Raw genomic sequence first — 144179 nt, forward strand, 5'->3', positions numbered from 1 at the left:
TTTAAAAATGAAAATATACTTCTAAAGACAATACATGACTTATAGCTCAACTCTCAGAAAGATTTTCTAACAAATTTGTCACTCATAAATTCAATTAATTACATAATTTTGTTTGATCCCAAATAATATGATCATGTATCATATTTTCTCATTTAATTCCTGGTGAATTCTCAATAACTTTACTAGATTTTTAAATTTTAAATTCTGTAGAACATATTCCATGTCTACGTAATTTTTAGGTACTTCAGAATATCTAAGTATCACTATATATTTCTTAGTAGAGTCTATCTAAGCATTTGTTACATGATTGAGTAGAACAATGAGGAGATCATTTAAATGTAGCATGAAATGGGTATCATTATAAAAGGTCACTTTATTTGTATAGAAAAGACAGAGTTTTTGTCTTAGTAAATTATTCATCCTTACTAATTTATTAAAATGTCACATCTAGAGCTTATCTTAATTTCTATTCATTTAAAATATAAAGCACAATAGCTATTATAGCTTTATTTTATTGAATAACCAAACCCATTATCCCCAAGTTTAAGTTCATTTTATTTTGTATGGTAGTATTTTTGCATTCTACAGTCTTCACTAAATTGAAGAGCAAACATATACATATGTTCTGTTGTGCCAGGGGGCACAAATTCTCTTTTGATTTACTCATGTGCAACTCCTATTAACACTAAGAGGAATTCAGGGCAAAGTTTAGTTTATTTTTCAAAAAGGATCATGTTGTTACACAGAGCAGATAACACATGAAGTCTTTTAGACTATAAAACCAATGATGTGCAGCCGCACACATTTAGGATACTCATTTAGCTTTTCATTGAGTAAGTGTCTCAGTAGTCTGACTCATTCTTTATGGCATGTATTTTTAAAAGCAAGATGTGACAGAGACATGACACAAATTTCTGAAATAGTTAAAGGTATAGATGCAGGAATTTCAGGAAAAGTCCAAATTTTAAAGCTTGAATACTGAAAGATGGAAAAATGTTCCATAGATTATTTTTCTTGAAATGTATACAAATTAGATATATCATCTAATGTAATGTTCTTGGATCATTGTCTTTTAGTCAGGAAGAATAAAGGCAGCCTTCTTGCTCTCTGTTTGGAGAAACTGAAAGTCTGGCATCAAAGAGTATGTGCTTAGTAGTATTCTGAGAAGGGATGGGAGGCAGAAAAGAAAGATACATAAGGGCTTCTTTTAGCTAGCCTTTCCCTGAAACCAAACCTTGTATGCTTCTGTGTCTGAATGTTGAACACAGCACCCTTAGATATGTGCACCCTCTTCCTTGTCCTCTGAGCACATAACCTACCCAGACACAGTGAGGACACTGACAGATAACCTACATGAGTAGGCAGGACGTATGACTGCATTAAAGTCTGTCCCACACATAATGAAGTTATTGATAGTTGGACAGAAATCATATGCTGATTATCATGCTCCAATTTGGCCAAAAAAAGAAAAAGAAAGAGATGGAAAAGCGGGGGGGGGGAGGGAAAGGAAAGCAAGGATCAGAAACAGAAGGGGAAGCAATGTGTTCTCATATATATTTGGTCCAACTCCTTATTAACTACGTAATTTGTTCAAACTATTGCATGTCTGTGTGGATTCCTTATGTTTTCTGTATGCTTTTGCCTCCCTCAAGTTTCTATGTTGAAATGTAATTTATACTATAATGATGTTAACAAATGGAAACCTTGGAACATGAATAGGTCATGAAGTTTCATCCCCATGAGTGGATCATTTTTCCTTATAAAAGAAGCCTGAACTTGTTTCTTGCTCGAGTCACATGAGGGGCACAGAACCTGCTTATCACACACAAAGCCTGCGGACATCTTGATGTCCAACCTCATAGCCTCTAGAATTGTGAAGAATAGATTTGCTGTTTCTAATTTACGGTCTGTTTTATTATACCCTCTCTCTCTCTCTTTTTTTTTTATACCAGGGATCAAACTCGCGACCTTACACTTGCCAGGCAGGCAGTTTGCTGCTGAGCTAAATCCCAGGCCCCTATAACCTCTCAATCAATTAAGACACAAGAAAGAAGTGACTGATCTTTAAAATGATGACTTTTGCTGTGCTAAATTTCTACAGCTCCAAATACATTTTAAATGATGCATAAATTGAAGGTATTATTTTTGTTTATGAATAACCATAGTTTGTATAGTACCATTGTTAAAATATAAATCAAATGATGGTATAAGGTAGTTAGGAAAGTAGTAAAAGAGCTTATAGTGTGCCCAAATTTGAACCTAAATGAAATTGGAGAAAGAAAAAAAAATGCACATTAAGTTCTTATCTGTCACTGACAGAACCAGTGACTTAGAAACAGGTTTGCCAGAGTTGCGCTGCTCATGGAGATAATGGTGGCTACCTTTGAGATATACATACGGAGACTTGCAATTAAGTTTATGTGGTCAATATAAGTGTACTAAATTATGTCATTCTATTGTTAAAATACTGAAACATAGGTAATATTAAAATGTTATTACATTGGTTCTACTGTTATGTGTTTATAATCTAACAATAAAACTATTGCATGGACTGATAAAACTTTTTATTTTAACATGCAGAATTTAAGATTTGGAGCTGAGAAAAAAGATTAACATAAACCTGTAGTGGATTCTTCGATTTTAATAAACATCAATGTTAGATACATATTCCTTTAAAAAACTGTGATCATTAATTTTGATTGTTAACTCGTTTCACTTAGGAGATGCCTAGCAGATTAGAAGGCTATGGGGGGAGGGGACAAGTGGTACAGAGGCTGACAAACAGGAGAAGACCTAGCTGGATGGTGGGGGTTGCGAAGTCTAATAGATCTGCAGCCCAGACCGAAAATGGAAGCACCTGCATTTTAAAATCTCTATTCTGTCAGATGGAGGCATCTTTTGCAACTGCCTTTGGCTGTGTACAACAGACTCCAGCTTCACTGCAGTCTTTCAACCCAGACTCACAGCAGCAACTTTGTAAGGAGCTGCAGGCCTTTTGTTTTGAATTGGCACTGTATTCATTATCACTCTGTGCTGTGGCCTCAGGCGTTTTAGATTGAGGATCTTCTGGCTCTAGAGAGTGCAAATAGCCACAGGGGACTATTGTACCTCTGATCCCATAAACCTAAGAAATCTCCTTGCCTAATTTTAATTATTTTATAAAAATATATGTAGTGGTATGTCGGTTCACAAACTTAATTTGTTCCATGATTCTGGAAAAGATGGTCACATTTATGTTGGTGTGAAGATGGCCAGAGTTGTATTTGTCATTCCATGCAGAGTTTGCAAACAAAAACAAATTTTGTCCAACATTTCTGTTTACAAATCAAATTGTTCACACAAAAAAGCATTTGTGAACTGAAATACCATTGTGTATGTTCTTATTGATTCTGTTTCTCTAGAAAAGTTTACGCACACAGATCTCATGAGGAAAATAATAAAAAACCCAATAAAAACAGATTATTTTTTAAGGAGAAAGAAATGAGCTACTTTGGGGAGGTGTAGCTGATATATTTCAGGTAAAAGAAGGATCAAAATCAGAAAGTCTTCAGTTTATATTTTCTCTATTACAGAAGAGTGAATTTCACAGTAAAGAAATAATTTAAGAAAATGTACAGACTAAGAGCTGGAAGAGTTAGTTAGACCTTTCAGTGCTTATTATGCTACAGACTGAATTGAAATGCATATATTGAAATTTGATTACAAATGTCATACTAAGAAGTGAGGCTTTTAGGAGGTGAGTAAACCATGAAAACAGTTTGCATGAATGGGATTACTTGTCTTTCTGAAACAGGTTCCCAAGAACTGCCATCCAATTTTGCCTTTAGTCTTTCTATCACATGGCAGCAGAGCATCATTCCCTCCTGAATGATAGGGCAACAGGGGCCATTTCAGAAGTAGAGAGCAGTCCTCACCAGACAGCAAAAACGTCTGTTTTAGTTACTTTTCTCACTGTTGAGACGAAATATCTGACACCTACAAGTTAAAGGAGGACAGGTTTATTTTGGCTCACAGTTTATAGAGGTTTCAGTCCACAATCAGTTAGTTCCAAGGCAGGATCGCATGCCACAGGGGCACTGCAGAGGTAAAACAGTTCATGGCATGGCAAGAAGGTGGCGGCAGCAGCAGTGAGCCTACCTTCCTCTTCTCTGTTCTATTCAGGCTACAAAAATCATTGTTTGCTGCCACCCACACCCAGGGTGGGGTTTCCATTATCCATACCCAGAACTATGCTAAACCCATTTAGTTGCCACATACCCTTAGTCCCAGTATCACACCCTGAATCCATATGCATGCATCCTAAATCCAAAATGCCCTACATGAGGTTTGGGGGCATAGCCAGTTACAAGGCATATGCCAATGCCTTGATATTTGACTTCCCAGCCTCTGTGAGACATAACTTTGTACTCTTTATAAATTAGCTAGTCTATGGTATTTTTTGGAGAGCACAAATGGACTAAGACATTATAAATTAGATGCTACTTTGAGTTTCTTATATTAGCTCATCTAATCCTTACCACAGCTGTATAAGGGCAGTACTAATCTATCTCAGATGTGATGAAACAAACAGAGTTTCACTGATTTACAGTTTCACTTTAAGATAGGCATGTTGTATCTTACATCAATAGAACACTTTGTGTCTCCTGGGGTCTAATAGCTACACAGTTGCTGAACCTAACATAGACGCAACCTTCAGTCCACAGTCAGCAGGCTTCACCATGAGATGACCTGAGTGCAAGAGCCAGCAGAGCAGAAAACAGAATCTGTTCAAATTCTAAGAAAAGACACCAGAGACTGGGAAATGGCAAACATTCCAGTTTTCAAAGAGAAGACAACTCTACCTTGTATCATATTGCTATTCCAAGAAAGTTTTCTTAGTGTCAGTGGCTGCATGGTATCTTACCAAGAAAAAATAAAGGGAATTCAAATCTGATGATCTCAAATATTTAAAAATTCTTGAGATGATTCATAAATACAAAACTCTCTAGAAAGCAATATTAGATGATTAAAATATATTAATGCTTGAAAAGAAAATCTTGAACATTTAGACTGACTCTTGTTTCTCCAAGAATAAATTATGCCAAAGTTAACCCATGCTTTAATTATCTAATTACTGTAACTGATAATAATATGACATAGGCATGTTGTATCTCACATCAATAGAACACTTTGTGTCTCCCAAAAGATTACAAAAAATAAACAAACAAAAAACAATGAATTTACAAAAAGAAAGTTTAAAAAAACTTCATTTTTAAAATGTGAATAAATTCATAGCTATGATACCTCAAAATGTTTATAAGTAAATCAACACAAAGGTGAATGTCTCTACATGATGTACAAAAAGTTCCATATTTGGATTTAAATTATCCACTAATAAAGAATAAGCCTGGAATTAATTGAATATGAATTTGTGTTTACAAACAGGCTACAACTTTTACTTAACTAAATGGTGCTATACAAAGGACACAATTTTCAAAATTGCTAAAGAAATCACACAGGGCGTTGTCAGAAATACAGTGTACAGAACAAGAATGATTATACATTGCAGAATACTATGAATTTGGGTGGAAATAATGGGAAAAAAGAAGACAGTAACCTAATGCTGAAATTTGGACATTTAATTATTGCATAGCAGAAATGTAATTACGAGGACAAGGTGTGTGTGTGTGTGTGTGTGGTTTCAGACATATTAACTGAGGACATATTGCTACATTTTTGAGGAACCAAATAACATGATTTCTCAATTTAAGAGGATCTGTCTGCTATAGTGAAATGAGAATATGGTAGCTAAGAATGAAAGGAGCAAAGCAAGGGAGGTGGTAAATAGGTGGAAGAGAGAGGAAAGCTATCTGAATCGGGATGATCCCAAATGGTGAAATGCTATGTGATTTTCCACCATATTTTAAAAAGTTTGCCAACAAGATTTGGCCCATTATCTGTAGGGTATGAAGCATCATACACCAAGATATTTTGGCTTAAGCTCTTTTATTCACAATTGCAGACTTTAAAGGAACATGAGATATTTTAACCAAGATTATAATTCTTCAAAGGAATTCTATGAAACTTATTCCTTGAACCCTTCAGACTTGAAGTCACTGTTTTACACAGCACGCATTCCTTTTCAAAATATCTCGCGGTCTGAAAAACTACTTCCTCTTACTGAGTCAAAGCCTGTCTTTGTATGATGGACACTTGAGTGAGAAAACAGAAAAACTTGTAGGAAGGTAAGTAAAAGGGAAAAAGGTCTGCATCTGCCTCTTCACTAATAATTCCCTAACATATAACATGATATGTGTCATCAGCTATGTAATAAAACATTTATCACTGTGCAATATGGAAGAAGATAGTTGGGTCACATGGGATATTAATTTGTTTTTCCTCAATGAGAGTTAAAAAAACAAAATTAATTTTTTCTATCCATGCTTATACATATCTTGATGATTCAGTGAATGTTTGTGTGATAGTGGTGGTTTTGAATAAATATAGCATTGTGTGCTAGTTTACAGCTTCTTAGTGTTCCAAAATCTCAGTTATATTTAAATACAACATGCCTTTTACATAAGAGGTAGTGTACAAAATATGTATTTGTAGTTTGACATCAATTAATCTGAAGCCAGTGAGACCTGTGCCTGTCAGCTGGTAATCAGCTAGCTTCAAAATATGGGAGAATCAAGCTATTTGAGTGCGAACTTTAAGTACTAAATATTTCTATTTTATCTTTATTGTAATGAAGGAGCCCTGTCTGTGGCTCCTGCTGTGCACTTTTGGAGGGTCTTCCATATGGTTGCTGCTAAGTATTTTGGCATTTTCCCAACTGTTACAATTGGGTCAGTGGGGGGCATCATGCAGGAATAATAAAACTAGGGTGACGGCAGCAGGGAGAAACATTCCTACACATACACATACCAGCTTATTGCCTCTCGCGCATTCAAGCACAGCTTTAAACCATTCGTTTGTAAGGCAGCAAGGCCACCCTGCTTTTCTGCCTTAATGCTTACTCCAAAAAAGGCTAGGCCTTGGATATTCTGACTGTTTTAACTATTTCCTTGGTTACATATACCTCTAATGTTTCCTAGCTTTACCTGCAAACAATATCTGAATAACTTGAAGAGAAGACAACTCTATCTTGTATACTATCGCTATTCCAAGAAAGTTTTCTTAGTGTCAGTGGCTGCATGATATTTATCAAGGAAAAATAAAGGAAATTCAAATCTGATGATCTCAAATATTTAAAAATTCTTGAGATGATTCATAAATACAGATATAAATAATAGTAACATTAGTATTGGCATGTCTTGCATATCAGAAATCATAGTAATCCATAAATGCTATCACTGTTGTTACATTCTGACGCTAAGAATTAAACCTAGGGCTTGTGCATGTTAAGCACTAACCCCTAAGGTACATAACCTGGCACAGCTTATTTTTACCCTAAGGAAGGCAGTGTTGCTAAGCAGTACACTGGGAGGAAACACGTTTGTAGAAAAATTAAGCTTTTAATTACCGAATACATCGAAAAAAAGATAGTATGTATAAACATACACACCACAGTATTATTCATACTATATTTAGATATACAAGGATTCTTTAAATGATTTAGTATGCTTTTCTTTTAATACGACTTTTTGCATCTCACATAGCAATTGTGAGTTTTAAGTACTACATATTTCTATGTACCACACTGTGGCATATTCTAATAGGTCCACTGTAGAGCAATGAATTTTTCCTGAAAAGAGCAATAGCGCTGGAGACATTTTGGCGTGCATACAAATAATGTATGAATTTTATTTACAGTTCTAGCCAAGAAAAGCATTGCTTTAGAACCTTGCTCCCTATACCTTTACCCCGGAGTTACGGTGGCCATAGCGGGGGTGGGTGGGGGTGAGTGTGTTCAGGGCTGCAGCAGAATCAGCCCCGCAGCGCAGGCGGGGCAGGGAGATCAAGGGCGCCAACTTCACCTACACCTGGTGCACACACCCTGCCTTCCCACCGCTCCTTACTGATTGGCCTAAAAAAGAAGTCGTACTTATAGCAACGGGATGGTCACAAATCAACTCAGGGTCCAGAGGGTTGCGGAAAGACTCACACCTTTCCGAGGAGCCTGGCAACCCTTAATTTCAGCTAACCCAAGGGCCAGGGGAAAGCGCTAGGCAAAGCTTATGAGTGCTTGCAGTCAGCACGGAACCATGGCACCGAAGCCCTGGCCACCGCCTGCGGCATCCTGCGCTCCGCTAACGCGGAAAGCCAACGTCTTCAGACTGCCACCGAGCGGGCGGGCAGAGCGGGCAGCCGGTGAAGTGAGGGCAGCGCCAACGGCTTCACAGGCGCAGTGCGCACGCGTTGGCGCGGAGTGCGCAGGCGCCGCCTAGAAGTGACTTCTCCAAAAAGTGTCTTAGTTCCCGGTCACCTGAGCTCCCGGCGAGCGCCTGCGGTGGCCTCGCAGCTAGGCGCCCTCTGTGGGTCCTGCCCTGAGATCCTACCCTCTTCTTCCTGCCCATCCTCTCCGCCCCCTTCAGCCCCCTAAAGGCCTGTCATTTCCCTCTTCTCCTTTCCCAGTCTCGGGTCGGACCGGGCCGAGCCGGGCCGCCAGGGCGCGGCCCCTGACCATGGCGTCTCTCTTCAAGAAGAAAACCGTGGACGGTGAGTGTCAGGCCGGCCTGACAGGGCCCCGTTCTGCTGCTTCCCGGAGTGTTTAAGGGGCTTCCGGCAGCGATTTGGGCTGCAGTCTCTGGGGGCGGGGCTGGACAAGTGGCCCCACAGGTGACCGCCGGCCGCGTCACTCCTGCGCTTCCCGGTGTCCCGGCCTGGCACCCTGTCGGGCTCTCTGCCGCGTCCTCCTGCAGTGCCCTCCCGCCCCTCACCTCAGGTTTCTTTAGCGAGATGCCAGCATCTTGAGGAGGCTGGGTACTTAGGACCCTTGAGTGTCATTACACGTGGTGATTTGATGAATTTCTTGTTGATTTCTTCTTGATTTGTTGATCCTTTGGTATGGAGCTGTGTTACTCCCAGGCATTCAAACAAGAAACCTGAGTGTTTGAGTGGGGGAGGGTTAGGAGACTCCAGTCCCAAAAGGAACTTGGGTTTGGGCCGGTTGTGCCTTTAGAACATCCCATCAAAGGAGATATGAAACAAATGTTTCTTGTTTCCCTCCGGGAAAAAAACAAAAGCAATCACAGGGAAGTGACTGGTTTATTTTTCATAATAGATTTTACTCTCTTTATTATCTTTTGCTAAAGTAGATGTGGAATATAATTTTGCATGAAAGTTTAAGTGTTAAAGATACATTGTTTCCAACATTAAAAGAAGTGAAAGCGCTGAAATGTACAAGTTTTGTGGTGTTCCTTTATAATGCTTTAATGAATATTTATATAACACTGATTGGTTTTAATATTTTGCCAGGTATTAAATTCATTCAAGTTATTTAAAAATCCATTCCCATTACATGTTGAGTCTAGGTTGTTCCTGGTTCAACCAAAGAATCACTTCTTTGTGATCTTATAATCCTGCCACAAAAGGAGCAGTGGTAGCTAATAGTGATTGGTACAAACACAGTGCTCAGTCCTGACTTGGGGAAAACTCCTTCATTCCTTTGTATTGACTATTCTATTGCCAGCAAAATTATTTTGGGGAGGATAACAAAGACATCGTCTTTATCCTGTTACTTGTGTCCTTTATTTCAGTGCATAATGCTGTTTTATCCCTAACTTATAACACAGCATAATGCATTTTTCTTATTTGGAGTGATTGGATTTTTTTAATTTATTGACTACTGAGAAGTACCATTGACAATACCTGGATATCCTACTCATTTTCTATTTATAAAGTAACATAGTCATGTCAAAAGAATTTTATGTGTTTTCTCTGAGAATGCTGTTAATCTCTGATATGACATTTTGCTTTTTTTCAGTACCAGTATCATCACTGTTAACTGTATGGTACTCCAGAGGAAAGGCTTCTTTTTTTAGTGCTTAAGTTCTGTATATTGAGATATTTTTTTTCTTAATTAGTTTTGTATAGTGAAAAGTTGTTACGCAGAAAGAAATAGTTTCATCTTACTTTAATGTCGTAAATTGGATTTTTCTTAAACTGTAAAATCCAAACAAGCAAGCTAGTTTTAATTGCTTAGTATCTGTCTGATGTTTTTATTCGTAAATCTCAGGTCTGTGCTTCCTGATGATTTTGGAAATTGGATAACTGTTATACTTAAAGTGTGGAGGACTCAGGGAGAAAGAAATGATAGTGAAGATATGCCTTGAGAATATTTAACTGTATATTCATTTGCAGTTGACTTAATCCTTTCAAGAGAAATATTTTTGCTGAATAGACATATTTGTGAAAAAGCCTTGACTGTTGCTGTCAACCATGCCACAGAATTAAAAATCTATGTGTAAAATTTCTGTGTGTAAATTTAGCCACTGTGCACATTTCTTGTAACTATCAGGAAGCATATTTGATGTTTTCTTAAATTAGCTTCTCACTAATTACATTAGATCTGTGTAGTACTTTCATTATTTTAAAACAGCTTTACTAATGTTTTTGACTCTTTGTTTTATTAAAAGGAAAATTTGTTTTCTTTAGAAGTTGACAGCAGTTATCTTAGCAGTATTGAGGTTATATGTTATGAAATTTAATGTATTGTTATGCATTTCTCACAGATCCTTGGGTATGTTGATTATCAATCATGAGATCTTTACTGAATGCTGACTTTTTATCTGTTCCAGCAGTAATGAAATTCTGATATATAAGGGAAATATGTAACTGCTTATATATCTGGGGAATAATTGAATCTTTTTTCTCTTTGGAATGGCTGGGAGAATTATATACTATATCATTAAAGGTTGCTTCGTGTGTAAATAAAAAGGGACACAACATTACAGCACTTACTACTATTCCATGTTATGTTTAATTTATTTTAGACACAAAGATAAAGTTTCTGCAGTGTGGACTTCGTTACAGAAATTAATGAAAGGTGTATCTCAGTACCATTGAATAGATCAATTTTTTTTCCAATTTGAATTTATAATTAAGTACTTACTTTTCCTTTTACTGGCTTGTGAAGTACACATATCGTAGTGTAATATGTACACCTATAGTTCCTACCCCCATTATGGGATTATTTATTGAAGCTAAAAATGAACCTGTAAATCAAGATATGATAAAAAGACTTGTTGTAAATGCACATCTTTCCATGCCTTTTAGAAAATACAATTGTGGGGCTGAAAATACAGCTCAGAGATAGAGCACTTTGTAGTTGTTGTAGGCCCTGAGTTTGATCTCTGGTATTGCAGAAAAGAAGTTCTTTAAGTATTTATACTTTTTATCTGATATATTCCATGAAAATAAACTTGAGGTTCTATTCTAAGCTAGTACTGTTTTTTTTTTTTTTTTTTTTTTTTTTTTTTTTTGCTGGTATTGTGAAATTTTCACGCATTATCTTAATTCTCATAAGGCCTATGAGACAAGTACTATTATGCCCCATTTTATAGATGAGGAAACAGAAAAAAAGAAGTAACTTGCCCGAAATCATAAAGGTACTAAGTGACAGAGCTAAAACCTTAAAATTTTCATTGTTCTTTATATTCTTATTAGAGATAAATCCCATTTCACAGTTTAATTTGGTATTCTTTTTAAGTTTGTGGGGATTCTGTATTCATTATCTTTTGTTTTTATACTAAACTCTTGTCTTGGAATTAGTGATAGAACTTTACATTCAGTGCTGGAGGACTATAATAAATAGACTCATTTTCCTGACCTTCCCTGGATCCTAGCATTTGTTAGGAATCATAGTGCAGTCTTTTGAAGGAATAGTGATGTGTCCTGTCTTCACTATATTTCTCAGAAGCCCCTCCCATCTTCCATTCTTGAAGTTTGTTTTGCTTGATGTTCAATAAGGTCTTGAGTAATAATCATTGACTTCTAACAACAGATTCTATGGCCAGTTTCAACATTATTTTTTATTTTTGTTGATGTTGATGAGACAAGGTCATTATGTAGTCCAAACTGGCCTTGAATTCATTATTGTTGGCCTTGAATTGACTGTAATCCTCCTGACTCAGCTCCAAGTGTTGGGATTGCAGGACTCTGTAATATGCTCAGCTTAGTGTTCTCTTGGAGCAATACCTTATATTTGGTTATGACAATAATTTCTCCTTTAAAATTCTCTTTTATCTTCATGACTTAATACTCTTAAGTTCTCCTCAGATTTCTTTTGACTACTCTTATGTTATTCATGAAGTTTTTTCTTTCTTTTTTACACCTACCCTTTTTTATCATGTTTCTGTGGGCTACCTGGGCATCCTCTGACCACTCTTAGAGTTTAAGTGCTATGTATCCCAAAATTCTATCTATAGATTTTTGTTTTGTTTATTTGTTTAAGAAAACAATGTGCGTAATATCTGTGTGTAGATGTCTTCAAGCACTTAGCGATCCCAAGCAGAACTCATCATCTTTTTTTTAAGTTTTTTGGTATAGGAAAGTATAGTTTATGCTGCTGAGCTAAATCCCTTGCCCTCATCATCTTTAAATCATTTTCCAAAGGTTTTCTTCTAGTGTTGGCATTACTCAATTTTGGTTCTCTAACTTCAACAAATTATGAAGTGTCACTAATTATCAAATCTCGATTTTTTTTTTTTGGCACCTAAATATGAGGTACGTATGTTTTGCTTTGTCCTGCAATTCATTGCTGTAATTCAGAACCTACTTATTTTACAATGTACTAATGCAGTAGTGGTGAGACTATAATATGCATTCTTTAGCTGGCTGTTTGTTATTAGTGAAAGGTCTAAAAGATTTTCTATCACTTTCTGCTTTTCTCTCCTGAAGCTTCATAATTTTTAGATCCTTTATTCAGAAAATTGGTTGTGGGATTGATGCACCTAAAACCCAAAACAGACTGTACTGCTCCCTAATGTAAACCTCATCATTGAATCTCTGATACTGTTGTGGGAAAATTCCCAAGCCACGTCAAACCAAATCAAAAGGAAGACTTTCCACTGAGGAGAAAAAAACGCAGCAAAGGCAGTGTTTAATCTGTATACCAGCAAACTGTTGAATCATCATGCCAGCAGACTGTTGCAGGATAATTCCACAAAGGCAACAGTATTGACTTTACAGAGAGCTTACTTTATATAGAATTTAGAAATAGGAGGTACAAAGCATTGTTTACATGCATTGAGTCCTATGTTGACAGGCAGGGTAGTTTTGAACAGATTTATTAAAATAAAGGAATTGTTTTCATAATATAAGAACACTTAAGGAACAAGGGGAAGGGACTTACAGACTGAGTATAATTAAAGGCAATTACCATAATATAGAAACATTCCAGGGAGGATGCCTTTCTGGTTGTCCTTGACTAGCCCAGGATGCCTTAAGGTGTAGACAATTACTCTGACTCAGTGTTCATCTGAGATTCACAGCTGGGCTTTGGACACCATCAAGGTCAACTGAATTCAGCAGAAGCAGCAGAACAGAAACTTGGTTGGAGACCTTTAGTTGATCACGAAATACTTTGTTTACAAGTTTATAAATGTGTTCTTACATTATAATTGTGCCCCAACAATATCAGCAGGGTCAAGATTGAGTTTTTAATAATACACGTGTGGTTGACTTTGATCTGCCAGTTGTCCTTGCTAGTCATGTCTTTGGATATTTTACAGTCCAGTAATAATGCTTCTCTATTCATCAGTGTGCTATATACCAAACTCTTTTTCACCCTGACACATTTCTCTTTTGATGCCCATGCATCTAGAATTATATTTTCCTTTCCTTTAGTTAACTTGTACTAGCTCAGATCTTTTGCTTTTCCAGGAAGTCTTCTCTGATGCCACCAAAATGTAACATTTCTTGTGTACCTGTGCATTTACTAGAACCATAGTAAATTCTTCTCATTTCTAAAGTTAGATTATACTTATTTTCTTCCCTACATTACATATTGATTTGAGTCTTAGAATATGTAAAAATGTCCCTGGACTCCTTTATAATTTTGAGACCATACCCCTCAAAAAATAGATCTTGATACTTTGGTTTAGTAGTGGAGGCTATTGTGTGTCCAGAACTTACTGTAGTCCTTATTCTTGCCATTCACTGTGAGACTGAGTGTAAGTTTGTAGATAATTTGACAATTAGGAAAGAAAAGGAACAAAGCTTCTTGATCTTTGCTTTTTAGATGATAATCACATATGCTGGTTGTCCAGAATTCAGAGTCTGTATGGTTTTGACTATGTTTGACTAAATTCCCTCATTGAGAAGTCACTTACGGTATCAGATTTCTAAAACATCAAGGGGAAATAAAATTTACTATCTATATAATCTATATCATGTAAAAAGTTTTCCTCCTTTTTCCAGAATAAACTAAAACATTTTTATGGTGATATATGTGGAATCTGGAATAATGTGTGTTCTGTTGGTGCTTTATTAATTTCAATATTTAAAAAATTCACATATTAATTTGTTTGACTCTCTATTCCTGGCACACTAAAGAAAAATAATTGTGAGATTCAGAAGTGCAGTACACTTTTCAGAGCATTTTTCTTGACAAAAGTTTTCCATATTTTTAGAACAGATATTTCTGTATGAAAATTTCTTGTATTTGTATTTTTTCTGTCACTGTGATGATACTGAAGAACAAAAAAGAATCAAAGATTTAATGATACATAATGATTTCTAAACCATTTCTCAGCTCTGTAACAAACATTTTAATGATAATAACTTCCTTTGGATGAATTCCTTAGGGCTTGAATGGCTTTTGAGACCCACTAGTGGGAAAAAGCAACAACAACCAACATCAAATGCTTTTTCTCTTAGATTGCCATGACTTGACTCTTCCAGTCTCTGTAGTATCCCATCTTTTTCTTTGAACAGATATTGCTCTTTTTTCAACTTTGACCTATTTCTTGATTGTTCTTTGATCATATAGTAGACCATTGGTGTGTTTCCCATAGTTTTTGTTTTTATTTTTCTTTGCTGCCTATTAAAACTTGTTAATTAAGTGGATAATGTTCTCTGTCAAACCATTTTTAAAATCCAAGGAACAAATTTGATTTGCTTACCAAATTCTGATTCCTTCGCACTCCTCACTGTCATTTTACTACTGCCCCTCAACAAATTTGGCTTCAGAGCTAGTATTTTCTAGCTACACACCTTCAATGTAGTTTGGTTCTTCATCAGTGCTAGAAGATACTGCATCCTCACATATAGTCAGGATCCCTTTCCTCTTTATTGTTCACTGATGAGCTCTACTGTGCCTGATTTAGATGAACTCACACTCCTGGTTTTTCTTCTAACCATAGCTTTGATTAGAGTTTGTCTAATGCTAAATGCTGATGCCTTGATAGCCACAGTTTTTACTCTGATGCAGCTGCTGCAGAGAAGGCAGGTGAAGTCTCATGTAGAAACTTCTTATACAGCAGAATATTTTCTATTTCTAACTCAATTTCTGGGATGGTTAGCATCAGGATAACTTTGAGTGGCAGTAAAATTGCAGAAATAAAATCATTTTTTTCCCAAAGAGATGCATTTAAAAAGAGAAAATGTTGTCTGTTAGATTGAGAGTAGATCTTAGAATAAGTCACAGTTTATGATAAAGCACTTTTGTCCAAGGGCAAATTGAATCCCTGTGAGTGGTGTGGTATATCTGATGTGTCTCAGCACTTCTGAGACTAGTCTTGAACTGTGCTTTGAATTGTATTACTTACAAATTAATGAATGTTCATACTTATAGTTGGTGATTACTTCTCATTTTAATACTTAACATGTGCAAGTTTTATGTAAGTAAAGATGGTACAGATAAAGACGCTATAAATCCAATTTGGGGCTTGGCCTCAAATCTCAGCTGAGAATTCTAATAAGCTAGGGCCAGAACACCTATATGACGACTCTTTATGTTTTGTTTTTACATTTTGTATTTTGATTTTTCATTCGGTAAACAAATAAATCTGATTGACTTAGAAACAAAGGAGGCCTAAAGACCTTTCCAGTCTATGTCTTTTAACATGTAAAGCCTAAATCTGTAAACTTGTTATTGCAGTGCAGGCCTGGGTATTTCTAGTATAAGAAGACTCTAAAAAGCCTGCAATAGATGTTTTATGCCCAAGCTGGAGCTGGCCAAGATAGCCTTCTCTAAGCATATTGATACCCAAACATATTTCCTCTGGCATAGGCTAGGAGAGTGTGGTGGGAAGGCAGCCTTCAGGTCCTTTGTGTATCACTAATTGAATAATGACAGAGCATACCATATCAGATCTCTCTACCATTGGCATTTTCAGTTTGGAAGTCTTCTGTTGCTATACTATTACCCATTGTGAAGTGCTTCACAGTAGTCCACATGGTAGATGCATTGTGAAAACATATGTTTAGGTGTTAATGCCTTTTTTTTTTCCCCTTCGTACAGAAAGTAGAATCTAGGCAGATGCCATGTGCTCCATCTCTTCTGGGTGTTAACAATTCTCTGTGTATGTTTCTGTCATTGTCTTGACTGAAATTGTAAATAGGGGAAAGCATGTTTTTGGACCCAGGTTGACGTTCCTTAATGCTCAGAAACTAATACTCAAGAGCCCAGGTTTGGTAGGGAGGAATCAGTTTTATTCAGGAATGGGCCTGAGAAGATAGAGGGGCAATCCTCAAAATTTCATCTTGGGGAACCTCAGGTCTGTCTGAGAGGTTTTACAGGGAGGGAAGAGAGATGAACTGAAATAGTGGGAAGGAAAAGCTACATACTGAGCAGATCATTGTCTGCATGTTCCGCAGGTATTTGGCATACAGGGCCTATATACTGTATCTCCTTTTATTCTTTTGCCAAAGCATCACAGTTGACCTTGACTTTCTGGGACTATTTCCTGTATTTTCTTTCAATAGACAAATTACTTTTGTGAAAGTTAAACCTCATAGTAATTTACATTTTTTAAACTTGTTTTGCCATGTATTACTCATTGCACAGAATTAAAATAGAGAAAGAACAATATACATGTTTTAAAGTCACCACATGTTCTGGATTCTGTAAAGAAAGAAAGCGTATTTATCAGTTAGCATTCTGATTGTATAGTTGTGGTTTCTCTACAGAATTTAGGATGCCAGGCAAAAAGGGAGAAGATTCAGTCCTTGCAAGGGGCATGGGCAGGAGAAGTAACTGCACAAAGGGAGGGATGGAACCTTGCAAAGGACAGTTTGCAAAGCAGTAGTGCCTATTATAAGCAGAAAATTATAAAGGAATTAGAAGATTATATCAATGATCAATATTTCCACTGTGGAAAAATATCTGTCATAGCTTAGATTTTGCTGTCAAGTTATCAGTCATTTTTCTTGATAGTGAATAGATTTTATTATATATTTCAAAGGAACATGTTAAATATGTCTGTTAGTCAAATCTTTTTACATTTCAATATATATGTTTGTGCTCACTTAAATTACTACTGAACAATAGTATTTATTGTGAACTAAAATAGGAATATAGACAAACATTTATTGTTAAATCAGAACTCTTGACATCAAGGAATCTCTGAAATAAAGTGGTTTTTGAGCCTTTATATATACATATGCTTTATATATATGATATATATGCTAGCTAGGGAAAGACCAGGTCATGGGACAGGTTTCTGCATCTTCCAGCAGCTAGGCTAGAGAGCAATTGGGAGTGGTCACTGGCTAGAGGTAGGAGTATCTTTATAATGAAATTATAGGCAACAAAAACATAGTCATTTCACATTGGCTTTAGGTAAGAGGGGTGGGATAATGTGACTCAAGAAAGGCTTTGGGATAGGGAGAGGTTCCATAAGAAGTAATTGTTATTTTAGGTTAGGCTTGTAAGCAGGGTACATTGTTGACTAGGAAGTAGGAATGAGATTTAAGTTAAGGTTTTAACATTCAAGAATATGAAGCAGTCTTTTATTATTTTGTTGTTCATTAAACGCTCTCATTTCTTTTCCCCTTCATCTTCTGGTTCTTGGCATTTCAGAGTTTTTCTTTTCATGTGTGTTTCTTACTGTTGAAGATTCTTGGGATGTATTCTTAGGATTAAGTGAAGTCTAGTGAGAAATAAATCTACTGGAAAATAAACCTGTGCTTAAAAATATTAAAAATGTCTCATCTTTATTGATATTACTCAGTCTGAATTATTAGCAAACAAGTCATTATATGTGAGTTTAACATAACGATTGCTTTAAAAAATTAAAGAATAATTTGTTTTATAGGCTATTGCTGTTGTTTCATATAAAAAGATGTTTTACTGTCTTTTCCTACTTAGCATAATATGTTTTAAAGTGTTGTCATTATGTTTTAGTATGTAACATTAGGTTCTTTGAGTTTATAGCTTGGAACTGTTTAAATATTAATAAGTCTTATTAACAGCTATGAGGCTGGAGAATATACAGTAGTTAATTTTCTTTATTTGCTTTAACAGTGAATATATACATAGTTAAATAAAATTGAAAAGTAGAATGAAACCTATTATGATTAGATTTCCTGTTCAGTTTTGTCATGATACATTTGTTTTGGTAACACTTCTACTCTGTACTCTCTGACTCTTGAACTGCAACTGAGTATCCAGCAATACATTTTAATTCTGACACTGTCCAAGATTCTAAGGTTTGCCCTTTCTCTCATGGGACTGTCCCACTTCAGATGTCACTTAGAAGTCCCATTTTGCCACCTACACTTCAGGTATTGGTAAACGTACATGTCAGGGCTGATGATTTGCCAGAATAACTCTTACAATTTAGGAAAGTGATTCATTTACTGTTTCTGTTGTATTATATCACACAAGAACAGCCAAATGCCCTCTTTGGATATCACCTTCCTAATGCATGTTTTTACCAGTTGTGAAGTTCTGAATCTCTTTGGTTAAGAGATTTATAACTCAGTCTTCAAAATTTTCATTCCCCAGAGGTACACAGACAAGGTGAGACTTTAGTTAAATGTTTGGTCTTTTTGATACTTAACTCTTTCTTTATATTATGGACCCCCTATTCCCATATTAACGTATACTCAGATTGGTGGAAAGGAACTTGTTCTGAATGAATAAAAGTCATTCCTGTCAAAAAAGATTCTTTCTGTCTATAATTCTCTTCCCTGAAAAGAATGATTGTGGTAGGATGGGGTACAGCTTAGTGGTAGCACATTTGCCTACCGTGTACAAGGCCATGGGCTCAATCCACCACCAAAAACAAAACGAAATGAAACAAAACAAAATCAAACCATTACGATAAAGAATAATTTGGAGTAAGTCACAAGGTAGAATTAGTGTCTGATTTTGGAGTGACCTGTAAGCAGCTCTTGCTCCTAAAGTGAGCGCATCACGAGGTAAATGCTGAATGTGCATGCACATGTCAAGCTGTGCCCTGAAGATGAAGCAAGTTCTAATGTATGGGGAAAATATTAAATAATTCCATTTTCTGGAAAGAGTTATTTTGTATTTTGTTTTCCATTAAAATATATTTAGCCCCCCCCCCAAAAAAAAAAAAAACTAATTCCTGTCATTTAGGATATTCCCAAGAACTTTAGATCCTTTGTGACAGAAACTCATGAGAAAAATATTTTTTTTAATCATACTTGCCTTTCATATTAGCTTTTTACTGCAGGGCCACTATAGGAGGCACCCACAACTCCACGGTTTGAAGAAAGAAATGTTTTAATTTTTCTCATGATTATAGGGGAATCAATCTGTCACTTGGCTGTAAGACAGAAACATCATGGAAGGAGAAGGAGAATGTGATGTGATGAAACTGCTTAATTCATAGTTGCCAGGAAGCTGAGCTGACTGAGTAAAGGTGCCAGATAGGAAGGGACTAGGGAACATAGACAGTGTCAAAAGGTCATACCTCTATACATACCCAGAAATGTGCTTTGCTAATCCCTTGGGCAACTTGATACCCAAACGTATTTCCTTAAACTATACTATTCAGATAAACAAATAACAAGTTAATAATTCTACCTAGCATGATGAAACTATCTTGTGAACAATAGAAATGCAATATCCCCTTCCTCAAAGTCTCACAAGTTTTAGAATTTTTGGACAGCCAAACTAAAAGTATCTTCTGAGATTTAAGGTAAAGTCTTATCTGTGAATCTTTGTAAAAATTTTTTTAAAGTAAAATAATCCCAGGATACAATAGCAGAGAGTAAACATTCCTATTCCAAAAGGAGGACTATGAGACAGAAAGAAATGGGATTAAAGTAAGACCAAACCTCAGCAGGGCAAATGTTAAATTCTGTAGCTCCTCCTCTGGTATTTGAGAGGTATGATGGCTTGGATTAGCTGGCTGCAGCTCCCATGCCTTTCTTATGGGGTGGCACCACTCCTGGCCTGCAGCATTTCTTGATAGTCATTCTATATTCCTGGCATCTCCAACTTTTTGAGGTCCTCAGTACACCCGTGGTTTCATTCTCACAGCTTTACATACAACCTTCTCCGGAGATTCTTTCCTTGCCTTGAAGACTTTCCTTTGAAGTAAGCTTCATAGCTTCCTGGACCCCCGACTCTTGCATCATGTGAATGATACTGAGGTCTACTCTCAGTGTCATTATGCCAGGTTACTTGTTCTGCAAAAGTTTTAAAACTGAGAGAATTGGTTTTATAGAAATTGGCTTGTTTACAAAATTTGGTAATTGTCTTCTTGATTTGTTACAATATCAGATGAATATTAGTATAAATGATTGCATTTTTGAATTCTAGTCTGGACTTTTTGGGCCCTCGATCAGACATCTAATCCAAAACAATGACCTCCAATAGTATTTATTTAACACTATCAAACTAATGCATCATTTTGTTTTATGTTAGAATCATAACCAATGCTTCATGAAACATTGGTATCTATGAAGTGTTAATAGATATTTTTAAAGGATTCTCTACATAATAAATGTGACAAACCATCTATAGTACATTTCCCCCTTAAAACTAGTGTTTGCATATTCACATAATAAACTATTTCTAAGTAATTAAGAGCTGGAAGATAATTAAACTTTTATTTTTTCCATATGCTGTGATTTTTACCAAGTTTTGCACAGGAATACTTCTGTATGCCTTTTGTCTTAAATTTCTGTTACTTCGTGTAGTGAACTTTCAGAGAGTGGGGTGGAGATTTGCCTTTGCTTCTGCACCATGGTTTGTTACTTCTATTCTTAAGCAACATATAGAATTCATCCTTAGTAAATCATGAACAGTAAAAGATTATCAATATAAATTAATTGAAAAGGTAAATAAAGGGAACATAGATGTCTTATACAATATGTAAGATACAGAAGCTCTGGCATCTAATTTTAATCAGAAACGCTTATAGTTGATTTAATTATCAAGAATATAACTGTAACACTATTAAATAATTGTAACTATGATACGATATTATAGGTATAATTTATATTTATAATTAGAGATGACGATACTGGCTTCCTCTTTTCTTGGCTTGTTTTTGTTTAGAGAAATTCATATGTCATCAGCCATTTTAAAGTGAACAGTCACTATTAATACATTCACAAAAGAGTGTTAGCTATGACTGCTTTTTGTTTTTATAGATTTACCTATTCTAGATATGGCATTTCATATAAGTATTATATAGTCATAATATTTGTGATTTTTCTGACTCTTTTGGATAATGTAATTCAGATTCATCCGTGTTGTACATTTCATTTATTTGGATAGCTCAGTAATGTTCTATTCTGTTAACATGCCAAAAATCGTTTATCTATTCATCTAGGTTCATGCCTTTTTTTTTTTAATTGTGAATAGTGGTATAATGTTTATATACATGTATTTAAGTTCTTGTTTCAATATTTTTCAAATTTATTTTGACTGATACATAAAAATTATACATAATAATGAAGTACTGTGATAATTTCCAATACATTGCATACTAGATAACATTCAAATAAGATTAAATATATCTGTCTTCTCAAACATTTCTTTAGGTGAAAACCTTTTAATGTTTTTGAAACATGCAGTATAGTATTCTTATCTATCGTCATAGTGTACAGTAGCTTCTTGTGCCTATGTAACTGTCATTTAGTATCCCTCAATCTTTCCTCACCTCTTGTCACCCTTTACATTTACATTTCAATCTCTCTGAGGATTTCTAGGTTCCACGAGAGGGAGCTCAGATGGTAGTTGATTTTCTGTGTCTGGTTTCTTTCACTTTCACTCTTAATTCTTTCCATGTTGTTCCAAATAACAGAGCCCCATTCTTTGATATGGGTAAATAGTATTCCATTGTGTGCTTTATCACATTTAAAAAAATCTATTCATCATTTAATGGACAATTAGATTGTTTCCTTTTCTTGTCTGTTGTATATAGTGCTGCAGTGAACATGAAAATGCAGATGTCTCTTTACTTCCTTTGACTGTGTACCCAGAGTCTTAGATTGTACCTTGGTTCTTTTTTTAATTTTTTTGTACAAGTTCCATACTGGTTTCCATCCCAGCTGTACTAATTTACATCTCTATTAGTAATATGTAACACTTTTGTTTTCTCTGCATACTCACGTTATCTCTATTGATAAAAACCCTTCTTACTGGAATGAAATGACATTTCATTCTGCTTTAAATTTGTATTTCTTTGATAATTACTGATGAAGAGCATTTTTTTTTCTCTTTTTCCTTTTTATCGCTACCAGGGATCGAACTCATGACTGCCTGCTTGCAAGGCAGGCACTTATGCCGCTGAGCTAAAACCCCAGCCCCTGAAGAGCATTTTTTAAAACGTGTTAGCCATTTCTGTGTCTTTTTGAGATGTTTGCTTAGGTTATATTCTCTATTTTTATTATTTATTTATTTACTTTTGCTATTCAGTTTTTGAGATTCCTTATATCTTCTGGGTATCAATTCCTTGTCAGAAATATATGACCCTTCTTCTTTTCCACAGTTCATATATTACTGGAGTAAGAGGAAGTCAGAATTGTATGTGTATGTATGTGTGTGTGTGTGTGTGTGTTGTGTTGTGTGTGTGTGTGTGTGTGTGTGAGAGAGAGAGAGAGAGAGAGAGAGAGAGAGAGAGAGAGAGAGAGAGATTTTGTATGGTAATGAATTCTCCAAGAGAATATTTATTGTGATACATATTGAACTTCAACTGCAGTACATTTGTAGTTTTCTCAGTTCTTTATATGGATTTGTCAATTCAGTTCTCCATATTTATAATCCATGTTATAATATGTAACATATATTAAAGTGGAAGAAAAGTATAACATCTATTAAATCAATGTTTCTTTTTTGTTATGGTCTCTTAGTTCAGTATTTGAAATTTAGGTTTCTTCTTTGGTTCTCTTAGATGTGATAAAGGAACAGAATCGAGAGTTGCGAGGCACACAGAGAGCTATAGTCAGAGATCGAGCAGCTTTAGAGAAACAAGAAAAACAGCTGGTAAGTAGAACATTAATTACAGTTTAACTTTTCAAATTTGGAAATCACAGTTAAAATAATTAGCAGAATAGGAAAATGGTACCTGGCAGGTGGTTAGTGAATTAAATTAAGAAGTAGCATTTAATGCTTTTTAGTTTTCTCCTTACCTTGTGTCATTGTGTTGACTTTTATCAGAATGCTGTGTACATTTGCTGTTTATATAGTCAGATTATTTCTGATTTTAAAAATCATCAGTGTCTAGGAAGAAGTATTTCTTGAGACTACTTTCTCAGTTTATAGCAAACAAATAGTCAAGGTAACCAAGAGAGGGTTACAAAAAATTATGTTAACTCACAAGTGTCTGTCGTACTTCACACTTTAAGTTCATTGTGTCTGTGACAATGAATTGTTTTTAATAGGCTGATCTAGTCCATCTTGCATATTCTTTATGCTATTTTTAATATGTTGCCTCAAATCTTGAAAAGTAGAATTATTAAAGTATAATTGATATTCAATAAATTACAGATATTGAACAAATGCATACTTGAAATCTACTGTAGTAAAGGTAATGAACATAGTTGTCATCCCCAAAAGTTTCCTTATTCCTTTTCAAATCCTTCCTACCATCCTTCCCTATCTCCCCTTTTTTTCAGAAAGTCCAACACTGATTTATTACTGTACAAGAGTACTGCTTTCCTAAAATTTCATAAAAATGGAATTTGCTAGTGATCTTTTCATTGCTGAGACAAAATACCTGGTACATACAACTTAAAGGAGAAAATTTTATTTTGACTCACAATTACAGTTCCTGGTCAGCCAGCAAAGTCAGAAACGTGGTAGAAGTAGTATTGGAGGAAACCTGCTCACCTCTGGGCAGCCCTGAAGCTATTTCTGAGAAAAGGAAAGAAGCAGAGACAGCCCCACTGACCTGCTGTCTCCAGCTGGGTCCATTCGGCTAGGAGCCCACCAGTGGGTTAATCAGTGCAGTCAGTGCCTGCATGCACCAATTCTCTCTCTAAGCCCCGTCTCTGAAAATTAATGTATGGTTGATCAAGCCCACAATAAATTTAGACCCTTGCAGGAATCATATATGAACTCTTCCTTATTTAACTTTAGCATAATTATTTTGAGGTTACTTGTGTCACTATTTATTACTTTTTATTTATGAATGTTACTCTGTTCTGTGCATGTTCACAATGTACCCATTTTCTGACCAGATGACATTTTGATTATTTTGATTATTTTGGAAAGAAAATTACTATATACATTCAGATGAAGTTTTTGTGCAAACTCATTTTTGTTTCTTTTGGATAACTCCTAAGAGTGGGATTACTTGGTCAGATGGTAAGTCTCTATTTAATCATATGCACAGGTGCTGAACAGCTTTTAAAGTGCTTGTAGTGTTTCCTTTTTCCAGTAGCAGTGCATGAGAATTATAGTCATTCTATATACTTGGAGTTTAGTATTTAATTTTAGTCATTTTGTTGGATGGTTAGTAGATTGTCATTTTAAATTATATTTTTCAGAATCACTAATTTCATGTAAGTATTTTCCATTTACATACCTTCTTGGTGAAACTGTGTATTTAAATATTTTACCCATATTTTTCATAAACTCATTTTATTATTTAATTGTAGTAGTTCTGTAGATATTGTGGAAATAAATGCTTTATTAAGTACTGGTATATATTTTGCAAATATTCTTTCCCAGTTACTGGCTTTGTCTTTCATTTTTCTAAGCTTTTTTTGAGGAGGGAGTTTTTTGTTTTGTTAATTTAATTTTAAAGTTTTTATATAAGTTCATTAGTAGGTTTTATATAAGTTCACAAGTTTTTCCTGTGGCTTGTAATTTTAGTACCCTCAGAAATTTTATCCTAACTTAGAGTCTGTAGTACTTTCTCTTTCTTTTTTATGTTGAATTTTTATTGTGCGAAATCAGAAAATAGCTTCAGTTTTCACATATGGAAATTAAGTTGCTACAACATAATTTGTTTTTGACACCTCCTCATTTTTGTGGAAAATCAGTTGTTCAATGTGTATACTTTCTGGGCTGTACACTATTTCATTGATGTATTTGAGTATTCTTAAGCTAATATCAAACTGCTTTTATTACTTGATAGTAAATCTTAATGGTAAAAACATTTAATTATTCAATTTTATACTGTTTTTCATAACTGTTCAGGCCATTTTAGATTCTTCATATTTCTATGTGTGCTTCTTTAGAATAAGCCTGTCAACTTCTACCAAAAAGGTCAGATTTTGATTTAGATTTCATTGAATATGAAGACTATTTGAGAAGAATTTTCATCTTTACAATAAGAAGTCTTCCAATATATGAACATTTTACACGCATATATACATGTACTGAGATCTTATTTGATTTTTCTTAGCCATCCTTTGTACATACTTGTTCCCATAAGTGTGTAAGTCTCATGCTTGCTTTGTCATATTTACCCTAAATACTTAATATTTTTTATTTTAAATGTCATTTTATTTTCTAAAATTAATTAATTAATTAATTAATTTAGTACTGGGGATGGAACTCACAACCTTGCACTTTCCAGGCTGGTGCTTATGCTGCTGAACTAAATTCCTAGCCCCTAAATATCATTTTAAGAAGAAATTCAATTTCCAAGTTTTTTGGCTGGTATATATAGAAATACACTAAATTTTTGTATGTTTATCTTAAATCCTATAACCTTCCTAAGCTTACCACTCTTCTATCCTTCTAGTAGATTTTATTGGTTCCTGTATGGTCATGTCATCATGAATAAGTAAATCTTTGCTTCTTTGTAATTTGCAGCTTATTTTTCCTTAACTTTTTAACTAGCTAATACCTCCCATATAGTGATGGCGAATCTTTCAGATACCGAGTGCTGAAATTGCAACCCAAAACCTGCTTACAACAGTGTGCTGACAGGGCGCTGTAACAGGCTGCTGTGCTGCTGGGATGATGCTGGGGTGACTTGGCTCCCGTGTGACAGAGACAGCTCTGTAGGGCCACCGCAGCACGTGTGCCACAGTTTCACTGGCACTGTCCTTTGCAGTGCTGCATAGAATGCTATGAAGAGACACTCTATCTTTTCACTAAATTGGGAGGAGTCAGTAATTTTTTATTAAGTATGTTAATCGTAGGCTTTTTGTATGTGCTATTTTCCAGATTGTACAACTTATTTATTGCTCGAGTTTTGTTTGTTTTTTAATCAGGATAGAAATTTTTAAAATGTTTGTTTGGTAAAACTTTTTCCATCTTTTGAAATGATTGTGTAGATTATCATCACGAATCTCTTAGTGGAATGAATTGATAATGATCTTTTTATTTTTGTTCTATTATTTTTTTTTAATTTTTATTTTATTTTTTGAGATAAGGTCTCACTATGCAGTTCAGGCTGACTTTAGACACACTGCATAGCCCAGGCTGGCCTCAAACTTGCAGCGATCTTTCTGCCTCAGCACTGGGGTTACCAGCGGCATGCGCCACCACACCTGATAATGACATATTTTTAAATGTATTTTCACTGTGTTGAAATTTTGTTAAAGAATATCGTATCTGTATTTTTGAAAGAAATGGATTTTCCTTTTCTTGTGGGGCATATTGCAAAATTAGAGTAATATTAAATTACAACATAGCTTGGCAAGCATCCTTTACTCTTCTTTCTTGGGAGTGTTTGTGTATGCTTTCTTAAATGGATTCATTCTGTAAGTGAAAATTTTCTTTATAGAAACATTTTAAAACTGTAACCTTTTTAAAAATAGTGATTAGGTTATCTGCCAAACTGAATGAGCTTTGTTATTTTGAGGTTGTTAAGCTAATTGTCAATTGCTACTAAATTTTAAAATGTAATGATGTCTTGTATATAATGTTCCCTTTGTAACCTTTTATCATCTTTAATGCAGGAAGTGATGCCCTTTTCCTTCTCTGTATGTAATGATTTACGGGGTTTTTCTCCACTTTTTGTCCCCCTCTTCATCTGTCTATTGGTATATCAACTTAATTGATGTCTTAAAAAAACCTATTTCACTCATTTTCTGTACTGACTTTTCTTTCCTACTTTATAACTTTCTTTGCTTCTTTATGTAATTTCCTTCTTTTGTTTGCCTTGTATTGAATTTGCTTTTCTACTAAAGCTTCTGAGGTAGTCATTGTTTTTTAATGTAAGTTTTCAATGCTACATTTCCTAAGAACTATTTTAACAGCAGCTCATTTTATATGTTGCATTTTCATTTTATTAAGTTCAAAATACTATCTCATTTTCTTGGCTTTTTAAAACCATATCTTATATGGAAACATTTTTAAGTTTCTGTTTGTAATTTTCCTTTTATATTTTCATTATTAATTTCCAGTTATTTGCATTGAGGTTAGAGAGCATACTTGGTATAATTTGGAAAGTCTTAATTGTATTGAACCCTGATTTTTGAGATAGAATATGGAGATTTTGGTGATTGTCTAGTTTGCTGCCATGATAAATTCCTTTAAATTTAGGTTAAATCGTTGATAGTATTTTTAAATTTTCTATATCATTACAGATTTTTTTTATTTTTTTATTTTTTTATTTTTTTTATTTTGAACCACGGATTGAACTCATGACCTCACACTTGCCAGACAGGTACTTAAGCCACTGAGCTAAATTCCTGGCTGCTCATTACAGGTTTTTTGGCTGCAGTAGTTCCCTCTTCTCCATGGTTTTACTTTCCAAGGTTTCTTTTACCCATGATCAACTGTTCTGAAAATATTAAATGGGAAACTTCAGAAATATACAGTCTGTAAATTTTAAATTGTACATCACTCTAAAGTAGTGTGATGAAATTGCGTGCTGTTCAACTCTGTCCTACCAGGAAGTTGAGTCAACTTGTTTTCTGGCATATCTACATTGTACACACCTGTTGGTCACTTAGTAGCAATTTGGATTAACTCTTCTGTTACCCAGTATTTCATTCCTTATGTTCAAATAATCCTTATTTTGCTTAATAACAGACTCAAAACACAGGAATAAGGAGCTGGCAACTCATATGATGAGAGAAACCTTAAAGTTTATCTTTAAGTAAAAAGGAAACAGTTTGTCATAGATATGAATGTGTATAGTAAAACTAAAATACTGTAAACATATATATAAGCACGTGTATAAACATATGTACATAAATATCTCTGTGTGTGTTGTACGTCTGCAGTTTCAACTGTCACTGAAGATCTTCGGACATCTCCCCTGTGAATACATGAGGACTATTGTAACAGTTATAGCAGTATACTTGAGAGAGAAGTCTGTTGTACTTCTCATGCTAATTGTGCATTTGTCTATTTCTCTTTTCAGTTCTGTGAGTTGTGTAAAGGCTTTTAGTTTTTGTACATAAATGCATTTAGTATTATTTTTATATCTTCCTGTGTTGGTTCCTTTATTATAAAATGCTCTGTGTTATTTCTGGTAATATTCTTTGTTCAAAAATATTTTGATCCGATATTACTATACCCACTCCAGATTTGTGTGTGTGTGTGTATATTTATATACATATATTATTATTATATATACACATATGCATATTTCTACTTTTTTATACAGCTTTGCCTTTATGTTTAACATTGACTTCTTGAGACAGCATAGTTGGTTTGTATTTTTGGCTAATCTTACAGTTTAATTTTAAATTGAGGTATAAGATGGACCATTTCTTGAAATGTACTATAATTATATTAGTAGCTTTAACTCTACTACCTTTCTCCTTATTTGTGCTGTCCCACTGACGGTTGGTTTTTTGTACCTTTTTGGATTTTTTTAAAAAAGTATATTCTGGGATGTACATATGTACTATTACTGTATGTGTACACTTATATATAAAGTAGTGTACTGTACTTTGTGCAGTAAGTTCCTGACTTATGAACATTTTAGTTGTGAATGTTCATAGAGATAGTATAAGAGATTCACAGGTGTACTCTATATAAGACTTACTTTGTCGAATTACAGGTAAATCTTATTTATGAATGTTTTCTCAGAACAGAATTGGTTCATAAATTGGAGACTTTAATCCTGGATGAAAGTACTTGTTATGCATTTTCCATGTGAACATGTGGAATAAGTAGCCTTCTTTAACTAGTCTTTCTCTTTGACTCTTTAGTACTCTCTTTTAGGGCAAAATATTATTTCATTTATATATTAGATCTGTTCTTGAGAAACACATTATTGAAGACTCCCAATAATTTCATTCCTCTTTTTTACTTCCTCTGTTAGGAATTAGAGATTAAGAAAATGGCCAAGATTGGTAATAAAGAAGCTTGTAGAGTTTTAGCTAAACAGCTTGTACATCTGCGGAAACAGAAAACAAGAACTTTTGCAGTAAGTTCAAAAGTGACTTCTATGTCTACACAAACCAAGGTGATGAATTCTCAGATGAAGATGGCTGGAGCAATGTCCACCACAGCAAAGGTAAGCGGGGCACTTTTTCCCGGTTTTATCATATTTTGAAAGATACTTAATTGTCCATGAACTGTTAATGAATTAGATTTAAAGCACTTTCTAGTAAATGTATGTTACAGAATCTTAAGTTTTAGTAAAACAAGTTATAATGCTGGATAGCTTTGGTAATTGTCTAGATTCTTTATTGATACGGTTTAATACAGAATATTTCCACTTTCCCAGGCTCACATGTAGCATCCAAATTTACAAAAGTGACTTAAAACTGTGCTTACTTTTTTATGTAAATTGCCACATTCTCATTTTATTACATTACAATTATCTGATTACTTGAGAGTAATTTCTCTTCATTGATTCACTTGTATGTATGTGTCAGAAGGACATAAATATTTTCAAAAGTGTCATTTAACATTTTAGGAGCCTATGTTTAACTTATTGTCTCTTCTCTCTTTCTCTCTCTAGTGTTTTTAATCATAGACTTTAAAGTAATCTGTGCCTTTCAATCAGTTAATAAACAATGAGTTCCTTGATGTTTATCATATATTTTGGTCAAAAGAGGCTTAAAATCAAGGCCCTACTTCCACCCATTTTTACATGACAGTGTGGGAGGGTAGCTTAGATCTAAATGAGAAACGAACTGCTGTACGTTAGTCTGCGCTAAGCTTGGTTGAACTGCACAGATCTTTGAGTGCTGAACAGAAAGACTTTGTAGCCTTTGCTGTTAACTGAATCAGTAAGGATTTGATGTAGAAAAAAGTGAGTATGAATATGAAAAGCAAAAGAAAAAAAAATCTGTAGAAAAATTGTTTGAGAAGTCAATGTCTTATTAACTTTCTTGTCATGTCTCGACCTGACATCCACAACTTAAAGGAGAGTTTTATTTTTGGTTCATGGTTTCAGGTTGCATTCCATTGTTTGTAGTCTTAAGGGCAAAAATAATATGGAAGGGCGTAAGCTGTTCATGCATACCTCCTAACAGTAAGTTAACTATGAACTTATCATTACATGAAGTTTTGCGGGGGCTCCTCAGATCTAAACATTACACACCTGTTACCCAGAAGACTAATGTTCACCTCATACAGAAGGTGTTCAGTCTGTCTGTAAGAGTCATCAAAGTCTTAAGTGTTAACAGTTTGACAAGTCCAAGTCCAAAGTCCCCTGTTAAACTCAAGGCAAACGTTTGGCTCTGAGCCTATGTAAAATTTAAAAAAATGCTGAGCCTGGTGGCATATGCCTGTAATCCCAGTGTTCAGGAGGCTGAGGCAGGAGAATTGTCATGAGTTTGAGGTCACTGTGGCCTACATAGTGAGTTAAAGGTTAGCTTGCATTACAAATTGAGGTGCTGTTTCAAAAACAATAAAAAGAAAGTTAAATATTGCCCATATAGAATGACACAGGGTAGCATTCTCCTTCTAAAAGGGACAAATAGCATGATAACAATGGAACCAAAGTAAGATTGAAACTTACTGGGGTAAACATATTTTATAGCTCTGTGTCCAGCACTTGGATCAAGCTGTGCTAAGATGTGACTTCCAGAGGCTTAGACAGCCTCACCCCTGTGTCATGACGGCTTGCAGCACTCAGCCTCTTTCTTGGGCCAGCCTCACTCACTTCCTCTTGCCTTCCTCAGTAGATAATCCACCTGTCTGACATCTCTATTGTACTTTTGACTTTCCTCTTACAGCTTCACACACTGCCTTCTCAGGGCCACAATGTTTGACTCCTAAGGCATTATTCTAAATTCTGGTAGAAGCCTTCCTGACTTCCTCACAACTTGTGCATTCTGCATGCCTATAAAATCATCATCACACGGATGACACCAGCGTCTGCCCCCAGGTTAAGCACTAAACAGGCCCTCTTGAATCATTCCTACAACAGCCTCTAAGTGCCTGCATGACACAACTCTTGGAGACTTTCTCCTAATGGGCCCTGAATGAACTGGGTTGTCTTCTGAAAAATAACTTTTCACTTTTGCATCTTTGAACCTGGGAAGGATATTTTGTAGAAAATTTCAGGACTGATTCCTGAAAAGCCCTCAAGGCACCTTTTGTTGTCCTGATATAAAATAATGGCTTCTTTTGATGTTAATCTTTTCAGCAACAATGGGTATTTTCAGCCCTAGTTTAACAGATCCCAAATTTACATGTGTCTCCTTTTTGGGCACTAGCAAAATTTTTCAAATTATTCAGCTCCAGTTTTTAGTTTTGACCCTAATAGTAGGCATGGCCAAAAGTAGTGATCAGTACTCATGCCACACCTATATGTTGGGCTGCCTTAAAATTTCCTCCACTGAAGTAATTAGTTCTCCTTTAGTAACTGCAGTCTCCCGGAAATCTCAGGACATGAACAAAATGTAGACGAATTTTCAGCCAGAGTACAGCATACATGGTGTTTTGTCAGCTGCCAATGGAGTGCTTGTTCCCAACTCACACCTCTGGACCCTGGCCGTTACTGTCAGCATTCTTTTCTTTTGTGATTGAGCCAGAATATCCCATCAAGCTGGGCACCTTAGGGCTTCATAAGGCAGCATCTCCAGACATTTCCAGCTCCTTCCACAAACCAATTTCAAAGGCTTTTGAACTACAGGATCAGGTATATTCCTGGTAGTTAGCCCACTATCAGTACCCAAATTTGAATCACTTTCTATTCACTAAGGCACAATACCTAATGTGGACAACTTAAAGGAAGAGAGGTTTATTTTTGCCTCATGGTTTTAAAAGTTTCAGTCCATAATTGGTAGGTTCCAAAGCAGCAGTGGCATGGTGGAAGAGGCTGGGGGAGGAAAACTGCTCACGTCATCGTGGCTAGAAAGTAAGAGAGAAAGGGGGAGCTTGGGAGGGAGATATATCCTTCTAGGTCCCACCCTGTGTCCTGCCTCTAAAGATACCACCCCTCCTAGTAATATCAAGCACATAAAGCAGTTACAGGGCTCCAGATCTAAATGATAGTGATGTTATAGTAGATTATTGTTATTTATAATAGTTATGTTCTATAAAGTTGTGAAATAGGAAATTTTGTATCATTATTCCTGTGGGTAATATAGGATTAGATTTCCTTGAGGCTTAATTCACAACATTTTCATCAATTGGTTTGCATCTACCCTCGTCTTTATGTGTTTCTGTTTAGAGAAACTAATATAATATAATATATATATATATATATATATATATATATCTCCCAGTAGTACCTCGGTTCATGAACTTAATTCATTCCACAATTCTAGGGAGGATGGCCACGTTCATGTTCATCACCCAGTGTAGAGTTCATATGGCTGATCTGTTTGTAAACCTAATTATTCACAAAGGGAAACATTCACAAACTGAAGTACCATTGTATATACCAAACTGATTCAGTAACATTGGTCTCAAGGCCTGCAATGGTGTACTTCATGCCTGAACAAAGCTTATCTAACTTCAGTTTTCTCCATAAGGCACATTATGTTTGCTTCTGCTTTAAACCTTAGATAGCACATTAATGCTTTGCTTGGTGACCATTTTAAACAGCAAAATCACTGAAAAAAATGAGAAAAATGTACGGTAGGTGTGTGTGACAGTGATACTCATGTACGGAAAGCCAGGATACAAAACCCAGGACCTCATCTTGTTTGAAATGTTCATGTTGAGTAATAGTTTTTGCTTCTTTGCTCACATTATCAATGAGAAGAAATAAAGCAAGTATAGCAAGTGCTGCTTGGAGTTTACAAATAAATTTTATCAAATAGGCAAATTCACAGATGGGAAATTCACAAATAATGATGATTCCCTATAATTTGTTTTATATTATAAAGCACACAAAAGGAGAATGTGTCCATCAAGGTACCAAAGGTACCAAAAATATAGACACATACAAGGTACCAAAAATATAGACACACATTATGTGTGCTGAAGAGTAGAGAAAGTTTTAGAATAATGGACCTTAGTCATTTTACAGTGAAAAAATATATAGTTACTGACAAAACTTTCATCTTTTTTTTTTTTTTTTTTTTTTGTTCTATCAGAACTAAGTGTCTGTTTTGAGGAAAAAAATCCTATCTGAAGATCACGTAGGCTATGAGATTACTCATCTTGAAATTTTCTGCAAGGGATATGTTAAATAAAGATACCTGATGTCGAGCTTTCTGATTGAAATATTAATTAAGTTTCTTAGAAATGTGTTAACTCAACAAAGATTTAGGCTTTCTGTGCCTTCATTCTCCTTTTGTAGTATAAAGAAAGTGGTAGTACCTGGAATGCAAAGATTTATCAGTTTTAAATAGCATTTAACTTTAATATTATCATTATATGTAAAATGTTTACAAAAATATGATTACATAGTATTAGCTATTCTGTCCTTACCCTCATCATTATTGTCATTAGTGTTTCATACTTTTATATGTTATAATTAAAGCAATATAATTTAAAACAAGTGCACATTTTCATTTATAATGATGGGATATATAAAAGGTGATATTAGACTACTTCCTTAAGAAATAATATGTAAACTAAAATCTGAAATACTGATGGTGAAAGCAGGTGGAGAGAAGCTCTCCAGTTAAGAGAGTAAAAAATGTATGGCAGGAGAGGAACTAAAAGATGAGTGTGCCAAGAGGGCAATAGTGTCAAATGACACTGCTTTTAAACATTTTAGTTGATGTTGTAGCTCATGGGCAGATTATGGAATGTGACTTTTAATACTAAGAGTAATGGAAAGGCACTAGACAACTAGGGGATTTAGATGTGCACTAGCTTTCTTATTGACGAAACAATATCTGACACCTGCAGTTTAAAAGAGGAGAGATTTAATTTGGCTCACAGTTTTGGGACAGTCTGTCCATGGTTGGCTTGGCTTCAAGGCAAGAGCTTGGAAGAGAATGATGGAGGAAAGCTGTCACCCACATCGCTGATAGCTAGGAAACAGACAGAAGAGAAGCTGAGAAAAGGATTGGTCACTTGCAGGTCACACTCCCAGTGACCTGCCTGTCCAGCTGCCTCCTAACAGCACATTCTTGTGAATTCATCAGCGGATTAATCTGCTGGTCATGATAGCACTCCCATGATGCTCTCACCTTGCCAAAGAACACATGAGACTTAGGAAAAATTTAGATTTAAACCATGTGTGAAGTTTGCTTCAGCCACACTGTGCACACAGATTTTGTGGAGTATGTTTTCTATTCTATAAAATTAACTGTAAAGACATACATGCGTGTGATTCCTCACATTATATATCATATAAATATAAATTTTGTCCATACTAAAGCATATTCATCGCTTTTACTGAAATAAGTAACATAATGTAAGAGACTTGTTTTCACATATTTTTACAAAATGATTTTAATTCTTTAGTATATAAAGTATACTAATAGAATATGTAAGCTAATATATTCTTTAATGTTTTTGTGTTTATACTGTATAAACGTTTTAATGAAAATTAGTAAATTTTAAAAATTGATTTAAATTTACTCATTACCATGTTTCCACATAATAAGTGAATTTAGTTTTCTCATTTGAATAGCAATGAGTTTTATGTTGGTAATGTTTTTTGCCACATAATTTTTGCACACTATTCAGATGAGTTTTTGAAACTCGTCTTTATGATGTAGATGTTAAACAGATGGTATATAAGAAAGTATTTTTTTCCAGAGTACTTAACACTTTATGTTTTATTATTATAACTGGATATGTAACTTTTAGAATACTATCTCTATTTGATGTGTTCCCTCTGGTATAATTCCATAATAAAAACTTACAATAGCTGACATGAATTTTTTTCATATTATTTGAAGACAATGCAGGCAGTGAACAAGAAGATGGACCCACAAAAGACATTACAAACAATGCAGAATTTTCAGAAGGAAAACATGAAAATGGAAATGACTGAAGAAATGAGTAAGTATAAGAAGATGTAATAAAAAAGTATTGTCATCTTAGGTTAGCTGAATTCATTTTCTGTGACTTTGTCATTCATGAAGAAAGCAAAATAGTAAAACAGGAAATGATAGAGCACGCTTATAGACATTCATTATCATAACTTAGAAACAGTGTATTCTTTTTTTTTTTTTTTTTTGTCTTTTTCATTTTTATCGGTCCCAGGGATACTTCAGTGTATTCTTATATCAGCCATATTTAAGGCTCAAAATTCTGGTATAAACAATTATACAATTGAGAGAAAAACTTTAAATGTTTTGTTATAATTACATGACTTAATTGGCCTCAACTCACTTTATTGCTTAATATATCAAAACCAATTTGTGAATACTTTTTCCTCACATAAATGAGGCAGTTCCAGAATTGTGTTGACTCTTTCATACTATAAAAGATCTAGTCATATTAGAGGTAGAATAAATGGAGCTTTTCCTTTTTCATTTTCTCTCAATACATCATTTAATATTTGATTTTTTCCTTTTCTATATTAACTAATGCATGTTATGGTAGGAAAATGTACACTAAAAATAAGCTAGGTGTTTAAAATTCATCCATTTTAAAACCTCTGATACAACCTTTCTTTCCTATATTTTCCCATAGTTATAAAAGAGATCAAGTTAAATTTACAGTCATGAATCTTAACGTTGCTTTTCAAAAACATAAAAGTGTAATATGAATGTATACTCATAACTTTAAATCTTATCTGAATTCTTTTTCTTAAAAATAATTTTCGGGCTGGGGATTTAGCTCAGTGGCATAAGCACCTGCCTTGCAAGCAGGCAGTCGTGAGTTCGATCCCCAGTACCAATAAAAAAAAAAAAGAAGAACAAAAATAATTTTAGTATTAAAGTTTGTGTCTGATTTATTTCATGTAACACTATGGTCTCAAGGTACATCCATTTTCCTATAAATGATGTAAGTTTAGTAATTTAGCACATTATTGTATACCCTAATTTATCAAATCTTTCTTCCATTTGTAAGATCATTTAAAATCTTTCAACGTATGTGATGATCTTTTAAAATATGTTTATGTATTACCTTGTACTTCTTAAATCTATTTTGAGTATTAGCTAAGCTTTGTAAGCCTTTTGTTCGTTACTACCAAATTTGACGTGGACTTGTCTCACCAGTGATAAAGGAGTGAGTGATCACACCACCCTGGTCCAGATCGAATCTCTACTTACATGCCAAAATTTCACGTCACTGTTTCACAAAGATGTTTCTTATTTTGAAACTATGTAAAGATACACCATTTTAACTGCTTGCTTATCTGCTAACAGTTTAAAAGCATTTACTGTATAAAACAGTCTGTATTTAAGTAGCTAGGATTACAGTGCGGACTATTGCTCTACTATTTTATTTCAGAGTACATTTTTCTTCTAGGATATAATAGTACTATGTATGTATGTGCATCTTTGATAGTTTCAAAACTTCCTTAGTTTTTTACTTTAAGGCTTTATTTTGAAAACTCTGTTTTTTTCTATCCTCTTGAAATACTGTTGATTTTTAATACCTGCCAACCTTATCATGTGTATGAAGATCACAGTATCTAACATGTTTCTGTGATTCCCAGTGATAGCACAAGTGTGAGCAAGTTTTAGAAAAATTAATGTTTCCATTAAGGTATAATGAAAACAATCACTCTGTGCTTACTAGCAGGATGTATTAGCACACAGCCCCATAGTCCCAGTATTCTGGGAGGCTGAGACAGGAGGGTCACAAATTTAAACTCAGCTTGGAGTTTATCTTATTTAGTGACACTCTGTCTCAAAATAAAGCATAAAAAGAGAGCTTCTGTTGTAGCTGAATGTGAAAGCCCTAGATTCAATCCCTAATACTAAAAAAAAAAATGTTTATTTAATCATACATGTATCACGTCTAGCGTAATTGTTCCAATTTGTATTTTAGTACTTTTCAAATCAGTTTTGAATAATAGTAACTACTTATGGTTACCTTTTTTTCTAATAATCTAGTAAAGTATACTAACCAATTTTTATTAAAAATGAAGTACAAATGAACATACCTTTTTCCAGTTAAAATTTGCATTGTGCCATGTTATTCCAAACTTGTTCACATTCAGAACAAGGTGTTTGGGAAATCTTTATTCTGCCAGTGTGTTCAAGTACGTTTATTATGCTTTTTAAAAAAGTATTTTCTGATAATTCCAGTTCCACTTTGTGGTGGTACTCAACTACCCCTTCTTTCATTTTTTCTGTAACACTTCTTCACTCAGACCTTTAGAAACTCTAACATGCACTCTGCCCCCCTTATTCCTTTGCTGTTACCCAGGTAACACACAGATGAATTATTTTTCCAGAAGTTTATCTCTGGAGTGTGCTGATCAGATTCTGTTAATGACTTTCTACTGACTGCAAAATAATCACTCAAAATCATTGATCAAAGACAGTTTTTCTTGTCTAGCACTTTCATTTTGCCCACTGAGCCACAGAGACTTCTCAAAGTTGTGTGAGATTCTCATTCATAGCTCAATAAGCACTTTATTTCTTCAGAGACCATATTCCATGATATTTTATTTTTTAATCCATAAGCTCTTTAGCCTTTTCTAAATTTTATAGTATTTGAGCTCACCAAATATGAGATTTTCCAATCATGATTATGCAAATGTGATGTCATTACCAATTTTTATTAATGTCAGCCAATATTTATACCAATTTTTATTAATGTTTATCAATATTTATTAGTGTCAAGGATAAAAGCAACAGCTGATGCACAAGTAAAGCAAGGGTGCACAGGGATATAACAGGCAGCACAGGGCGTCAGATCTCTGATCCACATTTCTAGATAACGTGTCTAATGAGACTTCTTATAATCTTACCTTAAAGGGTTATTTAGGTTCTGAAATACCTCCAGTGCCTTCATTCCTCAAGCAGTCCCTTACCTATGTGACATTCACCAGGGACTCTTGGCTCATTAAATTCACAGATTATAGGTTTGTTTCTGTTGCGGTCGTAAACTAATATTTCTTACTAAGAGCATTCCACGGATAAAGAGTATTCACATAGCAGACATTTGGTCTTTTACCAGGTTCCCACTTACTAACACGATTACAAGGAGACCACATTTGGGCACTTGTCTTTTTTCTCTGCAGTTACTTCACTGTTATAGGCTCAGTGTTTATGCTGTTTGCCCTCCTAGGCGTTTTCTCCTCATGTATCTTAAATAACAACCAAACAGAGGAATTTAATCTCTTGTAGGCATGCTTCTTGCCTCACCAAGGCCGTATCTCTGCTCAAATTGTATGCACGTGTGCATCCTTCCAGGACTGTGTCGCATGTTATTTCTAGTTGAATGCAGCCTTTTTCCTCCGAGACTTTGTGTAAATATTTATCATTTTATTTACCACAGTGTGTTTTTTTTCCTCCTGAAAATGAACTAAGTTCTTCATTTTTCTCCATCTCTATTTCTATTGTATTTTTACTGCATGCCAGTTATTTAGGGCCCCAGTGTCAAAGATAAATAAGATATGGTGCCAAGCCTTTGAACAAACTTTTAACTCGTATCAATGTGATTCCCAGTATATAGAAGGCATTTAATAAGTACTTCAGGTAGGGAAGAAAAGAAAAAATGCTTATAGCAGTAACAGTCTTGCAAAGTTGATTATTTTTGGTCATATTTAATAAAATAGTGACACTTTGATTTTATTAAAATATTCTACTTGTATCTTAAGTATAAATTTAAGAAGTATGAACTTATGATTATAGATACAAAAGGCGTAATTTGTCTCCCAAATATTAGTAGGATAATTGATTCTTTTTTTCTTCTTTTTTTTTTGGTTAGGTCCATTAGCTACCAGCACAGTGGATAGAATTTTTGAAATCAAATTAAAAAAAACTGATGCTTGCAGTTATGAATAATACATAGGTTTTGTTTACAAAGTAGATTTTTTTTTTCCATGCTAGGGATCAAACCTCAGGCCTCACAGTATACTCAATGAGTGTTCTATCACTGAGTATTACCCTAAAGGTAAAATTAAAAGAAAAAATCAGAATCTACTTATTTTATTAAAGGATACTGTGTTGAAATAAACATTATTCCAAATTTATTAGCTTAGAAATATATTTATCTTCATGCTTCATTGACATTTGAAATGTGTTTTTTCTTTTTTTTCCTTTTTTTTTTCTTTATATCAGTACCAGGGATCGAACTCACGACCATGTGCTTGCAAAGCAGGCGCTTATGCCACTGAGCTAAATCCCCAGCCCCTGAAATGTGTTTTTTAATTTACTGAAATCTGACTTTTATAATATAAAAAACAGTATATTTTATTGTAGTATTTTCTAAAAATACAAATCAAACTGAAATGTCTGACAGTAACTGCTTTGTTCTACTCTTCCTCTACCAAGTCAATGACACACTTGATGACATCTTTGATGGCTCTGATGATGAAGAAGAAAGCCAAGATATTGTAAATCAAGTTCTTGATGAAATTGGAATTGAGATCTCTGGGAAGGTATGAACATCATGTTTTAATTCTTTCAGACTGTCTTTTAGTGTTACTTATATGGTTTTATGCTTGTTTCAGAAGTAAATTACTTTGTAGCATATACTTTGTGTTAGCCAAGATGTCACTAATGCACGTTTTTGTTTTTTCCATTTTTTTTCTCTGTTCCTCTCTTTAATTACATAGATGGCCAAAGCTCCTTCAGCTGCCCGAAGCTTACCATCTGCCTCTGCTTCAAAGGCTGCAATCTCCGATGAAGAGATTGAACAGCAACTCAAAGCCTTAGGAGTAGATTAGTCAAAAAAGTCATTGTGTTTTTGCTTACTTACAATTATTTAGGATGAAGCAAGCACGGTGCAGATTCCTTTTACAAAACACATTTATTTTGAAAAATGAGGACCATAAATAAACAGTTGTTTCCTATCCCACGGCTATTTTGAATTTTTTGCCAAAGAATGACAATGACATAAAAATGGAAATGGTTTGAATTTTAATTAGAACTGCTTAGGAGTGTGATGTGTAAAAAGTTGACTTCTTTCTGCATGGCATAGAGAATTAAATATGTTACTTGGTGTCAGTTCATGTTTTAAATCTTTTCAGACTGAATACACAATTCTTGTTAAATGCCACTAGGCACCAACTTAAAAAGACTTGTAAAAATAATCAAAGTATATCACTAATTCTGTATCTGTTGCTTAGCCTTTGTAAACAATTATGTTTTATGACCATAGGCACTACAGCTGCCAAATTATTTTTAAATGATCTAAAAGAAGAGTAGTAGTTAAACATCTGTCTTAAAAACTATCATTAACTTTTCTTTTCTTTTTTCTTTGGGAGAACATTCTAGTTGTAAGTTATTACCTTTCAAAATGTGCTTGGCACCGGCCTTACATAGCACAATCATATTGTGCACATATTTAAATTACTTTAACTGGCAGTAAAAAAAATAGTTTTAAACAAAAATTGAGATACAACAGTTATTCAGACTGTCTTGTACATCTTATAGAAGTGAATTGAATGTAATTAGCAAAAACTGAATAACATTTATTGTAATAAACAGTAGGTTTTGATCTTACTTCCAAGAACTGAGATTTTTCTCCATATGAACTGTAACTTAACTTCTGTTTAATTTAGAATTGTATTGGTATATTGAACTCTAAATTGAAGCCACTACTACTATGACAATGCATGACATAAATTTTAAAACGAAAGTTTAATAATTTTTGGTAAATAAACTACAGTTTTGTCAGAAATTACTGCCTAAGTGTGTATTACTGTGTTTGCAGTGTATTTTAGCTAACATTGTCATGATATTTATGTATAGAGAGGGCAGAAGGAAAATGGAGTGCTACATTAGATAGAAATAGAATTTAGAATTAGGTTAGCTTTGAAAGATGACACTTGTGACACATAAGTTCTAAAACAGTCTATCATAAAAATCTTGGAGGAGATTAAATATATGTAACCTAGTTAATTTGAAATGGTGGGCATTTTGGACTAATATTGACAAAGTTAAGTATGTTTTAGAACAAGTTTACATGTAACATATAAATTGGGTAAAAAAAACTAAGCTATTTAGTTTGTTTTTGTTTTTGTTTTTGTTTTGTACCAGGAATTGAACTCAGGACCTTGCACTTGCCAAGCAGGTGCTATGCACTGAGCTATATCCCCAGCCTAAGACATTTAGTTAAGAATTCATAGATCACTTTATCTTTAAAAATTAGGATTCATTATTGATAGTCTTAAATAATTCCTAATTGCCCTGAGCAGTGATGAATGAAAATATTGTACTGGATTATAGAATATTAACTTGAACATGTTTCAATTCTTGGATGTACATAATAATGCCATCTAACTGTATTTACTTTCTTGTTTACATGTGGGTTTTTAAAAAATTATTTTGTTAAAAATCTCAATAAAGATTTATTACTGTTTTTTTTTCCCTTGTCTTTTACTCTTTTTGGCTTCTGCTAAATTTAGTGTTTAGATATACTTGCTGATTTCCAAAAGAGCAACCTTTATTGTATTCTTAAAAGTAAAATTGTATCACTCTGCTACTTACATTTAATGACAACAACAAAAATTTCTTTTTTAGGACTTAGCAATGGTACATTGCTGATGTTTGAAAATTAAATAAGCATAAGAAGTGTTGGTTTTCTTAGTTAATTTGATAATTTCTGTAGTGGAGTTTAAGTTTTACTTTTAAATGTGTACGTCTTTGTCATTACTGTTTCAGTCAAAGCTGGATACCACAGAAGACTTCTGGACTGGAGAGAAAGTAGAGTCATGTGATTTGGCTACATTCCTAAAATGCTCTAGATGGCAGATTTATAATTCACTTAAATTTGTGTTGTTACTCTTTAGTAGAAGTAAAAGTTCTTTTTGAACACTTAATAAGAAGTAATAGAAGTAGTAGTTAATAATAGAAAATATAGGCAACCTAAGAGAATTTTTTTTAAAGTTGCTTTCCCTATTGTCTTTTTTTTTTTTTTGGTAGTAGGATTTTCTTAACATTTGCATTCAAATGGCAGGAGGTTGCTAAAAGAAAGAGAGTGAGTGGAAATTTCCCACAACTTTTAGAAATAACGGACAATCCAGTTGTTTTTCATCCTTTGTTGCAACTTCTTTTTTTTTTTTTTCTTTTTCCTTTTTATCGGTACCGGGACTAATAGTTTAGGGCACATGAATTATTAAACTCTATCTATCTATCTATCTATCTATCTATCTATCTATCTATCTATCTATCTTATATTTTAGTAGTGATCTATCCCACAGCCTGGTATCAGCTAGTAAGCAGTCAAAAACTTGAGCTGTACTTCCAACCTATGTATGTTCTATAGCTAAACATCAAAAAGCTAATAATTAAGAATATACAGGTTATACAGAAAAGTTTTTGCAAATCTCGAACTACTATTCCGGGCTCTGTGCCTTAAATAGTACCTTCAAATGTATTAACTCTGATTAAAATGTATTAACTCTGAGAAAATTCTAAAACACCTGTGACCTCCTGGAGTTCAAAACTTTAATCCAAGCGAACTTCTAGGGCTGCTGATGGGCAGAACATAAATGAATTTCTGATCGGCTCTTCCCAGGTTTTATTCTTTAAGTACATTACATCACTGGTTAAAAGATTTAGAAGTCTACCTTAGAAATGGAGTTTCAAACTAAAAGATCCATGTGTATACTCATGTTTGTGTGTCTGAAGACAGAGAAGTAGACGGAGGGGAAGGATGTGCTCTGCTTCTCTCCATTTAATATCTTTGGTTTACAATATGCACCCTGGCTTTTCGGAATAATTACTTATAAAATAATATAATTTGAACTTGGAATTTTTTTAATAAAAATAGTGTTATACTAGAAGTTATTGGTATGAAATATAAATATTTTAATCCAGCCAAGTAATATCTCTGATTTTGCTGTGGGAGAAAAGGAAAACGAGGGGGGAAAGTGGCTATTATGTGATGGAAAATCTTATCTGCACTCAAGATGCTCCTTAGAAATAGAAAACAGACTTTGATTCAAACTTGTTTTCACCCGTTTTTCTCTCTGCCTTCGGTTGCAAAACCAAACTCTTACTACTTCTTTTTCAAGGTTCAGCTCTTCAGCCATCCGCATGATCTCTTGGGAGGATGGTTTATTCTGCTCTCCGAAGTGTCTCTCCAGAGCATCTTTAGCAGAGATACTGTAGGAGGGGCGAGGGGTGAGGTTATGTTGCTTTAGTGAAGCTTTGGGGAGAAAAAAATTAACTTAAATTTTTTAAATACTAACATTAAAAATGGAACTTGAAGATTATGAAAATAGTTGCAAAAGACAAATACTCAATTTGTTAAAACTTCTATTCTGGGTAGCATTGCCAGAGCCGCAGGAAAATTACAGAGGAACGCACACTTCCTATGTTTATCCCATTTTGCGCCACAAGAGGGCAGCAGATTCTTGTAAGAGGAACTAAAACACCTGTAGGTGTAAACGCCATCCCTCATTTTTTTAAAAAACAGTGTATGAAATGTCTAGTGAACAACTGACCAAATAAAAACCTGGGTTGTAGCATTTCCTGTATATGTGTCATAAAAGCAAAAAAAATGAACATCTTTTCTGGGTCGAAATGCACGAGATAATGTTTCATTTTAAGAGACAAAATACTGATGACTAGTTTCATCATTCATAGTAAAATGGACACTGTAACTCTAGACCAAAATTTACAGTGAAAAGGTCAGCAAGATTGACTGCTTTTTAAGCAGCAATTATTTTCATTTTTATTTTATACTTCTGAAGCAAAAATGTTCTTCAAGCAGCGTATTTCTTATCTAATGTTAAAAATCTCTACTTTCACTTTAATTTTAAAATTGTGTTTTAACTTACCTTGTTTCAAATGACTTTGTTCACTTTAAATTGTTGTACCTATATTACTCTCAAATGCTGATTTTATTTGCAAAGCATCTTTCTTTTGTCTCCACTTTTAATATCTGGAAGGAATACCTGATAGTGGTTCTGCGTTTCCTTTTCCTTTCATTGGCTCCCACTTTTTCATTGTACAAAGCTGGAATGTGGAAAAGGGAGTATTTGGATTTTAAGTTTTCTATATATAAACTTCAAAATAAAATTATATATTTTTCTTTTAATTTTGTTCAGTATACTGTATTTTATGTTCCATGGGAAAATGTTAAGGCACAAATAAATATTCGTCTTGCTAGATCTTTCTGCAAATCATGTTCTCGGCTTTGCCCACACCTGGCTCTACGCAGCCTTCATATTAGAGTAAGTATGTAGTTTTACTGTACTAAATAGCTCATCTACCACGTGCTTATGTTAATTGGAAGACTGGTGTGTACAAATGCTCGCTGTAAACCAATACTAGGCTGTGAAACTGATTTATGCACAGTTACTCCAGACTATAACAAGAGGTAAACAATCTAGATAAAAAATCTTGCACCACTTGAATTGTAATTTTAACACTGCATTTGCTTTAATCTTTTGATACACATGCTTTATTTTCTCATTCATAAATGATGTTTCTGAAGTTGATGCAATATTTGGCATTAAGATATACATTTATAGAGGTTTTGAGCATCTGTTTTTGACAATGTTGTGTTCTTTTCACATAACTTGTACATTAATGAAGTTACGTTTTCCATGTTGTGATGAGATACCTGCTGATTTCCTAACGTCACTGGATGTCATACCATGTACATTATGTTACCTGATTACCTTTCTCAGGGGAGCCAGTATTTGTCATTTAAGTGAACCTTTGTTTTTCTAACCATCAGAATTTTACCTGTTATGTTTATATTACATCTTTACTTTGCTATTTTTTCCCCACATGTACCAAAAGTAAACCATGCCAGTGTGAATTTCTGATTGCTCCATACTAAAAAACCATAACTTGTCTCCAAAAGCATATCACAAAATATATTAATATCTCCAGAAATTATAAAATGAGGTATGATTTATGAGTAAGCATACTTTGAAAGGAATTTTTCTTAAATGTGGAATTGTTTTGGGGGAAAAGGTTGCTATTGAATCTATCATGCAAATGCCTTTATTTTATTCCTTGATGCTACAAATGCATTATATATTTTGTAATTATTACTGCTTTTTCCTAAAACACTGAAATAATGGCATGAAGGGAAACCTAAATTTTGAGCTGTCAGCACAGTAAAAAGTAAATTTGCAAAATTTAAAAAAAAAAATCTTGCATCACTTCAAGCTGAAATTCTGCTAAAGCTTTTTTTATATAGCTATTCTCAGCCAAACAGTTTTATACCTGCATTTCATTGGTCTTCCTTTTTTGCTTTTAGTATAATGTAAGGAAACACTTATTTTTCATCTCAAGGAGAAAATGAGTATAAAAGCCTCAGACCTCCTGCTTTATTGTTAACCCTGCCACATGCAGTGGTCACTTAGGGTAAACTGTAGCACAGCCTTCAGCGCGGCCCAGTACCTCCTACTTGCTCGGCTTCCTCCAGCCATTTGGACAGTATTGCTTTCAGCTTGCACGCGTTTTTAAAGCTGAGCTGCAGGTTTTCAAATCGGCAGATCGTTGTTTGACTGAACTCAGAGCCATGAACTGCTGCCAGGGCTTCGCCAACGTTTGTCTGGGTGTATCCTGTAAAAAGAACAAAGATCATTAGCTCTGCCTTTTAAGGGGCATAGGCTTTGTTCCATTATCACACAAATCTGTGTCTCTTTCTCAGTTATTAAATGGTTTTAAAAATTATGTATCTTTGGCAATTTAAAATTCCTTAGTAAGGTTCAGTGTGGCATTGTTCAGTGCATCATAAAAAATTTTTTCAGGCTAATAAATTACATTTTTTAGAAATCAGAAGAGAGACTGGGGATTTAGCTCAGCGGCATAAGCGCCTGCCTTGCAAGCAGGCAGTCGTGAGTTTGATCCCTGGTACCGATAAAAATGAAAAAGACAAAAAAAGAAAAAAAAAAGAAATCAGAAAAACTTAGATGGGAACATAATTAGCCAAATTGTATAGATCTATCATAAACTTTGTAAGATGCCTAAAATTCCTTTTTTATCATTATTAAATATTTGATGATATATGGTCTTATATCTTTAATATGGATAATGCATAAAATATGGTGATATGCCATTTCCTATTTCAAATATAAGTGAAAATTCTGACTTGTTGAGAGGTACTAAATAAATCTATGAGTATCACTGAAAGCATGTTTGGAATGAGGCTATGATCACAAATTTTATCTGTACCTCTGAGCACATTTATAATATTATTTGGTAATGCTTTGGCCTTCAGGCAAAGGAGCTTTATTGATTGCCATAGACATTTCTAGAGTATAAGTTGAAACAAACCATCACCATCATTTCAAAAGTAGCAATATAAATAGAAAACTGCAAATGAATATTCTGCCTACTGCTATGTTTATTGCATACTGTAGTTACATATTATTTCTGAGCCTAAGGCTATATCCCTATAGTTATAAAATTGCTAAATGTGATATCCATCAGTAAATATCAGTATAACATTGCTTGTTCATTTCACAAGTTGAAATACTTAAATAATAATTTTTCAAAAAATATACTACATGAATTTTATCCAAAGTTAATCGTTGGAGTGATTTTACGTTAAAAACACTTCTCAACAGAAAATGAGCAATGGCTCTGAATTGACAGTTCACAGAAGAGGAAACACAAATGCTATTAAATACAAGAAAGAATACGTCCTCATAATCAGAGCATTTTTAAATGAAATGTCAATGAGGCACCACTTTTATTTGTTTACAAAAATCTAAAAGATTAACAGTGCTTTTCAACCACTATTTCATATTCCAAGTACGGCTCATGTTAGAGTCTACGGTCATGTCACCCTGCAGGAGCTCAGCTGATCTTAAGAGATACAACATTAAGGGAAAAAAAGAATAAGCAAAAACAAAACCCCAAAGCATTCCTTATATTTTGAAGGTAACAAATGAAACATTCTTGGTGGAAAGGAAAATTAGTATAAATTCTATGTAAACCAGTTTCACAGCATCTATCAAAATTGTAAACTTTCATAGTCTTTGATCTACAATTTGAATATTTTTCCTATATATATATATATATATATATATTTATATAGGTGCAAAGCGACATTGACAATCATTGTGGCATTGTTTTAGCAGCAAAAGATTAGAAATCACCTAAATTCTGTAAGTAGAGCACTGATTAAAGTACAGTGTGTTCATCAAATAAAGTGTCCACAACTCTTAACAAGGAAAGAAAAATGGGTTGGGGATGGGGCTCAGCAGAAGGACCCTTGCTTAGGATGCTTGAGGACCTGGATTCAGCCACAACTGCTGCCAAACAGATAAATGTTTAGAAACCAGAAAAAGAAAAAAAAAAAAATATATATATATATATATATTTAATGTAAGACAGCTTTGGAAAGAAGAAACTAATGTCAAACAGGAAATACAAGCAGAAGGTATACAACTCACACCCTTTCATATTTTTAATTGTATGAATTTATTACATAAAAGTTCACATAAAATATGGCAACTAGGAAATTGATCTTGCAGTATTAAAAAGCCCCACTGATTTATCAGTAAATGCTCAATTGGGTGAGAAACAACATCTTTTTAAATTTAACAAAGACAGGTAAAAAGATAGTTATGAGATAGTTAAGAGGCATTCCAGAATTAATCCTGAGGTAGGTAAATTTTCAAGTACTATTCATTTCAAAATTCATGGCTTTATTGAAAAATTTTAAGGAGGTAAGTTTTTGTAGATTTTCAACACTTACCCAAATCCATAGTAGGCATATAAAAGAGGAACTTAGATTTAGACAAAGTTTTTAAAAATTTCACAATGATAGCGTAAGAATTTTGCAAACTGAGTTGGTTGCCTCATTGCTCCTAATAAATGCATACCTAACTTGATTCTTCTCATTTTAAATTCATTGGCAAACTTTTCAAGTTCTCGGATTTCCGGAGAATCCATGTCTACTGGCTCTTCAACCAATTTGCTTTTCCGCCTGAGTTCCTGCTTGAATTCAGAGGCCATAGGGTCTTCTGCCAGCAGAGGCTGGTGGAGGGGGGGAAATCCATGGCTCAAGGTGTGCTCAGGAAACTTGTAAAGACACGGGGTTAAACTGCCTGTGAATAAAAGAAGAGAGGGAAATCACCATTTGTAATTGTCCCCTACTAACCAAGGGTTTGCAGTCTCCCCAAAGGTTAACTTTATATTCAGGTTTCCAAAAGAGGAGTCAGTAGCTTAGAATGGGATTATTTATCTTTTACCATCTCCAGAGCAGCAAAAACCAAGATAAAGTCAAAGAACAAGAATTTGCAAAAAATTAAAAATTCTCCAAGTGTTAAGATTTCTATCCTTTTTCTTTCAAAATGCATCTATTATCAGGGATCTGGGGTTCAACTCTAATCAGAATATATGTGTGAATCTTGGTTTCTTTAATTCTTTGAACAAATGATCACTAATATTTGCAAAAGTGAAGGTACTGTTCTCTACTGTGAGCTGCGCTTGTAACTGGAAGGTTTTTTTTTTTTTTCTCATTTTTATTTTTTGAGACAGAATTTCTAAGCTGTTCAGGTTGGCCTTGAACTCACAGTAATCCTCCTGCCTTAGTCTCCCTGCTGGGGTCCCAGTAGTGGCAACCAGAAAATTGATCTTGCAGTATTAAAAAGCCCCACTGATTTATCAGTAAATGCTCAACTGGGTGAGAAATAACATCTTTTTAAATTTTAACAAAGACAGGTAAAAAGATAGTTATGAGATATTAAAATACATTAGTATAATTAAATAGATTTGAATGAATGGAGTAACAAAAGTAACTTCAAAAGTTCTATTATAATGCTAGCAAAAATATTTATTTAAAATATATAGTATTATGGAATTTTACACCTTATGGAAAAGCAAAAATAAATGGCAAGGAAGGATACAATTCCATGTGTAATAGGTAATCACCCATAAATGATGAAGCATTGAGGTAAGTGGGTTAAGTGATAAATTCCAAAGCAGTAAAATACTTTTAATTTTTTAGAAATTGCTTCCAGATTTCAGTCTTCATTAAGAAATAAGTATCTATGTTAGTTTAATAGAAGAGGTGAGAGGATGAGACGTAACACAAATTGCAACACATTTTTTAAATTGTTCATTAATAAATTTTCATTGACAAAGATTTCCTTTTAATTTATATTGAATACCATAAATTACCAAGCATTTTGATATAGAAGTTTTGTGTAATCATCTTTCTTATGAGTATAAATAAGAACTTGAAAACTAGTTATTATAGAATATATGCAGGTATCATTCTTTGAAACTTACTGAAAAATACATCGAGTTCATGCTTCCTGTAGATCCATAAATACATTCACAAATCAAAGACATGAGTAATAATGTAACATAACAAATCTTTCTTTAATATATCAATATGTAATGACCAAAAATAGTGTCAGCAAATTATTGATTTACATTATTTATGTGAGAATATGTGATTATATAATATAGAGTACATATATAGTGTTCAATAGAATACATGATATATTGTTCAGTAGAATACATTATTTTTCTAAAGAAAAGGGAACACAGGAATGAGAGATTAAATTAATACAGCTGTTTTACAAGAAAAATAATACAAGGAAATTGTTTTTGTCTTGCAAAATGCTATTTTTTACAAAATCAAATTATCCGGTTAAACTGTTGTATATCTTTTATATCATGTACTATGAGGTGTGAATCTGTTAGCAGTGTTGATCATTATTTTCAAGTTTTCTTAATGATCACAATCATGTACTGCTACTACAAGTCCGTTATGAGACACTTTGTGATCATTTCACATGCCACGTTCTTTATCCTTATAAACAACTGAGTTAGGAAAGATGATATGTAGTACTGTATTTGCTCCACAATTTACAATTAGAAATTTCCATAGAAATTAAATAACTGTCTTCTGGTTCCATGATGACTTTGTAATACAGCAGTAACTAGAACTAAAGTCCACCAAGCATTAGAATCAACCACATCAAAATATGTACCTAGTTTACATTTTAGAATGTGGTTAGATAAGTTAAATGACTTTTCTATAAAGATTTATTACCTGCAGGATTCCAGTTCTCCTAGAACTAAACTTACACAGAAATTCATCATCGCAGTTGTAAGCAAAGCCAAACAAAACACTGGTTCCATTCTAGGATTCTGTATTTGGGAGAGTCTTGGAAGAGACTGGTGTGAGATACATGAGAAGATGTTGCTCAAACCATTTTAAAGTATGGAATACTGGGTAAGAAAAACAATGGCAGATCATGCATTTTCCAAAATGCTGATAGACAAATGTCTTATTCTAGACAAAGACATGTTTAATTACTAGCTTAGAAGCATTTGCAGGTACTCTGTGGTCACAAATATGTTTTTCCATTGCAGATGAGCCCATTATAGTCTTTCTCAACTGCTCTGTGTGTTTCTGCACAGCAAAGGTGAGAGAACTGGTTAATGTTTCAAAGCAGCCAGTGCAGGACAGAGGACAGCCTTGTCTTGCAGGGTGCTGACTCTGTACCACGGCATGGGGCAAACTGCCTCTTCTCCAGCATGTGGTAGCTGGCAGCATCTCAGTTTATGGGCTTGGTGCCTAAGAAGAACAAATCGGAGGGGCTGGGGGCAGAGGGACACAGTAATTACTCCATGTTTCTGGAAGCATGCAGGAATATGTATTTGAATTCTTCCATTTATGTTCTCCGTTTTCTCATGTGAATTAGAGCAAATTTTAACTGGCTTTTGTGTGTTTATTTTTGTAATGCTAAGGATTATGCCCAGGACCTTCAAACAGATCACATTTCTCTCTGCCTCTGTCTCTCTCTCTCTCTCTGTCTCTCTCTGTCTCTCTCTCTCTCTCTCTCTCCCTCCCTCCCTCCTTCCCTCCCTCCCTCCCTCCTTCCACAGTCTTGCTAAGATGTCCAGGCTAGGATTTGCATTTGCATTTCTCCGGCCCCAACCTTGTGGACTGCTAGAATTACAGGCCGCCCTATCATGTCAGGCCAAATTATTAATGTTTAAGTAGTTATCTTTTCACATTTTGGTGTAGGTTAAATCACATAAATGTGCAACAGGGATCTACTGCCTTTTCTGTCAGGTAATCTAACTGTACCTGTGTGTTTACGGACAGTTTGTGACAGTTCTCCTGCTTAAGCTTAAGGTAGTTACTACCTGGTTCTTTCCACAAAAAAAATTATCAACTCATTAGAAGAAAAAAAATATATCATGTTACTGCTGCTTAAAGACCAAACAGAAGCAAAAGATCTACACAATTGCCCCTTCATATTTAATACAACCAGCACAACTTGGAACAAAGAAAATTGAGAAATGAAGGGAGAGAGGAAAAAGGAAGAAAAGACAGGACAAAAACCATAAAGAGGAAAAAAGGAGTCAGAGAAAGAGAGGCAGAGGGAAAAACAGACACAGATAGGGAGCCAGAGAAAGAAGATAAGCTCAAAGAAACACGGTTTCTCAATGTCAGCTGCCAAAGTGCTTTCTTGGCCTTTCTCATTGGCTCAGGTGGAAAGCCAGTTATTATTTTCAGTAGTAATAGCCTGTGAGTATTCACTTTCTATTCAAAAGGATAGATATTCAGAGGTGCTAATTGGCTAGAACTAGGTTAGCAATTAGTTAACAATGTGGCTAATTCATCGCTACTGTCCAGGTATTCCTTTAGTTTGCTTAGATCTGGACTATGAGGTACAGTGGACTCTCTTGGTAATTAAAATCTTCCATACCTATCTGAAAAAAATACTAGCTGTAACTCTTCCCTTTCTGTGAGTTAACCTAATAAAATGTTCCAACTAAAACAACAGAGTACGGTAATAAAATCAGCATATTACAATAGTAATTTCACGTCCTCTGAAAATGTGGTTCCTTCTGTAGTTTAGCTGTCATGCCCAGCACCTAACATGAATGGTTTGTGTTGTTGATAAGGTGCTGCTGTGGATTGTGTGGAAGTGACTGATTTTATTACTGCCTTGAGACTTCTCAGAATATTCAAATGACATAACCAGGTTTCTACTGTGTATTTTATACCTTTTTGTTTTATTTTTGAGTCCTTGTATTTTATAACTCAATTTCTGCAGCTTCTCTGGGGATGAAGACAGGAAAAGTCAGACTCTCTAAGATTTAATATGCCATGAAGCAAATGCTAATGCTGAATATATATCAAAGTATAGACCTTCTGACATATTATAAAGCACATCACATTTTAATGATACCTCACTCAAAATATTCAAATACAATCTCTATGTTTGCCATGTTTTTTCTTTCAGTGACAAAACATTTAATGTGAAACCTACAGTGATATCTCCAAATCTTGCTATAAAAATTTTGCTATTAATGTCACCACGCCAGACTTTGAATCTTGTTAAGTCTTTCCATGAGCCTTTAGTTTTAAACTGCAGTAAGGAAGATGTTAATGAAAGGCCATTTTGCCGAGTGTCTTCTTGAGGGAACTTATGTCAGCAGGACCTGAGTTGCCTGTTAGCTCTCAGAGTGACCTGCCCTACCACAAGAACAGGTGAATGACAGAATGCTAAGGACAGCTGCAAACTCCCTTTGACTTCCTGGGAAGGGAGGCAGAAGTACAAGCCATCTGAAGGTATGAGGGCAAGACATAAATGCTCACTGGTCTGTGATTAGTTTTATCTTCGTGATTTCCGTGAGCAGTGAGCAAGGACTGGGTTTGTTGAGTTGAAACTAAAGTGTACCTTGGTATACAAACCAAAGCTATACCTTAGTTCCTGGGAATCCCTGTGAATCACTTGCCTGCAGGAGAGGGCAGCGTATGGCCCCATGCTTGCCATTTCCTGTGTACATAATCAAAATGCGACAAAGAATAAAGCTTTCCCCTTATACCTCCAGTAGCTAAGTGCGTGCATTTTACTATTTTCTAATGAAAGTAGTTCATCACTGAGGAAGGCTATTCTCATTAGCTATGAGCACTGATTAATTAATGAGTCATAAGTGATCAGTTTGCAGAGAAGAATAAATTTGTCTTCCCTTGTTTGTTAATTATTGAATAGAGAAATCAAAATTTACAGTCTATTGTTAAGAGTCATTTTGACATACAAAGGATGATACAGTTCTGTCAGAAATACTTCTTGACAGAATGTAAGAGAAATTAAATTTTTCTGAATTATTTTAAAGCTGCAATATTTATTGAGTCTTATGCTGAGAAAATTTGAGAAATTAAAGATTAATGAATTAAATTGTTCTGTTTTACTTCAAAATTATAGGTCTAAATCTATGTGCTTGTTGGTTTCATTGCTTATCTGGAGGGTAACAAAACACAAGTTAGAAAAGATTTCCCTAATGTTATTCCTTTATCCAAAATTTCTATGACAGCATCACTCTCTCACACAAGCACGCACACCACACATGCACACACACACACATGTACACATGCATATTCTGTTAGTTCAGTCCCACTGGTAAATCATTTTCTGCTGTAATAATAAATATAGGAAATCAAAGAATTTCTTTAAAGCAAAGCAAAACAAGAAATCTACTTGCCAGCTGTGCAATTCATTAAACCATTAAAGTCTTATATCTGGCCATTCCCTTGAAAGGGTTTTGGCCCAGGCCGGATACTGTAGCCGTTAAAGCCAAGGAGCTCCTGTCTCCCCCACCTTTAGGAATTACCTCTGGCTCCAAACTAAGACCAATGGGCTACCTGTGCATCCCTAATGCCCCATTAGGTTCCACCCCAGGCCAAGGCTACTTATGTGCCTCACTCCACGTGTTCCACGGAGAGATCACTGGCCCGGGGTGGAGATGCTATGCCCCAGGGGGTTGAGGGTGTCTCTCCCCGCATTCCCAAAATAAAGGTTATTTATATTTCATACTTCTTATCTTTTCAGCCACGGCTGGTCCTCTTCCTCCTCCTTCCTTCCCCCCACAGTTCTATCATCCCTGAAATTAAGCATTAATTTTGTCATGATTCTATCTTATGGCCCAGATTTGCCCATTTTTTAAAAAAGTATATACTGGTGTATTCATGTAGGGCTTGAAATCTCAATAGCTAGTCTGAAAACAGTGATACTTAACTTATCCAGAAGAGAAAAGTATGTAATTTCACTAATTCCAATCTTAGTGCAGACTCGAAAGCAATTCAGAAAGGATTAGCTAAAGCTTAAAGTAGCTATCGATAGACTGTCTGCAAATCGCTCAGCCTCAGTCAATATTTTATTTATTTTTATGGACAAAATGTTCAAAAGAAATACTGTGATGAAAGTGACGTTCCATACCTTCCCTTTGTCTGACGTGAGAGCCACTAATCACAAAGGTGCTGAGCACTTGAAGCGAGTACAACTGTGGAACTGAATTTTAAAATTTATTTTATTTCAGTTAATTTACATTTAAACTTGAATGCTATATGAAGTGGGTCGCTACCATATTATTACTGAAAGCAAACCCACAATAACATCAAGCAGTTTAATAATAGTGACTACAAACAAAAATCACACAAAGCCAACAGGAGTTTTCAGCAGCGCAGCAGTTGTGAGATGTGTAAAATAAGGCAATTAGGTTAATCACTCGGTCTCTGACAGCCTTATGGAGCAGGAAGCACCTCAGGAAGTGATGGTTTTGAATAGTGATTTCCATGGGTAAGATATCACAATTTCACATCATAGTCTGCTGATGACAATCTGAGGTCCAGGAAATCCATCACAGTGTCCCCAAATTCAACATCATATATAAAGTTAAATTTTCTTACCTGCCATCACTCCGTAGGTTGATGGCTGGTTTCCATAATGGCAAGAAGGAACAGAATAATGTAGTCCTGTTGCTGTGTTTCCCAACGTTGTCACCACGAAATATGTGTGAAAACATTTAGGAATGTGGATCAAAGACAAAAATAGATGCGCTGCTAAGAAAATGTCTGAGGATTCATGACACATTCAGTTCATTTCAAAGATACATATTTATGCAAGCCTTAAACTTTCATGCCACTTTTTTTTTAAACTGGGAAAAGTTTTAGTGAGCACATAAACAAGGGGTCAAACTTTGTCTCAAACAGATCTATACTCTTCATTAATTATTCCCCATGTAGGGCTGACTGGCCAGTTTGGATTGTAACTCTTTGGGAGCTACAAAATCTTTATAGGTTCCAACCATTGCAGATATTGTAATACACTAGAGAATAATCTCTTAATATTCTTCAATTGCATATATTATAAAGAGATTTTTCTCTGGGAGCATACTGAAAATGACTCTTGAATTTCTCTACTTTTGCTTATGATTCTAGCATATCTCTAATGCTAGACGGCACTGGAAGCCGTCTCTAATGAGTATAATCACAGCAATCTCATTACCTTCAGGGTGTTATGAAAACTCTGTGACACTGTTACATGTTTATGCTGTTGTTGAATCTATGAGGTTGTATGTATTCTGCATGTGCATGACAACAATTCTGACAGTAAAGTTTGTCATCAAAAATAAATCCATTGATGAATAAGAATGTACTAAAACTGTGTATAAACATAATCTCATTGATACTTTTTGTGCTTCATGGAATCACTGAGTATTTTGAAAGAAAATTTGAATTACTAAACTTTTATTAAGTTTTAAACAGAAATCATCAGGTTGACATAGAGAAGGCATTGTGGACATATCTCATTGTGTATTTTATCATTTTACTTCATGCCCTGAACAGAGCAGTAGATTTTCATAAGTATAACATAAATCTATCTTCTTGAATCAGATATCATATAGTATAGACTTAGGATTCTTTTAGACTTTTATATTACATGCAATATAATGATTAAGAACACAAGATCTATTCATAAAGAAAAATGTTTTATCTCAGTATACAGTTATTTTTTTAAAACTGCATACATTTTCACTTTATAACAGATATTAAAAGAACTGAAGTGATTTTGCAACATAACAGTCACACACAAAAATATTTCTACTCATTTAAAAGTTAAATAAATTAATGTTGAAATATTTAATAACCAAATATTCTAATTAAAAATCAGTATTTCTAATTATTTCCTTGGCAATTAGCTATGTGTGATTATAATTTTATAAGAAATGATAAGTCAATTTAAAATATTTGAAGGCCATTTTCACTGCTGATTTGTTTTTTTACTTCCAAGATTTAAATAATTTTTTTTCTGATTTTACAAAATTGGGTAAAGAATAGAGTAATTAGCAAATATATTGTTATTTATTATAAAATAAAATTTTTGAGTTGCAAACTATACCTACTCCTCAATTCTAAATTTTATTTTATGGATGTTTAGGTTTTCTTTATACATAGATGATTAAAGAAACAATGTATCACTCTTTCTATTCCAAATATATATATTATTTAAATATATGATTATGTAAGAATATTTAACATCCAATTATACTGTGTATTTTTATTGAAATGCTGTTACTATATTTTCAAAAATATGTTGAGATACCTCAAATATGTTTGTTTAATATAATGATAGGATTCTTTACTAGATGAAAAAAGAAACTCTACATTAAATGATTTTCTAAAAGGCCAAATAACTAATATCTAGAATCTTTAAAGTTGGCTTTTAGAGTGACATGAAACTTACATATATATTTGAAAATGTCTATTTTTACATAAAATAGATGTTCAATATTTTCAACCAGAATATAAAAGTATAAACCTAAATTTAGATTTCTGAATGTGTAAATTTTTTCCATTTCTAAATATGAGACACATTGCATTTAAAACAAATGCAAAGTGAATATATGCTGCTGTTTAAAGGAAGATATTTTTCTTTTCTCAAAGGTTTATCCATTTATAAATCAACTAAGATAGTTTCTTTGTTACTGTGTAAAGAACAAATGTATTATAAAATATGCATCTGATTGTGTTCAGACAATACTTTTAAATATGGAAGTCTAATTGTTTTAAGTAAGTTAACTGAAGCAAACATAAACTTTTGCTTGTATGTGGTGATGTTCTCTGAACATAATTTTGAGTTTGCCTCTAAATTTAATATTATGCCAAAATGTTTATTAAAATTTAATGATTATATTCTTTAAAATCCATTTTGATTTGTATTTAGGATTCCTTTGAGGTATTTAACCTAAGTTTTATATGTTCTGTTTCTAGACAATACCAAATCAAATCAATCTTTAATATAAAGTTCCATCTATTAAACTTCAAACTATTTCAAATATTTTTTTGAGTTTGTTACTTACCCATACATATTTCCATTAAGTTCAATGTTTTCTTATATAAAAAGTAGATTTTATTATGGTAAAACAATCTAAATGATTTACAATATTTTAAAAATGCTTAACATTTTAGCTTCTTTAATAGTATTAACATTTCATTTAAAACCAGTTACATTGAAGGGGAAAAATAAAACAAGCAAAGGGATTATTAACTAACAAGATTCAAAACGTCCTTTCTGAGATATTTAGGCTCAGCGCACGGAAAGCGTCACAGGGGTTTGGTACCTGTAGACATCACATTGGTGGCGTGGTTGGAGACAGGTAAGCACTCAGCAGCGCTGTGATGCATTATCAGGGGCAGAGTTGCAGAAGCGTCAGAATTCAGAGGTATAAAGGTCTCAGCCGAAGTAAAAGATTGGCAACTCATTCCCACACACGAGTAGAAAAGTAAGAACTGCTGCGCCCCAAATCAGTTTTACTGTATTACCTGTTGCAGGGCTAATTCAATTCTTTTTACCTGCATATATACATCAGGCTCTGAGGCAGCAGGCAGGGCAGGCTAGTATTTATACTGCAAGGAAATCCCTTTATGCATGTTAATAGACTTTTCCCAGGAGTATTGCTGTATCTGCCTGAACGTCTTCCTTTCTCACCCAAACCTGTCCGTGCCCAAGAAGAAACTGGTTCTGTGGTATAGATTTAAGGGAAGGGAGAAATCTAAAACTTTGACAGCTTTAGTAATTCAAACATTTGGAGTGGAATTAAGAACTTTGAAGAAGTGTCTCTAAGTAAACAAGGCTATGATGAGATATTTTAATTTCTGATAAAGTATCAATAAATGTGCTAAATAACACGAAATAAGAAAATGCATACTACATACTTCTAAGAACTTCAATGTTTAAGAATCAGAAATACATGAGACTATAAAAATGCATGTTATCAATTACTAATTTAAATTCAACAATGCACATTTTGAAAACCACAAAATTCAACTTGTTTTACTATAACAATACTTTTTAAAAATGAATTCAGTATAGTAATGTATTTGGAAAATGACCCTAATTGATTGTCACTCTCTGTCTGGATTTCCATTTGTTCTTCAAGAACCCAACATTCAGGAAGCTTGTATTCCAATAAAGAGCCTATGCTTACCATGTTATTTTAGTGTGCAGACTTTTCACACAGACAGAATACAGAGACATGATAGGAGAATCAAGAATGCATGCCAAAATCAGCTGATTTAAAATGAATACTTTGGAATTTTTAATGATTATGATTTTGATAGTACATGAGTGATGCACTATTATATAGAGCATGTCTACTAGAGTAATACAGCACATTAGTTTGATAGGTTATCCTTCATCAGACTGGAATTTTTATTATGGAATGATTCTAGATAATTTGAAATTACTTGTTATGTGCTAAATTTAATATTGGTGTTAGTATTAACATTAATATTAAATGAAAGTAAAGCTTGAAATCATTTGAATAACTTATTCATATTCCACTGATATTTTTGAGAAAAATTTGCTGAAGTTTGAACATTAAGCATTACATAAAAATACTCATTGTAAAGTGCTATTTTTTCATTCTGAATTTGGAGCCCCATTATTCTTCCCTAACAAGAAAAAATTTTAGGTTATCAAAATCATCTATTATACTTTCAGAATTCTGGTAATTTTTAGTCTTCACATATATAAAAATTGGTTTTTCATTGTACTTATAGAGACTGTCTAAGGAAATTAAATTTAAAAAATTTTACTGGGGTAACTTATTTAAGTGGTTAAACTAAATAATACTGATATGAAAGATTTTAGAAACTGCCCTTAGTATTTCTGTTGCTATATGGAATCACTGGACTATTTTTGTAAAATACACAAACCAAATAATGCGGAGTATCATTAAATATGTGCAGCAAATAATAAAAAAGAAACTTGCTTAGTAATTTTCTATGGTTGTAAAAATCATAAAATTGCACTTTAAAATGTCATTAAATATTTTTTAAAAATTTGTGTATCTGGTCTGTGAAAGGCAAAACAGAATGATACAGTTAAAATACAATAAAACTAGGAAACATTATTTGTATTACAATCTTCTCACTTGATACTATAAGCTATTCTCTTACCAATTTTATTTTTTTGTGAACAACCAATGTTTTCATGATATTAAATTGTGTATAACAATTAAATTAAGGCCATTTTCAAATTCTTTGGTATTTGTGTTACTTTCTGCTTTTTCACTTTTGTAAGCAAAATTCAATTAACGTTTTTGTCTGAAGTATTCTATTGAAGCATTACTGTATCTATAGGATCATTTTGAGTCTTCTTTAAAGATAGTTTATAAAAGGTGCGACCACCTCATTTAAGACTTATAATTTTGAAAAATAATGAAATTTTCAAATAATCTGTCTATTATGTGTTTGACTTCAAGTGTCACAAGCAAGTTGAATAAAATATAATGCTTTATTTTATGGGGACACGCGAGTGCCTTGAAACTTAAAAACCCTGTAGTGAAGGAAATGGAAAGCCATTTGGCATAACTGTCTCTGTTACCTACTTTTTTCTGTGTTTAACATTTCTCGACCTCTGTCTGTAAACAGCACTCAGTGGCAACTGCAGAATCTTCTCAATCCCATCGTGAGCGTCACTGCAGGCAGAGACAAGAGGCTACCTTTGAGCTTCTCAGTATACATTTATAACAATCACCTCCTTATTGACCACAGCTATGGATGTGTCCAGAAGCATAATCACTGCTCCTGGTCACCTAGTTGGCCTGGATGGGAACAGACATTTGTAGGTGATGGGGCTAAATCACTGTCTAGGAAATCACTACCAAAATGTAAACAATGCTGTTGTACCATTTACATGGATACCACTTGTATAAAATAGAGAATATTTTTCTTACATTCTCAACATCAGAAGTCCAAATATTTATATTTTATTAATTTGGTAGAATGATGACATTTTACTGCTTTACTTTGTTTTGATTTAGTAATTAAATATGCTTTTCATATTTATGTTAGTTATTTGCATTCATTATTTTGTTAATTAACTGATTTAACATTTTGCCATTTTACTTAATCCAACTGAGTTTTATTCTTTATTTGTATGTTTTTGAAATGTATTAATTTTCAACATTTGTATTTCTAATTCCTTCTTGTTTCAAGTTATTCTATAAAGTAACATAAGAGCTTACTAATGCAGTTGATCTTTTCTTTTGTGAATTTCTGATCAATTTAAAACATAAAGTGTTCTTTCTTTGATGATTCATTTATTTTTTATTTTTGTATTTGGGAACTTTAAAAATTACTGTAGACATTTAAAGCTAATTATTCATTAAGTTTTAAAGCTAATTTATAACAGCTTATACTATAATGGAAATTTTAGTTTAACTGAAAAAGTATTGAGTAAAAAGAGAAAAATCTGTTCCAAATTAAGGTAATAAAAGTGAATATGTAGAAGACAGATTTGTTAACTTGTTCCTTCTTTTAGTTAAAATTTTTTTCTTAGAAAAAATTTAATATTGAAAGAATGATCACATTTTGAAAAAAATGTGGAAAAAACCCTTTCATGAAATAATATGTAAATCTATTTATCACTAAGTAATATAGTTAAAATATACTTTTATATTTGTTTCCTAACTTTTCTATATTTTATATGAAATCAGAACAATATGATATTCTCAGCATCTAGATTGATTCTTGAATCAAAGTATCTAGGTATCAACTTAAAATTTCCACCTTTACAGCTATGCAATAATGGGCACTAAATTTCACCTTGCCTCAGGTTATTTTATCTATCAAATGGAGGTAATAACTAATATGCTACTTAAAGCAATACCTACTCTGTAATAACTGCTTAATTTAATGTTAGGAATTAATAAAATGAAATGTTTTACAATACTTCTTCATGCTTGCTTGTCCATGTGTTTTATATGTATTATGTCACTTGATCCTCCTTTAACCTACTGAGGCTGACACCATTTTACAGACTGAGAAACTGAAGATCCAACTCATCATTAAGTAAGTGATGAAACTGGTACAGAAGTCCAAACCATTTAAAGCTTCAGCAAGGTATAAAATAATATCTTCTTTTGCATATGAAAAACATTAATGATATTGTATTTATCTAACACTAGCTTTATGCCTCTATCTTTGTCTGTGAACAAAGATTTAGAGATAAAATGTAGAAATAAATCAGATTCTGTAAAAGATGTCATGTTTTCATATATTTTTTAGCTCTTTTATACCTATATAATCATGTATTTGTACTCAGCTACATTTTATGAATGGTATGAATATTATTTCTTGAGATGTAATGGACAGGCACTGCTGAGTAATATGATCCTATTCAATATGTCCAATTGATGTTTTTGATGCTCTTTTCCACCAACTTGCAGTTCAAATCACTTCTGGCTAATTACAAATTGTGGATATCATAGAAACAAGAAATTGATGGGAATAGAATTAAGTTGGAGAATTCCCACTTGGATAAGAAAGTGAATATGAATCTAAATTAATTTATTCAGTTAACTTAAATGGCAATAAAACAGAGTATTCCCATATCTCATAACTTTTGCAAAGATGAATTTTACTCAAAGCAGTTTTTTAAGGAAAGATTATACAGCCATATGGCTTGAAAGGGGATTTTGTCACATTGAAGCACACATTATTTGAAACACTTATCAGTCATATATGCCTTGTTTGGCTGTTTATTGATTATGAAGTAGCAGTGAATGTACACATTATGCAATTACTTCTTGTTTACATCTTTTCATAACCAGAAAATAAGGTTCCATCATTGCCCAAGGTGGAGATAATGCCAAGGCTTGCAATCTTGCTAAAGATGAATATTCTCATAATGCTGTCTAAAGGGTAAACTTGTAACTTACAGAAAATAAACGTCAAGTGAGACATTGAATTAGGAAGGATGCTCCCCCATAAGGGCCAAATCTCTGTTGTACTACAGCTCACAGGTAGATTTGTCATTTGCCTCATTCACTTAAATAGATCTAGTCTTGTCCAAACAATATCCTGCCGTGCCTTAGTTAATTTAAGTGGAAATACTGTACTTCGAGAGTCACTACGTAGCATTAGTAGATGATGTACAGAGGTACTTTGGGGAGTGTATAAATCTTTCACATGAGATATGTTTGCCACTGCGATTAAATGAGAAGACTTTTATTTCTTTAACTCCAGATGTAAATAAAAGGAAAAACAGTTCCTTAGTAGTCTTACTGGGTGACACAAGGATATCATATGCTGTAACAAGAAATGTACCCAGAACACAGCAAACTAATTGATATTGTGCTGAGTGCGTCTGCTTTGCTTTTTTCTTTTAGGTATCTCTAAAGATGAAAGGAACAGACTGCTTTCTTCGTTACTGCAATGAGATTATTTAATTATAATCATCTGGCTATGGCTTAGCTCATGACACAAGATAATCTAACATAGGGATTGGAGAAAGGAGACAAGGTAAACGAAGGTGCAAAGTGACAGGGGAAAGCTGTTTCCTTTCTTCTTGTGGCAGTCAGAGGATGCATTTGATCACTTGGGAGAGTTTTGTTTTGTTTTGATTTGTGTGTGTGTGTGTGTGTGTGTGTGTTGTTTTTATAGCCCTGGAATATATTAAGTAAGAAAATTCATCTACCTATCAATATTGGTGGAAGAGACACTCAGAGAGTTTTGTATAATTCACAATGTTTGATAAAACAATTTCATAAAAGCGAAGATAATCAAGAATGATCACAAATCCAAATCATGATTAAGAATTAGAAAGTCTTTAAAAGAAAGGTTCATACCACCTTCTGAATTAGGACAATCTACCTTAGAATAGTCTGCACCATTTCTGGTAATTGTTTTTGGTTGTTAGTATTTATTATATTTCATTTTTTAGTTTCTATTACCAGATTGTAAAATGTAATTTATGCAATGTCCTCTTCTCCGTCCATGCAGGAAAGTTATGAGGTGATTGTTCACAAGTTTCTATTTCTACTACTGAGGAAAAGACACTGCAACAAACTTTTCATCAATCTATGTTCTGAATCACCAGTGAAAAGAGATGTAGCAAATTCCTATTCAAATTATGATTCAAATAGAAAAAAAAAAAAAAAAAAAAGAAAGAAAGAACACCGGCCAAATGAATGGCAGCACAATGAAATGTATTGTCAATCCCAGAGGAACATTGTTTAAAAATATAGCTGAGGGCTGTTCCTGGCCTGTAGGTATGCGGTACTTTGCAGTGACCAGTTATTAGGAAAGAAAATTATTTTTCCCAGAGTAAGGTATTTTTTTCAAAATTCAAAATCAAATTCACTTAGTGTTTACTAAGTGACTCATTTCTGTGAAGTTCTGTGAAATACATTTTTCATCATATTACTTAAATTAATATAATTTTAGTGATCTCAGTGATATATTAACCCGTATCCTATATTTTCACAATATTGTTACTTATTTTGACTTTTAAAACATAGATATGCCATTTTCATTTTATTGCTTAAAAATAAAATGCTTCTTTTAATATTTCTTATGTTAATTACTATAACAGAGCTATCCAAATATTTAACTTATACTTCATTTGAATATGTTAAACCCTTCTTATATCAGAAACACATCAGTGCAGTAACTGAACAAATTGGTAGAGATAAATTTAAGTTTAATTCGTTAAGTGTCATACGGGCAAGTAAAATGTTTCATTCTATGAAAGCAAAACTGAGGAGAACAAGTTGAAACAATTTACAATTTATAAGACAATATTTCATCATGTCTTAAGCAATAGTAATAAAGTTGTGTGTGTGTGTGTGTGTGTGTGTGTGTGTGTGTGTGTGTGTGTGTGTTATAAATGTGACATTACTTGCTGGCAAGATTTTAAATCTCCGAATAAAAAATATAATTACATGTTCTCAATAGGATCTTGTACATTAAATTTGTAAAAACCTGCAAGATGCAATAAGGATAAATAACATTAGAACTTGCTTTGTACCAGATTGAGTCTGCAAACGAAAACTTCTCTGCACTACACGGGTGTAAGGAGCTATATCCAGGTCTAACGCTCTTGTTCCCACGGTTATCAGAGAACAGCTAGTGTATAAACAAAGTGCCTTTTTAAAGGATTTTTAAAACAAAATAACTAGACACTAAATTTTAAATTATGATAAATGGTCAATCTGAGTAAGACAATCAGCTGACCAGGAAATATTTGTAGATAAAAAAATTAAATACATAAAAGAAAACCAATGAAATTGATATGTATAAGATACTACAGAAAAAAATAAACATTGAAAAGTGAGTTTTTGTGGAGGCAGATAATGAGGCATAAAATTGTATGTGAGCAGTGTCATCTAATTGCTCCATTCTATGAAGAGCATTTTAAAATATATTGTGTTATACTTATTGTGATAATTATTTTTCTAATAAATGAACAAATCAATTATTCAGAAGTTGGAAGTGATGGATGATTTAATGTGATGTCTGCACAGTAAAAAGCATGTGACATAATTTTTTAAATACCTTCGCCCTTGTTAAACACATGCATTGACTAACAGCACACATTGACCAACAGTGAAGTAAGCGTATACCTGAGAGGTCTTACTTCGTACACTCTCAAGAGTTTAATATTGAGGAGGTGAAGGGAAAAAAAGAAAGAGAAGGCAGGGAACTGGAGAGATTTGAAAGAATGTGTAATATACCATCAACCTTAAAGATCTGTTGAGAATTTAGCCATGTGGAACAGACACGAATGGCATACAGGAGAGAACGTTGTTCCTAATTCCTATGTAACATACATAAAGAAAAAGCTACAAAAACATAAAGTATTATAATTAATTCAGTTTTTGTCTTCTGATTCTTCCTACTATATACTTCATATAGAGAGAAAAGGAAACAGAAAGATGAAAATAGAAGTAGAACATATTCCTAGAATTAGTTAATTACGCAAGTTAGTAAACCCAAGTACAGAATTCTTATTTAAAAATGACTAGTAATGAGAACAAAAGTTCTTTAGAGTTCATGGAGACTTCATAATATTTTAATTGCTTCTTTTATACTAAGAACAAAGTGTAAATCATGGTAGGATTGAGAAACAATGACTAAATAGAGATTAACATGTAAGCATTCAGAAAATCCACTTCATTTTTATTCAAACCTGAACTTTGGGCACATATTTCTATTGAATGAATAGTAATGCATTAAACAGAAAAACATCATCTGTTCAAACACAGTTGGTAGCTTAAGGTTTCATTTTTTTATCAAGTATCCTGCAAACCAAGTGATTTCATCAACATATTCAAATCAATGCCCAGCAACCGTTAAAGGTCACTTATAATACTTTGAAACACAAGATGCACTAAGCAGTATTTTAACTTAAAAACATTATCATGGAGTTATTTTGAAATAAAGTAATTTTAATGTTTACAAAATTCTGCTAGTAATTTCAAAATCATGTATGTAAGTCTAACTGTAGACATTGTTTTTAATCATGTCTTTAAAGTCAGTAGAAAATAATTTTATTTAATAAATGATACGGTAACATTTGGGTTACTTCTAAAAATCTATTGGAATACAAGCTTTATTTCTAACTATTTATCAAGAAGGTACTGAAAACGATGAAAATAGTGGAAATTGACTACTAAAGAAAAAAGTAAAAATTCCTTAGGAAAAAAAATAAAAGTTTTTTTACATGCATATACAATTAAACATCTTCATGTAAAAAATATCATAAATGCATTAATTTAAATATATTCGGCTCTAGAAAATGGCAGTCATATAACTTTGAAATTATTTTGCTGCAAATAGCAATGCTACCTGAATTTTTCATTATTGTATGACTTGAGTTACACACACACAAACAGACAGACAAATAAGAAAGACCAAGAAACTCTAAAAAACTAAATAAGGGAACTCTCCAGATAGTAAAAACAGGAATTATTCATTGCTGAATTCGTGCCAGATCTTGGTTTTGCTATGGTAGAATAAGTCTGTAGCTGTGCTACATCTAATATCCAGAATATAGGGTTTTAGTGGTGACACACTGATGCACAATGCCCAAAGGCAAGGATCCAGGTGAGGTAGAAAATTAGATATTTTATAGCTTTATTCCTTTTTAATCTTCTGATGTCTTCACTGTCACTAGGAATAGGGATTACAAAAAAATATTTGTCCATGATGAAAAAAAAATCTGCTGGCGAAAAACAAAAGCAAAGATTCTTAATAGAGATAAGTTTTAAAAATCATTTTCGTCTTATTATAAGAAATAATCATTAAAAGTTTTTCTATAAAAATGATAGCCAGGACGCTGTGAGTGCTGGGAGGACCCAGCCACAGTGCTGAATACTTGGGATTCACATGGCTGTTCAGTCACAATCAGCAGTGAAAATAATAACCATAAAGAGCATGAGAAGAAACTCAACACTAGCAAGTATGTAAAATCAACAAACCAAAGATGGAGCATTCCAAGAACCTGAGTTAATACAAAGATTTCCAAATATGCACAGTTAATAAAGAGACTAAAAGAAAATCTTGAAACTCTAAGAACAAGGCAATAGAATGAAGAATAGATACAATTTAAAAAGTTGAAATTCTATCAACAAAAATAACTGAAAGCAAGCCTGTGAAATAACTTAAACAGATGCAAATTAAGAGAAAATTAAATACCAGTTACATCTTTGGACATTATTTACAGAGAAGTCCTGGGGCGCGGGATGTGAGATAAAGTAGAAATTTAAGAGACATATAGTATAGAATTAGGAAGTCTACTATATTATTCATAGAAATTCTAGGAAAACAACAGCTCTAATTGAAATAATATTCAAAGAGATAATGGCTGAGAAATTGCTAGAATTTCTGATATAAATGTTCAGACTCTAGAAAAATGGACCCAAGCAGGTTAATACTTTCAATATAAACTCAGAAAACTATACATGGAAGTTGTACAATGAGTCAATATAAATGATGATTTTAAAAGCAAATGAAATATACAAAAATGAAAGGAAATCACAAAGCAAACATTAAGAATGAATTAAAGCTTCTGAGTAGCCACAACTGAATGACATTTTCAAAATTCTGAGATTGTTCCTTATTGTGACTATAAAAATACAAAGAAAAATTCTTTCAGTCAAGGAGAACTAGCAGCTAATGGATATTTCATAATAATAAACATGCCATTTTGAATTTCTGGTTCAAGAACAAGCTAGATTGCACAGAGATGAAACAAACTGTGGAGGCCAGGAAGAATGGTCCAACAGTCTTTAACTGTTGGGAGGAAACAAACAAACAAAACAAAACCTGGAGACCACATCTAGTGAAAATACACTGCGGTAACAAAGAGAAATTGAGCATTCTCTGGAGGAAATCTAAGAACTTATTACCAGCAGGCTTGCTCTATAAAAACAGACAGAAATTTCTCTAAACAAAAAGGAAAAAGAGGCAATCTTAAAAACAGTACCAAGGGAAAAAAATAATGGAAAAGTAAAAATCCTAGAGAAAATCAAGAACTAGGACACCATATAACTGCTTTTCCACAATGGGAACTGAGATATGATAGGTTCAGTACCCCTTTCTGATGACCCCCAGCGACTCTAAAGGCATCGTCACCGAGACGACTTTGGCTGTCCAGTCTGCTCTAAATTGCTTCCCTCTGAAGAGAAAAGCTCTGAAGAATGTTGAATTCAGGCGGATGAAAGCGAAGGTCCAGGCAAATGGGCCAGAGTCTCCATTCATTCATCCTTCAGTCCTTGCTTACACCAGTGCCCGTGCTAGGTGCCTAAATGTTTCTATGCAATTGTTTAAAGAAAATAGGAACAAATTCAGGTCCTCTGAAGACAAAAGACCAAAGCCAGATTTAAGTCTCCTGAAGAGACAAAAAGCACCAAGACCAGGGGTAGCTGAAAACGAAGAATTACTTTTTGTTTTGTTTTGTTTTACAACTTTAATTGCACCCTATACTATCTCCAGAGTCACATATTACTGCAAATTAGTCTCATGAAGATTTGAAGATAGAGAAATTAAATTAAATGACTCTTAGTTATCTTTCTCAGGGTGCCTAAAACTATTTTATTTTTAGTTCACTTTTTAAAAATTTTCCAAACAAAAATTGTTAAATGCAAATCTTTGAAAAACAATATAAATCAGTTCATCAGGAAGCCATATGAGTGACAGAGCACTTACCTTGCCTAGCAAATCTTTTTTTTTTTTTTTTTTTTTTTTTTTTTTGTCTTTTTCATTTTTATCGGTACCGGGGATCGAACTGACGACTGCCTGCTTGCAAGGCAGGCGCTTATGCCGCTGAGCTAAATCCCCAGCCCCTTGCCTAGCAAATCTAACACTGTTCCATTGTATGTTAGGTATTTGGGCATCCACACGTTATTTGAGAAGACGTGTAAAAATGATCCTTTCCAGATACTGAAGGATGACTATACAAACATAGCTAAATCTCAAAAGCATATGACACAGTTTATGTAGCATTTTAAGCATCTTGATTACTACATGTTTGTAGTACTTACTGGTTACATTCATCAAGGGGAGAGGGACATATGTATATGACACATTAATTCTTTCATGTCCCCTTCTCCTCTCTTCCTACCCCCTCATCCCTTTTTTTGGCCCTTTTCCCATTTGTTGTTTGCCATCTTTACATATGTAGCCACGTACAACAAAAATGAAAGAAAAGATATCTATCAAATTTTGTATAGTGCTTATATCTGAGGCTAAAAGAGTAAACAAGAATGTTATTAGAAATATAATCCTAGTATTTTATTTACTTAAAAAAAAGCAAAGAAGATAAAATCTAAAGCTCTGGAAAAAATAATAAGCACTATTAACTCTGCAGCTGAGTGTGTATATATCTAAGCCTTTCTATGCATTTGAAATATGACATAATTGAGAATAAAATGAAGTTGTGAAGAATATCTTGTAACAGACTAAAGTGTATTGGTTTCCTACAAAATATCAGGACTGTTTTAGGTCATAGAGATACAGCAGTGAGAAAACCCTGACAAAACATGCAAAGAGTCATCAAACTAAGTGAAAAATTTTCTACTTCATTAATTCTCAAAGAAAGACAAAGAATGATGCAATAAAATAAAAACAATATGATTAATCATATATTAAGATAGAAAGTATACAAAGCCAATGAAATTTGAAAAAGTTTTTTAAAAATGTGTGTAAAAATATAAATCTACTTAACATTTGAATAAGTCAATTTGGGATCATCATCAATTATGTATGAAGAACCTCAAAATATTACAGTAGCTTTTTTTTTTCTTTTGGAAATTTATTCTAAATGTTTGGCAACACTAAAAAGCATTTATGTATGAGACTTTTTATAAAATAATGATTTTATTAGTAATAAATGGAAAAACCTATAAGTGATGTAAGAGTAAGGGTAATACAGCTCAAGGTTCCTTGTTCTGAAAATTGAAAATCCAAAAATGGTCCAAAATCCAAAACTTTTGAGCACTGATAAGTCTCCAAAACTGGAAAATTTCACACATGGTCTCATATGATGTGTCACATTCAAAACACAAGTGCACTAAAGCTTGTGCTTTAGTATAAAGCACATGGTATAAAATAGTATGGTATAAAATTATCTTTAGGCTATATTTAAAATATATATGGAAATAAATGTATTTTATGATTAGCCTTAGATCCCATCCCCAAGACATCTCATTATATAAATGCAATTCTTCCAAAATCCAAAAGGATCTGAAATCTGAAATACTTCTGGTTTAAATTATTTTCAATAAGAGATAGTCAAGCTTAATTTTTATATGAGAAATACCACATAGTATTTGTAAGGTGATTTTTTTTAATGTCTTGGAAATATACCTAGAAGGGGAATATTGCCTTGAATAGAATTTCTAGTTTTAGTTTTTTGAGAAATTACCATATTGATTTCCATAGTGGTTGTATTAGTATACAGTCTCACCAGAAATGCCTAATGACACTATCATTTGCAAATATCGGTTCCTCAAAGACATCCCAATCTGGCTTTGTTGGATCAAATAATTGAGGATGTGTTGGGGAGCTCGAATTTTCTGAAAGAATTGCATGGTCCCCAGACAAGCAAGCAAATAGAATCAATTAATATAATTTTGTTACATTTTTTCATATATACTTTTCTAAGGAAAAATAACATTTACTGCCACTTGCTACTAATTTGTAATGTTACTAGTTGTTAATCTTATTACCAACTATTCTCTGGCTTTATTCAACTCTTTTGGAGGAGCTGGATCTTGGTATAAGCATATTGGAAATGAAAGAATCTTGCCCTAGGCCGGACACTGTAGCTGGGAAGAGGCTGGGAGGTGGAACCAGGGGGCTCTATCTTGAAGTCAGCTTTTCCTGCCCTAGGCGATTTACCTGTGGTGCCAAATGAATACCAATGGGCTACCTGTGCCTCACTAATGCCCCTTAGGCACCACCCCAAACCTAAGCTACATGCATGCCCCACTCCATGTGTCTGACGGAGAGAATGCCAGACCCCAGAGGGTCAGGGGGTCTCTCCCCACATTCTTAAAATAAGGTCATTTATATTTCATACTTCTTATCTTTTCAGCCACGCCAGAATTCTATCAGGAAACATATGAGTATTAAAGTATAATTGATGTTGTGGCCATTTGTTTTAATTGATCATTTCAATGCTACTTTACCTCATTTACTAAGAACATGGCCTGACGAAAGTACATTTATACCATCTTAAATTAATATTATAGTATTAAAAATTAAAAGATTATATTTGAAAATGAAATGAATAATTTCATAGGAAGTTTTTAATAATCAGAGGTAATCCTTTGGGCTAGAAATAAATCATGTTTCTTTAAGAAGCATTAGAATAAATATTAATGCTCATATAAATACAGTTAAAAGAAGCACATTAATTAAAAAGAAAAATAAGTAACCAAGATAGATGCATAAAAAAAGACAGATATTTGTAAAATAATGCTGGTGTATTTTCTCTTCAATTTGCTTAAGATATACAATTCATTTTAAATTGACCAAGCCGTTTTTGGTCAGTAATATAAGAGAGATTAATTTTACAAGTGAGAAAATTAACATTGAAAGATGAGTTTCAATGTTAAATTTAGTTTTCATTGATGATAAAAATAGAATGAGTAAATGATCATAATGCACAAGAAATGTCATTTCTGACACTGTCTGTAACAAGATTATTCCTCCATGAGAATTAACTAATAGCTACTTGCGTCTCATTGAATGTACCTTTTTTATTTCCAATTTTATGACTAGTTCTAGTTTCATGATTACACTGGCTAGCCTTTCACTAAAATAGTTTCCTTTTCTTGTGATTCATGTGATCCTTTAAGTTACTCAAATATGAAAAGTCATGAAAAGAAGTGGGCATTAATAAAAATTAATACTGGGTAGGCAACAGGTATGAACTGGACTATTGGGTTCTAAATATAAACTATATATTTGATGCTATTCAAGAAACATAGTCATGCCCCAACATACATATAGCTTCCAAATTTTACATACTATAAAACAGAACCTGGAGTGGGTATTTTAAAAAGTATGTTTGTGAGTTTAGGATTTAATGGTAAAAATATTTAATTTGGGAATCTTGGGGAGCCAGTGTACAATTTTGAAGTTAGGAGCACCTGCAAATTATAAAGGCAGGTAATGAAATTCACCTTCTAAAGACTACTGGGTACCCTTTATAAAATGCCTATCTATTATCAAAATTGGCCTATGGTTGCATCAAGGACTGATATTTTCCTAATATTTTCTGATTTTAAAAAGCAGGAATGTTTCTTAATCTTTTTCTTAATTTCTTAACTAGACTGTGACAACTAAAGAAAGTGACATTGAATTTAGTGGTCAAGGTTTAGCACCTACAGTCAATGTTTATAGCGTATTTTATTTTTCTAGTACTTTTAGAATTTCACATGCCCCTAACAAAGATCACCCCTCTGTCATGTGTGTACTTTCTACTCATATAGACAAGGGTAGCGTAAATTATACTTATCTTTATCTTGACCATTAGTAGCTCCTGTAAGTCCTTTGTCCGTTAAACCTCAATCTTGAGCTCTAAAGACTTGAACAAAACTCTGCAAGTATTTTAAGGCCACATCTTTTATTTGTCTTTTTGAGAAGGTCATGCTTTGCAGTTCAAGATGGCCTTGAACTCACTTTGCAGCCCAGGCTGGTCTCCAAATCGCAATGATTCTCCTCCCTTGGCTACCAGAGTGCTGGAATACAGGAATGAGCCACCACACCCAGCCAGCCACATCTTTTTAAAAAGAATAATGGTAAGGCTACACTGACTAGTAGGTTTCCATCCCATATTTACAGAGGGTAAAGAAATGCTACTACTATGTTTCTAAACATGATTAGGATGACTCTGACACTTTATAAGGTGCCAGCCTGAAAAAACCCAAGACTATCAAAAGAATTTACTAGTTATTCCAGCCAACATCTGAAGATAGAGTTCCCATCCTCATTAATATCACTTAGCAAACCCAGGTGATTTTGCCAGGGGCCTATCCCACTTTGTTGATATTTGTAATTTTACATTTCCCTGAGTCTATGAGACCCCTCATTCCACTCCACACTTACTGCACTTTTTCCTTCCTTTAAAATGTGGACATTTTAATGTAGACTAGGTCAATTCTGTAAAAATTGGATTTGAGTTAATTAATGCTGGGCTTTTTCTGTTCTTACCTGGTTTCCTAGTGTCTAGCTTCATCTTTGAATATGTTTGATGACATATAGTCATTATATATATATATATATATATATACATAAACACATATATAAATTATATAATACATATATTTTATTTTCATATAATGGGATACATTTTATGATACACAAAAATTACATATTATTATTAGCAAGCAAAAATTTAATGATTAAGTAAGATAACAAAAAATCAAAGTCCTGTAGTTATTTTTACAACCCTGCATATAATGAAAATCTAATTGATGCAACCTCAAAACACAAGGGTTTGTACATAGGAATGTTTTTCTTTGCCAGATTAGAAAATCAGAGTAATTAGTATGTATATCATACATACACTCAACTGTTTAGTGACAGCAATGATATGCAAAAAAAAAAAACAAATTAAAAGAAAGGCTAAGCTAGGGTAGGTTTTGGTGGGGGTGTAGGAGTAGCAGTTGGCTGTCTTGTTGTGGGAAGAAGCTTTGTGACAGTAGAGCTTCATCACCTGAGGGATACTGATGAAGCTGGCAGAGTCTGCCTGGCAGCTAAGGACTTTGCACTGGTGTGTCCAGGAGAGGCACTCACTTCTCCTGAGTACTAGCTCGATTACATCATCCTCGTAACAAAGTGCAACTCTTCAAGGATTACATCTCTGCAGTAGGAGAATTAGTTATTACTTTAAAAATCAAGTATTTCTTGCTTCTTAACTGTTCATTTAGCCTAACTAAATGTTTTTGAATCTTTAATGCACCCTGAAACAAAGTGGGGAGGCATAATAAAAAAAAACTAGTTATGGTATTCCGCTGTCACTGAGTATCTTTTCTGTGCCACTGGTGTAACATACTTGTTTAGCATCTATTATATAATATATTTTCTTTCTTTCCATAATGATGTGTTTTATTCTAGTCATTCCAGTTTCTGAGCATTTTTTGCACCTTATTTTTTAATCCTCAACAAGCTATTCTGTCAAATATACAGCACATAATGATTCACACTTTAAGGTAAGCAGTTTTGTTTTAATGAAAGTTTAATAAAAAGTTACAGTAATTGTTAAATACTACAATCCTCCTAACAACTCAAATTTTGATCTTTCAACCTAAGGTTTTGGGAAAGCAATTGAGGAAAAATGTTAATAAAGGAGAAGTTAATTTTATCATCTACTGTGATTGTTAGTTTTCTGTGTGACTATGGCTGGATTGTAGTACCTACTGATTTAACCAACTACTAATTAATTGTTTCTATGAAGGACTTCTAAAAAATGTTGTTAACATTTACCACCAGTTGACTTGAAGAAAAGATGCTACCCTACTGGTATAATGGTGGTGAATGACTTAATCCAAGCAAATAAAAGATGTAAGAATAAACAGTAGAAGAAATTTCATGCCAAGATTCAGTAACAACTCCTGTTTGAGTTCTTAATTTACAACCACCCTACAAATGATGATTTATCAGTGCTCACAATTACATGCATCATTTTCTTAAAATAAAAGTGGCTCCATATCCTATTGTTCTGTTTCCCAGGAGAATTCTGATTAAAACAAAATGAATGACCATTAATATTCAGGAGTATTGGTTAGCTGAATCATTCTTACCCTTAAAAATGCCTGAGTACCTGTAATGCCTTTAGCTAAAACTGGAAGTGAGAAATGTAGAGAATATCTTCAGCCCAAGAACTCATACCAGAAAGCTTTTCATATTAATGTTTTGAATAAATTACATTTTAAAGTGAAATTATAAATAAACTCAATGAGAAATAAACACAAACATGACTGTATCAGCTGAACATATTAAATGAAACAACATTTTATTGTATTGAAAGTAAAGAATTATCTATGATGTATCCAAAAATAGTTTCAAGATTCATATAATAGCATGAGTTAGTAACATATTCCAGATGATCCAATTATTTTTGATGCGATTATTGTATTTTGCAGTTTCTCATTTTGCAGAACTACAAATTTTATAGTGAACAAAGCAGCAAATAAATCCACAGTAATAAAAAACTCAAAACAAAGTGTTATTATAAAAAGATTTGAAGTAAAAATACAAATCTACAAATAGTTTACTGTCATCCTGCAATATGACCCAAAAATATAGTCCCAGAATGAAGCAATACCCGAAGCAAGTTGTATTTAATCTGCTTGCACAAGTTATGACTCAAGCCATCTGTGTATTTGTGTGATTTTTTTTTGGCAATTTCCTCTTAAATTTCAAATATTGCCAAAGCAGTGCCATATGTCAAGTTTAGTCCAGGAAATGACCAGTTTGTAGATGTCAAAGAATAAATATGTTTATAGAGTATCTGATTTTTGTTGGAAAGAAAAATTGATAATATTGTCATCCCTTTAAATCTGATATAGTATTGCATCAGATATTTTTAAAATAATCATCAATAAAAGTTATTTAAGCATTTCATTTTTAGTAAGAAGTTTTAAAAATCATTTTAATGTGTATATCAGGCTTGAGTTAACTGGCAGTTTCAAGCACCAGAGACCTTCATCAGAAAACACTAAAATCATTTAAAAAATTTTGTCTACCACAATGTCATTAAGTTTAGTGGAGTCTAAACTTAACAATCCTCACAATAGCAAGTAATCTTAACTAAGTGCTAAAACTTCATGTAATAAATAAATATCTAGAATAGTAAATTATACCAGCACAATGGTCTCAGCTCAGGTAGAAAAGGAATCTGGCAAAGGACCTTTGTGACCTGAGGATTTACTTTTGTGATTTCCAAGGTCCCATTGACTGAGTATTCAATTCACTATTGCAAAGTTGTACTTAAGAAATAGTCACATTTTTCAGTCTTTGGATTCGTCTGTGACCACTACTTAGCCAAGCAGTGATAATACACAGCAGAAAACTTACCATCATATGCTTGTGGGCAATTATCTATTATAGAATCAGGCACTTTTCACTCAATTGCTACCCGTTTTTACTCCATTTCATTTGACTAGCTTATATTAGCATTTTCCAAAGGTACCTAATTTAATTTTAAAGAGTGATTAATTTCCTAAATATTTGTCCTTTTGAGTTGTCAGGGATGGACCAGACATCTCCAAGTATAGATTCATAATCAGTGTGGTGGCTTGAGGTGTGGTTTTGTATCCAGGCTGAAACTCTTTGATGACAGTTTTTTAAAGTTAGAATAGATGTGTTAACAAATGTGAGAATACACACATTGTTTTACATAATAAATGCAAACCTCCTCAATACTGTTAACTAAAATCCTCAATAAATTAGGGCCAACTAGAATTAGTCCTTTTTTCCTGCTGCTCCTGTCAGCACATGGCCAGCTTTGACCATCATTTAATGATAAAGTGACACAGGGCATCATGAGTTTTCTTCTCAAAAGGAAATTAAAACCTTGAATCAATTTAGTACATTGTCTATGAAGGTCAGATTATATATTTTTGGATGTGTCTCTCAAAAGGTGAGATAAAATATTACATTTTAGTAAAATAAAGCTTTGTATTGTATGCATTGTAAAGTAGTAAATAGTTTATTTTAGAAATTCCATTATGTTTCTTTTAAAAACCTACAAAAATATTAGAGATTCTCTGTGCTTCTTTGTGGGCTGTATTAAAAGAGAAACTAAGGTGAAATTTACTCTGCTAATTTCATTGTTCAGTTTCCATAGAGCAGCTCTGCTTTGGGTCAGAGAAAAAGGAAATAACCACTTATTGACATTCAGGTATCACAAGGTCTGGCATTGTCCTAATTAAATATTTTCATATCAGATAGATAAAATGTGCAATATAATATTAATTTCCTTTTTTGTTTGTTTAAGCCAGAAAAGTTTTAAGAGAAAAAAAAAAGATCCTGTAACAGATAGTCCTTTATTGAGTATTTATATTTTATAACCAAGTTACTCTCAAGAAATTTAAGTTCACACCAAAAACTTTCAATAGTACAATTTAAAGTGCAGTTCAAAATGAATATTAAAAGCCACGTGGCAGAGAGAGGCAGAAGGGCTGCTTGTTACTCAGGACGGAAAGGAATATTTTAGAGAGCAAAAGGGAGACAGCGCTTGTTCCCAGTGTTCAGTGAGTGATTCAGGGCTGCTCACTGCCGCGCGGGAGGGTGGCCACAGTGTGATCCCGGAGGGACCCAGACTGCTGGGAAAGCCAGCTTCATAGAACCTGCACCTGCTACTGCACGATTTCACCTTCAGGGCGCATCTGTTTTGCCTTTTCTCTATTATTTTGCTCCAGGAGGAAAAAAAGAAAAAAACAAAAACAAACAAACAAAAAAGCAATGAAGAGTTATCTAGAAGATGTTTGAAGGAACGTGGCGAATGAAAGTTTAGAGTCAGTTACTGTTACTACACAGTGCTAGAATTTGCCAGTTTATCCATTCATGAAAAACAAAGTAACTAACCAAAACCAACTTTCCTAGGCAAGAATTGTCTCTTTCCGCACAAACTCCCCCAATGTTAAATTATAAAAATTTTGTAAACGGCCAGTAATTTAATTTATTTATGGTTATTTTAAAGTTTTGTTTGAAAAGCAGTTTTAAATTTTGGTTCCTATGTGGTTTTCAGAAACACCAGAGGTTAGGAAAAAGAAAATTAGGAAGAGAGAATGAAGCTTGGTCTGTGAGACACACTGTAAATATTTAGCATGTAGCCACTGGTCAGGCAATAAATTGAAAGATCATACAGGCCTGTTTACTAAGTAGTTCTAAAAAGGAAAACTTTGCTGGATTTTTAGGAAATTTAAGTGGCTTTCTCCACTTACCGTTGTTTCTGTTAATTTTTCAAATCCACTTTATGTGGAATATGGAAACACCACTAGGTGGCGACGTCACACAAACATGGAGCGGGGTTTTTCTCAGCTCTAGTTGTATAATTTTTCTTTAATGACACTTGCAAGTAAATAATAAAAACTTAATTTCTGAGTACCCTTATAAATTACAAAAATTTTATTAAAGGAAAATAATAATTTCTTCAGGAATTTTGAAGCCCCATTTAAAAACAATAAGAATGTTTCTGGGGCAAATAGGAGAGAGGTGGGTAGCTGCAAAAAGTTTTGTGTTGTACCTGGAACAAGCTTTACTCTAGTATTTGATTAGAAGTGTACCACTTGGGGCTGGGGATTTAGCTCAGTGGCATAAGCGCCTGCTTTGCAAGCAGGCAGTTGTGAGTTTGATCCCCGGTACCAAGTGTGCCACTTGTATTCACTGATTAATACAATATTGTATTGCACAACTAAATTGTTTAGAAAGGATTCTAGTATATTTGCAATTTCTCCCAATTTAATGGTGCATCAAAATTTATTTATCATTAATGAATTCATCTTACCTTTATTAATCTATAATACAGGTCATGTGTAGGTTCAGTTGACATAAATACTTTCAAGAATCAGATGTTTATTGTGTTGTAATACAGATCCAACAGTTAAAAACATTTACTTTAATAAACAACGGCCAAATTCCAGAGAGAAGGCCTTTATTCATTAATTATTATAGAATTCAGTGAAAGAAAAGATCACTTTTCATAAGGAAATTAAATTTCAATGTCATATTGTAAATAACAGATTTTGAGGTGGACAATTTGCTGTTTTGTAAACAGTAATCTTACTCGGTTTTGGGGTGCTGAATCTCTTTTGGAGGTGGTCTCTAGGTTCTTGAACATAGACTTGTTCAAGACAAGGACAAATAACTGCACGGTTTTATTAAGGGTAAGAAGAGAAACAGGCTCTTCAGGGCGAGTTTGGCCAAGCGAGGGTGGGTCATATGAAAGAGCACCGCGGCGCTGTCCCTTTGCATCACCCACTCATCAGGCTGGCACCATGTCTCTGCCATGCAGTGGAAAATCTGCGTGAGTTCTCATGAAAAGCTCACATATCCGCATGTGTATCCTGGGATTTTGCAATTACCAGGTCACACCTATTTCCCTGGCCAATTTTCTCACACCCCAATCCTCTAAAGTATTCATAAACGTGGCAAAATTAAGAAAGAATATTCCAAACAAAGAACTAGCTTGAATGATTTCGATGTGGTTATATGTACTTAAAACTACGAATTTACTGTGAATATATAAATATATTCTTGAGTTTTTGAAGTTATTATTTTACTTAAAATGGAAATCTATATCTAACTTATAAAGAATAATTCCTATAAGAAAGTTTCATATACATATATATGTATTTTTTGTTTGTTTGTTTTTTGGTTGTTTGGTTTTTGTTTTTGGTACTGGGGATATCAAACTCATGACCTCACGCTTGCCAAGCAGGCATTTATGCCACTGAGCTAAATCCCTGACCTAGCAAAATTCTATTTTACAAAGAAAAAACTAACTGTAAAATGCTATAAAATCATATACTCCCTGCAGGAAAGAGAATAATTTTTCAAATCACAGAAATTAAACTATATTGAGAGATTTTACCACATAATTTATGCTGACTTTTAAATACCTAGCCAAAAAAATTATTTTGTTTAAGCATGTCAAGATGGACACTTCAAGGGAATAGTATTTGATAATCTTTGTATTTTATTTATTTATTATTTATTTAGGCATAGGGAATTGAACTCAGGACCTTGTGCTTGCCAGAGAGGAGCTGAACCACTGAGCTACATCCTTGGTCCTAGGGTTTGCTAATCAAAGAGAAATAGAGTTCTGTGTTCTGTATTTTATACTCAACTTAATTTGCATGTTTCAATTATGTGTATGGTCATTCTCATGACTGACTTGCTATAACTCTTGGAATGAACACAAAGTGAGCCTATAACAGCTTCAGGACTAAGGCTTAAAGGATTCAAGAGCTTACAGTTTCACAATTTCAAAAGCCTGACACAGTGCAAGAAGCTCACCATTGTTGGAAAGTGTGGACGATTCAGTTTCTGGCATATCCCTCCACCCCTGCCAAGGTACCAGACCACCAACTACTGATTCAGCCTAATCTTCAGCTAAATTCATGCCGATACATTTAGTTAATATTCCTAAAAGAAACCTATTCATTTGATCCAAGCCACCTATACCAATCATGAAAATTACAAAGTAAATTTTATTAGTTTTCCAAAAAAATAAAACTGGCACATTTACTCATACCATATTGTTAAAAAAAATTTCCAGAAATTTTAATTGGAAAGAGAAGCAAGCCTAAAATCCTGATCTTTGTGAATCTGAGTTTAACATTTATTTTTTTCAGAGTTCGTTTTGGTATTCTGTGGAAGTTTTCTAAGGAAAGAGATTAACTTGACCTATGTCAATATGTGATTTCTTAACCCTCTATCATACAATTCAGTTGATCTTCCTAGAGTTCAATTATTATAATCAAATTACTAAATGTCATGAAAATTTAAAAAGCAGTAAAAACCTGACCCAGAGACAGGCATGATGGCGCACTCCTGTAATCCCAGCACTCGAGAGGCTGAGATAGAATCGTTACAAGTTCAAGACCAGCCTGGGCTACAAAGTGAGCCCAAGGCCAGCCTGAACTGCACATCAAGACCCTATTTCAAAAGGACAAAAAACAAAACAAAACAAAAAACCTGACCGATTGATTTTGCCAGTATCCTGCATAAAGTTACAGTTGGCTGTTCTTAATAGGAAAAACACTAAATGGTCTAGATTTTTTAATGCTCTTGTCTTATGAAAATCATAAGCATATGAATGAGACTATAAGTATCTATAGATTTACCAAAGCATCCTAACATAGGATTCAACATGCTTGTTACCTTATTCTCAATAAAATTTTGAGAATGTAGGCATTATCAAATTTTGAATTTGTCTTTTATGGCCAAACTGTGAGTTATTCATACTTAGAAACACAAACAGCGTTAAAAAATGATACTTTAAAAAGAATAGTCAGAAATTTATGTCATTTCTTTAAATTCTGATAAAATACTGTTACAAAATTATGCTTCTGCTTACTGAAAATGGAAAAAAATTTAATGTATTTTCTCATAGCAAGTGAAGTGTCAGAAATGTACAAACATTTAAACAAGTTCCAAATTTGTCACCCACCCAGTTCTCAAAGATGTTGAAGTGTGATATATAAAAAGCATTTAGAGATGAAGTAATGGTCATTTCTGGTTAAGACCAAAATTGGTGAAGGAAAAAAATGTTTTAGATTTAGCTGAACATTAAACAGTAGAGGAAAGATTTGATAGCAATCTAAAATTGGCACTGATACAGCAAGTAGTAATTTAAAAGAAGGGAAAAATGTTACACACTCAGAATACCTTTGGAAAAGGAGAAATTGAATGTAACACTCCTAACAGAAAGAGACTAAATCATATTTGTATCCTAAAAACTAAATTATCGATATTCCAATGAACCTAAAATAAACAACCAGTCAATAATTGAATGTAGAAACCTAAATTTCAAAGGAAGATAAAGATTAAACATAAATACTTTGCACACATATAGACTCGAGCAGTTCAGAGACACAATTTTATGTCTCCTAATTTTACATATCTTAGTCAGATAATAACAAAAGAGCATTTGCAAAGCATTTGCAAAAGTATCACTATTTGCATGTTGAATTAACACAGAAAGTGATTTCAGTTGTAATTATCAAGGGTTGACTTGAATCAAGTAACAGGCACTTCATGGTGATGAGAGTAAACCTCCTGCTACTTATTATTTACATATTTAGTCATTTTAGTCTACTGCTTATATTATTAATCAATATTGTCTGATACTAATTAAATTTTGTAGTCATTGTTAACTGTTTAATACTAAGATTTATAAAGACTAATTTGCTCAAAACTGCATTTCTGAATACTGTACACTGTATATACATTACACTCTTGGAAAGTACTTAGAATAAATATTTAGGAGGCAATTCTTTCATGTTCACTGAAGCATTTAGCTTAATTGTTTATATTTGGTTTTACAGATAATGAGGTCTCCCTAGTTGTAAACTGCTCAGATGACTACGCTCAATGGATGATAATATAATTAAACGTTAATTTTTGTTTCAAACGAGAGCTGTATATAAACAATGAGTTTATTCCACTTGCTACTGATGAAATTATTTACAAAAATTATAGAGTGCTATTGTCCACATGTAGCATGTGTAAGAGAAAATATCAGTGGGCTTTTTTCATTATTAAATAGAAAAATCTCTTTAAAGCAACATCAGCTAAAATGAAAGTAAATTAACATATTTGGTGGTTTAAGAGGTGCCATTTGCTAAAGTGTGAAACAGAATGCCCTTTTTTGTATCTTTGCTTTAGTTTTCCACTTTTGGATATTTCTGCTACCCAAATACCCATTTATGAGAACGTGTTCTTTACTGGGTAACATGTTGACTAATCGGTGAGTGAGTCTACCCCCAGATACCTCATCTTTTTTCTATTTTGCGGTCCTGAAAAAAATCATTTTACTTATATATTTTCTCTCAGAAAACTATAACTAAATTTTGGACTCTTTGTTCTGAATTTGTTTGAATAAGGAAAAATGTTGAATAAAGAAAAATGTTCAAGCTCTGAGATAAAATAAGTAACATGATGTAACAATCTGGACACTCACTGATAGGTGATCTTCAAGAGGGCCCATGTTTCCAGGAAATAAAGAAAGACACAGAAGTAAGTGAAATAAGTGTATGTATGTTATGGAAGACTTCAAAATGAATTTCACATAGAATGACTTGGAAGCTTTGGAAAACCACATCCACTCCACATTCCAAGGCACTGGGTTATAGTGCTCTGATGGTCTGATCCCCAGAGTCCACCCTTGGCTTTCTGGAATCCTTATCTCAAGGCTTCTGTAAATTCCTGAGGAAGACTAGAATTGCCTATGTCTCATAATAAGTTATTAGAGTTTTGCAAAAATCTTAAAAATTTTAGGTTGAATGGTATTTTGCCTAAAGAGGAATTGCTATCACCCAGTCTAATGTTTAATATCTCAATTTTACAAACCTGATGAATATATTTAATCAAATTCTTCTGAATATTCTTTTGAACTATATGACTAGTAGTCAAGTTCTCTTACAGCACAGTGATCGCAGCGTGGCAGGAAGTGGAACAAGGACAACTGAAAGCCAGAGCTCCTGAAGTGTCCTGAGGAAAGACGGTCCTGATTAAACTACGGGAAAAGTTCTAGCAGCACTACTGAGAACAAAGGAAGAGGCACTGGCCGGTTGGGAGACTCTAGCATTTCCCTTGTGTAAGAGGGTGATAAGCTAGACTGTGATAAACACAATGAAAGGGCTAAAAGGTAGAGCTCATAGGGTTTCCTGGCAAATTTGGGACACCAAATACAAATCAGAGACAACCATAGTATTTAGGTTTTGCTACACGGGAGCTTTAAATTACAATGAACGGAGATGACAAGGTTCTCAGGAGTTATCTAAACTAGTGGATGAAGGCAGGATTTGCTTCAGTTCCTTGGTGATCTTGACAAAAACAGTTTCCATGGCGATGTAAAGGTTAAAGAAGCCTATGGTGACTATGAAGGAGACAGGAGGAGAGGAAGAAAACAGTTTACAATTTGTAGTTTTACTGTAAAGAAAATTGTGTCACAGTAAGACAAGAAACAGAATGAGGTAGCAATTGGAGGGAAAAACAGTAAAGACTTTTCATTCTTGGGATATGTATGAGACTGTTTGCTGAGGAAACCTTCAGGTAGTAAAATAGAGAATAAAGAAGAAAAAATTGGACAGTACAGAATAACGTACTGTTAGGCTGCATATACATACAAATTAAAGAAATTGTAATGATGTTATAATCATTTAGCATAATTGATCATGATTTAAGAACATTGGTTTTTCAGAGAAATTTATTTCAACTTGACTATTCGTATAATATGTAAATTTCAAAGAAATGTTATCATCATATTAAAATTTCTACTAGTTTTCTTCACTTTGGATATATGCATATATATGTATATATATATATATATATAATATTTTAACACTCTGGGTATGAAAGTATTTTTATGTAATCTTATTATATAATCTATTTTTGAAATTAATGTCATTAGTTTATAGTAAATATCTACTCATCATTTTCATTAATTGAGCCATCAAATCATCAAAGAGGCTATTTGTGGTTTCTTTTAGAGAATGACTCTTACTGAATTATCAATTTTGATATGATTAGAAAATGTTGAAGCAACTTAGCCTTTCAGCGTTAGAAGCAATTTCTGCTGTTTTGCTATAGGAATACATGAAAGATGATTTCACTAGATGGAACAGTTATGACTTGGGTTCTATACAGCATGCAATAATGTGTATTGCAGACACATCAAAGTTTCTGATTCCACACATTGCAAACATTTTACTTATCTACCAATAGTGTAATTCCAGTGAACTGTATACTTACGCAGTGGAATGCTGGTGAACACAGCTCCGTGGCTGAGTAGCACGTGGAATTTCTGGAAGCCATTATACACAGAATCTTGTAGAAGTGAGTTCCAGCTGTAAAAATGTATCTGCTCATCTCCACAAAGTCTACATCCCTTTCCCCTACCATCTCTCTTCTATTTTGCTCTTTAAATTACTTATGAGTCTATGCTGTTATAGAAGCTATGCTATTTAACCTTTAATGTCTGATTTATTTTGCCTGGTTTCATGGTCACAGAGGATTCTGAGAAGGAGAGAGAGAGGAAAAGGAAAGAGGAAATAAAAATGAACAAGATTATGTATCACAAACATACACTAATACAAAGGTGTGTATATATATATATATATATATATATATATATATATATAATTTTTCCCATTGCACTTAACCCTAACAATATACAAATCATCGTCCTTTTGAAGTGTCTGTTGATCTTTGTGGCCTCACCTCGAGAACAAAAGCCAGGAAGCTAAAGGTCTGATTAGGCTGTTTTTAATGTTTGAATGCTAAAAGCCTCCTAAAATCCCTTACGTTGAATGCTTGCACTCCAGCTGTGGTATTGTGAGGTGGAGGAAATTTTGTGTTATGGAACCTCATAGAAACAAACTGGATCACTGCAGGCATGCCCTTCACAGGAACATTGGACTCTATGTTTTCTCTCTCTCTTTTTACTTCTCGATCTCCACAAAGTGAACAGTTTTGTTCCACCAAGTACCCCCCCCCACACACACACACACTATGACCACAGAACCATAGACTATGGAGCCAAGTGACTATGAACTGAAGCCAATGAAATTATAAGCTAACACAGACCTTTTTTCTCTTATGTTGATGTTCTCAGGTATTTTGTTACAACAATGGAACGTTAATGTAACTGTACTGCTAGAAAATAGATTGTTGACCAAAAAGTCATAGTACTCAGTAACAGTTTATTACAAGCATGGAATGTAATGAACAGTGGAGTGTTGGGGAATGTTTAAAAATTAAGCTTCTAGTAAAGAGGCAGATTTATAGCATTCACTATAAATAAATACTCCCACCACTGTTTTACCACTAACACTGAAATTAGAAGAAATTTAACACAGTTTTCATGAGCCAACGAGCCTTCTCTAGAACATCACTGAATAATAAGATTTCAGTCATTCTTCATAGAGTATCTACCTCCTCATTCTACTACTGAAGGAACTGAGTTGTAGAAGGTTTGAGGGGCTTGTTCTGAGTGAATCATTTAATAAAATATATTTGGAATTAATCTTAGAATAATAATATCTGAAATATATGTGTAAATTCCATCATGAACATTAAACCCCAGTTAATGTATTGCTATTAATTTCCTAAGTTTCTTTTTTATGATTTAATATTGATGCAGATGAGAACCACCAGGCTTACTCATTTTTCCCGTGTTGGTTGGGAGGGGAACATGGCATGGCTGGTGGCTGCTGGACCCTGCTCCTTTGTCTCCCTCTACTCCTCTTTATCCCCCTCAATGGATGGGAGCAACTTGTTTCTGTCTCCTTGCAGTCTATCTAGCAGTATCCTCCCTGGCAATCAAGCTGCCTTTCTCCACACCAACATGAGTGCAGCCAATCAGCATGGCATCCTTTCCCAACTCTCACCGCTTCAAACCCTTCCCTGGCCTTTTGGAAGCAGGGAAGGGGCACCTTGGTGTGACTAAGATCCGGGATGGTGGGATCTGCATGTCCTTATACCCAACCTTCTCAGCAAGTATGCCAGATGATTTCTGGTTTCAGCCCTGCCCCTCACTGACACAGGCTTGCATTACTGTACAGGCAGCACTCCCTGGCAACTTCTTGGGTTTAGTTTAAGTGGGCTCCTTTCTGGGTAGTGAACCCCTCTGTGCTGCACCACAGGCTCTGTTAAAATAATTACTCTAGTGTTCCTATAAACCTGCTTGTGATTTATGTCTTAGGTAGAATGGGCTCAAAAAGTCCCATAAATCTACTCAAGCTAAAAATCTTGAGTGTGGAAACAATGGTCATTTAAAAAAAATACCAGTAAACACAAACATAAGCAGCTGCTGGCACCAGAGAGCTCCAGAGACCAGTAGCGACTGAAGGCCAGTGGCAGAGACCAGCCTCTGGTAGTGTCCACTGCCAAGCCAGCATCAGATGACTGTGGTTGGCAGCAGTAGGGACCAGCAGCTGGCTGTGTCAATGACTGGCAGCCAGCATTATGCAGTGTTATCTAGAGTCATTGGGCCACTAAAGAGTGGCACTTTACCAATTCTTGATTTCCATTTGAATAGAGTGAAAGAACTATAGGTTGATAGGCAATAACACCTCTTTATTATTAAGCGGTCACTTAAAGAAAAGTGTGTTCCTAGTTTATGTTTTTGGTCTACATTTTGTGATTGTTTTTCGGTAGAGGAAAATTTATTTTTACATTTCTTATGAAATCCTGCCTTGATGAGCATAAAACATAGTTGTTTTATACATTTGTTCAGATATATTTAAAATATTTCCCTGAAAAATACTATGCTTAACAATTAATTACATAATTGAAGAAAATGATTCACTTATGAATTTTAATCATATAATTATAATGCACTTATAATTTTTATTGTAATAATAGAGATTTTTCTTTACATAAGCAAAAAACTAATATTTTCCAACAAATTATTTCTTATCTAATTATATTTCTAGGTATAAAAATATTCGAATACAATGAAATGTGCTATATGTATGTACACATGTGCACACACATAAAACACGCATACTTGATCTCCATTATTCCTGGAATGTTTATCTGTAAATTAAGTGACACTAAAATTTTTTTCTAACACAAAACTGAGTACTTCTGGTGATTTTATGATTAGCAGTTGAAATTTTTGGTCATTCAGTCACATACATACATAGCTGACATCAAACAAGGCCATGGCCAAGTTCTGCCTTCTTCTTTCAGATCCTACACTGTGAATCAACTTTTTTATGTGTGTGAGGGTCACTCAGTGCCACATTTTCCTTATTTTTGTGATTTTTTTTGTTGAATTGTTTAAAATGATCTGTAAGTATGGAGTTGACTAAAAATGAGAAGATTGTGATATGCTTTAAGGAAAAAAATACACGTGCGAGGTCTGTTTTGTGTAGGTAGGAGTTGTCGTACCATTGGACTTGAGTAAAACATTAGAAAAAGAACAGCAGGGTACGAATAGGAAAAGGAAGAGGATATTCCTTGATTTGGATGTGAGGATGCTTCAAAAGTGCTACATAGTGCTTAATCATACACTCAGTATCTGGAAAACGTTTAATCATTTATAGCCACTCTTATTATGAGGAAACAATGCATGGACTAATGCATATATATTAAGTAACACTTGTTTAAATAGAAATGCATACAAAGAAAGTTTATGAGTTGACTCGTTAATGAAAATATTATGACCAGAAACTTGTAGAAATCTACTTTTATTTGTTGTGCCCAGAAATATTGGCTCAGTATTCTTTAAATCAATTAAATAGTGACTTAAACAGTGACTGTGTAGAGCATTATGTTCATGAAACATAATCTATTCCATATGATTCTCTTTGTATGCAGGTGCCGACCACAGGGCAGAAATATTACTTAGAATTTCACAACCTTTATATAAATAGCTATAATTTTTGGCTATTTCAATGTACAATGCAGAATTTAGTAAACTTTAGTGTAGCTTGTATATGTGAGTACATACATGTGGGCGTGAGTGTAAAGACTATATACAAATGCACTTTTTATTCATACATTTAAAAATTTCATCATGTCATTGTGAATTATTTCTCATCATTTTAATAGTCACTTATTAAACTAACTATATATAAATACATCTGTGTAATCTTTAGTGTTAAAAAAGGTTATTTCCAGTTTCTCTTTCTAAAAATAATATATTACTGGACAACTTTCTGTACTTTTATGTCTTACATATGGTGTTACTTCTTAAGAATGAATTATATGAGTCCTTTTATGTTCTGCCAAAATTTTGGGGTATTTCTTTATACAAAAGCTTTTAAAATTTATATTCTTTCTTTTCACATAAATAAAATATGATCATTTTGAAACTCTTATGAGGAACATTTTAAATGTAGCATTTTTAAGTTCACTTTTGAATAACAGTATTCCTAATACCCCATCCCTTTACATAGTCCAGTTAATTTATCTCAGGATTTAACTTTATCCAATTTTCTCATCTTTCTAAATTTAACTTTGCTTGCAAATGTACCATTACATTTAGCTAGTTCAGTTCTATGTGTTTGTTTAGTTTTATATTCAAAGTCAATCTTAATTAAGAATAATAATCTAAATAGCAGATTTTTATTTTACTTTTTTCATTTGTCATTGTTTTTACAGGTCTTTTTATTCTAGTTCATCATTAATCAATTAATCCAGGGTTCTGCAGATTTATGGCAATTTCTCTATATTGTTATCCCCCTAGCCCCTAAGATTAACTTTCACCTTCCATTTTTGTCATATTTGTGTAATATCTAGGCATTCGTTTTGTAAATGTTGCTTCTTTTTTTCTATTGTTTCATGTTTCACAGGTATATTTTGAAGTCAATCTTACTTTTGTTATATTGTTTATAGGCTTTTAGGTTTTTTTGGTTGATGTTTAAAACATTGGATCAAATTATTGGAATGATTAATAATTCATATATTCAAATGTACTTTCATCATGTTCTAAGACTCAACTGCCTAATATTTAAAAATCATGAACATGCTCAATATAATGTAATAAATCATTATACCCTATAAACCCTATTATTTGTTTGCTTAAACACATTGACAGAACAATATGTCTGTATAAAACATTTTAAACTATTTACATAAACTACATAAGTGATTGGAATATTTTAATATTTTATTACCATTACTTGATTATGCCCACCAATATGTACAGATCAACTAGGGGATAGCAAATTCCACCAATAAATAATAACTTATTTGAATTTATTTCCCTCACTAAGGAGAAAATACCGTTGAAGGCAACTTATTATCTTGTTATACGAACTTAACAGTCTTTGTATCCACATAATGTTAAAACCATAGACAGATGATGTTGTTAAAAATGAGTATGATACTCAAAATGGGCTCCACAGCACCTTTGGGAAGGAAAAAGTATGGAGATGTACTCAAGATTGCGGTTTCGTTCTCATTAATTCCTGAGTTTGAGAATTGGCCATTCATAGCTTCCTTCATCTCCCATTTATGTATTATCATTTAATTCTGCTCAAACCACTGTGTTTCATGATGCCTTTTATGAGACAATGTGTAGCAATCTCCAGGAAGCAATTGTTACCATCTGTTTTATCCACCAATTTTGGAACATTCAACTGCCTTGAACAATCATAAAATTTACATTTAAGACTTAATGTGACAATTTTTGTAGGAATTTCTATGTCCCTTTAGTACTATTTTTTTTTTTTGCACCTGCTTTCACAACCATTTCAGCTAACATTTCTCCAGAATGAAGTAAAAAAGCAGATCTTCAATTAAAGTATAAACTTTTATATAAAAAACTAAATTGGAAAAGTCCACGATGGCATTCCTTTTTTGGCTGAGAACATGAAATATACTCTTCTTTGTTAATAGAGACTGAAAAAAAATACTTATTGACTGCAATTTTAATTCTGTTTTATCTTGGACAATAACTAAATCTTAGTGAATTAATGCTGTTCTTTAGCAACAATAAACATATTTAACTAATAGTTATATCCTGCAAGGTATGACTTTAAACTGTCTTTAGTCTACCGCTACTTTTCATGTAGAAAGGCAATGTACTGTGTCAGTAATATGTTGATAAATGCTCAAAACTAGCTTTGGGGGAAAAATGTTTGATTTCATATTGTTTCTCAATTTTCTGTGATGTGTATTTTCTAACTATGGCTGATTTTAAGTATATTCCTTTATTTTATTATTAATAAAATTATTACTATTACTACTACTATTTTTTTCATTGATATATTTTAGACATACAAAATGAATATAGTCATCTTTGGGAATTTGTACCTGTACATGTCTTATCTTGATTCTTTTTTCCCCATTCCCTTCAGCTCCTTTGAACTCCTCTTCCTCTCCTAATTTACAAAATATTTGTTGCCAGTTTTTTCTCTTTATTCACTTTGTGTTACTTTTAAGAGGAGAGAAAATCCATTTGAGTAGAAAATATAAGTCATAAAATATTGACATACTGAATTTCCCAAGCTGGAAATCTGGAACCAAATGCAACATTTTCCCTTGTCATACACTGCATCCCTCCAATTTCTGCTTTTGATTGGTTGTTTTTCAGAAATAGCCAGCGCTGTGCTAGAATTGGTTGGTACTGTCTATGGAGAGTTAACTCTGCACATTGGTTCCCAATTCAGAGTCAGTGGAGAAATACTGAAAGTCAAAAATAACTATTATAAGGTAATTTTAAAAATTATTTTATGGAAAAAATAAAACAAAATTTGAAAAAATAGGAGAATAATGGTACTGAATATATTGCATATTGTTATTCTCAAAGTAGTTTCTCAGATTACAAGATATAGACATAAAAATTTCTCCAAATAATTCTAGCACCAGCTTTTTTATTTTCAATGAACTAAGAAAACATACCTGTATTTTTTCCTTTTCTTTTCTTTCCTTTCCCCTTCCTTTCATCCTAGCTTCTCTTTCCTTTTAAATAATTTCTCCCCATTTCATATCAACTATACATTTTGGATCTTATTTACTCTTTCAGTTCTCACACCTGGGAGACAAGACTGTATTTTTACACATGTGATTCTGATTCATTTCACTTATGAGAAATATTTTAAGTCCCATGCATTATCATCTGTAAAGGCTGTGCCAAACTGGTTCCAGAATACTCTTGGATATACTATGAACCATGAGTTTAAAATCTTCTTCTATTCATGAATTTTGTGAATCAGGACAAATTCCAATATCTCTCCGGGTTTTCCCCTTTCTCACCTGTGAATCAAAACTTACCATGAAGCATATTTTGCAAAATAGAGATTCTATATGCAAACTAGTATCCACATTAGCAAAAGATAACCATTTACTTAATTGCATTATTTGTTATTGGTTATTTCATTCTCCTTTACCCTTGTCTTTGCTCAGACAGCCATAAAAAATTATCACAGATTGGGTGATTAAACAACTAACTTTTTTTCTGTTCTGAAGGTCAAAAATCCAAGATCAAAATGTGATATGCAGGCAGTTATCTTCTTACTGTGTGTCATCACAGGAGCTTTCCTGTGTACACCCCTGCAGAAAGATTTTTGGTGCTTCCTGCAAACATCCAATAAGACAAAATCTTATTGGATTAGGGTCGTATTTTTTGGTCAAATATAACTTTATTTATTTATTTATTGTCTTTTTCCTTTTTATCGTTACCAGGGATCGAACTTACGACTGCCTGCTTGTAAGGCAGGCGCTTATGCCGCTGAGCTAAATCTCTAGACTCCAAATATAACTTTAATTCCAATGGATTCCCGAAATTCTTAGGGTTAAGGTTCCTAGGTCACCTGTGAATTGTGAAAAATTGTTACTATATGATATGGTCAGAAAAATGCCTATATATGTCTATTTTTATAGTTTAAATCCTAAATATGCTATGTCTCTCAAAGTTATGTAATTTAATTTAATAAAATACTTTATTAATAAAGCCTTAATGGTGTACGTTGTCTGGTTGGCATCCTAGGAATGTTAGGTTTTAAGAAGAACAAAACAGAAAAATTTAAGATAGTCACAGAAAATACCGTAACCTGATGCCAAAAGGCAAGATAGGATTCAGGGCAGCAGCCAATCAGCAGCAAAGAGAACTAAATAATGGTCTCAGACTGGCTACTTGCAAACCTCCTGCCACAAAAACAGTTGTGGAAGATATTTGCAGTTTCGCAAATTGTGGGAATTTCCATAAACAACTTCTAGTTTGGTTGTAAGGAAAAAATCCACAAATGACACGCTGCAAACCCTGAACTGAGACTGTGGCGATATACTGTGTCACATTTAAGCCACAGCTTCCAAATACAGTCACCTCAGAGATTACATCAGGAGGTACATTTTGTGGAACTGAATTTAGTCCATTATAATCCCTGAAATTCTCTAAATCTTCCCTGCGTACTTCCTATTTCCCAAGAACACCCACGCTTTCCATGCTTTGTTCTTATTGTTTTTCCTAACTATACGTCATGTTGATGGAAAAGCTTGAATTGTCAAACCTAGTTTATCAAAGCCCATGTTAGATACCAGTTATACTTTCCTGATTATCTTTAAAAAATAATCCTCACTTTGTCACTCAAAAAATTTATAGCTTTCCTCTGATATTTCATTTCTTTGACAAATGGTATGTCGTTATTTCATCACTTTTAACATGCAAATTTTCCTCCACTTTAACTTTTTTGAAATGTCTTGTGACCTTAAGGCAGAAGATGAGGATTGTCATATCAATTAGAAATACTTTAATAACATCTTTCATCATTATCTAGTGTTAAGATTATGATATGGGAGTATGTCTTGAATGTTCATTTCACCAAGTTTTCTACGTAATATTATATGCCATCATTTGTGCTTAATAAAAGTTAAACATGAAATTATATTTATGAATACAAATTATTGTGCACATGGAAAAATTAGTTTAAAATCCCTTTCTTCTGTAAAAATTTCCTATTTAGTACATATTTTAGTTCATTAACAATTTAGAAATTAGGTTCTAATTCATTTTTACAAATGCTTTTTGTTGTTGTAGTTGTTATTGTTGTTGTTTTATTGGTACTGGGGATCGAACTCAGGACTGCACACTTGCAAGGCAGGCTCTTATGCAGGTGAGCTAAATCCCCAGCCCCCATTTACAAATGTAATAGTAGAAAAATTGTGATTTTTTCGTTCAAAGTTAAAGAAGTAATTAAAATGACTTAAAGAAAAAAGCAAATTCGTGTTAACTGTATTATGTTAAACTATATATCTAAATGTAAAATCATATAAATATAAAAGAAATATATATCTAAGGAGATATTACTTTGATCTGAATTTAATGCCTTAAAGGGCAATAAATCTTTGAGATTTTTTGATGAGTGTGCTGATAATGGAATTGGGTGATTCTAAAGTGAAAAATTCTGTAATATTTTCCAAATGTTTATTCTTGATTTCTATTCTAATTTAGTCAAGTCCTGGTAACAGCAGGCTTGGCATGGCCTATAGAGCATGTATTTTGCATCTCTCTTCTGCTTTGGGAAAGTAACTTGAAACAGTTCTGACGTTGCTTTTCTTCTCGCTGTGCTTAATTATTTCATCTAATAATCTTGTATTGTTGGCTAACATCTCAAAAACATTACAGCTGTTTCAGAATGCTTTTACCAATGTAGCCAAAGGATGAAGTTTATCCTGTAAAACTAAAACATGAGAATACTGTTCCTCTTTTTCAAAGAAAGAGTGACAAACTTTATGCACTGATTTTTTTCTTTATCAAATGAATTAAATGAAAGAATTCTAAGTTAGTTAATAAAAGTTAATAAAATTTCAAATAATATAAAATTTTATCAGTTGATCAGATGCCTTTTTAATCTTAAATATTCAACAGGTTGACATATTTTTAATTTAATTATTTTTACTAGTACATTTTTGTCATACATATTGAACACATTCATTATAGGGAATTTGTACCTACACATAATACATCTCTTTTTTCCCACACAAATAGGCATATAGATTTATGGTTTAGAATATAAAAAACTTTAAATTGTAAGTTTTCTATTTGATGTCTTCAGAAGGTTAATAAACATGCAAATAACTATAAATTTAAGTATTATTATTTGTTTTGAACTAAACTACCATTCCAATAATGTTGACTTCTAGTAGTCACTGCACACACACACACACACACACACACACACACACACATACACACACGTAGTAGAAAGAAGACCAATTATAGACGATAAACATAATAGACAAGTGACATGGTATGTTAGAAGATAATAGTAGTTGTTAAGCAAAGAAAAAAAAGTGTTTGGGAATAGAAATTTAGGGGAATCAAAAATGTAGAGGAATGAGATTGTGGGGTGTGAGGAACAGTTAGGTAAAATATAATGCGATATTAATGAGAGTGATCAGTAGCTGCACCCTTGAGCAGGTTTGTTTGAACAAAGACTTGTGGAAGGTTACTGTCTGGGTTACTTTTCTTGTGCTGAGCCAAATGATCCAACACCCAAAGTTAACAGAGAAAAGTTCGTTTAAGTTGTAGTTCATAGAAGTTTCAGTTCATAATTGGCTAGCTGTAAGACAGGGTAGTATCATAGAGGTCTATCCCAGAGAAGAAACAGTTCATGTTAGGCAGAAGGCAGCCAAGCAACAAAGTAGTGAAGCAGGATCAAGCAATTGCTCTTTCTGTCGCTTATAATGTGTCCAGCTACATGCCCTTAGAGCAAGTAGAACCCACACTCAGGGTGGGCCTTCCGTTATCTACACTCAGAACTTTTGCAAACCAATCAAGGGACTAATTTAGGGATCATACACACTTAATCCTTACATCACACACTCTAGATCCAGCCACTTCTGAAAAGCCTCTCCTATGAACGCATGAGGCTTTGGGGGCACATCTAGATGCTGACTATAATAGTCACATACCATAGGAATATTTGTGTGGAAGAAAAAGTGATGCAAGGTCCTTAAGGCAGAGTTGTGCCTGAGAGTTCAGGAGCTAAATTAACAGGAGTTTAGGGAGGAGTTGCTTGCATGTGAGAGGATCTACAGACACATACCATCTTTTATATCTCATACTTTTTTCTGCTATGGGTACTTCTTTTTTAATTCATCAGGTAGGGAAGAAAAAGTATTATCACTTCACATTTGGGATCACCACTGACTGCTCCTGAAATTCAAAGACTGTCCCCCAGAGTCACCTCTGACAAAGAAGGATAATAACTGATGAACAGATGCCCATTTTTTATTAAAGTAAATTAAAATGGAATCCAGCCTGATGAAGACCTGAGCAGATAATGCTCTTAAATCCTCATGAGAGACTTCAACCTTGTTTGATTTGCAAATAATAGAAGCAAAACTTAACCTAGGTCTTTCCTTATAAAGGCTAATATTAAAAGAAAGATAAGTTCAATCACTCTGAATGAGTTGGTAAATGCATAAGAGGCAATTTTCACTGTGATGGGTCAAATAAGGAAATAATAACAATAACCAATCAAAAATATTTTTACTTCTTGTTAATCTTTAGTTTTCTTTTGGCATTTCTTTGATGAAGCTTCTGAACCGTTTCTGGTTTAGAGCTGCCTGACAATTAATTAATTGCTATTTGCTCAAATGAACTCTTGATTCTTTTTCTTCTGCTTCAGTTTACTTTTTATCAGTATCTATGCACAAAAGACTCATGGCCTCAAGAGGATGGCACGTTTGACCACAGTCACCAGCAGTGATGAATCAGTAATACAAATTTAAACATACTCCACTTCTCCACTTATTGTCTAGCTTCCTTTCTGAAATAATTTCATGAAAAAATTGTTCATTGATGCCGACAGAAACAAACATGAATCTAAGGTTATCAATTTATAGAATCATATCATTATTTGGGACCTTGTAAAAACGTCAGCTTTCTTTGAGTGAAGAGTTTTGGAGTGAGATGATCTGACCCAACAGAATTTGAGGGGAAAGAGAAAAAGAACACTCTGTCAGGAAAATGATTGATTCTTGGTCACTGTCAAAAACCAGCTGTTGGTGCCCACAGGTGAAAGTACAAACTTGTAGTCTTTATTCTGGGTAATCTCAAGAGAATTTCAAATGAGATTCATAAGAACCATGCTTAATTTTTTTCTTTGCTGTGACTAAGAAAGAGTAGGTTTTCCTTAAGATTGATACGAACCTTGCACTATGAGCCAAGTGGAAAAATTCTAAGTACACTCTTGGGGCTTTGTGAAGGAGAAGAATTAAGTGACTATAAATGAGAATACTTCATTTTAATTTTCTCAGCCTCTGAATGATACCACTACTCTAGATGCATGAAGCATTTTAAATACATAAAGAATGCAATTCAACTAAATTATGCAAATACCAATACATTTGCTTTTTACTTGATGATTTCAATAACTTTGTAAAAATGACTTATCCAAGGCTTAGTTCTTTAAGAATCTTCAAACAATAGATAAATGCCTTGATTATACCCCAATACAGCTTTTCATGAGTATAGTGCTACAATATAAAAATGTCAGTTCCTGAAGCCTCAAACAGAAATGTGCTATACTTTGTCAGATTTTTCTTTCTCCAAATGGATAATTATATCATTCAGAATATTTAATTTTTGAATCAAATGTTATATTTAATTTAATTTCTAAATTAAATTTTAGAGTAAGTTAAATTACAATTTTATGTATCTTATTTTAATTGAATTTTTGTGTGTAATTTATGAGTTGAGAACCATAAAAGGATTTTACCAGACTTGGAAGCTGACAATTTAGTCTGCGACAGTTCTGGGGATGCTGACAGAAGGTACAAAACATTTGGATTGGACATAAAATATGTTTTTGTTCAAGACACCAGAAGCAGTAAGAGAGAGCTCTATTTTTGCATCAGTGCCTGACTCCCTGATCTCTGTAGTGTTCTGGGCGACTGCAGTGCAGGTGAGCACAGATGGATGCTGAGCACACAGACTTCGTGACACAGCTGAAGAATTCAGAGCTTAGGAAATCTCAACCCTTAATGCGGGGGCTGAAAAACAATTTGGTTTAACTTCTGCACCAGAAGAAGACATAATCTTTATTGTACTGGACAGTAAGCAAATCTGCCTCCTCTCCGGAGACCGACACTATTTTCTAGACCCTGATTACAGAAGATCACTGAGAGGAGAGTCACACAGAAAGGTTTCAGTGGCAATGTTTACAAAACATGAGGAAATATAAGAGATCCCTAATATCCTGTAGCAACTGGCTTTTGTCACAAAAGTAATTCTGATCATGGGAAAATTTTCAGCAAAACTCTTAAAAACACAGAATATTTTTCACACCAATAAGCTCATAGTGATCCTTGTCTTTTGCAATTCATTTTATACATTATGCACTCTTCTGTGTTAGAAGGTATAAAAATATACCTCATATTTCTATACAAATGTAGAAATTGAATATTTCAGCAAAATTCCTTCAATTAATTGCTGGTTAATTTATGTTTATTCTTTCAAGTTTTTTATAAATGATGTGTTATACCAAACTTCCTTGAACTTACATTTTGAAACTTTTTTTCTATTCGCCACTCCAAGACTATGTGAGATTTCAATTTGAAAGTGATAAAATGGTGCTATAAAAATTGCACTAGTTTTTTGTTAGTTTGTTTGTATTGTTAGTTTGTTTCCTGCCTCCAAAATTTGCCAATTCTGAGTGACATCACATCTATCAGATATAATAATGACTCCTCAGATATGCTCAGATTTTAGTCCTCAGAATCTTGAACAAATTACTTTCTTACAGCTCCAGTCCCTTTCATCTCAGAACAAGAATTTTGAGAAGAAAGATAATTCTGGATCATGTAGGCTCGTCCAATATGAAGACAAAGGTTCTTCTAAGTGAAAGAAGACTGAAGAAATACAATGAGGGAATCAGGACTGGTGTAACGGCACCCTGACTAAATGTGGAATGTGGCGGCCTCCAAACACTATAAAGACAAAAAAAAAAAAAAGTCAAGAAAAATTATTCTCCAGAGGCCCATACTGCAACTTTGCCAACAAGCTAACTTTAGCCTCATAAAGTCAGTTTCAGACTTCTAAGCTCTGCAGCAGAAACTAATTAATGTGAGCTCTCTTCCTCTAGCTCAGTTTGCTGGAGCATCATCAGATAACACAAGAAGATTCTTTTTTTTTTTCATCTTTGCCAGTATAACAGGCAAAAAGTATGGTCTCTATTTTTAAATTTACATAGAGTGAAACTGACCATCTTTCATGTGATTTTATAAATATGTTTTTGCTGTTGGTCTTTTTATCACCAATTATAAGTGCTCTTTTTGTGTGTAGAAAATTGGTCCTTCATCATAAATGCTGGAAAATTTTGGCATTTGGTATTGGTATGCCTATGGATTCTCTTTTAGAGAAGAAATTTTAAATATTTGCATAACTATATCTTTTATATATTTTTTATTTCTAATTCTTTGGAGATGGCGGCTTCCTATGTTGCCCAAGTTAATCTCATAGTCCTCTGCTTAAGCCTCAGCCTCTCCAGTAACTGGAACTGTAGATGTTTTTTCATTTTCCTTTTCTCTTTTTTTCCTTTTATCCGTTCTCTTTTTTCTCTTTTTCTTCCTTCTTCCTTTCTTTTTTTTCCTTCCTTCATTCTTTCCTTTCTTCCTTCCTTTGTGCTTTTCTTTCAGTCATTGAAAGTTTTTTCTTCTAAATTATAAAAATATCTAATGATATTTTACCTTTATGCTTTCTAGTTCTAAATTTGCTTGCTGTCTTAAGTGTCTAGAATATCACCTGGACAAAGAGGAATTACTCAGAAGTATCTACAAATAATTGAAGTGATTATGACTTACTTGGATAAAGGTGTGAGGTAGGTATGTAACTCCATTTATTACATATTTTAAGTTACTTTTCATTCTTTGGGATATTGCTTATTTAAAATGCTAGGTAATTTTAAATAAGGTAATTTTTTTTGTTTTACTTAATTCCTATATGCCATTGTATCTAGTTTTGACTATTGTGCTATATTCTATTTCCTTGACTCATCTCTCTGCCTTATCTGTTGTAACTTTTGTATTTCGTTATGGAATAACCTCTTATAGAAAGACTTTAAAAGTTTCTAGCTAAACCTGTAATTTTTTTGAAAATTTTTGAAGTTTTCTCCATGATAATATTTTTTGTCATTTTAAAATATTACTTCTTTACACCAATCCTGTTATTATTTTTAATTTTGTGAATTTTCATGATAGCATTTTAGTTTTCAAGAAGGAAAATTCTCTTTTAACTAATGGGTATAGTGTCTGAAATAGGTAAGTGTCTTTGCATATATTATTGATATTAATAAATGCAAACTTTGAGACTTGCTATAATTTCACTGAAAAACATGGACCTTGACTTTCTTTGTGGATCAACTCTAATTTGATAGCTTAATAAAATTTCAAGCAGTTATATGATTTTTTAAAAATAATAATGTATGTAAATATGCTTGCATGATATACAAGCATATATAATTAGGATAATTTGAAAAGCTAGAAGATCTTGAGAATTTATCTTTCATATTGCAGTGTGAATGTACATTTATAAAAGAAATAAAATACATCAACGTTTGTCAACATAAGAAAGATCACAAAACCAACAGCTCAGAAATGGAAACTTCGTTAATATTTATGTAATTTAATAGCTTATAAATATCTAATTAGAAATCACTAGGAACTAAAAGAGTAGACAATGAATTATTCTGAGGCAATCAACTAGATGTTTTGGTACAAATTATGTATAATCCTTGAAGTAGGTAAAGTTCTAAAAATGTCAGTTAAGATTTCACTCTCTAATCCAGTGGTGGCAAACCTGTGTCTTTAATTTATGTTGTTTTGTTTTTCTTTTAAAACAAAATATGTTAATATAGAGTTGATTTTTCAAAACTAAAACTTCAGCATTCAGGTTCAATTACAGTATTGGTACTCGGTCTCTAAAAGGTTCCCCAACACCGCTCTAATTTGTAGAAACAAGATTATTTCCCCTCTGACAGCCTTCCTTTGATTCTGTTATATTATATGCTCTATGGATCTTAAAATAGGGTGAAACTCTGAGTTCAGAAGATGATTTTTCTCCAAACAGATAGGACCCCAACACATTCAACACCTTAATTTTTGTCTTGTGAAACCCTAAGCAATTGAGAGTACCTGGGTTTCTGACCTATGAAAATGTGAGTTAATAAGTTTTGTTCCATATTGTTATGTAGCAATAGAAGTTTGTGGTCTACATTTCAGATGTTCCTGGAGCAACTGCCTTACAGTTGAGTTTTATTTCTATGAATGAGATCAATAGAGAACCTAGAAAGTTTGCCCAGCTCTCTCCTGAAGGGACACCAGGAGCCTGCTGACCGCCTGAGCTCCAGGTATACACAGAGCACCATGGAGAGGGGATCTGACAGACTCAGGCAATCTCATGACACTGCTTCTTCTTGTCATCATTGTCGCCCTTAATGAAAGGTGAATACAGATAATTTTTTTCTGTACTGATTCTGATGCAAAATAAAAAACAGTATAGGCTCAAGCATGAGACTAGTGGTGGAAATTTTGGTTTGTTTTCCAACAACTTGAAATTTTTGAATGAAAATATAATAAAATCAAGAATTTTAGTCATTTTTACTGGTATATAAATTGGTGTTATAAGAAAAATTATCTTTTACAAGGGTAATTCTACATATTTAGAAGAATGGAGGCTTATTCTTAGATCATCTTAACTATTTTTCATTAAAAAATGCAAACTAGTCAGAGAATGACCTGCCACTTTTAACTATTTTATTATACCATGATGTAGTAAAATGCTTACCTCTCATAATATGATTAACGGGGTTGAGAGAATTGTTAGAAAATTACTGCATTTCCTTTTGGTGATACTCACCTATTGTAAAGTAATTATAAGTGAGATAATGGTGACATTTCATTAAACGTAAATTTAATTATTTACCCAGAACATTAATCTGAAGGTCATCACTGAAGTAAATCCCCGTAAAGTCTCTTTCTGGAAAAAAAAAATCCTATGAAATCTAAAACATAGTTTTGAAATATTTTTAGTAATAAAACAGATAAATTAAGGTATATCATATATGATATTGTATATATCTAAATTGTATCTATAAATTTAAGTTATAAAATATAAGAAAAAAAGAAAATATAGGTGGGATGGTTCTATAAAAATTGTAGGATCCAGATAATACATATAATGCAAATTTATAAAGTAATCCTAGAAAAACATTGAAATAAATTTATAAAAATATAAAAGGGGATCTATATAATAAGGTGATAGAAACATGTACAGTTTCTATCACCTTATTATTAAGATAGTAGGTCTGACCATCTCCATCCACCCCATTTTCTTCTTGAAAATCCACTCACTACCCACAGCTGCTGCTGTTGAAGACATAAACTTTTCCTACATCTGCTAGTAGTCACTTGACCCAAGCTAGACCATCCAATCCTTTGGGAATATGAAACCAAAGATCACAGTTAACCTAGGGCTGAGTCAGCTGTTTTTTATGTATGTGTATATGCATTTTAAAGCAGCAAGAGCAAATTTATAGAGGAAGGAAATAATGTTAGCACATCAGCGTCTTTTGCGTTTTCTGGCTACAGACTTCACGAAATCAGTGTTCATCAGTGTCACTTGTGGCTTGGTTCAGTGATGGCTAACCTTTTAGAGACAAGCACCCGAAATGCAATCTGAAACACACTTATTTAATACAAAGTGTCAGCATTGCAGTTTTCTTTTCTAAACCAAAACTAATGTTTTGGTTTAGAAAAGAAAACCCATGCATTAACATCTTCTGTCTTAAAAGAAAAACAACATGCATGCAGAAGGTTTACAATCACTGTTAATTTGTTTGAGTGAGCTTATGTTTCTTCAAATGATCCATATACACACACATAAAAAAGGATGAATAATTTTCTTTTGAATACTGTTTTTCTTAATTTTTATACTAAAAATGTAGATTTATTTTGGAGACAGGGTCTTGTTATGTAGCTCAGCTACCCTTGGACTCACTAGCAGCCCAGGCTGTATTTGAACTCTCAGCAATCCTCTGTCATCAGCCTCCAAAAGCCGGGTTTGCAGATGTGTACCATCTCGTCAGCTTATACATACAGATTTGTAAACAAAAGATATTTTAATTTAAAAGTCTGTAAAAAAATATGCAAAAGTTAAAAATATGTCTACAAAACACAAGTGGATAGTCAAAGTAGAAATACTTTATACATATTTATAATGAATATTAATCACAAAATTGATATGACTTGTAAAAATTTGTTCTATCGATAAAATTAATTTCATAAAATAAAAATAAACCCAGTTAGAAACATGGCAGATATTATAATAGGAAACAAGGATTAAAACAATCAGGGTAGCCGGAAACAAAATTTGTGCATTCTCTAGCAGTCAGGGGCAAAAAAAGCACAATGTATGATTTTTCTCTTCACAGTATGACTAAATAAACCATTCTAGTTCTTTTTAAAAGAGTCAAGTTTTACTCTGATTTTCAAGTCTGAATTGCAAGTTTTTCAATATATATAATTGTAGTATTAAACAATTTGTTCCTTAGAAAAGTCAGAGTACAATCTAAAACTTTAATTTTTTTTTTTCGTCTTTTTATCGGTACCGGGGATTAAACTCACGACTGCCTGCTTGCAAGGCAGGCGCTTATGCCGCTGAGCTAAATCCCCAGCCCCTAAAATTTTAATTTTACCTCTTTGAAATTTGTGATTTAGCAAGGTCAATCAGTATCACTTGGACCAGACAGAAATAAAAACATGTTAGATGACCCAGAAATATTTTCTTATACGACTATTTGTTTGCTACTTTAGTATTATTTAAATTGTTATATTTTGAAATCATTTCCAGTATAATATAAGTGAATCATCTTGGCATATAGCTTTGCAATTATAGAAACCTAAAACTGGGAAAGTTAGAGGTATAGTTATATGACATGCAGCTTGATTTTACTTTCTAAAAATTAAAGCTGTTTTCTATATTTGTGTTGAATTCATGGTTCTCACTCTTATCAAATCAACTGTTTAAACTTCCAGTGAGAATCTGGTGTTGTTGATTAATATGAGTCATGATTGCCAAAAGGCTTTTATGTAGGTGGAAAAATAATATTAACATTATTAAAAATTAGAGTCTTGTGTTCTTGCCCAAGAACAGAAGCTTACCCTCAACTTTGTACATTGTTTCGTGTGCAAAAAGAAAAACAAAATCGTAACTCAGTTAAAATATAAACTTAGAAAATGAATCTGTGTTACTCAAGCAGTGTCACTAAAGTTTATCTTGGTAAATGCAGGAGAGACATTTTTGCTTGGTTTGTTCAGAATATGTAAAATCTATAGTTGGAGGCAAAGTTCTGGGAAATAACATTTGTGTACCGTAGGAAGAGTTCAGTAACATTAAACATGTTTACCTGGCTCTTACCCCAACTTCATGCAGTTATCTTTTTTACTTTTTATCTTTAGTGGAATGTTTATAAGTTTTAATTTTCAAGGGTGCTTAGGAAAAGCAATATTTCATTTCTGTTCAACAGATATTACCTTCTTATTGCTGCCAAAAACTGAGGTCATGGAGGTGATTTGGCTGATGGCCCAGTGTAATCAAAGTGACTGCAGGTAAAGTGAAATGTTTAATTATAACTCTCATTTTCAAAATGACTTCTTGAATAAATGGTAGATCAGACATAGGCACAGATTGCCGGAGGCGATTGTGCTTTCTGTGTGGACACAGGAAGGAAATGACAAAATGAGCCTGTTCGTGCAATACTTGGCTATGTAAAAATTCATTCATGCTGAGAGAATCAGTAGAGCACGGTACAATATTAAAATTCTTTTGAAAAGAGGAGTTAGAATAAGTCAACATGGGGACAAATGTTGGTAAGAATTCTTAATACATTTTAAGAGTTTAGAGTGTGAACATGAATTATAAAGATGAAAATATAACAGATAATCACATATTTATTTGTAAAATCAGAAATATTGCAAATAAACATAAAACACAAAAATGTATATATCCTGTGTTCCAACAATTCTTTTTTGTAGTTATCTATGTCATATAAAATAAAATATGAGTATTTATATATGTAGACACAAGCATATAGAAAAATTTCAAAAAATAGTTGTACTTATTGATGTGTATTGCTATATATGCATAAGGAAAGACTAAGGAAGGATATTCAACTCTCATCAGCTGTTATTCTGAAGTATATGACTGCAAGCATGAAAGGAAAAATTTTCATTTTCTTACAAAATGTATTTTTAAAAAATTCTTCATGTCATGGGCACTTATTATTCATGAATTTTGCATTTTTATAGTTAAAAATTGATTTATAAGTACACCTGCATCTTAACCATACAGTTTCCACAGGTAGACTGCGTAATTAATTCATATTTTTAAATATTATACAACAGTTTCAATATCTGATATATTCCATTAGAGGAAAAGATATTACGGTTTTACATGGTTAGCTATTTTTGCATCTTTTAATTTAATAAGACCGCGATAGTAAGGGACAAGAGTTAGGGTAGAGTTTAGAACGCACAGATTGTAATAATGTACTAGCAAAAGTTGCTGTGATTTTACACGGACTTTAATGCTGATTAAATATTAAAAACTGACAGGACAGAAAAAAAACGAGATTTGCTGAATTATAGAATGGATCGTCACAAAATTAATGAATATCCTAATTGCATGCTTGCATGTAGAAAAGAGATTATAAGAAAAATAAAAATAAAGGATACTATCAAATCAAATCAAAATAAAAAAGGATTGATGAAGAGGTGCTACCCTCCTAAACAAACATACAAACAAACAAAGCTGTGATGAGCAGATTCAAGATACGCTTTCTACCCCACAAACATTACTAAAAGGCGAGGGACAAGCATGACCTACACAGAGACCTTACCTTGAAGAAACACAAGAAGTAGAATCATCCGAGCCAGAGAGCCGGGAGGCCAGGACCCAAGAGCCTGGAGAATGACTTGATGCTGAGCATCGGTAACAGAAGGCTCAAACTCCCAGTTTATCATTTTTACTTATTTGTAAAATGTCTTCATTTCTTTCTATAATCAAACATTAATAATAATCTTCACTGACTGGCCATAAGATAAAAGTTTAACTAATCACCAAGGGATTTCAGATGTTCTAAAAACTAAAATCTGCATCTGTATTAAGATAGGCATTTGGATCAGGAAATGGTCTTTAAACTGGATTATATCACTTACTAGTTGAGATATTGAACTTCAGAGATAACATATACTCTGTAAAATAATGCTAAGCACACCTACCACATTAGTAGAAATTTCTTTATACTTTTATAGGCTGATGTTCCTTTGGACCCCCTACACACCTCTTCAATCAAGTAAGTCTTCACTCAAAAGAGGCAGCCTGGAAAGCTGCCCCAACAGCCACACATCTAATGCTCAGCCGTTCTTCAAGATGAATGTCAGCACACTTTTTCTCCACTAAAGTCACTTTCTGGCATTTCTTTTTTTGAACCTTGGACTGAAATTGTCTATACCATACACATTTTTGTTCTATTAATCAAGTATCTCATTTGTACATATGTAATTTTGATAAAGATACGGTTAGAACAATATTTCCTAAATTGATGCCTATTTGAAGATCACTAAGTGAGTAGAAGGGCTGTGACCTGCGTTTTACAAAAGTACAAGAAAAAGAAAATATGACAAAGAAAAAATACATTAGAAAATGTCATGCATCCAATGTCTATTGCTTGATTAAATAAAGGTGTGCGTGTGTGTGCGTGCGTGTGTGTGTGTGTGTGTGTGTGTGTGTGTGTGTGTATGTGCCCACACAAAAGCATGCTTGATCATGAAATAAGGTATGGAGAGTCAAAATACTCTTCATTTCTATCTTAGTCAAGTCTCATTGCATTACAATGTCTTGGAGTACTTCTGATTTAATTCCCTCAGAGGTCTCAATAAATGAATCATAATTATGTGAGTGGTGATCTCAGAGATTCTCAATCACACAGAAGAATAAATATTTGCAATTCAATAAATTTTGAAAATGAAGGTCAAATTTGGGAAAGGTAGACAAGAATTTCTAACTACTTAAATCGTGCTAAAAATAAAAAAAATTGGTCTCAATTGAGTTGAGCAGTATAATGAGAAAGGGAGATTATAAGAATATTTGTAAAACAAGAACTTATTGGACTTTATATATGGGGTCAATTGGGTTCAATGCAAATTTCTATGATACAATAATCTAGCTACAACTCACTTTACCCTCATGCCTAGATTATTAGTCATCTCTTAAAATTTATAATATTGATTGCAAGTAATTATTTTAAATAATTTGCTTATTTTAAATAGAGCTTCCCATTATTTTTATTATTTCAAAATAATAGCTCCTCCCCAAGAATCTAAGGTTGGTCTCTAGAAATAGGATATAACGTATGGTTTTCATTTTATTTTTTATTGAGTTACTAATACAGAGCAATAAAATTAAAGCAAATAGAATACTAAAGCTAGTGACAAATATATTTAGCATTTGGCATTTAGGATGTTACTATGTATAAGTCATGAATCATTTCCTTTAGCCTACTTAGCTACGTCATACATCAATGCCTCCTATTTCAATTTATATTTTTGCTATTTATTTCTTCCCTGCATTTTATTTGCGGAAGCAAAATGGCACCTTTGATTCTTGTATACGTCTATCAAGACTCCCCTCAGGCGTCTCCTCCTGAATGTCTTTGTTCATTACATCCAAGCCTGTTCTCAGTGACCAGTTTTCCATCCCAGGGATCATATTGCAGAGAGAGTGATACATATAACTCTTTCTGCTATCTAAGACTTTCTCTTTGGGGCAAAATTTCTTATCTGTTTTAAATACCCAACTCAAAAAAGTTGATTGCATGATTAAATTGAAATGATATCATTAAATAAAGCAATTACCCAATATTTCTGTGTGTGGGTTGACTTATTACCACTAGATGTCATTGTTAATCACCAGAATGTTGTAGGACAGAAGCATTAGAACTTAGTAGCAACTTTGAAATTCGAAAGCTGAAATAACTAATAATTATCTTAACACATTTTGGAGGGACAAAACTTGACCTGACCTGAACTTATTTTATAACAAATTATGAATATATATGCCACGAATCTATTTATTATCTTTTCCATACAATCTAAACATTATTAACAATTAAGCATAAGATGCTGCCCAAACCTCACAGGAAGTATTTTGAAATATTTGTACTATGCTCTACATTATATTTCTCAGATGCAATGCACCATGATTTCTGAAAACCAGGTGGCAGAAAAGCTTTTGATAATTGATTCTTGCACCAGCAATGCCGTTGTTATGTTGTTTAGGAAGTATGATAATAGTGAAGACATTCATTGAGTTCTAATGTATGCATTATGGTAGCCTAATTTCACTCATTCTTATATATAATTATGTATCCAATTATGTCACTCTAAACCGTGCTCTTTTAACTTTCACCATATATGGCAATATAAAACTAAACTTTGAGAACATGTGTACTATATTTTAAAGTTTAACTGGTACAAAATGCGGTCGAAATAGAAATATATTGTTTATATTTTTCTGATTAAATCTTGATTTTGTACTTAGGTTTTACTATTATTGGGAATTATACTTAAAATTCCGTGTCATGAATCTTTATGATATATTTGTCGTATTTTAATAAATTGATCCCACATATTCATTTTAGCATTTTATACACTCCCTGCCATTTTAGAAGGGTTTTATAGTGCCTGTCAGTATCCTAGTTTAAAATATTTCAACCAAACATGGTATGAAATAGAAAATTTTTAAACTGTTAATCTGACTTTCCTCATTCCTCCAAAGTTATATGAATTTATTTTGAAAGAATATCTCTCTAAATGTATAAGAATTGAGGGACCGTTCACAATGCCTCCATGTTAGAATATTTCTCCCAATGTATAAGAATTGAGGAACCTTTCACAATGCCTCTATGTTAAAATGATCACCAGAAATCAGCTTTCTTGCTTCCTAACACCTACCATTGCATTTTTTTCATGTATATTTACTTGTTCTCAACCCTCTTGCCTTATTTCTTGGTTTACTGTGAAAAACCCAGTGAAGAGCCAGGTATAAATCCACATTTTGTAATAGGAAGATCATGTAAGTCTGAGTCGGAAACTCTTGCTCTTAGCCCCCGACAACTTGCAGATTAGTTTAATAATATGAGCATCTCCTTTCATCTTTTTCGTATGAAAGTAAGCTACAAAATATTGACATTTCTGCTTTCCATGTTTCTATCACATTTTCATAGTTATTATAGAGACATTCTGCTTATGTTCTGTAATACTGAACTAGTCTGGAGGAATTAGATTTGGGTTTTCCTACTCTGAGACCCACATTTGTCAACCTGTTAGACCTAGACATTTTAATAACAATCCGAAATGTCTCTTTGCCCTCTGTTTCTTGAACTCATCCAATTTGCAGTATTTTGATTATCATTCTAGTTGCTGACATGCTATGCATTCTAGCTCCCTTATTAAGATCCTGGCCATGAAACATATAAAAATATATTTTGCAGGCAAAAGCCACAAGAAAGATGAAAGAAAGTATATTGCTATGATTAAGAGCACAGACTTTTGAGCCAAAGAAATGACTTTTAAGTTCTTTCTCTATATTTTACTAGTTTTGGGACATTTACTTAACCTTTCTTTGCAGTTTTTTTTGATGTACAAAGTAGCAAGATTAATAATATATTCATCATGAATGATTTAATGGAGTTAAACTCCTTAAAACTTTGGCTGGCTCCTAATAGGTACTACCTGTGTATTTCCTATTTTAATTTGAGTCATAGCATGGTGGCTGTGAAAACATTAACTCTGAATCTGAACAGAATATACTGTAATCCTGGTTAAGTCAGTTATTCCCTGTTGAAATTTTCTTAGTGGTAAAAAAAGAAAAAAACAACAGTATAAACTTCCATGTTTGATAATAAACAATAAGTGATTAATGTTTGCAATGAGTATGTTAGGCTGCATAGCATATAATATGTAATTGATAAATAAAATTACTTACATTAACAATGAATTGAAATTGGAAAAGTCTCAAAAGTGCCTTCTGGAATTTGGCAAGGCAACTCCTTGGCTTGTATTTATCTTATTTTGTGGAATAATTAAGACAAGTCAGTAATGGAAAAATTGAGGTTTAAATTGTTATGTATTAAATAGAAACTGCATATGAGATACACGTTTAGAGATTTCAAGTAGAAATTGGATCTGAATTTTAGAAAAGTTGTCTTAACTAAATGAAGATTTTTAGGAACTACATCTAAGAGATGATACATAAAGCTATAGGAAAAATTATATCACCTAATGAAAGAATGAAATAAAAAAAAAAAGATCTAGGGAAGCTTTTCCAAGCCTATAAGAAATTCTGAATTTTGAAGTTAAATTGTGAAAGGAGAATCATCAAATTAACAGAGAAACTGAAATGCAAGAGAGAGAACTGAGTAAGTAGAACTAATAAGCAAGAAGTCAGAGAGAATGTGGAATTTAGAGTCTGAGTGCAGACACTTCAGTAGAACGACAACTATTTGTCAAAAGCTACTTATGGGGACCTGACCAAGATCCCCACCTCCCAAATGAGTGTATGGCAAAGGCTTAAATAAATGAAACAAGTGGTATGATTTTAGGGAGTTTGAGAGTCTGGAGCTAAGACCAAGAGCTTCTCTGACAGCCCATATTTATTAAGTATTCAAACAAAGAGACGGGATCCTGAGGAAAGTTCGAGAAATGAGCAGGACCTTGGGAGTCACTTCAAAGACTTCTCCAGGTAGTAAATTATGCCAATTTAGGAGAACTGTCTTATCTCCACGAAGACATTTACGGAAGGAGTGAGACTGCAGAAGTGAAATTCCTTCAACTGCAGTCTCTATTTACTTAGTGTTGGACCAAGGTGTCCACAGCTGTAGCCTTATCTTGCCCTTCGAGGTATCTCTGGCCTCACAAGCCACTGTAGACCTCAGCCAGGACCAGTGATTCATAGAGGTTCACTTTCTGTGAATCAGCTTCCATCACCAGGCAAGGGGCCGAGGCCTGGACAGACTCATAGAGAAACATAGAAAGCCAATTAGTAAAATTTAAAGCCTGATCAGAGCCATTTCGTAGTGGTCCCCAACAGCTACTGAATAGGCAATTGAAATGGAGACAGCAATCTGTTCACTGTTTCATCATTTTAAGGTTGAGCCAGTTTGACCACAGGTTTCAGGCAGGCTGATGAGGATGGAAATTCACTTCAAGTACAAAGCAAAGCACTGAACACAGTAAGTTTTGATACTGTTTTACTTTGACTAAGAAAGATGGCACAAATAGTAAAGCCATTGGTGGATTAAAATTCAGAGCCAAGTGAGATTCCTTTGAATAAAGATTCTCCTAGAATTTGATTTTGTTTTGTGAACCGCATATGAATAAATAATTAAAACTAAAATTAAAATTAAAAAAAACAAGTAATTGCCATTGAGAGAGAGAGATACAGTTTCATTAATAGGAGATGAATTCAGACTGAATTAGTTTGTAGATTTGGTGATAGGAATAAAATAAGAGTGAAACCTACCAGGTTGCTGTTTGTCTGTTCAATAGCAGATGTCTGTTATATCTGTGGTTAGTGTGGAAAAGAAAAACGACTTTGAGGTTTTACGATAGAAAAACTATGTGCAGGGCATTGGTTACACAGATGATTCTGAACTGTTTTGCATACATTATCTAAAATAAAGGCCTCTTTTTCTTTCTCCAACATACTTGAGAATCTTCCTTATCCATCAGAAATTTGCTTCATCTTTATAAGAAAATAATAAGTAACTATGTTAATATGAGGCTACTTTTCAAAGCCAGGGTGAAACCTGAGGGAGCGTCTCTGTCTCTCCAGCCCTCTCTTCTGCTCTAGTGTACTATGTCTCCAGAAGTGTCTGCTGGATATTACATTGGCCGGTTTCTGACACCACCCCAATTATCTTACTGCCTCTACTTTTTCTTTCTGATTACCATTCCTTTTAACTTATCATTGCCTGATTTAGGTCTAAATAGAAGTTATGATTTCATGGACTTGGAACACTGAAAGAGTCTATGTGTGTGTATTTGTGTCTCAGTAATAGTTAAATTTACTATGATATGCATTTTGGATCTCTAATTTAAAATAAGCTTGAAGGTCATTTTGATTCATTCCCAGAATTAATAATTATGATTCAGTAAAATGTTTGATAATATTGTTCAATGGGTCCTAACATAGTTAAAATTGCTAAAACATGTGTATGTCTGATAGAAGTAAAACTATGTAGCTTGTCCTGGAAAGCATTCCAAATAAATTTGTATCCTGCTATTCCAAAATGGAAAACAACTATTCATAGTTCCATCATCATCCCAAAGCAAATTGTTGCAATATATTTCATTCCCAGAGAATTTAGTAGCAATACATCATGATATAGTTTTTGTTTGTTTGTTTGTTGGACCAGGAATCGAACCCATGACCTTATGCTTGCCAGGCAGATATTTATGCCACTGAAGCTAAATCCTCAGTTTTTAAGTGAATGAATATCTATACATCTTCTCAATTAAACTTTTACTTCCTGTGCTAGTAATATTAAACAGAACAATTTCATGAAAGGGCCCATTGAAGTTGAAATTGAGAAAAAGAACAATCATGGTTTTCAAAACAGGAAAATTCTGGAGTGAAGCTTTCTAAGAAAGATTTATGGCTTTTCAACTGTGGATAGCTTTGTAATATTTTGATCAAGAACATGATAGTTAAGTATGCAGATATAGATTTATCAAATAATTAATTTGTAATTTCTGCCAATAAAATTGGAATTAAAATTAGAAGACAGTAGGATTAATTATTCAAAGTAAATGATGAATGAGAATGTAATATTGGGATATGTTCATGCCATGTGTTTCTGTGAGGATTACTGTTATCCTATTTGACATACTTTACCCCCAAATTTTTACAAGACAATAATGAGTTATTAGTTAGACATTAAAAAGATTCTCCATAGTTTAGTTTAAAAAAGTTAAGAGTAGTAAGTTTAGAGTGACTTATACTGGCCTTATATGGCAAAAGAAATAAGAACTAGGTCAATAACCTCCATCCTGGACCAAAATTCTCACCTATCTATAACACTTTATACTCTTCAAAGACAAAATGGTTGAGAAAATATTCTGGATAGGAAATGAAGTTCTAACATTGACTAGTAATAATTTCTTCATAATCTTAAATGTTATTTAAAGTACAATTTCATCAATATGTGAAAGCATAATTGACTACTATTTATATTTATTTACTTCTTGCACAAAAGATAATGCAAACACTGGTAATCAACAAAGTAATTATGTTACAGTTTACATGAGATTCCACAATAATCTGCCTAGCTTTTCAAATATTAAAAGGAAAAAAGCCATGAACTATGCAATAGAATAAAAGATTTTTCCCCTGCCCTCAAATACATATATTGACGTTTTAACTTTGAAGTAATGACATCAAGAGGTGGAGCTTTCAGCAGGTGATTGTCTTGTAGGGTTGGATCCCTCAGGAATTGGATGGGCATCCCTACAACAGCAACCCCAGAAATCTCTTATCCTTTATTCTCCCATCATGTGAGGATACAATAAGTAATCAGACTTCAGAAGCAAATAGGATCCTTCTCCCTGATTGCTGGCACCCAGACCTCTACTTATTCCACCTAGAACCGTTATAAATAAATTTCACTCATATATAAGCTACCCAGTCTAGATGATATAATGAGAAATATGGAAAATTCTTGAGTCAAAAATATTATGGTAGGTAAAAGACACATTGCCATTAATTGCCTTCACAACACACCCCTTTCTTCAAACACACTTATTGTCCTTACTGTTTTCTAAAATAGTTCTAGAAATAGTTTTTGATGACTACCCTTTATTTGTGCTTCCATGGCTGCCTGGATATCCTGTATCCATTCAAAATATTACTTTTCATGGACATTTTGACTTTGAGAAAAAGCCAGAAGTCAAACAGTATCAGAACTGGTGGATGAAGACACTCTATAAGGTTTTACAAGCCTATTTTTCCATTGGATGGCATTCAACAACAGTATTCACTGTATTTTTAAATCACGTCTCATAAGTCACCACAAAAAAGACTTCAAGAATTGCATTAGAGTGTGTCAAGAATGATTGAATTATTGTTCCCATTCAGGAGGAGTCTAAATATTAATGGCAATAATTCTTTTCTATAATAAATATTTCTATTTAACTTTCATCATATATTTTGATCACACCTCGTATAGTACTTTGTTATAGTTTCTGAAAATGCATAAGTCAAGCTATATAATGGAATCTTAAGCAACATAATGTTTTATCTGAGAATCATATTTTAGTTACTAAAATATTCAGTTTTGATATTAATAGGTGATGTAACAATATATTTTTGCATGTCAAGAACTATTTATAATACAGAAGATTGACATACATAAAACATGAATCATACTCATATCTCGAGCTAATAGTCTTATTAAGATACAACATAGCTGTATGTAACCACACTAGGAGACCATAATATCAGCCAAATTTGAGCACTCCAAATATGTTTAGTCTTCCTCAAAACCATTCCATAGGAAAAACTCAAGAACCAGTCACAGACCACTTTACCAACTAGAAACACTTCCCAGAAACTATTTTTATTTGTTTTGAGTATTCCTAATTTCTGAATGCAATTAGAACTTTTCAGTGTAACACTGAGGCTCCATAGTTTGATATACTTATTGTGCTGCTTTTCTTGATTACTGACTTTGGCTCTTCACTCACACTTGGCCTGGGTTTTGTCTTTGAATTCCCTTTTCCCTAAGACTCATTAAGAAACCCTTCTGTTTTATTATGATTTAGTCAAAAGATACAAGGAGATTGCCATAAAAGTTTAAAAGAAATTAAAGCAGGAAAAATTGAAAGAAAAGGACACCAGGAGAAACTTACTAGAAATTCTAATACAACAGATTGCCATTACTGGTATTAGTCATGTTGTATAAAATCACTATAAACATTAAATTGGCAAATATTACAAATCATTGCTTTAAGAAAAATACAGAATTAATTTAGTCTGAGCATCTGGTCAGCATAACCAGAATTTTGTCAACGTGTGATCCTGTTTTATCTTCAAGCCTTTTAAAATTATTTAATTTATATTGTTGATTAATTAATATTGAATTCTTGGCTAATAGTACTGTAACCTATGATTAAACAAAACACATATGGCACACAAAATTCCTCTGGGAGACACATCCAAGCTTTCTTGTACTTAATATTCCAGACAGCACTTTGGCCTCATGCACAGAGATCATTTGAAATCAACAACAAAACACACAATTTCCACAAGTGGTGTTAAATAAGGCATGCAAAGGATTTTGCCTCACAGTATGAGAGCTTAAATAAGAAGGCAGAAAATAACTTTCTCTTATCTGAGCTAAGAAAATTAGTATCTAGAGACCTAAATTTTTCACTACTCTGACTGTGTCTGCAAATAACAATGATAATGCCATTTTATTGATTTTGAGATTTCAAATGAGATTTCAGAGTAGGCAAATTGGCAAGTATCAAATCTGCATAATGAAGACGTATTTATTATGAACACATGAGTGGTTGAGAAGGAAGGATTTCAGCATGATGCAAGGTATTAACAAATGTATGATTATGAGAAAGTATGTGCCTGGAGTTCCTAGTTTAGCAGAAACTAAGAAATGAGAGAAAACCACTCAAGGATAAAGGCTAGGAGATTTTAAATTCTTGTGAATTTAGATTTTACACTTAGAACTGAGAGTTTGAAATATTTTATGTGAATGTAGTACACTGTTTTCATCTAAATCAGCTGTTAAAACTCCAACATTATAAGATATAATCAAGCAATAGCTATAGTTACAAAAATATAATAATCTTGTATCAAATTCTGATCAGAAAAATTGAACCCACTGCAAATATTTACTGCACAGTAAATGTAATGGGGGTGATGAGAATCTAAGAATCAGAAGGAACATATACAAAAACTATAGCTGTTGTTAAAACAAAGGGCTGGAGGAAAACAGAAAACAGTATTCTTATGCCAAGGAACTAGCATGACAAAGGGAACCTGAAACCATATGGAACTACAAAATAGATACAGCCTTTGCACTAGTGCCTGTCCATGCCAGGACACCTTGCCAGCACTTCCCATAAGCTAACCACTCCAGAAAGCAGCTGACTGGGGCCTAGAAAAATCTTCCTATTAATTGTAGGGGAACAGGTTGTACACAAGCTAGCAGAACAGAAAGGTGGGGAGTGATTCCAGGAATGCTAAACCCAAGACCAGTCAGAACCTCAGCCATGTGCCTGCCACTTCTCTGAAGTTAACAGGAAACCTCTAGACTAAGCCATGCGGAAGCATCCACATTTTTGTTATATAGAGTAGCATGCACGATACTTATATGAATAACACAATCCATATGCTTTATGCTAAAGCAATGTGTTAGAATAGCAAATGGGTTCAAGAAAGAATACATATCCATATAAGGAACAGCCCAGAGTTAGAGATTTAAATCAAGGTCTATTTCATCAAAAGCTCACAAAGCGCAAGTGTTCTCAGATTTAAAACCACCCAATGGATGTCTGAATACATTTAATCAAAAAGAATAACTATTTAGATTTCAAATTTTCTGCATTTTCACTGAAGATTAAAATGCTGTATATCAAAATATCAAGTTATGAATATTTTCAAAAAGTGTACTTCTTATTTATACATATATCAGTTAAATATCTATCCTTAATAATTTCTCTTACTTGCTAAAGGTTTATGAGCTTTTGAAACTTGTTATGTCAAACCACTTTTCTTAATACATTATGATTGTTATGCTTAAATAATGTGCATTTATTTTCTGTTTAAAGGTCTTCCCAAATTACTGTTAAAATGATAATAGGAAACAAAATGCCAAAGACTTTTTATATGCATTTCCCCCAAGTAAGATTAGAAAATAATACTTCTAAAATAATCCTGCAAGCATAATAATTTTAAATAGAAATTTAAAATTTTTATATCTTAATAGTTTTTCTTCAAGAAAGAGAATTCAGAAATTCACTTCAGAAGAAGGGGAACATTTTATCTATTTACAACTAGACCTTACAATTTTTTTTCAGGGTAGTTCTTCAAACACATAGCTATTGTTTGCAGAGTTAAACTTCTAAATTAAGGGCAACTGATTTCTAGTGACATGAAAAACTAATACTGACAACAAATTAATGCTTTACTATTTAGTAGCAAATTTTTCTCAATCCCTGAAAAGACAGATTCCAGTAGTACGAGTACTAGGATTAATTATAGCTCCAATCTTCTCATTTATGACCAAATTTCCTTTGCCTGGTAGACAACATTATAGACATTAAAGTGAAGGTTTTTGAGGGAGTATCCCGATGTAGGGTTCTTAGTAGGCTAAATGTTAAAATGGTTATGCCCTACTGTGATGTAAGGTGATATGGGCTTTGCACCTGAATTTTACCTTCTCCATAAGAAAGTAAGCCTGTTCTGAAAATGTTAGCTAAATGTAGGATACTTTAGTGACATATTGCTTGTGGAAAGCTAAATTTTGTTTTGCATTAATATTATGTTTCTGATCAAATTATGTAAGATGTGGAATTGTAATAGACAATAGATGTCAGTGGATGAAAGAAGATGAAAGGAGCTTATTCTGCTTTTTGCACAGGAGCGTAACAGGAAGGGTCTAAAGATTACATATTTGGGGAGAATCATTAGGATCCAGAAACCAAGAAGATTCAGTCATTGTCCATGAGTTGCCTACTCAAACAGGTGGTTGATAATGTTCCTGTTCAGCCTCAGAAACCTCAGACAGCCATACATAAATATAATCAAATTGTGTTTTATAATTAACTATTATTACAGTTTTTCTGGGTACTTGTAAGTGTGTAGATAATTATAAAGTTTGGTAAAATAGTTATTAAGATATATCACAGGTCCACTCAATTATGGATTATAGATGCAAAACACAATAAAGTCATCTTTTAAAATTAATTGCCAAGCAAGCTTCTTTGCCTTGTCATGAGTTTTCAATAAAACTTGGTAACTTAAATTATTTGAAGTCCATCAGCATATAAGTTAACTTTCAGACTCAGGTTTAAATAACTACAAAATGAAAAAAAAAGTACAGTACTACGTACTTCAGAATTTAAAAGACTAAGAGAAATTGACTAATTTATATATGCTACCAAACTAGTAAAAATTGAATGAAAATTAATAAAACTCAGCTGGTCTTTATGACCAATGAAAAGTCTCTGATTTCCAAAACACAATGATTTTATTTATTTAAAACATTGACCAACATGTGATTTTACTTTGAGATAGACAAGATGTGCCTATGTTTCTTCTCCTGTGACGGCCAGAATGGGGTGTGGTTTGACTGACGTTTCCTGCCTCGATTCCCTTTGCCCCATCTGCCACAGCCCCTGAGGTAAGATTGGAACAGCTTACCTCAGTATCCTCTCACCACATCTCTGGCCACTGGGATAGCACGTGCAACTGGGTCATGAGCTGCAGTGCCCTCCCCCAGCTCTTGCTACTCAGATGCTGAAGCTCTCTGAAGAAGGGAAGGATGTCACCTATAACATGGCAAAAATCAGAGAAGAATCTGAGCCTACTATTAATTAACATCCTCAATTTGCCAAACCCCATAAACTGTTGTAAACAAGGTAGCTGAACCTCCTAATGAATCCCTGGTTTTACCCCGACACTTTTCAGAGTTGCAATAGCTGTCTGTTAAACAGCCTGTGTTCCCAGCTGCTGCCATTATAGCTATGGTTGTCCTGGATGCCCTTCACGCACTCTGGGAGATGTCCCCTATGATTACAGTGGGCTTGAATTTGAACTATGCGGTTGAAATGATTTTGGACCAAGCAGTAGGCTTAGATTGAAAGACTTGAATTTGGACCAATTTGGGCGGATTAGCATGCTCAAATCTGGACCAATCATAAGCCAACAGCTGGTATATAAGTAGCACTCCTTCATGTTTCTCAAATTGGTCTATTAGTGATCCTGCGAGTACTTCCTCTCTTGTGCTGCAGTACTAGTCCTGCTAAAGCAGTCTTCCTTAGATGGAATCATCTCTTAATTTATTTTGCTGGTAGGATGGGCTATATATCTACTAAGAATTTTTAAGACCAAATAGTCACTTTCTCAAACAAGAGCTATAAAAAGGAGCTCAAAAAAGAGCTATAAACACTAGGATCAGTTATTGCTGAAGAGCACCAGAGAGCAGCAGATGATGATCAGAACCACAGGGCAGCAACCAGCAGTATCAACAGTTAGTTTCCAGCATAGCTGATGTTTACTGTCAGCATCAGACGTGAGAGCTGTAACAGATTCATTGGTGCTCAAAGCCCAAGGACACCAGCAAAGCCATGGTTTTCCAATGCATGATTTCCATTTGAAACACAGGAAAGAATTTTCAACAATTTCATCATATAATTTATAATGAAAGAGATCATTTTCCTTATACTTATCAACTACTTAGACAATAAATAGGTCAGTGCATTTAAAGTTGAAATACAACTTTCTTGGTTGATCATGGCTTTCAGTTTTATAAGGCGATAGCTTAATATTTTCTTTTATTTTAATTTTATTTAAGGAGAAAAAAGAAAAAAACAGAAAAAGGGTACAAGTTATACAGAATTTCAGAAAAAATAAACAATAGGAAATCACTAGTTAATTGCATATTGTCATCTTAGAAATAGTTGTTCAAGTTACAAAATTAAAGCATATAGAGGGGACTTGCAAACAGTGAGACTGCAAACAGTTTTGTTCAATGATCCAACAAAACTCAGTAATATGGTTATCTATCTTATACACTTAAATATATATGCAGTTATAACCTTTAGAGGACTTTCTTTTCCTTTCTTTTGTACAATGACAATTACACATTTTGGGTTTTATTACTCCCACAGTTCTTATTACTTTTTTTTGAAGAAAGTAAAACCAAATGTGACATAACAGGACAGAGTCAGTCAAATGAAAAGGATGGACATAATAGATAATGTAAAAAAAAAAAAAATACACGGTGACCAACAATGGTTACCATAATGTCTCTTGCTATCTTAAAAAGAATTGCCTATATTATCAGTTATAATAAAATTGAACAAAACAGTAAAGAACAAGACCAATAAAGCCAAAACACTGGAGACATTACAGGACTTCAAAAGAAGATAATAGTCAATCAGAATGGGCATCATAATGAATCTTATTGTCTTCACAGTTTTGCCTATCCTTTCGAACTTGGTACTATCAAGCATAACAGAATAGAGGAAGAATAGTCAAAACAAGATGGTGAGAACAATAGAGGGTTTCAAATCAAGTTAATAGGAAATCAATGTGGGTTACTAAAATATATCCTGCTATTTTTATTTATTTTTCCCTTAATTAAATGGATAAAAATGAAAAAGTAGATAATAAAAAGGAGATTGAGATAAAAAAAAAAAGAGGGCACAACAACAAAGCAGCACAGGTCAAAACATAGCCATTTAAGCAAAATAGTGTTTCACCACAAGATAATCTCGACGTAAAAGTAGTTACCATAGTGTCTCTTTCCTTAAAATCTTTGGGCATAACTTCGTATACTGTAGCATCAAACACATTAAGATAATGCAAAACCATTCAAGAGAATGACAGTATTACAGGGTATTTAGAATCAATTAACAGAAAATGAACAATGGTTTCTGTATAATCTCCTTGTCTATAAAAGTTTTTGTTTATATTATCACATATAATAAAATCCAATAAGATACAACAGGTTAAAACCGATGGAGACAGAAGAACAAAAGTTTGATGGGACTTCAAAACAAGATGATATTAAATCAGCACTACCTATTATGATGTCTTGTTTTCTCCAAAATGGCTGTTCCTACCGTCCAGCCTTCGCTGCCTCATTTCTGTTGAGCTCTTTTTCTGTCATTAGTTGTCAGGTTGTCTTCTTCATTTCCCTTTCTGCTCCATTCATTGTGGCCTCTCTGCCACTGTTTCTGGAATCTTGGTATTTTTTCTTTTTTAGAATGCCCTGCAGTAATCTCCGTAGAGTTGAATTGGTAGTTGCAAATTCCCCTAGTTCCTCTTTATCCTGGAAGCACCTTGTTTTTCCATCAATTTCTAGGGACAGTTGTGCAGGATATATCAATCTTGGCTGGAGGTTATTATCTTTCAAAGCTTGAATTATTTCACCCCACGTTCTTCGTGATTTGATGGTTTGTGCCGAGAAGTCTGCTATAATTCTGATGGGTGTTCCCTTGTAAGTGATCTGTTTCTTGTCTCTGACAGCTTTTAATATTCTGTTCTTATATTGGATTTCTGGAATTTTGATTATTATATGCCTGGGTGTAGCTCTGTTTGTGTAGTAGGTGGCTGGGGTCCTGTATGCCTCATACATCTGAGTATCTTTACCTTTTGCTAAATTAGGGAAATTCTCGTGGATTATTTCTGTGAATAGCTTTTGTAGTTCATTTGTTTGTTTCCCTACTTCTTCTTTTATGTTCTTAATTCTTAAGTTATAGATCCTCTTATCATCTTCTAGCCTTTGCATTATTGCTGTTTGTTTTCTTGTTATTTTTCAGAACTTTTTCATTTCATGCTCCCACCTTACAAATCTGTCCTCCGATTCTGATAATCTATCCTTAGTTTCTTTCAAGCTGTTATGCTAGCTTTCAATAGTTTTTAGTTTCCTGGTAATCTCTTTGAACCTGCTTCATGTATTCTATGTTTTCTCTGTTTTCTCCATTAAACAATTCTCCCCTTTTTTTCTGTTCTTCCATTCCACCATCTGTTTTTTCTTGGGTGGTGCTTAGCATTACTCTAACTATTCTACTTATTTCTTGCTTTATTTCATTAAATACTTCATTTTTGAACTCATCTATGAGGTTCTGGAGATACCACTTTATGTCTATTGGTGCCGTGTCCAATATTGCATGTTTTCTGTCTTCATTCTCTTTTGCATTTACCTTTCCTGGATCAGTGTTCTCAGGATTGGGGACTGAGGACCCTTTCTTGTTGCTCCCTCTTCCCATACTTTTTGTTCCTTCCATACAAGTGTATGTAGGAGGACCAGTTTTTTTTTTTTTTTTTTTTTTTTTCTGTTTGTCTGTTACAGTTTGTTTGAATCCTCCAGCTAGGTGTTCCTGCCCACTGCAGTGTACTAGGGAGACATAGACCTGGGCAGCCTCTGCTGGGCCCATCCTTCCAGGTCAATCTAGTGAAGGCTTCACTGCTAGTGTGCACCGCCAGGCAGAGGGACCTGATTTGGGCTAGCCTACTGGGTCTTAGTCTGTGGTGTCACCAGGCCAAGAGCTCTCCACCAATCCTGCTTGAGAGGGGAATATTCGACTAAAGTCACTGCAGGGCCCTGTTCCGGCTAGTCTGCCTGGTCCCAGAATGTCCTCTGTTAGAGCCTCCTAGTCTATGAAAGGGTCCCCATTTCTCTCACTCACTGCAGGTCGATGCAGGGCTCCCTGCCAGTCCCGCTCTCAACGCCGTTTCAATAGCTTAATATTTTCAACACTTTCCTCAAGCCTAATTAATTTTTATAGCAATTAATACATCTGAAATAATGTTATATTTTATATGTTCATATAGCTTGAAATATTTATTTTTTTTTCATTCTTTTTTTTCATACCAGGGATCAAACTCGTGATCTCATACCTGTAGGCAGGCACTTATGCCCCTGAGCTAAGTCCCCAACTCTTGCTTGAAATATTTAAATTTGATCTTATCGTAGTATTTCTTAATAAACTTAACTCACTAGATTATCATTTAGAATTCTAAAAGGCAGTTAGTCGTTCCACTGTTAGAAACAAGTGGTAGATTTGGTAAATTTCTAGGGAAGAATTACAGATGGCCAATCCAAGCAACACATTTAGAACTAGCTTAACAATTGCTGTTAGCCAGGCATGCAACAACTCAAAAGAACTCCACCAATGATTTCCCTTCAGAATTAATCAAATATGTTCTGCTATCTATTTTGAAAACATGAGCTATTTTTACATAAATTCTTATTTCTAAAGGAGGCAGGAAGTTGAGGTTACAGATTTGCTTTTGGTGGCAGGAAGCCAAGACTTTGTAATCATGATTTAGCATGCTCCTGTAGTATGCACATTTGCTTCTATTCTTTCCACTTATGCTAACATTCATGAAGGCCAAGATTAGCCATCTTATTTTTCATTTAATTGTCTCCTTCCACCTCCATTTTCTGAGGAGACTTTTGAGTGACTATAGGAGAATTCTGTTTTCCAGGAAAGTCATAAGTTGGCCTGCAATATGGATATGTACTGTGGGCTCCCATTGGCCCAGCTGAAGATGGGAACCCAGTCTGGCCTAGTCTGAGCCATTTGAATTCCATAATCACCAGAAAAGCTCTTTTTAAAATTCTTGGGCCTGCAGTCAGAGACCATAGGTTTTGATGAATTAGTTTCCATTTTTGACTCTCTATCTGTGTGCTGAGTGCCCTTGAACCATGGTACCACAGATTAAGTGTGCGTGCCACTAAGAGCGAGAGACCATTCAGATGCCCAGCTGGCTGCTTGTCTCTCAGCAACCTTGGGACTGTCCAGACTATGGAGAAGCATTGGTAGATTCTCCATTTTGTCTTTGGAGTTATTTTGGTGTTCAGAAATTACATAAACTATGGACCATTGGCAATGTAACATTGATGAAGGAGTGATAAAAGGATCAAGAACCAAGAAGTTTTAGCTAGGTGATGTGGTCTAACAAAAGCAATGTTTACAAACCATAATTGATCATGCTGAAATTTCTGAATGAAACAGAGGCTATCAAACCCTTCCTCTGAGGTAATTAGTTAAGGAATTTTATCCATTGTCACTGAACTAGTACCATCTCTTATCTTTTGTTAAAACATGATTCATTTGAACTTATTGTTCATAAGCACATACAAGTTAATTATTTGTGTAGTTGAGTTTTCATTACACTCAATATTCATTCGATCAACCATGGATTTCATTCAAATCCTGTGAAAAATTTAGTAAAAATTGTTTGTTCAAATAGGCCTCATACTAAAAAGTGAAGTATGCGGTTGTGAATTCCAGAAGAGCCTAATATCAGTCAAATGCCAGTGATAACAGACACAGAGTCCTTTGTACAGTTTAAGGACTGGATTATCTTAGCTTAAATGAAGTATAAAATGCAGATAGAATGATTCCTGGAGATGGTAGTTAGGTTATAAATACCAAAGAAGGTTGACAAGTGAACACAACTAATTGGAGATTTGAACAATTTGTAGACATACAATCAAAGAGGTTCAGTAATAATACATTTATTCTTACACAAGTGCAGGGGCATTAGATCTGTGAGTTGGGTTCATCCTCTGAATCCATAGCAAATGAGGTTGCCTTTGCTAAGGTCACAATCTGAGACATCACTACTTCAGCAACTGAATGAGACAGAATGTTTAGTCCTGATAGAAATCACTGTCTTTACTGATTAGAAATTCAATGTTTAAATCCTAGAGTCATTGACTTATGTATAAGATACATTTAGTATTTTGAACTCTTTATATTTAGAAAGTTTCCTAACACTTCTATTATAATTTTTTTGGAGTTTAAATAAGGATCAAAATAATCAGTTCCAGAAAAAATAAATAAATGTTTAAACAAGCACTATATCTCATACTATGCAATCTTATTAGGTTGAATATCACTATGAGCCTCATGTATGTGATATATGATATAGGATATTTTTATATATAGCCAACTATATAAGAAAATCTCACATATATAATACATATACTGAATATATACACATATATTGTATATATATGGCCAACTACATAGGAAAATCTTTCTATATTCCCTCATTTCTTTTTTTAAAAGGATAGAGTCTCACTACATTGCTTAGACTATTTTGAAAATTCTGGACCTAAATAGTACTCTGGCCTCAGTCGCCTGAGTATCTAGGACTATAGATATATGACAGCATGTCCTGTTCTCTTCATAGAATCTTATATATACTCCTGGGAACATATTTAAGTATCATTTTAATTTGAGATAATTCAGGAACATTATGCTTTCAGCAATAATGTTTCATATATTATTGGATTCATTTGAAGCTATGATTACTCACATGAAGATGCCCAATGTAAAATACATTACCTGGGGGCAACATCTTGAGTTTGATGCCCCGTACCCCCCAAAAATAAAAAAATGCATATCCATCCTATATTTCTTTTGCCTCCTCAAGGAAGTTCAGCTTATTATAAATTTTAATTAAGTTTTTACTTGGTGGGATGATTCAAATTTTCTTTGAGTGGTCTGAATCATTACTAGTTCTTCCTGAATCAGAGTTCTTACTGTTTGTTTTTATTGAGTTCAATAAAGATTGTGTAAGAAGTGTCCTAGAGTATTTTCTTTACTACAAGTATACTCTGCCTTAGCCTTAATTTCTGATAAAAATCAGAATTTAGCAGTATGGCAAAACCCTTCTCCATGTCTATCAGTCAGAAGAATGAAGAATTCGTAATAAACATATGATGATCTCAATATGTAGTTCAGTAAAATTATTTTTGTGGGATCTAATCTAAGAATTCTTCCTTTCAGAAATAAGACTCTCATCCCAGCAATTACTAATATAATAAGGACAGTACCAAAACTTCTGCTACTAAGTCACTGCCAGTAGTAGTAAGAGGAGTTACTCCTTACTGGGGATTCGGCGTTAGTTTTTGCTGTTAGCAGACTAGCTATCCTGCAGGGGCTAATGTTAAACCATATTTGTCCGGTGAAAGTCCAAATTGCTAACTCTATTCTTAAGTTCCATCTTTGCCACCGTAGTCATTCTGTGTCCCTGGTGTTTAGTGAGAACAGTAGGTAGGAAAAATGATCAGTTAATGCCCACAAAATGAGTCATCCTAATATCATGACTAAAATTCTGTTCTTCTGAGATATAATGCTTTGGTGAAACATTCACATGAAAAAATAAAATATCTCCACTCTGAAATTCTGAAAGACCTATCTACATATCCTTTCCTTGTTACTAATTTTATGCTCCATCATTGTTGTAGTTAGGGGTTGTGCAGAGAAGAATTAGAATCAGGACATGGAGTTTATAATATTATATTTATAATGGTCACTGGGAGCTAACCCAAGAAAATGCAGGAAATATTTATGCAACACAAAAGATATAGATTATTTAGTCAAGAGCCTAAATCCCACAGCAATGTCACACGTGAGTCCAGATAAAAACCCAGAGCTCAGGATAGTGCTTCCCATGAGTCCAACTGGAGGTCCAGAGCCCACAAGAAGGACTCACACCAGTCTCTTTTATGGATCTGTGCTGGGAAGGCCCAAGGGTCAGTGGTGGAGGCCAGAAAGTCCATGCCAGCGGGGTGAAGGAGCTGTGCTGGTGGAATGAGGGTTTTACACTGGAGCCGAGAAGTCACACTCACAACAAAGACCAGGTCTGTCCTGAATGGCACCACAGCCATCCTCAGTAACAGGGAGGCCCCGAGCTCCTCCTTTGACAAGCACAGTTGGGTACCTATCAGGAAGCCAGTGTGATGAGCCCATCCTGGAGATCAAGCAGCACACATCTTCCCCTCTGGAGCCAGAAAGCAATGCTCGATGTGAGGACCAAAGCTTCTCCAGGAGAACCAATAGCTCAGACAGCAACATGTAGGAGAACCAACAATGCCTCCACACAACAATGCATTAACACCTCAGCGCCTCAACCCTCAACTCCTCCCTTCTTTTCCACCTATTTATCTTGGCAATATCCTATTATTCCTCAGGTAGAGCATCTTCACTCAGTGCCATGCTAATGTAATCCAGCTGGCATTAAATTGACCACCAGTTCTTAATCCATAACAATCATGTTCTTTCTAAGTCCCCACCTATGAAATCTGATTGCTAACCTCAGTTCATAATTCAGTGTGGACTCAAATCCCTGCCTCTTTCCTATCAAAATAATCAAACACATTCTCTTTTCTAAGCTCTCCACTAAAGTTTCCTTCATTTTTGTTCTTCAAGACCATTTCAAAATGGGACTGTAGTACTGTATCTCTTTGGGATGCTTTCCGACATTTTACAGAACCATCGGGATATCATGTTCAAGTCGTTCTTGAAATTTCTCATGAGGTATTGAGAGAGGTAACCTAACAGTTGTAGGAGAGGAGGATAAGGGTAACTTAGCCTGGAACTACATGCTCATGGAACTCACTTGATTCTCCAAGAACTGAGCAGGTCTTTACATCATTTCTATTTGATGAAGTGGTAATGTCCACAAACAATTTAATGACTTAGTGGGAGAGATGGCATCAAGTTCACCATGGGAAATGCCTGTGGAAATTTTATACCTGTTGGTCAAGCACTTATTGCCACCAAGGATTAGCTTCAGAGCCAATCAGTATTCATGATTACAGTATGAAAAACAAGGACAGTTATACCTAGTGATCAGCATTTGGTTTCAGCTCCTGATATCTTAGGAGGTTTTGGTCTAGAAATCTTATTTCCAAAAGAAGGGACAGTTCTGTCAGGTGACACAAGGATTCCACTGAGACTGATGGCAGGCCAATTTGGTACTTTTTCCTTTGGGAAATGGAGCTTAATTTCCCTCCTCTCAGTATAAACTGGATTACTGATTCAAACTTGTCTATTGAATGCAAAAGAAGTACTTGTTATGTGGTTTCCAAGATTAAATTATTAACCATGAATGCTTCTGTCTTGAGGTCTCTGCATGCTCCTTTCTCATAACACTTTGCCCTCAGGAAACCATGTGCCATTTGTTAGGACACTGGTGGGAGCCTTAAAGCAGGCACATGTGATGAAGAACTAAAGACTTTATGGAAACCTGAACAGATTGAGACCCTCTAAGCAAGATGTGTGACCTCATGAATGAATGTTTCTCCAGTAGAGTCCACAGCTGAGCCAGAAGCTTACCAGAAACCCCAAGACTTTTAGCTAATTCTAGCTACCAGGTAAACTACCTCCATATCTATGACTCTCACAAACTGAGATTATAAGTGTTTATTGTTTCAGTTTTCTAAGTTTTGGTATAATTAATTATGCAGCAATAGGTCACAAGAATTAATATTAGAATTGACCTAAACTATATTCTCCAAGGTTTAAAGTTCTGTGGCAATTGATCCTAATCAGAGTGCAGCTAGCAGAAGATACCTGGGATCTTATAGAAGGATTTGTTAGAACATTAAATGAGTCTCTACTTTTATGTATTTGAGAATTACTGGAACTGTTAGGATACAGAGAGCTCACCAAAACAGCGAGGAAGGTAAAATCAAACACAAAATCAAAACAAAAACAAAATAAAACAACACAGCACAGTGCAACCCAAAGGACCCCAGTCCTTAAAATCCTTCAAAGTTAAGATGTAAAGAGAGTGCATTAGGAAAGGAGAAAGAATGAACACTAGCAGAATGAGAAGAGCATTACTGATTTCACCTGGCTTACTGTAACTGCCTTTTTTCTTCCCATTTTCATTGTGTCTTCTTATCAATTCTTGTTTCCAAAGCAGCAAGAGAAGACTAAGTTCCTTAGTAAATCACTCTGTAAAACATCTTTGCTTTAACGTTTCAGTCTTCCTTTTGCATTTCCAACCCTTGGCCATCTATGGTCAAAACATCCAGTACCATTCAGAATCACCAAACTTCAGCTTAAAAGGTTTTCTTTGATCTTTCTATTTGAGTTTCCATGATTCTAAAATTGAGTAATGTCAGAATTTCTCCTTTCTTGTCCTGAACATTATATGATTTGCTTTGGATTTGGATTTGCATAAACTGACCAGCATTATAACTAACAGATTGTTTCAGTATAGTGCAGCACCAACAAACTTAATTCTTTTGGATATATTTCCCAGTTATTAATAATTTTTTGTGTGATGACTTCAAATAGGCCAATAAATCTCTCCTTGAAACATAAAACTGAAAAATATTTATTAATTACTTACTAAACAAAAGAGGCTAATTTTCCAAGTCAATTTAGTTATAGCAGATACCTACTATTGCTTTGTATATCAATAGTGTTTATAGTTTTTCAAAATTTCCATTTTGTAATTTATTGTCTTGGTTAATATTAATTGAATTGTCAAGTTTTCAAAACATGGAAACATGAAGGTCAACGTAAAGAAATGCATATGCATGTCTTTCTTTCTATAAATATGTTTACTACTTTGCTGCTCTTCAGGTTAATTTACATTTTCTCATTTTCAATTTTAAAAATGTCAAAATGTATTTTATTGAATCCTAGATATGTGGTTAATATTGAGTTCTAAGAAGTTTAATGGGATATGCAAGCTTAATCCTTTACCATGAGAGACTTTTATTTGAGCTGTTTGTGTTTATAGATGATAATGTAACCAGAAATATCATTTGAACAGATTAAAAATGTGAGAGTCCCACTAACATGATGTAGGACCTAGGAGTTAGCAGTGACTTAATGAAAATCAATGAATCCTCTCTGTAATGTTTTAACAGCCAATGGAAAATACTTTGTGTTTTTCATATAGCATTTTTTCTTCCCCCAAATTTTTTGTTGTTGTTTATATGTTTGCACATAGATTTCTAATACTTAGTATTTCCCTTATACAAGTATTTATTTTTATTTGCTTCTGAAAATTGTGTATAATCAAGAAACTCAAGAGCTCAGGATGATTTTATCCCAGTTCTTCAATTTCTATTCTCAGTGTTGACTCAGGAAATTATTGAAAATGTATTGTGTGTCCTCTTTATACTTTCCTTTGCTGTCATGCATCATTCACAGTTCAGAAACACTGTGATTTGAAGAGGACAATCTGCCAGTGTTGCCTGGCTATTAACTTTATAATTAAGTTTTAGGGTACTTTCTTGGGATTTAAGTAGGCTAATCTGTCTAAATAAAAAATATTTTTTAAGAGCCATGCCCAATATCATTGTGCTGCTGGTCATCTCATCAACAATCAGATACTCTTTTATTTCACTTCAAAAAAATATTGCAAAAGAAAAAGAAAGAAATCAATCTTTTCTTTACTCATACCTCCAAATTTACCTACAACTCAGTGCTTGACAGGCACTAGCTACTTTTTTAGCTATAGTTTATGTTTACACATTTGTTACTAAATAAATTTAGTTTTTACTAGTTTCATCATTGATTCTCTAAGTGGTAAAATGATCTTTCAAGATGCTATTTGGTTTTAAGAGGATATCTTTTACTTTTTCTCAGAGTTTATGCCCATATTTTTATAGGAGAAAAATGTTTTAAATCAGCAACTTTGAAGACAAGAAAAGTTAGATACAGAGAAAACAGAATCCACTAGTTACTATGTTCACTATTTCAACAAGTAATTTTCAATGAATTGTTGTATTAGAAGTCATCTGATTGCTCTATTTATATAAGAAGGAGAGGTTTAATTTGCTCATGACTCAAGGGATTTAGTCCATTTAACTTGTTCCCAGGAAGAAGCAACACGGTGTAAGGAAGTAACAGGGAAATATTTTCCCTAATAGCTGCCAAGAATCAGAGAGAGAAAAGAGGAGCCAGGGAGGGAGACATTCTCCCCCAAATGCACTTCCCAGTGACATGCCTTTTCCAAAACTCTGATCTATAACATCTATAAACATTTAGGCTGAATTCTAGATACAAACCATGACCGGGACATATTGTAACACAGAACTAGCCATATTTTACATTTAAGTGCTCTTCTAAAGAAGATTCTTAGAGAGTCCTTAGACCAAATTTGCCTATTGAAATGGTCCTGCATGTTTCATAAATTCAAAATATTACGGTAATGGTATAAATAGCCAGATGCATAGCTTCCATAGGTGCAACCAACATGTCCTCTGTCTTTCAGGCTGGCTTCATCACAGTCTACAGCCTTCCTGGGCCAATGTTCCACATTCCCGTATCTCTGACTTTCTCAGCTCTCCACTACATTTGGCTTCATTCTCATAGCTTTATGAATTATGTTCTCCAGAACTTCCTGCCTGAGGTCTTGGGTAATCTGGGTAGAAACCTGCCTAACACCACAACTCTTGCATTCTTTATGACAATAACAACCAGAATCTCATGAATGATGCCAAAGTTTTGTCACCTGAAGCAGCACTCAGGTGCCCGTGAACTATCATTTAAGCAGCCTTCAAATGACTGAATGGCTGAGCATGGTGAAATAAATCCAGTGGAACCAACTTCTTAGGAGATCCTTTTGTGCAGGGGTGTGAAGGAACCTCTTTTGAAATGAAAATGTCTCATATGTACTCTATCCTGCATAGGTGGGTCTTGCTGATTCCAGAGATACTATTAAGAATTTTTTTTCTTGCCTCTCAAACCTTTCAAAAATTCTCCTCTAAATCAATTCTGAAGACTTCTAAGTCATATTATTAAGTACAAATACATCAAAGATTCTGCTCCTTTGGTACAATTTTTTTTTATATTAGCCAGCACTGAAATGCAATATCTGACACCCACAATTTTAAGTGGAAAGATTTCATTTGATTCGTGGCCACATATGATTCAGTTTATTAATTGATGGCTCTAAGGAAGAAACAGCTGGAAGAGCATAGCAAAGCAAAAGTGCTTGGTTGATGATGGCTGGGAGACAAAGTGAGGGAATAATGTCAGAGACGAACAGGAGAAAGACTACATAAAATACTGAAGGCTACACCTCTGGACACACAGACACACCCAGGAGAGCCCCTTACAAATCTGCTAGGCATTTCTTAAGCAAATAAATTCTCATATCAAGACTAATAGTCATATACATATATTTTTTAATACTTTAAATTCTGAAAATGTATCCAGCCCTAGAGTTTTGCACAAGCTATACTAACCTGTGTTATATAACATTCTGAGAGTGTTCTTGGAAAGCAATAAATGAGTTTTTACCCAAATTTTAAAATGCTTTTCAGAAATTTTGGATTTTAGAAATGCAAAAAAAGAATTATGAATGCTACTTAGAATTGAATGATGGTCAAAGTCAATGCTATTCAGCAGATACATGTATTTACATTTTATATTTTCTTGTAATGATCTAAAAAAGAGAAATAGATGAAATTAAATTCAGTCTAATGATTGTTTTATTTATCCTACTATATATAAATAATATTTCAACATATAGCTAATAGAAAGCTATCAGTTGCATATTCTTTCATGTTGTATCACTAAAATCTGATATGTTTTTTGTACTTCCAAAAACACAATTCTAAAGCTCAAAAGTTGCAAATGTCTTGTGCTATCACATTAGACAGTCAGCCTATGTAAATAGAGCTTCATCTAATGTAACATCGCAACTGCACTGATAAATTTACAACATGTATAAATCTAGAGGTCATCATGCTAACTGAAGTAAACCAGAAATAGAAAGGCAAATGCTGTATGATCTTACTTGTATGTGAGGTTTAATGAAATGAACACAAAAAAGATAAAGACAGAGGATGTTTACCACAGGCTGGCAGTGATGGGGAGGGAAGAAATGAAAAGTTGTTGATCAAAGAGTGTGAAATTTCAGTTAGACAGGAGGATTAGGTTTTGAGATCCACTGCACGACAGGGTGACCCTACTCAATAATAATGTGCAATGTATCTCTTTCTTTGAAGATTTTTCTTTCCATGACTTTAGTTACCCTTGTCAACCCTAGTTACATATTAAATGAAAAATTTTAGAAATAAAAACTCACAAGCTTTACATTGGAACGTTTCTGAGTAACATGATGAAATCTCACACTGTGTTGCCAGATGTGAATCATGCCTTTGTACTGTGTATCCATCCTGTATGCACACTCCCCACACAATCAACTGTCTTGGTAAAGCAGGGCTTACATACAAAATTCAGTACTATTTGAGATCTCAGAACTCACTGGGAATCTTGGAATGTACCTCCCACAGATAAGAGGGGGCCAATTGTACTAGCTGTACTGTATCTCAGAGTAATGTTCCACCATTACAAATAATATAAATTAACAAGAATAGAGACATATTTATTACCTGGATTTTATCATAGCACATTGTACATGTGTATCAAACTTTCACACTGCATCCATCCCATAAATATGTACAATTCTGATTTTTAAACATAAATAAATAAGACTAAAACATTAAAAAGGACTAATAAAAAATAAGGATGGAACATGCCACTCAAAACCACGGCAGGTTTCATAAAGTGAACCATAATGAACGACTTAAGTTATAAGACTTGGAAAATAGCATTGAAGACCTAGCTCAACTTCCAGGGTGAATTTTTGATGTTCAGATTAGTTAATTTAGCAATGCTATACCTAGAAGGGAGGTGGTGTTGCTGAGATGGTATAGATAGAAGCATGGTTTTAGCTGTATTTTTAAACAGACTTCAATTTACCTGTTTGACTGGAATTTTAGTCATGAATATGGGCTGATTTTTGTCAAATGCCCTTTCTCCAAAATAATTCTGGACAACCACAGATCTCTTTACTGTACTCAAAGCTATCATGCCTTTTCCACAATGTCATAGATTTAGAATCACATAAAATGTAGCATTTTCAGGTTGCTATTTTCACTAGTAATAAAATAAAGTTCATTTATTTTTTATGGCTTGACATTTTATTTCTCTCTAGTACTGAATACTATTATATTATCTGGATATATCACAGAGTCTCGATCTGTTCCCCTCCCAGAGGATATCTTCATTGCTATCAAATTCAGAAAGTTGTAAGGATGCAATAAATATCACATGTAAGATTTTGTGTGGTTGTAAATTTTTAAATCCTTTGACTCAACAGTAAAGAGCAGTAATGCTGGATCATATGACAGGAAATATTTAGCTTTATAAAAATTAGTCAACCTGTCTTCTAAAGCAACTGTAACATTCTTCATTCTTACTAGCAATAAATGAGAGATGCTTTGTTTCAAATTCTTACCAGCATTTGGCATTGCTGGTGTTCAGGATTTTAGCCTACGAGGTGTATAGTGACATCTGTTTGCTATTTTAATTTTAATTTCCCTGATGACATGTTATATGTAACAACTGTTTAATTAAATTGCTTATATTTGAATCGTGAACCAACCTTACATTCTTAGTATAAATCCCAAATAAAATTACACCTAGATTTTAATACACTGCAGAGTCAATGTATGAGTTTGTTGAGGAGTTTTCTTTGTATATGCATAAATGGAATTAATCTATTTCTTAAGTTTCTGAGTCTGGTATGAAATTATTTTTCTACTATAAGCATTTTTATCTTCTTTAATAATGTCAGGTAAAATGTTTCATTAAAGGTACCTGGGCCTAAAGTTTTCTTTGATCAGTTTGCTTTCTATTACATCTTACAGGGATTTTTAATATTTTCTGTCTTTTTAGAAATTATTCCAAATAACATATTTGTTTATTTCAGAGAGTATGGGGCTTATGTAAATTTCTTAAATGCTGAAAACAGATAGAGGACAACTTTTGTGGACTGTCTAGTGTAGATCAATGTATATCATGAGGCTTAAACATACATTTCTATATTCTGTATGAATAACTTTCATGATTAATCTTATATTAATTAAGTTTATATTGATTAAGTACAGTTTCATATGCAATTATAAAGTCTCTTGCCATTATAATTGTCTTTATTCAATTTTTAAAATCAAAATTCTGGTTTGTATAATGGTTTTATCACCAAACATACATCCTTAAAAATACCCGTATCATTTACTTATTTACAGACATGAGAAAAAAATTTAACATAAAATGTTGAAAAATAACAAGTTAGTTAGAAATGACTCTGGTGATTATCACCTATATTTTAGTAACATATGCTAACAGAAAAATATCAAGAAGACAGATTGGAATCTTCACTCCTCCTTAAAATCTAACTTACAAACTATTTATAGCCTTTAAATTATAGCATCCTCTCCACAATCAACAGACTGTCAAATAGATTTTGTTATAGTATTTAGACTGCAGACATACTGAAATTGTTCATAAATAGTGAATTTCAGCAATGAACTATATACTCCACAATTTTATTGGTATAGGTTGTCAGCGAAGGTATTAATTTATAACTAAATATCATTGAATGAATTATGGTGAGAGTTCAATGATGATCCAAATAGAGGAAAGTTTTACTACTTTAGAGCACATTTAGCTTATTAGTGGAGCAAAAAATTCTTTTTTTTTTTTTGCTCCACTAATTGTTTTCAGCAAAATCCTATGAAAGAAAAAAATTTGACGCCATAAACCTTTAACCAGACAATTTCATCTGGTTAAGGAATTTAGAGGAAGCTTCTCTAAAACAGTCACTGGAATGACTGAAAAATGAAAAGATAGGTGTATGTTGAAGGTATGTGATTTCTAAGCAACAAAATCTGCATATATTAAGGATTTATTCCCAAAGGGATTATGTCAAGTATAAAAAGATAAAGACCAAGTTCATTTCTTGAGGAAAGATATAAAGGAAAGCAGTATGGTGTGAGGCTGGAAAGGTCAGGAGGGCACAAACTCTTCAGAGACTTGAAGTTCATGACATGAGTTTACCCTTTTTTTGTAGCACTGGGACACTGTAGTCCCTCTCCCTAACAGTGGGAATCAGATTATAACACAGGGTTATTCCTCCCACTGTAGCCTGGGTAATAGGGGAAGAGCAGGGTAAACTCATTACTCAGATGTGTTAATGGATCAGTGCTGATGAGTGAGATGGTAGGTTGGAATGAAGGTTGGGCCAGGAGGTGGAGAAGAATGGAAGGATTTACAAGACATTTTAGAGGGAAAATGGATATCATATTGAGCTTGTACCACATGATGCAGCGCTGTATTCCAAGTATCATAAATTGCTTATGGTTTGGGTACAAAGATGGAGATTCCATGAACTGACATAGGGAAAAATATACTGAACAAGATTACAGATAGTGTTAATCTGTTCCACCTGATAAACTACCTATCATTCCATAAGTGGTTTAAAAATAAATATTTCTTTCTCAAAGTTCTGGAAACCAAAAGATCCTAAGATCAAGATGCCTGCAGATTTGGTTCTTGGTGAGAGCAGTTTCATTGGCTTGCAGATAGCGACCTTCCTACTCTGTTCTGTTTTATAAGAGAGGAGGAATGGAAGAGGGAGAGGGAAACAGAGACTGAGAGGAAGTTCTGGTCCTTTTCTACTCCTTCCAAGGAAATTCATCCATCATAGGGATTAAAGCCCTCATGAGTTTGTCACAGCCTAATCACCTCACTGTGACCACGCCGTCCCTGACACTATCCCACTGCATGTTTAGGGCTCGCTGGTATGGATTTTGCATACATTTCATAGCACAGGTAGATGAGGTGCATCAAATACTCTTAAACATTAGTTCTTGAGACATTGCAAGTGACAGTAAACAGTAAGAGTCTGATTTCAGAAGAGTAATATGATGAGAAATATAAATTTTGTAACTAATAAAAATTAAGTTTAAATATTTTAGGTAATTGTGAAGTAAAGCAAAAGGTTCTAATATTTAATGAATAACACATTTAGGATAAGGAAAAAACCCTAGATTCATGCTTTTTCAATTTTCACAAATGTTTGGGGATATATATGACTTTCATGATATAGACATCAAGATATCAAGATATAGATATAGATATCAAGTCTCAGATAATTTAATTCATCCAAAAATATACAGAAATGACCAAGTTACGATGAGTCCACAGCACTATTAGAATCAAATTCCAGCAGCATTCTCTTCCATTGATATCACAACGTTAATATGTTAAGTTCAACCAATGATATACTTTCTTTTAAGGAATATATAAATATATCACTAGACTATCAATTATTTTGCATGTAGATAAATGGATATTTTGAACTATTTAACTGTACTTAACTTTTTATTAAGGATTTCAAATACTCTATTATATTTTTATTTAATTATGAAAAAGAATGTGCTAAAATGGTGCACTTAGAATCAGTCACTATTAAAATTTTACTAATCATAAATGAACTTAAATGTCTAAAAGAAGTAGAAGTTTCTGATATAAAATTTACCTTGTTTTCATCATTATTTGGTATAACTATCTCAGTACACATTATATTTATGTAACAGACACTGACAGGTTCATATTTTAGTCTGACATGTTGTCTTATCTTTGAGAAACTTTCCCTTATTAATCCAATGTCTTTTTCACTGGAAAAAATGAAAAATATGCTAGAAGACATAAAGATTCTTTAAATTTTAATAATCTTTGTGAAATGACAGTTTTCACTAGAAGATGTTTTGCTTTTGTTAATATTTTCCATTGTTTTTCTTCATTCTGTTGCCCTAATTAAATGTCCTATTCTGTGGAATAGAAAGAAGAGATTTAGATAATTTATCATTCTGACAGTTTTCTGTCCATCAATTTCTGTCCATCCGTATGCGCTGTGTTCACCTCATCTTTCCAACATAAAGTCTCTCCTCACATTGATTCCTATTTTCAGTCTTTGATGTGTTGTATCTAGGGAACTTTATATTTTGCATTCTACATATGGTCTTCCAGAAAACTTTACATATTCTACACAAGGTCCTTTATTATTATTTCCCACTATAGATTTCAAACAGAAAACCATCACAATAGAGTTACTAAGGCATTTAGAGTATGCTTTTTTTCTTGAACTTGTGTCAGAAATTTCTTATGTATGTTCCTTGCTAATCAAATTTAATAAAATGTTGTTTTGATTATTCAACTACAGAAAATGAGACTTTACAATGTCTTTGTTTTGTTTTTTACCATATGACATTAGAAAATTTTGTACTATAGAAAATATAATTGTTTTAATTTTATCAATAACAGTCTTCAGTTTGAAAAAGTTGTATAGTGTCTCAGAATTTATTACGCAAATCTGGGAAGGCATTTTAAGATATGAGTTAGGGAAATGCAAACATCAAATTATAGTTTGTTTTGAGATTTCAGAGGTCCAGCATTGAAATTCATCATATTCTTTAAACCACTTTTACTAGAACTCTCTTTTATTTTATAATTTCACTAATTTATCATTCATTCTTACATATTAAATATGGATATGTGCTGCTACATATGAGACATTAGTCAACTATTTCTGAATATTGCATCCTTCTAGTATATATGCACACATCACAATTGACATCTGCCTATTGGTGGATAAGTAGACTTAATCCCCATAACCATTTTATATGTTGGAAAACATTGCAAAAATACTCTTAACTTGAAAATATGCCTTTGCTATTATTTATTACATATATAATTATAGGAAGAATGTATTAGGCTATGAAATATCTTATTACTTTTCTCATTGCTGGTACAAAATACCCAATACCCACAATTAAATGAGGAAAATTTAGTTCCTCAGGTTGTAGAGGTTTTAGTCCATAGTCATATGATTCCAAGATACAGTGGCATGGCAGAGGGGCATTAAGGAAAGAAACAGTCCATGACAGGCTGAAGACAGCAGGCAGCAAGCCACAAGCCACAAGCAACAAACCTCTTTTTGCTCCTGACATCTTATCCAGATTACCCACACTTAGAGTTGGAAACAATCATGCCCTTATTCTAACATTACATTTTTTACCTCAATATCACACAGAACCTAGATCCAGCCACCTGTAAAAAGTTCCGTCTGTGACTACATGAAGCTTTAGGGGTACAACTAGATACAAGCCATAACACGGAGTATTTGAATAACTTCACTAAATATTGAAAATTTTCTGAACTGAGAAGTTGTAACAGACTTCCTTCTACCTGTCAAGTCTAATGTGCAATATTATGAAAATTATAGTTACCAAGGGTACTTCACTATTGTGTATAGCTGTAATTTCTGTAATATTGAGCATTTGTTTGTATAGTTAATAATTTTTTTCCTTTTGTAAATAGTTTATTAATGCAGACCTATCTTTAATTGAGTTTTCTATAATTATCTTGCTGAACTGCAAAAAAAAAAATGCTAAATGTCCTTGGTATTATAATCCCTTACCTGCAATGAAATCACAAATCTCCTCTGTGATAATATCTCTTAACTTTTTTCCTTTGCCTATCATTAAAAATAAATCATTCGTTTTAATGAAATCATGTAAAATTGTGTATCACATAACAAAAATGTGTTCTGAAAAATGTGTTACTTGAAAATTTTGCGTTGAGTGAACATCAGAGAGTCCTTATATGAATTAAATTATTATATAAATTAAATTATTTCACCTGGAAATAAAATTTAGAGGGATTATCATTATACACATGCTATGTAATTGACCAAAGCGTAGTTATGTGGTACATGACAGTACATTTACGCTGTTACTCAGTGTTTCTGTGTATCAGTGTGTTAAGAAATCATGTGATGTTAACACAGTGTTAACTTGATCTGCCTTTGCATTGGAGGAACACACTTCTGGGTGTGTCTACTAGGGTTGTGGAGGCACAGTTGTGCGTGTCTATCTGATGCCTCATCTCTTTCTCTCTGCTGCTCTTTCCTTTCTCTGCTTCCTCACCATCAGGAACTAAAGATATTTGCTGTGCCACACCCTTCTGTAGTAATGTTTCTGCCTTGAAGCTAGCAGACAACGGACTGAATTCCCTCAAACCATGAGCAAAATTAAACTTCTCTTCTTTTAAGTTGTGGGTGTTGACTATTGTGTCTCAGCAACAGAAAAACTTATACATAAAAGCACATACATTTAAAAGATCACAAAAGTATTTGTATACTTATTCTTTACTTTATATATTGAACTTCAAAACTTAGATGTTTAACTCATCTGAAATTTATTGACTTACTTTTTCATGTGAATTTTGGAACCATCTCTGATATTTTTATCCATTGTAGGTGAAATTGCTTAATATCATTTCTTCAGTAGCATATCCTGATCTAATTAATTTGTTACGATGTTTTGTATTGACTCCCCTATGTGCTTCTGGGCACTGTATTCCATTTCCTTTTTGTTAGTTATTTTGTGGCTGAAATACTTTCAATACTTTATAATGTCCCTACTCTGAAAATATTATATTGACATTTGAAAATTGTCTTCCTCTTGCATATGTTTTAGAATTAATGTAATATATAGTTTTATATTTTCCCCCAAAAGATCTTAGAAATTCTTTGTCAAGGAAATTAACTATTTCTTTTAACTAATTCTTTTAAATGATTATCTTCACTTTAAAATCTGTAGTTACTGAATGTGGCTATCCTACATTTGGAGGAATTTTTAATTACACGAGTCTATGTTTTGTTTTGTAGTATTTTTATTTTTTGTGTGTTCTAATTGCTTAGATTTTTTCCTTTCTCTGGTTTCACAACAGTAATTAGAAGATCTCCAGGGAATATTTATTTGTATATCCCTTGCTGAGGGAGTCAGGTGGATAGTGAGATACAGTTGTCCTCTTGTATCCGTGGGGAATTGGTTCAAATATTCCTTGTAGATAACCAGATCTGAAGATGTTCAAATCCCATATTAAAAATGTGTGACATTTATGTTTAACTTTCATTCATTGGCCCATATACTATAAATCATCTTTAGACTACTTATAATATTTAAAGTAATGTAATGATATGTTAATAGATGTAATGCGGTACTATATCATTAGGAAAGAATGACAAACTGTCTGAATATGGTCAGTACAGACTTTCTTTTCTTGAGAGTTTTTGCTCCTTATTTTTGAACACATAGACATGGGATTCACAAATGAAGAAGCCAAACTGTATACACGTATTAGTAACACAAAATAGCTCTTTTGAAGGTATTTTAATCTTCCATTTTGTAAATTTGAAGAAAAACACTAAAGATGTATATAGGAAACTCATCACATTATAAATAGGAATTATTTGAAACCATGACACAAAGTGGGTCAATTAAGACATGCTAAAACAGAGGATAAAAAAAGTTGATAAAATATTTGGGCACTTGATTATCTAGGAAATGAAGTGCTATACGTAATTAGTTCAGGAAAAAGCAGTGAGAGACATAGGCGGAGTCAGTGACAAGGACAAGGTAAATGAACCCTAAAAGCAATGTAAAAGCAGTTTCAGAAAGAAAACATGATCAAGGTTGTCAAACAGAATAGAAGAATGAAATATGAAGGCTGAAGTGGCCACTAGATTTTTTTTTTTTTAACATGATGGTCATTTGTGACAAAAATCAGTTTTAACGGAGTGACAGAAAACAAGGTTTGATTTGGGTGGCTTAAAAAATCCTGGAGGAGAGAAATTGGAGAAACCCAATACAGGTAACTTTTTCCATAAGTTTCACTTGAAGGTATTGTAATATTATAGAAATGAGACTCAGAGCCAAGGTGCTTGGATTTAAATCCTGCCGCTACCTCCTATGAGCTGTATAATGATGCAATAATTATTACATCACTGTAATTGGTTTGCATTACATCAATGATATAATTACATTATAATGTAATAATTATTATATCATTACACTATGCCTTCATTTTCTCATCTGTAAAATGAAAGTGTTTCTCATATTATCATTAGGAAATTGAATCCCAAATAAATGCTAAATAAATGAGGTAAAACCTATAAGTTCTGATAGCTGTTTGACAGACAGTTAATGATTTTTTACAATTACAATTCAACAGAAACAGAGAAAAGAGGAATGGCTGGAGGTGTGGGCAAGAAGAAATGTACTGTAATACCTGTTGGCACTGGCTGAGAGGAATGGTCCTGTAGAAAAGAAATCTTGATGCAAGATAGAGGAAACAGTTGCAAGGGCAATGTTTTGAGGTAGCACAAAATATTAAATTGAAGGCTTTTGTTAATCCAGAGTACAGTCATCTCATTCAATCCACTGTATCAGGAGAGGAAGCCCTTGTAGATGTTCTTGGAGGTTGGCATTTGAAAGGGGCTTGTGAATATCTCTTAATCACTTTTAATTTTTGAGGGAAGTAGGAAGCACAGTAATTACCGATGGACGGGGAAGGAGTGTTGTGTGCTTTATTTCATAGTTGCGTCACTGTGATAACCGTGCTTCAAAATTAACTACAGCTCATCAAGGTAAAATACACTTTCTCCTCTACCCAGACAATGAAATTTGGTTGGTAAAAACAAAACAAACAAATAAATAAAAACAGACTTTCCTGCAATCTCAGTAGGCAAGTGAGTCAGAGTCTATTAATAAATGCAGAAGGACAGAATAAAACCCTCTGACCTTGCCAAGCCTCCCTCCACCCAGGGAAGAATTGAGGAGAAGATCATATCAAAGTACAACCATATTCCTAGGGCACATTAATACTGTATGGTCAACAGGAAGGACTGAAGTCAGTAAAGTCTTTGCTTGGAAATTTTCAGATTATACACTAAGTGAGGCATATAAATCAGAGATGTCTAGAACCAAATTTCTTCCATAAAAATTAAAGAAGTAGAAAAAGACAATCTAAAAGGAAAAAAGAAATTCAGAGAAGATCAAGTCTAAGGTAAGCTGATATTTGGGAAAACGTGTATGTTTGAGGAACTGCTTAATTCCAGTTACTCCTAAAGATAGCTTTGTTTTTGCCCTTAACAGCCAGGGGAGATATTTGAGTATCCTTTTAAATACATTTTCTTTTTCTGCATCTATTTCTATTTCTATTTTGCCCTGATACCCAACAATGTGCTTTCTTAATTGACACCCTCAAAAAAAATTAAAATCCAGTCAAGGTACAAATGTCATTACGAAATTGAATGACTGACTGGTTTAACAGACAATCATTTTGTTCTGCACAGTCTAGGAAAGTTAGGAAAAGTTGCACACAAGAGGTAAAATTTACTAACTTCCCAGTTAGACCTCAAGGATCTAATGTATTAGAAAATGGTAGGGAGTCTGGGAAGATGGCAGAACAGTAAGCAGCAGAGTAAATAGCCTCTCTGAGAGAAACAGTCTAGATGCTGGAATATAGCATTCTGGAGAAGACAAGAAGAAAAGCCCTCAGCCCAGAAAGAAACTAAAGTGAGAATTGATGCCCACTGAGAGGAAAAAAAAAAAAAAACAAGAAAGAAAAACTTAAACAGAAGAAGGCGGTAGCTGGTGGCACTTTCACCAGAGCCAGAACCACCATGCCAGAAATGCTGTTGGAACCTGGAGATGCATGGGCACAGTGAAGCTGGTGGCTAGCAAGCCCAATGGCCTTGGCAGGGAGACATGATGGCAGAGGAGAGCAGCAGACCAGAGAACTGCACTGGTTGGCAGTGAGTGTGTGGGACTCAGTTCTCAAGCAGGAGTTGGGAGATTGGCTGGGTGCCATTTTGGAGTTGGGCAGGATAAGCCTGGAGAGAGAACAGCAGCTGGCTTCATTCAGCTGCTCTTAGCTTGGGGCAGATTGATGACAACTGCTTGGATTGAGTCCTGCCCCTCTGCGCTGTCCAATAGCCACTGCTGAGGTTTCCCTAAAGCTGTCCCTAACCAACCTCACCCACCAGTGCACACTAACATGATAAAGTGTGGTTAACCAGCTCAGAAGGGAGGGGCCAGCCTGTCCTGCCCCTGCTTACACTCCAGGAGCCACCAGCAGACTGTGAAAAGCAGAAAACAGAAGAAATACTTAGCAAACACACTTCAGAGTAATTATAACCAATAGAGGACATGCCAAGGGACCTGCTACCCACTTTTCCAGAAGAAACCAGAAACATGACAAAAGGAAGAAACAAAAGGCAGTCTCTGGCTTCCAATCAAGAAGTACTGGTCTAGGAGATGTAAATACAGAAGAGATTGGGAGTTGTACACCTGCAGTTTTTGAAGCAACAGTAACTGAAATAAACAACTCCATGAAGCTATAAAAGAACTCAGAATAGAAATACTATTACAGGTAAAGGAAGATATGAGAAACATAATAAAAGAATTTCTAAGCACCTCTAAAGAAGACAGAAAGAATAGAGGAACATAGAAAAAGGAGGGAAACCTTCAATGAAGAATATACGAAGAATATAAAAAAATTTAGAACACATGAAACAGATTCAAAGTGATTACCAAGAAATTAAAAATTCCATTGAAAGCTGGTAAAACTTCTTGAAATAAACTAAAGATAGACTATCAAATCTTGAAGACAGGTTTTGCAGCTTGTGATTACAAAAGGAAAGACCTCTTAAAAACAACAAGGAACCAGGAAGTAACAATATGGAGGCTAGAAGATGACAAGAGGATCTATAACTTAAGAATAAAAAACATGAGTGAAGAAGCAGGGGTAAACACAAATGAAATACAAAGGCTATTTCCAGAAATAATTAAAGAGAACATTCCAAGCATAGAAAAAGGAAATGACATTCAGATAAGTGAAGCATATAGAACTCCAGCCAGCTATAATCAAAATAGATATACACTAGACATATAATAATCAGGATCCTTGAAATTCAATACAAGAACAGAATACAAGAAAGCTATCAGAGAAAAGAAACATATCACCTATAAACGAAAACCCATCAGAATCATGACACACTTCCCAACACAAACCATCAAATCAAGAAGTGCTTGGAGTGAAGTATTCCAAGTCCTGGAAGAAAATAATCCAACCCAGATTGATGTATCCTGCAAAATTATCTTTCAAACTTAATGGAGAAACAAGACACTTCCTTGACAAAGAGGAACTGGGGGAGTTCATGACCACCAAACCAACCCTACAAAAAATACTGAAGGACATGATATATATATTTAGAGAGAGAGAGAGAGAGAGAGAGAGAGAGAGAGAGAGAGAGAAAGAGAGAGAGAAAGACATTGGTCTCAGAACAGTGGTAGAGAGGGCTCACTGATCAGGGCAGTTAGTGGAATGAAGGGGAAAAGTAGACAACCAATGGAAGAAAAATAGCATGGCAGAGATGAGACAGAGGTTAGCCATAATCACTAACATGGAGGGCCTCAATTCACTAACAAAAAGAAACACAGGCAGAGTGGAGCAGGAGACAGGGTCTATCAATATT

The 144179-nt window shown here is 33.7% G+C and overlaps 2 protein-coding genes, 1 long non-coding RNA gene and 1 other non-coding gene across 5 annotated transcripts; 3 read left to right on the forward strand and 1 right to left on the reverse strand.

The window, feature by feature from the left end:
* The first annotated feature begins 1392 nt into the window (after window positions 1-1392).
* Window positions 1393-1456, forward strand: LOC111756691 (small nucleolar RNA SNORD43). The gene has a single exon (XR_002791106.1). It is a non-coding gene; the product is annotated as a small nucleolar RNA SNORD43 (small nucleolar RNA).
* A 6902-nt stretch (window positions 1457-8358) lies between these two features.
* Chmp2b (charged multivesicular body protein 2B) lies at window positions 8359-42010 on the forward strand. Its single transcript, XM_003469323.5, has 6 exons — window positions 8359-8640; window positions 23244-23335; window positions 29532-29726; window positions 35476-35578; window positions 39979-40085; window positions 40263-42010. The coding sequence occupies exons 1-6, from the start codon at window positions 8607-8609 to the stop codon at window positions 40371-40373; spliced, it is 642 nt and encodes a 213-aa protein (XP_003469371.2). The 5' UTR covers window positions 8359-8606; the 3' UTR covers window positions 40374-42010.
* Pou1f1 (POU class 1 homeobox 1) lies at window positions 41367-58241 on the reverse strand. Of its 2 annotated transcripts, XM_003469330.4 has the most exons (6): window positions 58003-58241; window positions 55289-55360; window positions 48450-48674; window positions 46015-46179; window positions 44553-44613; window positions 41367-43758 (listed from the first exon to the last, which is right to left on the reverse strand). In XM_003469330.4, the coding sequence occupies exons 1-6, from the start codon at window positions 58142-58144 to the stop codon at window positions 43548-43550; spliced, it is 876 nt and encodes a 291-aa protein (XP_003469378.1). In that variant the 5' UTR covers window positions 58145-58241; the 3' UTR covers window positions 41367-43547. The 2 variants fall into 2 exon arrangements, with proteins under 2 accessions (XP_003469378.1, XP_063080835.1); XM_063224765.1 differs by lacking the exon at window positions 55289-55360.
* A 45650-nt stretch (window positions 58242-103891) lies between these two features.
* On the forward strand, window positions 103892-107285 carry LOC134470562 (uncharacterized). Its single transcript, XR_010039506.1, has 2 exons — window positions 103892-103975; window positions 105680-107285. It is a non-coding gene; the product is annotated as an uncharacterized LOC134470562 (long non-coding RNA).
* The last annotated feature ends 36894 nt before the right edge of the window (window positions 107286-144179 follow it).

Source organism: Cavia porcellus, unplaced genomic scaffold, assembly GCF_034190915.1.
Source record: "Cavia porcellus strain 051 isolate PalLab524CR breed Dunkin Hartley unplaced genomic scaffold, mCavPor4.1 scaffold_15, whole genome shotgun sequence".
Classification (NCBI taxonomy): domain Eukaryota; kingdom Metazoa; phylum Chordata; class Mammalia; order Rodentia; family Caviidae; genus Cavia; species Cavia porcellus.

Bases quoted from the DNA above. Each gene is read 5' to 3' on its own strand.
- Chmp2b (XM_003469323.5), top strand. From the start codon at position 8,607: ATGGCGTCTCTCTTCAAGAAGAAAACCGTGGACG. The intron at 8,641-23,243 runs GTGAGTGTCAGG...TGGTTCTCTTAG, and splicing joins CAAGAAGAAAACCGTGGACG to ATGTGATAAAGGAACAGAAT. The intron at 29,727-35,475 runs GTAAGCGGGGCA...TATTATTTGAAG, and splicing joins CAATGTCCACCACAGCAAAG to ACAATGCAGGCAGTGAACAA.
- Pou1f1 (XM_003469330.4), bottom strand. From the start codon at position 58,144: ATGAGTTGCCAATCTTTTACTTCGGCTGAGACCTTTATACCTCTGAAT. The intron at 44,614-46,014 runs GTACTGGGCCGC...TCCACATTCCAG, and splicing joins GGAAGCCGAGCAAGTAGGAG to CTTTGTACAATGAAAAAGTG. The intron at 43,759-44,552 runs GTATTCCTTCCA...CCCCTCCTACAG, and splicing joins AAACGCAGAACCACTATCAG to TATCTCTGCTAAAGATGCTC.